The 144,179-nt window shown below is 38.3% G+C and overlaps 1 protein-coding gene, 1 long non-coding RNA gene and 1 pseudogene across 2 annotated transcripts; 1 reads left to right on the plus strand and 2 right to left on the minus strand.

Moving 5' to 3' along the window:
* The first annotated feature begins 14,271 nt into the window (after window positions 1–14,271).
* Window positions 14,272–36,594, plus strand: LOC123952260. The gene is made up of 2 exons (XR_006820586.1): window positions 14,272–14,309; window positions 34,876–36,594. It is a non-coding gene; the product is annotated as an uncharacterized LOC123952260 (long non-coding RNA).
* Window positions 31,554–71,218, minus strand: NAMPT (nicotinamide phosphoribosyltransferase). Its single transcript, XM_046021564.1, has 11 exons — window positions 70,891–71,218; window positions 55,651–55,807; window positions 54,065–54,168; window positions 51,666–51,794; window positions 48,547–48,705; window positions 47,831–47,967; window positions 42,595–42,820; window positions 40,282–40,401; window positions 37,855–37,995; window positions 36,596–36,730; window positions 31,554–34,549 (listed from the first exon to the last, which is right to left on the minus strand). Exons 1-11 carry the CDS (start codon window positions 70,945–70,947, stop codon window positions 34,439–34,441), a joined length of 1,476 nt encoding a protein of 491 aa, XP_045877520.1. The 5' UTR covers window positions 70,948–71,218; the 3' UTR covers window positions 31,554–34,438.
* LOC123952316 lies at window positions 54,995–55,147 on the minus strand (annotated as a pseudogene).
* Window positions 71,219–144,179: the final 72,961 nt, after the last annotated feature.

Genomic DNA, 144,179 nt, shown 5'->3' on the forward strand with positions numbered 1-144,179 from the left:
GTCAATAAAATCTGAGGGGAAAGAAACAACATCTGCTAAAAATCTTTGAGCTCATAATGATAGTAGAATAACAAAAACTACTTAATTGATTGACTTTAGAGAATTTAGAAAACCGCTCATTTTTTGAAAACTGGTAAATGGAAAGATTCAAGAATTTTTCATGCTTTTTCTATACGACACATACTTAGGGAAATCATGGTGAGGAATCATATGGTTGATTCTTGTATAGATGTATCCCTGATAATAAATATGGGAGCTAGGCTATCACCATTTTTTCTATTAACATGTAATATATTATTTGCTTCAGGGGTACAGGTCTGTGAATCACCAGTCTTAAACAATTTGCAGCACTCACCATAGCGCATACCCTCCCCATAGCGCATACCCTCCCCAGTGTCCATAACCCAGCCACCCTATCCCTACTCCCCCAACCCCCAGCAACCCTCAGTTTGTTTCCCGAGATTAAGAGTCTCTTATGGTTTTTCTCCCTCCCTGGTCCTATCTTGTTTCATTTTTTTCCCCTCCCTACCCCCCCACAACCTCTCTGCCTTGCTTCTCAAATTCCTCTTATCAAAGAGGAATTAATTAATTGTTTTTCTCTGATTGACTTATTTTACTTAGCATAATACCCTCTGGTTCCATCCACGTTGTTGCAAATGGCAGGATTTCTTTTTTTGATGGTTGCATAGTATTCATGTGTATGTGTGTGTGTGTGTGTGTGTCTGTGTCTGTGTGTGTGTGTGTGTGTGTGTGTCTCCACATCTTCTTTATCCATTCGTCTGTTGATGGACATCCAGGTTCTTTCCATAGTTTGGCTGTTGTGGGCATTGCTGCTATAAACCTTTGGGTGCACGTTCTCAGGATCACTACATTTGTATATTTTATTTTATTTTTTTAAGATTTTATTTATCTGAGAGAGAGAGAGAATGAGAAAGAGAAAGAGAGCACAAGAAGTGGAGGGTTAGAGGGAGAAGCAGACTCCCCACTTAGCAGACAGCCTGATGTGGGACTTGATCCCAGGACTCTAGGATCACGATCTGAGCTGAAGGCAGTCACTTAACTAACTGAGCCACCCAGGTGCCCTGCATTTGTATCTTTAGGGTAAATACCCAGTATTTACCCTAATTGCTGGGTCATAGGGTAGCTCTATTTTCAACTTCTTGAGGAACCTCCATACTGTTTTCCAGAGTGGCTATACCAGCTTGCATTCCCACCAACAGTGTAGGAGGGTTCCCCTTTCTCTGCATCCTTGCCAACATCTGTCGTTTCTTGGACTTGTTAATTTTATCCATTCTGACTGGTGTGAGGTGGTATCTCACTGTGGTTTTGATTTGTATTTCCTTAATGCTGATGTTGAGGACTTTTTCCTGTGTCTGTTGGCCATTTGGATGTCTTCTAGACTATCACCGTTTTTAATACCTATTGAATTAATGGATGTAGACATAGATCATAAATATCTGCTACTATTACAAAAAGAGACTGAACATCATGCCCTTTTTTATGAAAGTATGCACTGCCATTGAAGTGATAGTAACAGAAATATTAAACCTAAACATGATCAATCCTCTAGATTTAATGCTCAGAAAATATTGCATACCCAGGGAACAAACAACTACAAGGAGATAATCAACAAATCTGTCAGACTGCAGAGAAGTATCCAGGACCAAGACAGTTCATTCAACAAAATAAGTGCAATTAAAATGTTGAGGGGGGGAGGAGGGGGTTGGTTGGAGGAAACTCCATAGATTAAAATAGCACAGAGACCAATTGCAATTTATGAACTTTATCTAAATAGTGAATTCCAATAGACTTTCTTTTTAAAAATTGAGATATAATTGATACACAGCATTGTATTTGTTTTGGGTGTATAGCATAATGACTTGGTTTATGTATACATTGTGAAATGATTGCCAAAAGTTAATATCCATCACCTCACAAAATTTTAAATTTTTTTCTTGTGCTAAGAATGTTTAAGGTTTACTCTTAGCAACTTTCAAATATACAATACAGTGTTGTTAATGATAGTCACTCTACTGTATATTAAATCTCCAGGACTCACATATAACTGGAAAGTTGTACATTTTGACCACCTTCATCTATTTTGCCCACCTGCACCCCCCCCCCCCCCCCGCCTCTGGCAACCACCAGTCTTTTCTCTGTACCTATGAGTTCAGGGGTTTTATTTTGTGTGTGTGTGTATTTTGTGTTTAGATTCCACAAAAAAGTGATGCCACACCAATTTTTGTCTTTGACTTATTTCACTTAGTATAATACTCTCAAGAACCATCTCTGTTGTCACAAAGAGCAGGATTTCCTTCCTTTTTTTGTGGCTGCATAATAATACACTGTGTATATTAGTATACCACATTTTAAAAATTCATTTATCTGTTGAAGGACACTTAGGTTGTTTCCATATCTTGGCTATTGTAAATAATGCTGTAGTGAACATGGGGGTGCAGATATCTTTTTGAAGTAATGATTTTGTATTCTTAGAATAAATACCAGAAGTGGAATTTCTGGATTTATATGGTAGTTCTATTTTTAATTTTTTGAAGAATCTCCATACTGTTTTTCATATGTTTGCACCAATTTGCAGTCCCCCAAACAGTGTACAAATCTTCTCTATTCTCTCCATCCTCAGAAACACCTATTATTTCTTGTCTTTTTGATAACAGCCATTTAATAAGTGAAGTGATTACCTCATTGTGATTTTAATTTATAGTTCCCTGATAATTAGTGAAGTTGAGTACCTTTTCATATACCTTTTGGCCATCTATATGTCTTTGGAAAAATATATATTCAGATCCTCTTCCCATTTTTTTTTTAAATCTTTTTTTTTTTTTAAAGATTTTATTTAAAGATTTTATTTATTTATTTGACAAAGAGAGATCACAAGTAGATAGAGAGGCAGGTAGAGAGAGAGAGAGGGACGCAGGCTCCCTGCTGAGCAGAGAGCCCGACGTGGGACTCGATCCCAGGACCCCCAGATCATGACCTGAGCCGAAGGCAGCGGCTTAACCCACTGAGCCACCCAGGCGCCCCCCTCTTCCCATTTTTTTTTTAAAGATTTTTTTTTAATATTTTATTTATTCATTTGACAGACAGAGATCACAAGCAGGCAGAGAGGCAGGCAGAGAGAGAGAGAGGGAAGCAGGCTCCCTGCGGAGCAGAGAGCCCAATGCGGGGCTCCATCCCAGGACCCTGAGATCATGACCTGAGCTGAAGGCAGCGGCTTAACCCACTGAGCCACCCAGGCGCCCCCCTCTTCCCATTTTTAAATCAGGTTGCTTGTTTTTTTGTTATTGGGTTTACGAGTTCATATATGTATATAAAGTGTGTGTGTGTGTGTATATGTTTTTATTTAAACTCCAGTTAACATGCAGTGTGATAATAGTTTCAGGTGTACAATATAGTGATTCAACGCTCCCATACAATACCGTGTGCTCATCACAGCAAATATAGTTTATATATTTTGAATATCAACCTCTTATCAAATAAGTGATTCACACGTTTTCTCCCTTTTTGTAGGTTGCCTTTTCATTTTGTTGGTAGTTTCCTTTCTTGTGCAGAAGCCTGTTAGTTTGATATAGTCCCACTTGTTTGTTTTTACTTTTATTTCCTTTTTGAGTTTTGTTGCCTTTTGGTGTGAAATCCAAAAAAATCACTGCTAAAACCAATGTCAAGGAGCTTATGTTTTCTTTTAGGAGTTTTATGGTTTCAGGTCCTATGTTCAAGTTTTGAATGCATTTTGAGATGATTTTTGTGTATGTCATAAGATAGTGGTCCAGTTTCCTGCTTTTTCATGTGGCTATCCAGTGTTCCCTTCACCACTTAAGGAAGGTGATACCCCTTTTCCATTAAGTATTCTTGGCACCTTTGTCTTAAATTAATATAACCATATAAAGGTGGTTTTACATCTGGGCTCTGTATCGTGTTCTGTTGATTTATGTGTCTATTTTTATGCCAATACCATGCTGTTTTTGTTACTGTAGTTTTATCATATCATTTAGTTAGAAATCAGGAAGTATGATGCTTCCAGCTTTGTTCTCTCTGAAGATCGCTTTGGCTCTTTGAAGTCGTTTTTAGGTCCATAAAAATTTTAGGATGGATTGTTCTACTTCTGTTAAACAGTACCATTGGAATCTTCATTGGGATTACATTAAATTTGTAAATTGCTTTGGGTAGTATGGACGTTTTACCAATATTCTTTCAATCCAGGAGCTCAGAGTATCTTTCCATTTATCTGTGTTTTTTCAATATTTTTAATTGTGGTTCTTTCAGTTTCTTTCTTTTCAGTATACAAATTTTTCACCTCCTGGTTGAATTTTTTTCTATGTATTTTATTCTTTTTGAGGCAACTATAAAGGGATTATTTTAAAATTTCTCTTTCTGGTAATTATTAGTGTATAGAAACACTGCTGATTTTTTTGTATATTAATTTTGTATCCTGTAACTTTACTGAATTCATTGATTAGTTCTAATAGTTTTTTGGGATCTTTAGGTCTTTCTAATGTAGTATCATGTCATCTGAAAATAGCGACAATTTTACTTTTTCCTTTCCAATTTGGATGCTTTTTATTTCTTGTCTCATTGTTGCAGTTAGGATTTTCAGTACTATGTTGATCAAAAGTGATGAGTGTGGACATCCTTGTCTTGTTCCTGATCTTAGAGAGAAAGGCAGTTTTTTTTACTGTTGAGGTTGATGTTTCCTTGGGCTTGTCATATGTGGCCTTTGTTATGTTGAAGTACATTTCCTCTCTACAGTTAAAAGTTTTTTTTTTTATCATGAGTGGATGTTGAATTTCATCAAATGCTTTTCCTGCATCTGCTGAGATCATCAGAGGATTTTTAGCCTTCATTTTGTTAGTGTGGTGTATCATATTGATTTTTTGTGAATATTGAACCATACTTGCATCCCTGAAGTAAATCCCTACTTGATCATGATGTATGATCCTGGTGATGTACTTTTGAATTTGGTTTTCAACATTTGACTGGGCTCTTTTATATCTATGTTCATCAAGGATGAAGGCTTGTACTTTCCTCATAGTGTCCTTGTGTGGTTTTGGTATCAGGATAATGCTGGCCTTGTGAAAAGAGTTTGTAATTGTTCTTTCCTCTTTTATTTTTTGAGGAGGATTGATATTAATTCTTTAAGTGTTTGATGGAATTCACAGTGAAGCCACTGGGTTCTGGGCTTTTCTCTTTTGGGAGGTGTGTTTATTTTATTTTTATTTTTTTATTACTGAATCCGTTTTCTTTCTAGTAATTGGTCTACTGAGATTTTCTGTTTCTTTATGATTCATTCTTTGTAGGTATTGTGTTTCAAATACATCTTTTTCTTCTAGGTTGTCCAGTTGGTTGGTGTATAATTCTTCACAGCAGTCTCTTATGATCCTTTGTATTTCTGTGGTGTCGGTGGTAATGCCTCCTCTTTCATTTCTCAGTTGAGTCCTCTCTCTCTTTTCCTGTTGAGTTTGCCTAAAGATGTATCTGTTTTGTTTATCTTATCAAAAAAACCCCCACCTCTTAATTTCATCAGTCTTTTTTGTTTTTAGTATCTATTTCACTTATTTTCATTCTTATCTTTGTTATTTCCTTCCTTATACCAACTTTGGGATTCATTTGTTCTTTTTCTAGTTCCTAGAAGTGTATAGGTATGTTGTTTGAGATCTTAAGTAGGCATTTATCTCTATGGAGTTCCTTCTTAGAAGTGTTTTGTTATGTCCTATAAATTTTGGTATATTGGATTTCTTTTTTTTTTTTTTTCCATTTGTCTCAAAATATTTTTTTAAAATTTCTCTTTTGATTTCTTCTTTGACCCACTGGTTTTGTTCACTAGCATGTTTTTTAACCTTCAGATATTTGTGAATTTTCTGGTTTTATTCTTGTAACTAATTTCTAGTTTCATACCATTGTGGTTAGAAAAGATGCTTGATACGATTTCAGTCTTCTTAAATTTGTTAAGACTTATTTTGTGATCTAACATAACACATGGAGAATGCTTCATGTGCTCTTCTAATAGACTTAAAAATTGAGACAATTGAGGAAATTTGTACGCTGACTCAGTAATTGATGATCTTAAAAATTATTGTTATTTTTAGGTGTGAAGAAACATACTCTAAATAATGAAGTTTGGGTTTCATTTAGAATGGGATAAAGGGGCGCCTGGGTGGCTCAATGGGTTAATAAGCCTCTGCCTTCGGCTCGTGATCTTGGGGTCCTGGGATCGAGTCCCACATCGGGCTCTCTGCTCTGCTTTGCAGGGAGCCTGCTTCCTCCTTTCTCTCTCTCTCTCTGCCTGCCTGTCTGCCTATGTGTGATCTCTGTCTGTCAAATAAATAAATAAATAAAAAATCTTTAGAATGGGATAAAAATGAACACCCTTCTCAATTCTGCTATTCTGTCATAGGAATCAGCTAATTGAAAGTGCTGAAAATGTTTGGAATAGATGTTACTGCCCCTCATCAGGAAATGTGTTCATAAATAAATGGACTATTTGTCAAAAACTTTTGAAAGCTAGCTGTGAACACAGACACATGAATTTTCAGATAGTAATAAGCTGAACTATTGACTATACTGTAAAATGTTAATATTTTTCTCCCATTATTTTGAAAAACAGAGAAAGGCCAAAAGCTGTTTCCTTTTAGTCTATGGCAAGAGAAAAATATCTGTGGAAATGATTTGAAAAGGCCTGATTTGTTCTTTTTGGCTAGAGCTCCTTTGAGTGAAGGTATGAATTTGTACAAATAGAAGAACGAAAGACAGTTTTTCTCTAAAGTACCAATTTAAAGTTTTTCTCTAAAGTACGACCTAGGGGTGCCTGGGTGGCTCAGAGGGTTAGGCCTCTGCCTTCGGCTTGGGTCATGGTCTCAGGGTCCCGGGATCGAGCCCCTCATCGGGCTCTCTGCTCAGTGGGGAGCCTGTTTCCCTCTCTCTCTCTGCCTGCCTCTCTGCCTACTTGTGATCTCTCTCTGTGTCAAATAAATAAAATAAAATCTTAAAAAAAAAAAGTACCACCTAATGTATAGTGGGTCCATTTTGAGTGAAAGCTTTGAGTGTAATCTCTCTGATTATTCTACATATCCTTATTTTTTTTCCCTGTATGTCTGTATGTATCTACCCTCTCTCTACATATCCTTAAACCAGTAGATACTGAAAAGTTTATAAAGTGAGGATTACTTTAAAAAACTGGATCAGGATGTATGTCAGATTGGTGCCTGAGCAGTTAGATACTTGGAATATTACAGTCTGAGGAAGGACATGTTCCGGTGAAAGGAATTTGCATTGTTTCTATTGGGCTAAGCCCCTTCCCCCATATACCATGATGTGAGTGCAGAGTGCTTCTTTAAGTGTATAGCCCAGGAGAGTTGCTCTCAGTTTCCCATGGTACCACATACACCAGCAACCCTTTGAGGAAAACTGAAGGAGGAAGTCAGGGAGGGGAACAGATCTTTGGTTCTTTACATGGTTTTGCTCTTAGGGGTTGGTTGGTTGCTGATTTGTTAATAGTGCCCTACTTCCCTCTTTATATTCTTTGCTTTCTTTTTTCCCACAGCCTCAGCTGGCTGAGGTGGCAGTCTGGATTACTGGTGGGCAGTCCGGATTGCTTGCTCTTTATTTCCCCGCTTGGAAAGCTATGCACATGTGATTTCTTATTTTCAGTCCTTGTCGCAAAACTGTGAACAGTCAGCTGCCCGAGAAGTCATTTTGATGAGGCTGATACAGCCCTTCCTGTCTTCTACTGCCTCTTCAGTGAGCAGTCTAGGTCAGTGTTAGAAGGAGCTAAAAATAACTAGAAATGGTCTAGCGAGTCCTTCTTCAGCAACTGGGTCACATGAGGCACCAGAAAAGATAGTCATGGAGTCTGATGTTCATTTCCAAGAACTGCAAGTGCCTGTTTACTGAAAGCCTGTGTATGATTTGGTAGAAGAGCAGTAGATGCACACACATGCATACGCACTTGACATTGTGCACACACTGCACATCCATGACCAAGCACTGCAGAATGTCGTAGAAAAATGAAGTGCCTTGGGGTGCCTGGGTGCCTCAGTGGGTTAAGCCTCTGCCTTCAGCTCAGGTATAATCTCAGGGTCCTGGGATCAAGCCCCACATCAGGCTCCCTGCTCAGTGGGGAGCCTGCTTCCCCCTCTCTCTCTCTGCCTGCCTCTCTGCTTACTTGTGATCTCTCTCTGTGTCAAATAAACAAATAAAATCTTAAAAATGAAGTGCCACTTATATCTCTAGGAGTCGACAAACAGTGGCTTCTTAGAGGCCCCTTCCTGGAGAAAGTGATAAAAAGCCAGATCGGGGGGTCCTGTCTGGCTCAGTGGGAGGAGCATGCCACTCTGGATCTCAGGATTGTGAATTTGAGCCCCACTTGGGGTATAGAGATTATTTAACATAAAAAAGCCAGATCTGGAGTGAGAAGCCACATGTGGACAGACACAAGGGAAAATACCCTTCATGGCTGATGCAAAGCGGTCGGGAGGATGAGCATGGTAGCCTGTGGAGTCACGTAGCTCTGGCTGGAAATCTCACTTATACCATACTGGTTGTGTGGCCATAGATCTGTTGCTTTCTGCCTGTGCTCATCAGTTTTTTCACCTCTAAAGTGGGGGTGATGCCTACCATAGAGAGTGTTGAAGAGTTGAAGGAAGATAATTTATGCAAACTACCTAGCATGCTTAGCACAGAGTTGGCAAACATATTTGTTATTTTTTTCCCCTTCTAGTCTTCTTTACATAGGAAATAGCGCAGTGAGCAAATCTGTTAACTCACTACATTCCTGAAGCTCATATATTTATACTTGGAGCCCCTAAATTTGGCTTAGGAGCTGCTGGTTGTGGGGCTTCCTAAAGAGCTGCGACTTTGTGAATATGATGAGGGTGGGTCATGCCGTACTTGGGTCAGTTTAGGCCAGTGTGTTTTAGCTGCAGGTCGTGACCATGAGTGGTTCAAGAAATCCCCCTGGAGGGGTAGAACCAGCATCAGAGTGTAGTAGAGTAGAAGGGGACCAAACAGAACGGATGCAGCAGGATGAGGGGCACTGCCCAAAGGAAGGGTTTCAGTAGTACATGTGGAAGTGAGTGACTGGCTCGCACTTTAGGGAGTTCTAACTGCCCCGAGCGGTCAGGCCTTCTGAACTGTGAAATCCTGAGAGCTTCGTACCATTTGAAGTTTTGTGGGGGGCTGCTGGGAAATGATCAAACTTGACCTTTTCTGGGTAAAGCAGATGGAAATGCTAGTCTGAGGCTCCCCCACAAGATGCAGATGAACGAGGCTACTTGAATGGTTGGCCAGTTTCCCCCTATCCTTTCTTGCCTTAAAAAACATCAGCATTTGGCTCTGGTTAATGAGAATCTGGGCGGGTGGTATGCCGTCGATGAGGCAGTTGGAGAATGAGCTGCGGCTCGGCAGTGGAGGGCTGGTGTGAGGTGAAAGTGAGATCGGACGATGAAACTTCATTCATTCAGCTTGTGATTGTTCAGTGTCTGCTGTGCCTCACCGAAGCCGCAGGAAGTAGTGAAACAGGTCAGGCGTTGTTCCTGCCCTCAGAGAGGGCAGTATCCAGTGGTGGAAACAGATGAGGACCTGTCGAAGACACTGTTTTATCCAGAGATTCATAGTTTCTGCCTATCGAGATTTAGTGTCCCTGGATACAACGTGGGATTGAAATAGCTTCTTAACTATTTGTGATACAAATATTGGTTATTTTGTTTTCTGTTTTTAGTTTTAAACTAGCGAAGAAGGAAAGGAATAAGTATGTATGTGTATGCATATATATGTATACACACATACACACAATGCTAAATTGTTTTTCAGTACACGGTCCTATGGTTTTTTTCCAATGGGCCAGTGGCTCTCGGTAGCTGACAGCTCTCTTCACCCGCCTCCAGCAGCTGAAAAAACTCATTTCCAGAGGAGTCCTGGGCACGGCTCTGTCTTGTGTTAGGAGGCCAGTACTTGTAACTCCATTTATCAAAAATGCTTGCCTTTCTTGATAATTACGGTTATACTTGCCCCTTTTACGGAATGTATGTAACAGAAAAGTATATACTTGGAACTCCTCTGTATGTGGAAATCTCCTCAGAGGTTTATTTTTCCAGGTTATCATAGGAGGAGTGGAGAGGACACATTTTGCAGAGCCTGGAAATAGTATGAAATGTGTCCTTTTCCAGAGCTAAGTCATTCTTTTCTTCACTCCCTGTAGGAAAAAATACAGTGATGTTCCTTTGTCGGGCAGGGTAGGGGGATTACGAGTTGTATAAATCTCACAGAACCTTTCCAGGCCATCTTTCACTCTGTCTTGCTCTCTAAGAGGAGGGAGAAAACTTCTGAAGGTTTAGAACAGAAGTGATATGCTTTATGGAGCGCATAGGAATGAAGTCCTGAATCAATATTCAAGTAGCGCTGTATATAGAGCAGAGATTCTTGACCGGAGAGGATGGGTGCTGAAGAATTTTCTGGTGGCTTATCCAGGTTACACAGGTCTTTTCCACTGTCATATCAAATATTTCCGCAAGTATCAAATATTCAGGAATAAGTATGGTTCAGAAAAACCCCACAGATAATTCTCACCCTATCCTTTTCCTACTCCGCCTCGTGATACAAAAGATAATGCACCTAAACCCTGCTCAAGGATATAGAGAATGCATGTAAAAAATACAAAAATTGGATACAGGAGAGTCCAGAAAAAGAACCAACAGCAGGCACCGTTTCTCAGAAAGCAGTATTTCCTGCACTAAAATGTCCTCTGGCATTCCTAAAGCGGCTTCCTGGGCATCACCACACTGAGGGGAGACCAAAAGAGCTCTTTGCCCAGGGCACTTGTTATCCACAAAGCTTGTAAATAAAGCCGGGAGCACACGGCTGGAATGCTGTGTTCCTTGTGAGTGCCACTGAGTTGGCACCATTCCGCAGCCCAGTGACGCAATGTGTTGTTCCAGCCTGCCTCGGTCAGCAGCACTGAACAAACAGGCCATCTGATTTAAAGGAAAATAGCATTGTTTCTCAAATTCCACATATCAGCAAGATCACATGATAATTGACTTTCTCTGATTGACTTATTTCGCTCTAATATGCTCTAGTTCCATCCCTGTCATTTGAGAAACAAGGCAGAGGATCATGGGGGAAGAGAGGGAAAAACGAAACAGGACGAAACCAGAGAGGGAGGGATGGGGTGGCTGGGTGATGGACAATGAGGAAGGTATGTGCTGTGGTGAGTGCTGTGAATTGTGTAAGACTGACAAACCACAGACCTGTACCCCTGAAACAAATAATATATTATACATTAATAAAAAATAAAGGAAAAGAGCAATTATTTTTTAATAAATTGCTAATTTAGAAAATATTTTCAGCCTTTTTCATCTTACATTTTAGATGTGTCTCTTACAAGCAACAAATACTTGAATTAAAAAAAACCCAAAACTATTCTATCTTTTGACTGATTTTATGTGCATATAGGGTATATGTATATATTACTCATACATGCAACATGTATGTGGAATGTATCATTCATCTTTTAATTTTGCTATTTGTACCACTTGTTTTTATTTCTTTTTCTCCCGTTGTTAGCCTTCTTTTGACAAATTTTAACCTTCCCTGTTTGAAAGCAACATACTTTATTCCTATTCCTATTAATTCAGTATTCATACTTATCAAAGTCTAAAATCAATGAATAAATTTCATCTCCTGACAATTCAAGTGCCTCAGAACACTTTTAACTCCATTTATCTTACTCCTGAGTTAGGCTGTACTTGTAGTTTTTAAGTATTGTTTAACTTAAATCCATAAGACAGTATCATTGTTTCATATAGCCAGTTGTGTTTAGTTTATCCATAGATATTTACCACTTTTATTATTCTTTATTCCTTCTTCTATTAGAATTTCCCTTGTTGGTAGCAAACCTTCAGTGTTTGGTGATCTGAAAGTGTCATAATTTTATCCTCATTCCTGTAAAATATTTTTAGTGGGAATAGGGTTTTATGTTGGCAGATAATTCCTTTTAAGAGTGTGGAAGGAGCTGAAATGCCCTCCAGCAGACGAATGGATAAAGAAGATGTGGTTCAAGTGTGGAGATTCCTCAAGAAATTAAAAATAGAGCTTCCCTATGACCCTGCAATTGCACTACTGGGTATTTACCCCAAAGATACAGATGTAGTGAAAAGAAGGGCCATCTGTACCCCAATGTTTATTGCAGCAATGGCCACGGTCGCCAAACTGTGCAAAGAACCAAGATGCCCTTCAACGGACGAATGGATAAGGAAGATGTGGTCCATATACATGATGGGGTATTATGCCTCCATCAGAAAGGATGAATACCCAACTTTTGTAGCAACATGGATGGGACTGGAAGAGATTATGCTGAGTGAAAAAAGTCAAGCAGAGAGAGTCAAGTATCATATGGTCTCACTTATTTGTGGAGCATAACAAAGAACATGGTGGACATGGGGAGATGGAGAGGAGAGGGAGTTGAGGGAAACTGGAAGGGGAGATGAACCATGAGAGACTATGGACTCTGAAAAACAACCTGAGGGTTTTGAAGGGGCGGGGGGTGGGAGGTTGGGGAACCAGGTGGTGGGTAATAGGGAGGGCACGTATTGCATGGAGCACTAGGTGTGGTGCAAAAACAATGAATACTGTTACGCTGAAAAGAAATAAAAAGTGGAAAAAAAATGTGGTTCATCTATACAATGGAATATTACTCAGCCATCAGAAAGGATGAACACCCACCATTTGCATTGCCATGGATGGAACTAGATGGGATTGTGCTAAGTGAAATAAGTCAAGCAGAGAAAGACAATTATACAGTTTCACTCATATGTGGAACAAAAGGAATAGCACAGAGGAACACAGAGGGAGGAAGGGAAAACTGAATGGGAAGAAATCAGAGAGGGAGACAAACCATGAGAGACTCTGGACTCCGGGAAACAAATTGAAGGTTACAGAACGGAGAAGGGTGAGGGGTTGGTAACTGGGTGATGGACATTAAGGAGGGCATGTGTGAGGATGAGCACTGGGTGTTATATGCAACTAGTGAATCGCTGAACATGACATCAAAAACGAATGATGTACTATATGCTGGCTAACTGAACATAATAAAAAAAATCGTGCAAACCTAGAGTGGTAGGGGAGGGCGAGGTGAAATACTGCAGGTTGAGCACAGGTACACACACACACAGAAGACACGGTCCTTTTGGGACGCAGCAGTATCTTCTGACTGCAATTGTTGGGAGTTCAGACAGCAGTCTCTGTCCTTAGAATGCCAGCTTTCCCCCTCTGGCTGCTTTTAAGATCCTCTGTGATGTTGATTTGCAATTCCACAGTGATGTGCCTGGATGCTTGGAATTCATTGAGCTTCTTTAACCTTTGGATTATTGCTTCTTCCTTATAAACTTGGATAAATCCTGAGTGCTTATCTCCTGAAACGTAGCTTCTCGCTCATTTTCTCTTTCTTCTTCTGTAGCTCTGATCCCACCGAGCCACCCAGGTGCCCCCAAATCTAGGTCATTTAAAAAATTTTCTTTGGCTATAGATATTTTCAAACTATGTCATTTTATTATTATTTTAAGATTTTATTTATTTATTTGACAGAGATCACAAGTAGGCAGAGAGGCAGGCAGACAGAGAGGAGGAAGCAGGCTCCCCCTGAGCAGAGAGCCTGATGTGGGGCTTGATCCCAGGACCCTGAGATCATGACCTGAGTTGAAGGCAGAGGCTTAACACACTGAGCCACCCAGGCACCCAAGCTATTTTATTTTTTGAAAAGCATTAAGCATAGTTATTTTAGAATGTCTCATAATTTTAATATCTGAGCCTTTTATGGATCCATTTTCTGTCACTCTCCTTCATGGTGTCTTGTTTCCTTGTGTAATTATTTACTTCGTGAACTGCTCATTCGCCTTGGAAAACTATTCTGGCAATTCTTTGAGACTTAGGATGAGAGTCCTATTAGAGAGGATTTACATTCTGCCAGGTATTTAGGAAACTCTACCAGTCTAGTTTAATCTGAATGTGAAGCTTGAGGTTTTGGTAACGTGCAGGGGTGTAGACTCAGAGAGATGCAAGGGCTACCTTTTTTTTTTTTTTAAGATTTTATTTATTTATTAGAGAGAGAGAGAGAGAGCGAGCGAGCGCACAGGCAGACGGAGTACCAGGCAGAGGGAACACAGGCAGACAGAGCAGCAGGCAGAGGCAGAGGAAGAAGCAGACTCCCTGCTGAGCAAGGAGCCCGATGTGGGACTCGATCCCAGGACGCTGGGATCATGACCTGAGCCGAAGGCAGCTGCTTAACCCACTGAGCCACCCAGGTGTCCCAAGGGCTACCTTTCAACAATTGCTTCTTAGGGATTTTTTTCCCCCCTAACTTTGCCTGCCTAAGGCAACTTTTCTTGCAGTGCCCTCATGGTGCAGTGGTAGGTTTACTATTGGTTTACCGTTGGAATTCACCCTCATTCCAAAGTGTAGCCCTTTGGGGGCCTGCTTTATTGAAGGACAGTCTTTGACTTCTGTGAGGCCCTAAAAACTAAAGCCAATAGTCTCTAGGTTTGGTAAATGCTGCAGGACAAATCCACCTTTAGTGCTTGCTTTTTTTTCTTCAGGGCCCTATTTGCACTTGGATTTTGATCTGGTCATTTCTCACTGTCCTGTTAGATCATTACTTCTAAAATAGTAGTAGTAGTAATAGTAGTAGTAGTAGTAATATAATAATAGTAGTAATAATAATAAAGATGCCCATTAGTTTTGTTGTTTCCAGTGGTAGGAGAATCAGAATTATCTAGCCTGTTTATATTTCTGTGGGAAAAAAGCTGATGATAAAAATACGAAAAAAGCTTTTGTCAGAAGTTTGCTGCTGCTGATTTGGACAGAAGATTCCTGGGTTTTCTTCTAAATCTTCCCACATCACATGGTCAGATTCCTTAATTTTACTTCCTAAACTTCTGTTTCTCTATCCAAAAGCAAAAGGCATTTAAAAATAGCCACCAATTTTGGAATCTGTGTCAGTGAAGTCTGCAGATTCTTGTTAAAAAGACCCAAAATGAGGGCGCCTGTGTGGCTCAGTGGGTTAATGCCTCTGCCTTCGGCTCAGGTCATGATCCCAGGATCCTGGGATCGAGCCCCGCATCGGGCTCTCTGCTCAGTGGGGAGCCTGCTTCCCCCGCTCTCTCTGCCTGCCTCCCTGCCTACTTGAGATCTCTGTCTGTCAAATAAATAAATACAATCTTAAAAAAAGACCCAAAATGAAGTCACTTTTGTTAAACCCCCCATCAGCAGCCAAGACTAAATGCCTTTTTTTTTTTTTCCATTAAATTCTAATTAGTTGACATATAGTTCAATATTAGTCTCAGGAGCAGAGTTCTGTGGTTCATCATTTACATTTAACACCCAGTGCTCACCATCACAAATGCCTTCCTTAATAGCCATCACCCATCTCTCCTATCCTCCAACCTCCCTCCCTCCATCAACCCTGTTTGTTCTCTATAGTTGAGTTTCTCATGACTTGTTTCTCTCTCTCTATTTTCTCCCTCACCCCTAAGTTCATCCATTTTATTTCTTAAGTTCTACATGAGTGAAATCATACAGTATGTCTTTTTCTGACTTATTTTACTTAGCGTAATACACTCTAGCTCCATCCACGTCGTTGCAAATGGCAAGATTTCATTCTTTTCGTTGGCTGAGTAGTATTCCATTGTATATACACCACATCTTCTCTATCCATTCATCATTTGATGGGCATTTGGGCTCTTTCCATAACTTGGCTGTTGTTGACGGTGCTGCTATAAACATTGGGTGCGTGTGCTCCTTCATACGTGTATTTTTGTATCCCTTTGGTAAATACCTAGTAGTGCAGTTGCTAGATCATAGGGTAGTTATATTTTTAGCTTTTTGAGGAACCGCCATACTGTTCTCTGAAGTGGCTGTGCTCCCGCCAGCAGTGCAAATGGGTTCCCTTTCTCTGCATCCTTGCCAGTACCTGTTGTCTGCTTTTAGCCATTCTGACAGGTGTGAAGTGGTATCTTGGTATGGTTTTTATTTATATTTCCTTGATGCTGAGTGATGTTGAGCATCTTTTCATGTGTCTGTCAGCTATCTGGATGTCTTCTTTGGAGAAATGTCTGTTCATGTCTTCTGCCCGTTTGTTAGAACTGAGGTGTTTTGAGTTTAATAAGTCCTTTTTGAATTTTGAATACTAACCCCTTAACAGATATGTCATTTACAAATATCTTCTCCCATTCTATACTGTAGGCTGCCCTTTAGTTTTGCTGATTGTTTCCTTTGCTGTGCAGAAGCCTTTTATCTTGATGAAGTCCCAATAGTTCATTTTTGTTTTTGTTTCCCTTGCCCACAGCAACATGTCTATTAAGAAACTGCTATGGGTGAGGTCAAGGAGGTTTCTGCTTATGTTCTCCCCGAGGATTTTGATGGCTTCCTGTCTCACATTTAGGTCTTTCATTTGTCTTAAATTTTTTTGTGTGTGTGGTGTAAGGAAGTGGTCCAGTTTCATTTCTGCATGTTGCTGTCCAGTTCTCTAAACACCATTTGTTAAAGAGACTGTATTTTTTCCATCGGACATTCTTTCCTACTTTGTCAAAGATTAATTGACAATATAGTTGTGAGCCCATTTCTGGGTTCTCTATTCTGTTCCATTGACCTATGTGTCTGTTTTTGTGCCAGTACCATACTGTCTTGATGACTACAGCTTTGTAATGTGTCTTGAAATCTGTAATTGTGATGCCTCCGGTTTTTTTCTTTCTCAATATTGCTTTGGCTATTCAGTGTCTTTTGTGGCTGAAATTTTAAGATAGATTGTTCTAGCTCTGTGAAAATGTTGGTGACATTTTGATGGGGATTGCATTAAATGTGTAGATTGCTTTGGGTACGGTAGAAATTTTAACAGTGTTCTTCCAAACCATGAGGATGGAATGTTTTTCCCTTTCTTTGTGTCCTCTTCAATTTCTTTCACAAGTATTATATAGCCTTTGGAGTATAGATCTTTTACCTCTTTGGTTATGTTTATTCCTGGTATGGTAACGGTTTTTGGTACAATTGCAAATGGGATTGATTCCTTGATTTATCTTTCTGTTGATTCATTATTAGTATATAGAAATGCAACAGATTTCTGCACATTGATTTTATATCCTGCAACTTTGCTGAACGTATGTATTAGTTGTAATTTTTTGGTGGAATCTTTCAGGTTTTCTACATAGAGTATCATGTTGTCTGCAAAGAGTGAAAGTCTGATTTCCTCCTTGTCAATTTGGATGCCTCTTACTGCTTTATGTTGTCTGATTGCAGAGGCCAAAACTTCCAGTATTATGTATAATAATAATGGTGAGAATAGACATCCCTGTCTTTCCTGACCATAGAGGAAAAGATCTCAGTTTTTCCCCCTTGAGGATGGTATTAGCTGTGGGTCTTTCATATATAGCTTTTATTATGTTGAGGTATATTCCTTTTATGTTATTTTAATTAATTATGATGATGATAATGATGATGATGATGATGATGATGTTAGTCACCAAACAGTACATCATTTGTTTTTGATGTAGTGTTTCATGATTCATTGTTTGCATATAATACCCAGTGGTCCATGCAATCCGTGTCCTCCTTAATACCCACCACCAGGCTCACCCATCTCCCACCCCCCTCCCTTCTAAAACCCTCAGTTTGTTTCCTGGAGTCCATAGTCTCTCACGGTTTGTCTCCCACTGTGATTACCTGCCTTCATTTTTTTTGGATGGGGCTGGAGGAGATTATGTTGAGTGAAATAAGTCAAGCAGAGAAAGTCAATTATCATATGGTTTCACTTCTCTGTGGAACATAAGGAATAGCATAGAGGACATTAGGAGAAGGGAGGTATATTCCATCTATACCTAATTTGTTGGGAGGAGGAGTCAAGATGGCGGAGAAGTAGCAGCCTGAGACTACATCAGGTAACAGGAGATCAGCTCGATAGCTTATCTAAACATAGCAAACACCTACAAATCCAACGGGAGAGCGAAGAGAAGAAGAACAGCAACTCTAGAAACAGAAAATCAACCACTTTCTGAAAGGTAGGACTGGCGGAGAAGTGAATCTAAAACGACGGGAAGATAGACCGCGGGGGGAGGGGCCGGCTCCCGGCAAGCGGCGGAGGAACGGAGCACAAAATCAGGACTTTTAAAAGTCTGTTCCACTGAGGGACATTGCTCCAGGGGCTAAACCGGGGTGAAGCCCACGCGGGGCCAGCGTGGCCCCAGGCCCCGCAAGGTCACAGAAGGATCGGGGGTGTCAGAGTGTCGGAGAGCTCGCAGGTATTAGAACGGAGAAACCGGCTGCCAAGACAGAGCCGAGGACTGAACTCTCAGCTCGGGGTTACCTTGAACTGGTCGCGGGCTGGGTGAGCTCAGAGCGCGGCTAGAGGCTGGGGATACGGGAGTGATTGGGTGCTGTCCTCTGGGGGCGCACTGAGGAGTGGGGCCCCAGGCTCTCGGCTCCTCCGGGCCGGAGACTGGGAGGCCGCCATTTTCATTCCCGTCCTCCGGAACTCTACGGAAAGCGTTCAGGGAACAGAAGCTCCCAAAAGCGAACCCGAGCCGATTACTTAGTGCGGCTGCCGGTAAGGGCGGTGCAATCCCGCCTCGGGCAAAGACACTGGAGAGTCACTACAACAGGCCCCTCCCCCAGAAGATCAACAAAATATCCAGCCAGGACGAAGTTCATCTATCAAGGAGAAAGCAGATTCAATTCCTAAGACAGCAGAGCAATTCCAGAGGAGGAGAAAGCAAAGCACGGAACTCATGGCTTTCTCCCCATGATTCTTTAGTCTTGCGGCTACTTCAATTTTTTTTTCTTTTTTCAATTATTTATATTTTTTTCTTTTTTCAATTTTTTTTTCTTTTTTCTTTTTTCTTCTTCTGCTAAATTTTTTTTAAAAACTTTTACCCTTTTCTTTTTTAACGTTTTTTGACTAGTTCATCTAAATATATATATTTTTTCTTTCTTTTTTATATTTTTTTATTTGTTTTATTTTTTAAATTTTTTTCTTTTTTTTTTTTTCTTTTTTTTCTTTTTTTTTTTTTTCAGAACCTGTTTTTTATCCCCCCCCCCCCCCCCACAATTTGGGGTCTCTTCTGATTTGGTTACAGCGCATTTTTCTGGGGTCTTTGCCACCCTATTAGTAGTTTATTTGCTCCTTCATATCCTCATATCTGGACAAAATGACAAGGCGGAAAAAATCACCACAAACAAAAGAACAAGAGACAGTACCGAAGGCTAGGGACCTAATCAACACAGACATTGGTACTATGTCAGATCAAGAGTTCAGAATGACGATTCTGAACATTCTAGCCGGGCTATACCTAATTTGTTGACGATTTTTTATCTAGAATGGGTGCTGTATTTTGTCAGATGATTTTTCTGCATCTATTGACAGGATCATATGATTCTTATCTTTTCTTTTATTAATATGGTGTATCATGTTGATTGATTTGTGAGTATTGAACCACCCCTGCAGCCCAGGAATAAGTACCAATTGATCATGGTGAATAATTCTTTTAATGTACGGTTGGATTTGATTTGTGAGTATCTTGTTTAGAATTTTTGCATCATGTTCATTGGGCATATTGACATTAATTCTCCTTTTTAGTGAGGTTTTTGTCTGGCTTTGTGATCAAACTATTGCTCGCCTCATAGGAGGATTTGGGAGTTTCCCTTCCATTTCTGTTTTTGGAACAGTTTGAGAAGAATAGGTACTAACTTTTCTTTATATGTCTGGTAGAATTCCCCTGGTAAGCAATCTGCCCAGGACTTCTTTTTTTTTGGGAGATTTTTGATTACTGATTCAATTTCTTTGTTAGTTATGGGTCTCTTCAAAAGTTCCATTTCTTCCTGTTTCAATGTTGGTAGTTACTATGTTTCTAGGGATTGCCCAGTTTATTGGCATATAATTTTTCATATTATAATTGCATTTCTGTGGTGTTGGTTGTGTGGTCTCTTTCATTTGTGATTTTATTTATTTGGATTCTTTCTTTTCTTTTTGATGAGTCTGGCTAGGGGCTTATCAATTTTATTAATGTTTTTGAAGAACCAGCTCTTAGTTTCACTAATCTCTTCTACAGTTTTTTAAAAATTTCAATATTGTTTATTTGATCTCTAAATTTTGTTATTTCCTTTCTGCTGGCTTTAGGGTTTATTTGCTGTTATTTTTCTAGCTCCTTTAGGTATAAGGTTAGGTTATGTATTTGAGACTTTTCTTGGTTCTTTTTTTTTTTTTTCCTTCTTGAGGCAATATACTTGTAGAAGTATACTTCTACAAATATACTTCTACAAGTATATTGCCTGTATTGCAATATACTTCCCCCTTAGGACTGCATTTGCTGCATCCCAAAAATTTTGGACTATAGTGCGTTCATTTGTTTCCATGTACTTTTACTTTTTTTTTTTTTTTTTTTTAAATTTCCTGGTTAATCCATTCATTCCTTAGTAGGATGTTCTTTAACCTCCAGGTATTTGTGGTCTTTCCCAATTTTTCCTTGTGGTTGACTTCAAGTCTCATAACACTGTCCTCTGAAAATGTGCACAGTATGATGTTGATCTTTTTGTACTTGTTGAGGGCGGATTGGTGACCCAGTAAGTGATCTATTCTGGAGAATGTGCCATGTGCACTGGAGAAGAATGTGATTCTGCTTTAGGATTAAATGTCCTGAATATATCTAAGTCCATCCAGTCCAGGGTGTCACTCAAAGACAGTGTTTCCTTGTTTTCTGTTTAGATGATCTGTCCATTGCTATAAGTAGTGTGTTAAAGTTGCCTGCTGTTATTGTATTATCATCAGTGAGTTTTTTTATGTTTGTTATTAATTGATTTATATATGAGGGTGCTCCTAAGCTGGGGGCATTAATATTCATAATTGTTAGATCTTCTTGATGGAAAGGCCCCTTAGTTATGATATAAGTCCTTCTTCATCTGTTGTTAGAGACTTTGGTTTAAAATCTATTTTGTTGGGATGCCTGGGTGGCTCAGTTGGTTGAGCTGCCTTCAGCTCAGGTCATGATCCCAGGGTCCTGGGATCAAGTCCCACATTGGGCTCCTTGCTCAGCAGGGAGCCTGCTTCTCTCTCTGCCTCTGCCTGTCTGCCGCTCTGCCTGCTTGTGCTCGCTCTCTCTCACTCTGACAAATAAATAAATAAAATCCTTAAAAAAAATCTTCTAGTTTGTCTGATGTAAGTATGGCTACTCTGGATTTCTTTTGACATTCATTGGCACGATAGATGGTTCTCCATCCCCTCACTTTCAATCTACAAGTATTTTTAGATCTAAACTGAGTCTCTTTTAGGTAATATATAGATGGGTCTTTTTTTTTTTTAAAATCCATTCTGATATCCTTTGTCTTTTAATTGGTACATTTAGTCCATTTACACTCAGTGATTATTGAAATAATATGAGTTTACTGCCTTTGTTACCTATAATTTGGTATTTCTGGTGATGTTCTCTGTCCTTTCCAGTCTTTGTTGCTTTTAGTGTTCTTTCCTCCCCAAAGAGTCCTCTTTAGTGTTTCATGCAGGACTGGTTTAGTGGTCATGAACTCTTTTCGTTTTTGTTTATATTGGAAACTCTCTCTCTCCTCCTATTCTGAATGACAGTCTTGCTGGATAAAGTATTATTGGCTGCATATTTTTCCCATTTAGCACGTTGAATATATCATGCCACTTTGTTCTGGCCTGCCAGGTTTCTGTGGAGAGGTCAGCTGCTAAATTTATGTGTCTACCCTATTGGGTTAAAGACCTTTTGTCCTTATCTGCTTTAAGAATTCTCTTTGTATTTTGCAAGTTTCACTATGATATGTCTTGGTGTTGACCTGTTTTTGATGATTGTGAGGGGAGTTCTCTGTGCCTCTTGGACTTGAATGCCTGTTTCTTTCCCCAGATTAGTGAAGTTCTCAGTTATATTTGTTCAGATATACCTTCTGTCACTTTGTCCACTCTTCTTTTGGGACTTGTATGAATATTATTTCTCTTTATAGAAGCGCTCAGTTCCCTTAGTCTGTATTCATGATCTAATAGCTTTCTTTCCCTCTTCAGCTTCATGATTTTCCACTATTTTATTTTCTAGATCACTTATTTGTTCCTCTGCATCTTGTCCCCTTGTTGTGATTACATCTAATTGGGATTGCATGTTGGTTGTAGTATTTTTAATGGCTTGACTAGATTTTTAGTTCTCTTATCTCTGCAGCAAGTGTTTTTCTGGAGTCTTCTGAGTTTGTTTGTTTTTTTCTCCACCAAGCCCAGGTAATATTCTAGTGACTGTTATTCTGAATTCTTGTTCACATATATTACTTACATCTGTTTTGAGCAAATCCCTTGCTGTGGTTTCTTCTTGATCTTTCTTTTGGGGAGAATTCCTCGGTCTTCCACAATGTGGTGGGGTTTCTTTTTTCAGCTCTAGTTGTTCATTTTGATTTTCTCTGTCCTTGGTTCGATTTCTTGGATATTCAAAATGATCTTGTATTTATCTAGCTGAGTTCAAGGGATGAGGCAAGACTATGGTTTCCCTACTCCTTCACCATCTTAACTCATTACTCCTTAATGCCTATCCTACCCTCCAGAACAAAACCTTTAACCAGTCATTTTGAAATCACCTGCTAGCACTAGTGAGGTATTCCACCTCACAGGCCCTTGTCTTCCCCTTAGGAGAACGACCTTTCCTTGACACAATGAATTCTTTGCTACGTGCATTCTTTGGTAAAATTTTTTTTCTGTCCCCTTTCTGCCTTTAAAAAATGTCGACTTTTCTAAAGCTCAGTGGAACTCCTTTCTATTGGGATGCTGCTTTCCATCAATTGTTTGATCTTTAAATTTACTAGGTTGAATTTTTGTTATTCAACCTTTTATATTTATTTACCTTGCTTTGATAGAAAAACAGTTGATGATGATTAAAATCTTTTTATTTTATTTTATTTATTTATTTGACAGATAGAGATCACAAGTAGGGAGAGAGGCAGGCAGAGAGAGAGGAGGAAGCAGGCTCCCTGCCAAGCAGAGAGCCCGACGAGGGGCTCGATCCCAGGACCCTGGGATCATGACCTGAGCGAAAGGCAGAGGCTTTAACCCACTGAGCCACCCAGGCGCCCCGATGATGATTAAAATCTTAAAAATTGCTAAGAGCACCACTAGAAGTTCAATGAGTGAGAAGGGCATTTGGTAGAGCCTTGAATGCTAATCTCTGTCCTGCAACTAACCAGAGTTCTCAATGTGGAGTCTGTGGAACAACCTGCTAAGTTCTGTGTGAAATGTTTATTTGCAAGTAAGAATTTTTCTGTCATGATGGTACATAGCTTTAAGCAAATTCTCAGAGATCTAAGGCCCAAGGAAAATTAATGGTTAGTGAAATATATAAAAAAAAATTGTCCTTTTCATAACTTAGTTTTAATCTATATATTTTATTTTTATTTTGGGCTTTTAAAGTTATTTTTTAATTCTAGTTAGTTAACATACAATGGTATATTAGTTTCAGGTGTACAATATAGTGATTCAACAATTCCATATATCACTTGGTCCTTATCATGAGAGGTACACTCTTTTTTCCCCATCACATATTTAACCCCCCCCCCCCCTCTGGTAACCATGTTTGTACTCTATAGATAAGAGTCTGTTTCTTGATTTCTTTTTTCCCCGCTTTGTTTCTTAAATTCCACCTATGAGTAAAATCATATGGTACTGTCTTTCTCTGACTTACTTTGCTTAGCATTATACTATCTAGCTCTATTCATGTTATTGCAAATTGCAATAATTCATTTTTTTAATTGTTGAATAATCTATTGTATGTATGGATACACACAGACACACACACACACACACATCTCACGTCTTTTTAAAAAATTTTATTTATTTGACAGAGAGATCACAAGTAGGCAGAGAGGCAGGCAGAGAGAGAAGGGGGAAGCAAGCTCCCCACCGAGCAGAAAGCCCAATGGGGGGCCTGATCCCAGGACCCCGAGACCCCGACGCGAGCTGAAGACAGAGGCCCAACGCACTGAGCCCCCCAGGTGCCCCATCTCACATCTTCTTTATCCACTCATCAGTCAGTGGATACTGGGACTGATTTCATATCTAGGCTATTGTAAATAATGCTGCAAAAATCACAGTGGTGTATGTTATCCCTTTTAATTAGTGTTCTTGTATTCTTTGGGTAAATACCCAATGGCATGACTACTGGATTATAGGGTAGTTCTATGTTTAACTTTTTCAGGAATCTCTATACTGTTTTCCAGATTGGCTGCACCAGTTTGCATTCCCTCCAACAGGGCAAGAGGGTTCCTTTTTCTTTGCATTGTTTCTTGTGTTGTTAATTTTAGCCATTTTGACAGGTGTGAGGTGTTATCTCATTATAGTTTTGATTTGCATTTCCCTGATGGTAAGTAATGTTGGGGATTTTTTCATGTATCTTTTGGCCATCTGTATGTCTTCATTGGTAACTGTCTGTTCATGTCTTCTGCCCATTTTTCAGATTGGATGATTTGTTTTGTGGGTGTTGAGTTGTATAAGTTCTTTATATATTATGGATACTATCCCTTTATACAACATATCCTTTGCAGATTTCTTCTCCCATTCAGTAGTTTGCCATTAAGTTTTGTTGACTGTTACCTTCTTATTGCTTTGCTGTGCAGAATCTTCTTATTTAGATGTAGTCCCAATAGTTTATTTTTGCTTTTATTTCCCTTGCCATGGGAGGCATTTCTAGGAAAAAGTTGCATGGGCAGTTGTGAAAGAAGTTATTGCCTGTGTTCTCTTCTAGGATTTTTATGGGTTCAGGTCTCATATTTAGATCCTTAATCCATTTTGAATTTATTTTTGTGTATGGTATAACCAAGTGGTCCAGCCTTGTCAACATTATTTGATGAAAAGACTGTTTTTCCTGTTGGATAGTCTTCCCTGTTTTGTCAAAGATTAATTGACCATTATCTGTGTAGTAACTATATCTGTTACTGTATAGTACCAGATCTGTATAGTATATATCTGTATAGTAAGTATATAGTTATATATCTGTTCTTTATTGATCTATGTGTCTATTTTTGTGCCAGTACCATACTGTTTTGATTACTATGGCTTTGTAATATATCTTGAAGTCCAGAATTGTGATGCATCCAGCTTTGCTTTTTCAAGATTTGCTTTGGCTATTTGGGGTCTTTTGTGGTTCCATACAAATTTTAGGATTGTTCTAGTTCTTTGAAAAATGCTGTTGGTATTTTGATAGGGATTGCATTAAATGTGTAGATTGTTTCAGGTAGTATAGACATTTTAACAATATTTGTTCTTCCTAGTCTGTGAGCATGGAATGTCTTTCCATTTCTTTGTCTTCAATTTCTTTCACTAGGATTTTAAAGTTTTCAAAGTACAGGTCTTTCACTTCTTTGGTTAGTTTTATTCCTTGGTAACTTACTATTTTTGGTGCAATTGTCAATGGAATAATTTTCTTAATTTCTCTTTGTGCTCCTTCATTATTGGTGTATAGAAATGCCACAGATACATTGGTTTTGTGTGCTGCTACTTTACTGAATTTGTTCATCAGTTCGGGCAGGTTTTTGTTGGTCTTTTGGGTTTTCTATATATGGTGTCATATGCAAATAGTGAAAGTTTTATTTTTCTTTACCAATTTAGATGCCTTTTATTCCTTTTTCTTGGCTGATTGCTATGGTTGTCTGATTGCTAGTACTATTTTGAATTAAGAGTGGTGAGAGTAGTGGGCATCCTTGTCTTATTCCTGACCTTAAGGGAAGAGTTCTCAGGTTTTTCCCATTGAGGCTGATGTTCACTTTGGGTTTTCCATATTAGGCCTTTATTATGTTGAGGCATATGTTCCCTCTAAACCTATTTTACTGAAGGTTTTTTTTCATGAATGGATGTTCTTTGTCAATGCTTTTTCTTCATCTTTTGAAATGATAAGGTTCTTATCCTTTCTCTTCTAGATATGATGTAACATGTTAACTGATTTGCAAATATTCAACCACTCTTGCAACCTAGGAATATATCTCACTTGATCGTGGTGAATGATATTTTAAATGTATTGTTGGATTCGCCTTGCTGGTATTTTATTGAGGATTTGTGCATCTACATTTACCAGGGATCCTGGCCTGTAGTTCTCTTTTTTAGTGGTGTTTTGGTCTCAAGGGAATGCTGGTCTCATAGAATGAATTTGGAAGTTTTCCTTCCTTTTCTATTTTTTGGAATAATCTGAGAATAAATATTAACTTTTTTAAATGTTTGGTAGAATTTGCCTGTAAACCCATCTGGTCCTGGACTTTTGTTTGTTAGGAATTTTTTGATTACTGACTCAATTTCTTTGCTTGTTATCATTTTATTCAAATTATTTGTATTTTCCTGTTTCAGTTTTGCAGTTTCTATGTTTCTTGGAAGAGATTCATATTTTTTAGATTGTCCATTTTGTTGGCATACACTTTTTCATAATATGCTCATAATTATTTGTATATCTGTGCTGCTCATTTATGGTTTTATTTATTGAAGTAATTTCTCTTTTTTGTCTCGATGAGACTGCCTAGAAGTTTATCAATTTTATTGGTCTTTTCAAAGAATGAGCTTCTGGTTTCATTGTTCTTTTTTTTTTTTTTTTTTTTTTAGTTTCTGTATCATTTAATTCTGCTCGAAACTTTATTATTTCCTTTCTTCTGTTTTGGGGTTTTGTTTGTTCTTTTCCTAGCTCTTCTAAGGTGTAAAATTAGGTTGTTTGAGACTTTTCTTGCTTCTCAAATGAAGCATATATTGCTGTAAACCTACCTCTTAGAAATGCTTTTTCTGAATCCCAAGGGTTTTAGACAACTGTGGTTTCATTTTCATTTGTTTCCATGTATTTTTTAATTTATTCTTTGCTTCTTGGTTGAAACATTCATTGTTTAGTAGCACGTTATTTAACCTCCATGTGTTTGTCATCTTTCTAGAATCTTTCTTGTGGTTGACTTCTGGTTTCATAGCATTGTTGTCAGAAAAGATGCCTAGTGTGATCCCGATCTTGAATTTGTTGAGGCTTACTTTGTGGCCTAATATGGGATCTATTCTGGATGATGTTGTGTGTGTACTTGAATGTGTATTCTGCTGTTTTAGGATGACATGTTCTGCATATATCTGTTAAATCCATCTGTTCCAGTGTGTCACTGAAAGCATTGTTTCCTTGTTGATTTTGTTTAGATTATCTGCCCATTGATGTACATAGGCTGTATAGGCTGTTAAAGTCCCCCACTGCTACTGTATTATTATTGGTTAGTTCCTTTATGTTTATTATTACCAGTTTTATGTATTTGGGTGCTCTTATGTTGGCGGCATAAATACTTAAAATTTTTGTATCTTCTTTTTGGATTGTCCCTTTTATTATTATATAGTGTCTTTTCATTTCTCATTATAGTTTTTGTTGTAAAGCCTATTATGTCTGATACAAGTATTGCTACTCCAGCTTTATTTTGCCATCTATTTGGAGAATAATTTTTCTCCATCCCCTTACTCTCAATCTGTCTTTAGATCTAAAAGTAGTATTTGTAGGCAGGATACAGATAGGTCTTGTTTTCTTTCAAAGATTTTATTTCTTTGACAGATACAGTGAGAGAGGGAACACAAGTGGGGGAGTAGGAGAGGGAAAGCAGGCTTCCCACTGAGCAGGAAGATGGATGCAGGGCTTGATCCCAGGACCCTGCAGTCATAACCTGATCAGAAGGCAGACACCTAATGACTAAACCACCCAGGTGCCCCACGTCTTGGTGTTTGTTTGTTTGTTTTCTAAGTCCATTCTGTCACCCTTTGTCTTTTGATTGGGTATTTGGTCCATTTACATTCAAAGTAATTACTGAAAGATATGAATTTATTGTCACTGCATTTTTTTTTTTTTGTGGTTGTTTCTAATGATTTTCTTTTATCTGTTGTCTTTCATGGCTTGCTGATTTTCTCTAATGATATATTTGATTTCTTTCTCTTTGCTGGTTGCATATTTATTAGTGGTTTTTGATATATGGTTACCATTAGGTTTGTATCTAACTTCTTGCAGATAGCAGTCTGTACTTAAAGTTGATGGTTGTTTAAGTGAACCCATTCTTTACTCCTCCCATGTTTTAGGTATATGTTGTCATGTTTTACATCCTTTTGTGAGTTCCTTTACCGATGCTGCTTTTGTGTTTCCTACATTTATACTGTCATTTTTGGTCTCTCCTTTCCACTCAAAAGAGTCCCCTTTAATATTTCTTGCATAGCTGGTTTAGTAATCATGAGTTCCTTTTGTCTTTGTTGTCTGGGAAATTCTCTCTCCTTCTATTCTGAATGATAGCCTTGCTTGATTTAATATTTTTGGCTGCAGATTTTCCCCATTCAGCCCTTTGAATATTTCATGCTAATCCCTTTTTGCTTGGTAAGTTTCTGCTGAAAAAGCCCTTGATAGCCTTATGGGGTTTTCCTTATAAGTTACTATCTTATTTCGTATTGCTGCTTTTAAAGTTTTATCTTTATCATTATATTTTGCTAATTTATTACAATATGTCTTTGTGCTGATTTGCTTTTGTTGATTTTTGGGGGGGCTCCTCCGTGTCTCCTAGATCTGGATATGTTTTCTTCCCCAGATCAGGGACGTTTTCAGCTATTATTTTATCAAATAATTTTTTCCTGTCTCTTCTTCTTCTGGGACTCCTATAATATGAATGTTATTACATTTGATGGAGTCACTGAGTTCCCTAAGTCTGTTGTCATTCTGCATAATTCTTTCTCTTTTAGTCAGCTTGATTACTTTCCGTTAGTCTGTCTTCTAGCTTATTAATTTGTTCCCCTTCCAGCCTGCTGCTCATTTTACCAAGCATATTTCTCATTTTGTTTCTTAAGCCCTTTATCCCTCCTATATTATTCCTTATCGGTATTAATGGTCTAACTGATGCCTTCCACTCTTCCTGAGTCCAGTATCGTTATGAACATTAAATTCTCTATCAGGCATATTACTTAAATTTTTCACTTGGATTTCTGCCCATTACCTTGTCCTTTTCTTTCATTTGGGACAAGAACTGTCTTCTCGTTTTTCTAAGTTTCTGTGCCTATTTCTGTGTGTCAGGAAAGTCAGCTACATCTCTTGTTCTTGAGCGTAACAGCCTCAGGAAGAAGAGGTCCAGTAGTGCCGTGCCACCGTGTGGTGTCCTGTTCACCAGGGCCCGGCGCTTCTGGGAGTGTCTCCAGTGTGTGCTGTGTGTGTTCAGCTGTCGTGTTCTGGCTGTTTTATCCTTCAGGCCACTCATCTGCAGCATCTCTTTGCCTATTGTGGGCAGTGTTTGGTTCCTGAAGTGGTAAGTTTTAACTAGGTGTGCTCTGGTCTGCTTGTGAAATGAGAGCAGTCACCACCATTGCCTGAATTGAGGCTCCACAAAACTCCCACACTGGTAGACAGTGTGAGCAGGAGTTTGGGCATGTCTTCTGGTGGAGGGGGTCGCTGTGCTGGGACTAAAGTAAGCATGACTGGGAAGAGTGGTTCCCCCATAGCACTTGGTGGTAGGGCTTGGTGTAAGCGATTAGGCAGGGAGAGTGGATGTTGCATTGGTTCCCACAGGTGGGCCTGAGGTTATGCTGAGTGGTGGCAGAGGGAAATGGCAATTTCTTTGTTACCAGAAGGGTCTCCACAAATTTTCTCTTTGGGATGTGCTCAAGATGAGCAAATAACCTCCCCATTGTGTGCTCCAGGTGCTCTTCAGAGTACCTCATAAGGTGCTCCTTGTCCATGTGGGCTTGGACACCATAAAGAGGCTGAGCACCTCCTCTTGCAGGCTGACCTGGATCAGTGGTCTCCACTGCCCGATCCCTTTGAGGCTCACACTGCTCACTGTTGCTGCCTCCTGCTGACCTCTGGGTCCCTTCCCTTCATTCATGGAACATGCTGGTGCCTTATACAGCTTTCTTCTACTACCTCAACTTCTGCCATCTTTCCTGATCTTGTTTTGTGTCTCATGATCTGCATTCGGCCACTGCAAAGTCATACCCTGGAAAATACTATACCATGAACTTGCTCCTCTCGGATCATTGATCCAAGCATCCTCGTCTGAGACTAGTGTTTCCTGTCTTTCCAAACCTGCCTGTTTCAGCAACGTAGATCAGAGCCGCTAGCATACTGTCCATTGGGCTCCCTACTACCTTCCCAGTGCTCTATGTAGCTCTCATGTCCAGTTTAGATATGTAGGATCATTATTTTGGCAATTACTCACTTTATCAGACTCATCTGCCAAAATATCTAGTATCTCCATGTTCTCTGTGTCTGTACCCAGGCATCAGGGTGCTACTATGGAAGGGAACAAAAGCATAATAGGCTAACTTTCACTTTTAAGTTTTCACCAAACAGTTGGGTCCTCCACACTGTGCTATAGTCCTACTATGCCTCTATGCCTCAGGTCACCGTATTCTCCACAAAAACTATTTTAAAACCTCCTTCTTCCAAAGCGCAATCTCCTTTGGTCTCTGACTTCACAGAGAAAACCATGGCCTGCATGAGCACCTGTCCCATCACCATCAGCGTTTTGGACCCCATCCCCCTCACGGATTCCTTTTGGCTCTGTTATCGTCAACTTCTCCCTCTTTCCCGAGTCCTTTTCAGATATAAAGCAGTAGCTAAGAAGGGAAAGGAAGACCCACTGTTGCCTCATTTGTTTCCTTTTTATATCCAGAATTCAGAGTTTTGTAAGGTAGCGGCTTTCTGCCATGTGCTGCCTCTGCCGCTGTGCAGGGAATGCTGGGAAGCCGCTAGTTCTTTCCAGGTTCAATGCAGTAGATGCTTTTCATCCCTCACTCTGCTTGGTCTCTCAGCACATCTTCAACACTGTGCAGAAACCCTCCCTTCTTTCATCCTTCCTTTACTACTCCTGGTTTCCCCCTCATCTTTTTAGCTGCTACTTGGCAGTCTTCCTTGCCTGCTTAGCTTCTGCCACTTAGATTAAATTTTAGAGTTCCTCTGGGTTTGCCCTTGGTCCTCCCTTCCTTATACCCTCCAGCAGAGATTGGCACATTTTTTCTTTAAAGGCCCATAAAGTGAATTATTTTAGGCTCCATAGGCCTTGAGGCCTGTCACAACTTCTCAGTGCTGCCACTGTAGCATGAAAGCAGCCATAGGCAATAATCAGACTAACGTGCATGGCTTGTTCCAATCAAACTGCATTTACAAAAACAGATGGGCTGGATTTGGCATGTGGTTTGCCAGGCCATAGTCTGTCTCCCTAGAGAAGTACCCTTTCCTGTGTCTTTCATGACCAGCCGTACATCAAATTCATACCTGGAGACCCTCCTGTCCCCAGTCTGTAAATTCAACTACCTAATATCCACATTTAAATGTCTCAATGGCATCTCAGATCTTAACCTAGGAATTGTGCCCTTTCCCCCCAAATCTGATCTCTCTCCAGTGTCTTTAGTAAGAGGCGCTGCCATTCAGATAGCTGCACAAGGCAGAAAATAGAGGAGTCATCCCTAACGCCTCTCTCTCATTTTCTAATTCTTTGAATTGGAGGAATACCTAAAAGAGGGTAAATCTAGAAATGGCCATTATTTGAAGCACACAGTCAAATTTAACATTTCACTAATAGAGCTAAACTTTATTTCCATGTTTATTACATGTTTTTTCTTTGATGTTGAGTATACATATTAGAATTAACATACAACTTGGGAGAAAAGCTGGACATTCTCCACTGAATGGGTTAAAAAGGAATGTAAAACTACAAAATACTTGTTTAAGTGTTGAATTCTAAATTATGGCAAACAGAACAATAATTACCTTGCCATTTTTCTCTTTCTAGTTTTCCAAGATGAATTTCATTATAAAATATTTTCATAACAATTTATTTCAAGAAAGGAAATAAGGGATAATCATTAAAACCATTTGACTTGAAGTATAGAGTACAAATAAAGAGTCTTAACACAGAACTCCTATCTTCTATTTAAAATACAAATACTTCATGATATTATGAAACTGAGAGGGATTAACTGAGGTCAACTGCAAATCTAATGACTTAAGCAAACCCATACATGCCATCTGCTTTTGTCTGGAAGAGTTAGGTTAATTTAAAGGTGACACACAGCAGAATTCTAGTTGATAACTATGTCAACCATTTGCTACTGAGAATGGGGATGGCCAAATATTAAGTGCTTAGTCACAGAAATTCAGATTACTCAGTTCCAAGTGGCTGATAGAATTAATCATTCCACCCCTCCCTTCTACGCCATGTACTACTGCACAGATGTTAGCATTCACTGGATGTCTGAAAATCCTCTAGCTACTCTGAAACTGCTGAGATTCACAGCACACAAAGAATATTATCTTAGTATAATTCCAATGTTTAAACAAAATCAAAATTATGGGTGGTTATCAAAGTTATTTGGTAATAAATATGGTTTTTTAATTCTCTAAAAGCCCCTTAGCACATTCGGTGAAGAAAGCTGTGTTTTTAATACTAATTTTTGCTTAGATACATTTAAAAGAATTAGCTTAAAATTATTTTCCACTAGGAATTACAGAATGAAAACTCTTAATAAAAAAGTGAACAATGCTTATTATTTTCAATAAACAAGTGTTTAGAATCATCTGCAAAAACCACCTTCTTTTTAATAATGTTTTTAAGAGACATTATTCTACTGATAAATACCTTTCTCTTGTAACTGTTTAGGACAAATGATTTATGGCTTTTCAGTTTTTTAAATTTCACATTTAAAGTCATGTTATTAAAGCTTTCAAAATTGGTCTTCCAAGATCAGATTCTTAAATAAGAACAGAAAGGACAAAAGAAAGACAAACTCCTTATCAACATAGTTTCCTCCTGTCCCTGGAAATCAACATTTCTCTTAAACTTCAAGGCACACACTCCTTTTCTTAGACCTCAGGGGTCGACAAACTTTTTCTGCAAAGGGCCAGATAATAAACACCTCAGGGGTCGACAAACTTTTTCTGCAAAGGGCCAGATAATAAACTTTTCATGCTTTGTGGGTCATATGGTTACTATGTAACTACTTGATTTCTGCACTGTCCTAAGAAAGCAGTCATAGACAACAGGTATTTTTTATAAAAAAGAAAGCAGTCTGAACTTGGCCACAGTTGGCCAACTCCTGACTTAGAAGACATAAGTAGAAAAGAATCATTAAAACAAAACTGGTCTCTTGTTAGATGTGATGACTGACTCAGAATCTAGCAGTTAATCACTCTAGAACATTTTTGATGTTGAACACTTTGAATGTAGCCAACTTACTACTCTTGGTTAAGATTCTTCTCCTCAAACTCATGTCATCATGCTTTAATTTATCCTCATTTAAGAACTTGCTTGCGCATTATTTATGGAGGGATTCAGTTTAAAATTAATAAATAATGTCCATACAATTTAATATCCAATTTAATTTTTAAAAAACTTAATGAAAAATATAACAGAATCAAAACATTTAAAATAAGTACACTCACTACCCATTCCAGTAATTCATTTAAGTCATATCAGCTATAGAATAGGAAAAATAAATTCAGAAGTGTAATTTAAAATACACTACTTCCACTTTTGTTAATATTTTACATTTATGTATATATTCTATTGTGGAAGCAGAAATTCTCTCTAAAAACATCTCCTTAAAATCTTGAGGTGCATGTTAGAGCCACAGGCAATATCTGACATATAAAATTGCAGTATAGGCCTTCAAATTTGGCATTTCACTGGTACAATACAATGACCAACGTATATAATCACTGTACAGTGCCTAGACATTCCAGTAAGAACCATTATTTTCTTTAATGTAGAATGATTAATACATATTCTACAAGGGGCAGTGAGGTTAGTAATTCTATAGGGTATGTCCCGACATAATTTTCAAATTGTACAATAACATAAAACAGCTCTGTTAAGGCCATGTTTTATTTGCTGATTAATGGACAAAAGGCAATGTAATTTATTTCAAGTATTTTCTTGAAAGTCTGTGCTCATAAAAATCATGAAAAGTTGGAAAGACTGTTAAATCACTGAAACTTTAAATATATCTTACACAATCTTGTTTGTACAAAAATACAAGTTAAATATAAACATAAAGCAATCAATGATAATTTTATGCAAATCTGTTTTATGTGATCTTCAGTTATATATAAAAGTTTCTGGATTCTGTTATTTGTGAAAAGATCAATACCAGATTGAATTACTATCTATTGGCAAAGGGCCCTAAAAAGCTTGCCTTAGCATTAATCTTTTACATGGTTAAGTGCATTTCCTAATTTGAGATCACCTAAACACTGGAAAAAAAAAACAACGAAAGGGCAGTATGTCCATAAACCAACAAATAATTTGGCTGTAATGTATCATAAAACACAAAGAAACCCCCACACATCTGTACAATAAACATTATTACATACTCACACACAGGTGTCCACGTGCGTGCATGCACGTACACACACACACGCAGGCGAGCACACACACCCACTCATAAAGCCTAATGAGGTGCTACTTCCAGTTCGATATTCAGCTCTGCATTTTTTCTTATTTCATCAAATGAATAGCTTTTTGTCACTTTCCCATTCTTGAAGACAGTATGGAGAAGATCCTGTACAAATAAAACAATGTAAATATATTTTCATGTTTTTTATATTTTATGTAAACATAAAAACGTAGTTTTATTAGCTATCAAGCAAAATACTTCAGTAATGCTTTGATGAATTAGACTGACTAGTCAAACACAGAGATGTTTGATGGTGTTCAAATTATGAAATAACTTTATACACAATGCTTGTGGAGCAGGCAGAGAGCCTGGCAGTATCCAAAAGCGCTATGTAAAAAATATTTAGCTTTAAAAGAAGCTAAATATTCTTAAAAGTTCTCCTTGAAGGAAAATCCAAAAAAATCCTAGCTGATCCATCTCTGTGCTTTCAGGTGGAAGCTGCTTGGCTGCCCAGAAGAGTCCTGCTGTCGCTGATCATGACGACGGACCATGAGCAAGAAAAGCCTGCCAGACCTTCCCTTGTTCCTAGACAACAGACTCAACACTGATTAAACTTACCCAGCCTGGAATTTAATACATCTCCTAGTCACTGAGTTTTGGACTTTAGACAAACAAAAACCCCTAAAAAAAAAAAAACCAAGAAACCAAACCAGAAACAAAAAAGTACTGATTTCTTGATGAATGCTCGGTGACTGATTTAAAAAAACTGTATATTCCGGAACTAACTGATACATGTAATCCATTTGATCTATGCAAGGGTCACAACGCTTGAGAATTAAAACTAAATCCCCTTTTGGGTCTGGTAAAGCCACTTGGGTCTCCCTAAGGAACTATATGCCTGCCTTTAGTTTCTCTTTAAAACACCCTAAATTTCCCATCGAGATTGAGATGCATGACCTCCTCTCTCATAAAGTTAAGTACTATCAGAGAATGGGGTTTCCTATTCTTGAATTAAAATGCCATTTAGGATTATAATTGACTACTGCCTCAAACGTTCTAGAGTATCATGTATATACTCTTAAAATCAGTGCCTTTTTAAAGTCATAGTTAGGACTGTGTCTAAAGTGACGCTAGTCCATCTGGAAACACTAATTCAGCAAACTCTTGGTAGCGAGGAGAGTTCAGTGAAGGCTACCAAATCCCTAAACCATCAGGCTAAACCTAAAAATTAGCTTAGGGACTAAATGCTTTTTAAAGACAAAAATATTCTGCCTCAAAATCTTAAAAGAGTGTCAAAGTAATACACTCTAAGCAGAATATCTGACATGGTATTAAGAATCCATAGAGATAAATTAATGTAGGGTATAAACTTTTTTTGGTATTTTTTTCCTGAGAATATGAATGTTCATAAGTAGTTTCCCTCTAAAAGTTTGTTCAATCCAGTGGCTTAAATAAATTTTGTAACTTCTGAGTTCACAAATACAAGTGTACTTTTGCATGTTAAAGACTGTTACAGCACATGGACCATTTCGGCACACTAGGAATTTTTCTGGTTTGGTTGATTTGAATCCGGAAACTTGGTTAAGTCTAGGTTTCACCAATTGTTATTATGTCATCAGAATCCAGTCTTGGTCTTTTCACATCTTACATTAATAACATAATTTGCATTTTGTAGCCCAGAATTGCTGTGAGAATCACATGAGACTAAAGAAAACCATCTTGACTGGATTCTGTTACGTTAAAAAAAAAAAAAAGCAATTATCTTTAACAACGTCTCAGAATTTAGATAGCCCTTCCTTTATTAAAAGTATCATAGTTTTACTATAATATAAATAGCTTTAAGTATTTTTGGCTATTCCTCTTCAGAAATTATTTGCTGCTAAATTGGCAGTAAAAGTAAGAATAGTACACAAAAGCTTGTTGAAGCTCATCCATCACTACCCTGTGGGTAGTGATTTTTTTTTGAATGTTATAAAGTTTTTCACCCACTGTATACACTGACTTACAATCTAGCCCCTTCTTGGTTTTCATCTTATTTTGCTAGACTAGGTCAGTATTTGTACACTTTCTTATCACAATAGTACTTTGTCCTTCAAGAAAAAATCTGTTCTGAAAATGATTAAAAAATACAACTTAAGAGCCCCCTTTCTTAATTTGGAAAGCTAACCTATTGTTAAAAAAAAAAAAAAAAGATCAGCATAGAGAACATACATGACCATATTCCTCAAGGTCTCCTTTTCCTTCCTCAAGTGTAACAAAATTCCCTGCTGGTGTCCGGTGTAAAGATAATCGACCCTTTTTGGACCTTTTGTTGGGATCAGCAACTGGATCCTTGAAGACATTAATCTGGAAGAAAGAGAAGACTAATCAGGAATGTTCACTCAATTCCCTTCAAGAAAAAAAGCTTAGGTATTTTATAGGTATAACTAAGCAAATCCACAGCGGGCTTTTAGAAGCATCACTCTAGCTTGTGTTGGAGGACAGAGTCCTCTGTTGTATAAGGTATGAATAAAATCCAAAGTCTTAAGTATCCTTTCTTACCACTGTAGATACCTACTACTCTAGTTGTAAGAAGTTGTTGAAGTGAACATGTGACCCTTAAGGGATCTTTTATAGTACCTTAAACAGAATCAAGTATAGCACATGCATGCTGCTGAAAAAAAAATCTATGTCAACAGTATTAGAGAATCTGTGGCAAGGGAACTAGGATTCTTACTAAGGTAAAAGCTTCCATTCCATGACTTGATAACCTCTCCTTTTGTTACTTTTTACTCTATTCCACGTTACTGTGAAAAGCAAAGAAGACCTAGAGAACCTGAAGAGAACAGAGGTTAGTTTAAACATCAGAAAGGCAGGAGGCCAATATAATAGAAGCAAGTAGTCGATCGACCTTAGAATTTTCCAAAGACAGACAGAAATGAAGTAATGCAGGGAGCCAAGCCAGGTACTGAGGAGTTTAGTAAACCCCACTCCCACCTTTGGATCCACAGATTCTCAGGGGCTATGAAGGGCCAGGCAATTGCTGTTCAGCTCCCGGAAACAGGCAGCTTGGGTTCTCCTGTTCTAAGGCTATCAGAAAAGGATTGTGGTATCTGAACTCCAACCTCATGCTCCACCTTCCTCAAGCACGGGACAGTGCCTACATACTCACTTATCTTTAAAATGTGATGGCTAGGTGAGCTGACATTGCCACTCAAAATGGTCAGCTTTCTGACTCAAAGGTAGAATACTGAAGCAGTAGGAAATGAGTGGCCTGCATCATCTCTCAAGTCTTATTTTTCCTCCTCGCCAAGTCACATTTCTTTTTTTTTTTTAACCTAACATCTCTTTTCTTTCCTTGTTTTAAGTCAAGCTCAGTGGTATATGACAACATATTATGAGTTTAGAATCATATCCTTAGGTAGAATGCAGTTATTCAATGTAATAGACACAGAAGTTACTAACACAGGAGTAAAAGTTGAAGGACATACCCCAAGGCCATTGGTTACAACATAACTACACTTGAAGGAACAATTCAAGAGATCTCTCGTTAACTTCTGTAGCAAAGCTCCACCAGAACCAAAGGCAATGTTTTCAATACTCCATTTCTTTTGCTTCATGCCTTCTACAATCTAGAGGATTAAAAAACAAAAACTAAGTAATCTGATAGAGGAAGGTTATTTTTGCTGAGTCATACTGATGAACAAAAACATCCTAGAGTCATAACACCATACATGGCGAGGTAAGAGTAAGGCCTTATAGTCCACATTTTCTTTTCTAAAAGACCTACCCACTTCAAAAAGTGTGAAAGGAAGGGATTTCACTCCAAGCTCCTGCATGTGTGGTGCCATTGTGACTGTGGTTAGGGTAAATGAAAGGAGTGAGAAACAACTGGTGATAAAACATTTAAGGTTTTGTGTCTATCACAAGAGAGGTTTCTGCCTCTTTTCCTAAATAAGTGGATTCTGGTACACAGAAATCTAGAGCAGGGTTATATCAACTTCATAAAACGTCACAGGGAAGTAAAGTTCAAGAGTGAGGCTGACTATCAATGAGGGAAGTCTGCTGTTTGTGAAGTTAAACAGAATTTTCATTTTGTCACATTTAAGGCATCTAGTAGATGTACAAAATTTCCACAATTCCTTTCCTTGCTTCTGAGAACTTTTTTCGACTCCCTTCAAGACAAAGCATGTGTTACGCTTTAGGTCAAACAATACACAAGTGCATCTGCATTAAACAGATGATTCATCTCACCAAGGCTTCACGAAGGCCAAAGGGTATCTGTCTCGATATTTAACTTCTTGTTCATAAGTTAAAACAAACAAACATATATTGAGTTTAAAGCTAATTCTCAACTTTAAAAAACATTGCACACACACTCTCAAAATTTATAAAGAAAGAAAAAAAAAAAACCTGAAGAGTTTCAGTTTTTCCACGGAAGTTCAAACACCCGGATGAACAAGCTGACTTCCCATGGCTGACTGCCGGGTGTGAGCCATGGGAAGAACACTGCACTAATGGGTTCTCTGAAAATGACACAGGCCCCTTCCTGCCCGTGATTTTTCACGTGAAAGGGGGAGAAATGCGTGTGAGGGCACCTGCTAAACTCGCTAAAATGTAGGCATAGGTAATAGTTCTTAACGGATACCAAGTAAGAAACCTTTAATTTAGCTGAGCTAAGGAGACAACAGCAATTAAAAATGCCTCCTGAGCTCTCTCTACTCAGGTCTTCCCTCCTTTTTGCACGAAAGCCCCTAACCTCCCCATACCAAATGTCTTAAGAGTTGTCTAGGGAGTTTCCACTTTTCTTACGTAAGGTAGTTTGGGAGAGCTCATTTCTGTAACTGCAAGCAATCTGTTCCGGAAACCTCATTCTGGAACTCTAAATGCACATCACCACAGAACCACTGTTATATGCCATAGTTTTCTCTTAAATGGATCTCTGGGTCACAAACTATAATTTGGGTATTGACCTTGCTTTTACCGCACCAAAAATTCTTGCAAACAGAAAAATCCTTTGGTAACTTGTGTTATACAAGCGGGTGCTATTGGAGATTGATGGGCATGAAAATACCAGTGCTTTACGACAGCAGGCCGTGTACAGCATGATAGCAGTGACAGCCTTCATTTTTATGGAGTATTTTAGGTATTAAAGTTGTAGTGCTTTAAAAGCTTATTTGAGGAAAAACGCGAAAGTTTTAGATAACAGAACACTCTTTGGCTGCATCTCACAATAGTGACGACAGTCAATGCTTCAGATAGAAGAGGTGACAAATCATTCCATACTCTTGAGAAAGCACATATTAACACCATCTGAATTTCATAACTGCATTCCAGGAAGACACACCTGTTCAAGCTGTGTCAACACTTTTCACTTTATATACAAGGAAGTGTTCTGTAACAGGCATGTTCTTGTTTCATAGTGACACCTCTTTAGTCGCAGTATCAAGGATGCCCAATGAGGACAGAGAGTAGTACGTGTGGTCTGGCTGCTACGTCTAGACTTGTATTTTCTCTTCTTTATGATTTTCTTAAAATTTTCTTTTCTCTAGCTTACTTCATTCTAGGAATATAGTGTATAACACATAGAGTAGACATATGTGTTAATCGACTATTTATGCTACTGGTTAAGTTTCTGGTCAGTAGGTTATTTGGAGTTAAGTTTTGGGGGAGTCAAAAGTTATATATGGATTTATGACTGTGCTGGGTGGAGGGGGTACTGGCATCCCAACCCCTACATTATTCAAGGATCAACTGTGTCTAGAAATTTTAAGCAATTAACAGAAAAGATATATAATCATGAACATTTATGAAAAGAATCACAGCCGTACTTAACCTCCTTATCAGTTTGATAAATAGCACATTAATAACTTAATTCTAAGGAATGCTTTATTGGAACTTTAATATAAGACACATACCTCTTGTAAGGTATTAATATCTACTCCATCACCTTGAATAATTCTAAGATAGGGTGGCAGCAACTTGTAGCCCTTTGCGTTCTCAGTAACAGGGAACTTCTTACCCAAAATATCCAAAACCTGTAGTGGAAAATACATACCCAACAAAGTAACTAAAACGGGGGCGGGGGGGGGGGGGGGGAAGAGTGTAAAAGCTTTCCACAGGTAAAAAAAATGACTTTGCTTTGCTAGACAATCTTGAGAATATAAAAACTGATCAAATTACTTAAAAAGTTTTACAACACTATATACAAGCCTTCTAAAATTTATTCTCAATTCCTTTTGATTACATTAGAAACAGGTACGCTGTTTTTCCGTCACGTCCATTTATACTGTAAAGTCGCTCAAAATACAAAATTTTCTTCTTCCCATCTTTCAAATTAATACAGATTCAGGGAAAAAATCTTTGACATTAGGAAATTAAAACAGTAAATTTTAAGTGAGCAGAGTGCCCAGTGAACACAGGCTGGGCCCATAACCCAGAGGTCAATGAATCAAAAACAGTAAATATCATATTTTTAGTAGGTATATAAAACATCATTTGACAAACTTTTAATTATGATTTGGGTTTATTCTGCCTATGCCCAACAGTTTGTTTGGCTTATTTATTTTTTTAGTTTTATTTCTTAGAGAGAGAGCAAGCATGATCAGGAGGGGCAGAGGGAGACACAGAATATGAAGCAGCCTCCACTGAGTACAAGTCTGATGCAGGGCTCCATCCTACCTACAACTCTGAGAGCGTGACCTGAGCCGAATCAAGAGTTGGAGGCTTAACCAACTATGCCAACTAGGTGCCCCAGTTTGGCTTATTCTGTCTGATAGAACCCAAATATAAATCCATTTGAATTATAAAACCTCAAATTATGATTACAAAGCACGAAATGAAGCACATACAGCCCAAGTTTCTCAGAAGTTCTCATTTAAAGGTGACACCCATTTTTTAAAAGACAAATTGCATATTATGCAAATCATCCCACTCATTCACTGCCTACTAAGTTTTAGAATAACTGAAATTCCTGAACACTGATCTAAAATTTCTCAGAAAGCTTGGGCCAGAGCCTACGAAAGACCTACCAGACATATATTTACCCCCAATCACTCCTTTTTCCTAAATGAAGATTTTACCAATGAGAAAATTCCATATGGATGACTTGGTTTATTCTTAATTAGGTCAGTACATTTTATTAGGCAACAGGGAAGACATGAAACCTGTTAAGTTTGCTAAAACCCAATTGGTTAGTATTTCAGACTAAGACCTTCAAAATTGCCTATTACTGAATGGGATAGGAAAAGACTTCCTTGGTTTTCTAGCCCCCTTTCTCAAGGGGTAACTTATCATCTAATCATTAGTTGGGAAAGTCTGGTAAAGTGCGAAGGCAGGAGCTACAAAGATCTATATTGGATACCTGGCATATTGTACAGGTTGTGTGACCTTTAGCAAGTTATTTTAACCTCTCTAAGCCTGTTGCTTTGTCTATAAAAGAGACGGTAATATTTATTACATGGTCTTCATAGAAATGAAATGACACAGCTTAAGTAAAGCACCTAACAGTATTTTTCTAGTAGTAGGCACCAAATAACCTGCTTTTACTAATGATTTCCAAAGAAGGCAAACCAAGTCCTGAATGCTTAAAAAAAAAAAAAGGCAAAGCAGCAATGCTACATTGAGGATCAACAGTATCTCCAAAGAATCACTAGCTGAAAAGTATTTTTGAATTCTTTTTTTCCATGTCACCTTGCATGTATTTCTTCTGCACTAAAAACTTCAAAGGTATAGCAATGATTTGTGGTAAAGAAAAACCACAAAATTGGTAACCAAATCACAGGATTAATATTACTAATTAATTTTCTTTTTTTTAGATTTTATTTGCCAGAGAGAGAGAGGGAGGGCAAGAGAGCACAAAAAGGGGAAGAGTAGAAGGGAGAGCAGAAGCAGACCCCACTGAGCAGGGAGCCTGATGTGGGACTCGATCCCAGAGCCCTGGGATCATGACCTGAGTCAGAAGGCAGATGCTTACTCGACTGAGCCACCCAGGCATCCGTAATGTTACTAATTAATTTTCAAGGTATGTAGAAAGTATCTGTTCAACATTATCTATTTGATGATACACAAATAACCCAGAACTGTGGGTATCCTTGGATAAATTTGTTACCCTCCTTGGGCTACAATGCTAAAATAGTTCTGAAATGGCATGTGCACAAATGAAATTAAAATAGTACTGATATAGCTCATCTACAGGCATTTTAATAATCAAGTTATGTGTTAAAATTTACCTTCAATACAGTGTCCAGAGGATTTCCAGAATCAGGTCTGATTATTAGTGGTGCCTCTGTACTTCTTGACAGTATTAAATGTCTTAGGTCTTCACCCCATATTTTTTCACAAGCGTTGTAAATGTCATAGCTATCGCTGACCACAGATACAGGCACTGATGAAAATTGTGTTACTATATGTTCAAAAGCATCTTTTTCACGGTCTTTCCCCCAGGCTGTTATGGTACTAGGAAATAAAATGAAAACAGATTTACTTAGGCAGACACATTATCTATTCCTGAATCATTTCTCATGCACTATACTTACACCATCAACACCACAAAGAAGGTGAGTGATTTAGCTTAATGAATATACATCATAAGGTTCATTGACTATTGCCAAACTACCCCTTGGCTGATGTTTAAGAGTATAAGAAATCTTATTCCTGTCCCATAGTTATTTTAACTCTTAAAGTCATAGTCACCCAACTCTTTTTGTATTCCTGAACCTGCTCATTTAAAATCAGTTCACTAAGGGTGCCTGGCTGGCTCAGTCAGTATAGCATGTGACTCCTGATCTCAGGGTTGTGAGTCCGAGCCCCATGCTGGGTGTGGAGTTTACTTAAAAAATCAAACCAAATCATTTAACTAAAAAAAAATACCTCCTGAATGCCAAGATGTCAGAAAGGATGACTACATATTCCTATTATTTTTGCTAGGCAATGCAAGCACTTGGCTCCCTTCTGTGAATTTTCCAAACCATATACCAATAATACCAGGGACATATATTTGTCTTTTTTAACTTTAAAAATCTTATACTTAAAGGCAATTACTTACGCAATTATTTGTACTGTACTGTATGTACATATAGTCAACTAACCCTTTATCAGTTATATCTTCAAATGGCCAATAAGAGGCAGCCATTTATTTCAGCTATAGAGTATCCACTACTAATTAATACATGCCCAGGGAATGTAAGAATTTTAATACTTAGTTTGGGCAAAACATAATTAAGATGGGAAATAAAATGTGAGAGTTTCTATTAGGCAAAAACTGCAACAGTAATTTTTAAAATGTCCTCAATAATGATTCTTCTTGAAAAAGATTAATAATATATAACAAGCACTTCTTGGTTAATAAATATAAGTCAAACAATTTAATAATGCATTTGAAAACTGTTACCAGTTCCTCATGCCAATGCCATTTTTCCTTCTCCCTAATTCTCCAGTCTTCATCTCTACCCCATCCATTTTTCTAAGTAAAATAATGGGAAGACACCCCATTCATTTATTGTATAAGCCCATGTATGTACACGTTTATTTCAAAACTGAAGAGTCACACTAATCTATGATTGAAACTGTCATTCCACTACGGGTTTTGTTTTTTCCCTCTAAAGGACTGAAGTAAACTATTTCCCCATGCAGTCAGTGATATGCTGGTGCTAACAGAGCATGTACACTTCAGGGTTATAAAGACTTAGCTACTCAGTGACAACTTTTGTCTGAAATGGAGAGACAACAGGTCTATTCACATAAAACTTATTTTAGAGCAAACACTGCTCCTGACAAGTACAGAGGCTGCCAGTAGCTACGACGCCAACTCCCTACTTCATGCCAGCATCTGCGGGCTAAAGGGATAATTAAGACATGAATGAGAAGCAGCCCCATCTTCACATCAAGAACTACTACTGTTCTCTTTATAAGGGTGGAGAAAATTGAGCTCAAAGAATACCAACACGAGAGAGCTTTGCAATGTAAGAATGAACTCATACAGGCCAAGCTGGCCGCCCACACCATGCTGTTTGTCCAGTGCTGGTATCAGTACAGTCCCCTCCCTCTGCTCGTTGTATCGCCCACCACACTTTGTTGTTCATTTGTAGTCTTTTACTCGCTTCCTCTTTGGCACCTGAACTTCCTTGAAGCTTTCTTTCCCATAACTTCAGAGACCTTTCCACTATTTTTATTTTCATTTTTTCCTATTTCTATAGTTCCAGTCTGCCTCGGAGGCTGTGTTCTCCCCTTCAGTTTAACTGTAAGCTCTGACCCGATGCATGCTTTCCTCCATCTACCTCCTTGTGTGAAAAACACTAGCTTTTAAAAACAACAAAAACCACTTGTGATAAGGGTTTCCTAACTCTATACCTTAGTCCAGGTTTTTCTTTTGGACTCCAGATCCACTTGTTAGGCAGGAAGGTGATTATCTTTATTATACTGATCACCAGGGAGACATTTCCTACAGCACCCTCTACAGAATCCAATTGTAACACCTATTCTTCTGATAATAGTATTTGGTATATGGAGCTTATAAATATCTGTTCAATGAATTCTACTAATGCCATTATTCCAATTTCTAGCATCAAATCAAATTGACAACTTTCCAAAGCTTAAGGGAAAGTTTATAAATAGCATATTTTTTTTCCTCCTCAATGTTCTACTGATTTTTGTTTTACTTATATAGTTTAACAAGGCAGTTTTACAGAAGTTCAAAAAAGTAAGCATTTTCTTAACCACATGATGTCCAATTTTAAATTGGGTTCCACATTAAATAGTCTTACTACTTCTCTTAAGTTTCTTGGTCAACCAAACTCTCCCCACATCTTTGGGTTCAGTGGGGTTTTTAAAAAATGTGTTATTACTGGCTATAAGAAAGTGTGGCTTTGCTTTGCATAGCCTCAGAATAAGTAAGTCAGGAATATGAAAATCGTTATATGAATAGGGCAAAATAACACTCTGAGTATGTGAACTGGTAGTACACTGGGAAGAAAACAGGAAAGTCCTGTTACAACAAACGATAACAGCATATACTTAAGTCCAGATTCATATATTCCTTAAAATATTTGTAACAATAATGGCAGTGCTTTTAGAGTTCTCTTATTTTCAAGTTATTTTAGATGTTAGCTCATTTATCCTTAATGACCTGCTAGTGTTGGAGACTTGGCATTTTAGCTCCTCCTTTTGTTTGGCTGGATGGACAAACTGGGGAAGGGAGAGGTAAGTGACCTGCCCATGGCCACCCAGACTGTCAGCTGTAAGGTTTAATCGGTCACTCAGATTTCCCAGCTTTTAGTTCAAAGCTTCTTTCACTATACCATGCTACTGTTCAAAAAACTTTTCTATTTAGGAACATCTGAAATATTCTTATATATTAAAAGGGTCAAATTTATATATGTAATAAATATTATGAGACATCCTGTTTTAACATGAAAACCCTAAGGAAGATATATCTTTATTCTCAGATTTATAGTATCATACTTGTGAAAACAAAACCATCAGTGAAGAGTCATATATGTATATTATTTTTGTGTGTCTTTTTTTAAAAAAAGATTTTATTTATTTATTTTAGAGACAGCATGAATGGGGGAAGGAGCAGAGGGAGAGGGACAAGCAGACTTCCTTCTGAGTGTGGAATCTGATACAGGGCTCCATCCTAGGACCCTGAGATCAGAACTGAGCTAAAACGAAGAGCCAGCTGCTCAATACACTAAGCCATCCAGGCGGCCACAGATACTACTCAAGTTTTTAGAAGATGTACATACATCTAAGTCCAAAATAAAACTGCTGTAATCCTAGAGCCTTCATCTGTTGATGACATCCCTGTGTTACCACTTGCATGAGCCCTGACTGTGAGAGCATTCAACAAGGCCCTAATGTCATGATACAGCATTTCCCATGAATATTTACGGAATTTACCATCTACCAGTCCCAATCTAATCATCAAGTTCTAGCAGTTTCATCTCCCAAGCCATTGCTCATGTTCAGCCACTTATTTCCGTTCAGAGCCACAGGGTCTGCACCTTGTCATCTCTCCAAACTGCTGCAACAGTTTCCTATTCAGCCTAACTTCTTGTTTCTGTCAATTCACAGGATATCCTACTATCAAAACAATCTTCATAAAATATTTATCTGATGACAAAGTTCCTTATGCTCAAAACTTCAATGCTCACTCCCATTTGAAAAAGTAATTAGATTAACCTAGCATGATGTACACAGTTAACATTCAATGTCAAATGAATCTGAGGGCCTTAACTAACCTATTTTTTCAGTCTACTCTATGTTCCCAACAAAATCCCTATTATGTTTCAGCCCATATTCCCTGAACACATTCCATCTCCTCTCTCACTCTTGCTTTCTCGGGACAATCCCAGACCTGTGTGTGGTAGGCATGCGATTAGATTTACTCGGGACAATCCCAGACCTGTGTGTGGTAGGCATGCGATTAGATTTACTCGGGACAATCCCAGACCTGTGTGTGGTAGGCATGCGATTAGATTTACTCAGGATTGCTCTCTCATGTCTGCCATTATATTTTGCCATTCCTTCAAGAAGTGAAGATTTCACATAACCATCTCTATAAAAAGCTTTCTTGATCCTGCCAGCGAGATAACATCTTTCCTTTCCTTCCCGTGCACCGCCAGAGCACTTTAAAAGTACTTCATCAACAGAGCAGAAAGTTGCTAGTGTATTATTTTTATACTGATATAGGAAGGGTCAATTTCTTAGATTTTTCTATTCCTTACAGCACCCAGTAGATTGCCTTGGAGAAAACCTCCCTGGTGGTTTTAGCACCCTGTGATATCCAAGTAGGAGTAAAACTTAATAAACTTCCCCAAGCTGATTACTGTAAATAATTTTTGCTATTAAGAACCAGAAATTCGGTTTGGCATACACTGTAAAAGCTCCACTGACTTTCAGTAAAGTTTTAGTAAAGTGGGAGCAGAACAGTTGCACTCTGGATTGTAACTGCGTTTTAGAGTGACTTGAGCTGGTTTAGCCATATCCGATAAGGTAGCATGAAAAGAATCTGAACCCCCTCCTTTCATCAGAGTGCCTTGTTCTTCTACAGTTGACGGTACTGGGTCCAGCTGACAACTTGCAGGGCGTGTAGAAAGCAGGAAAAGAGAAAAAGCGACCAAGTTTCACAGGGAGTGCTCCTAGATTTAACAAATAAAACGTATCTGCATGTGGCAACAGAGCAGTTCTTTTAAAAGCTCTTAAAATACAACTTATGTGGCAACTTAAGAGTCCAAAGAAAGCTCTTCAGTGGTTTTTATTAGGATGGTTCCAAGTTCTCTACCTCTGATACTAATCTTTAATACCTAGTATAAATACTGAATTTGTATTGCTTATATTTGTGAAGATTTACTGTAATTACTGGCTTGTAATTAAGCAAAACATCACTGAGTCACCAACACAAAAGTGAAAAAAGTCATTTTAGAAAACAAATGTTTAGATAATAGGAGGATGAAAACAGAATTGTACCTGTGTTCTGCTGCTGGAACAGAATAGCCTGGAACAGGATCTTTCGTTCCATAGTATTTTTTAACAAAAGCAATTCCTGCTACTGTATCTGTTCCTTTGAAGTTAACCAAGTGAGCAGATGCTCCTATGCCAGCAGTCTGGAAGATAAACCACACACCAAAATCCAACAAAAGAAAAAGACTCATATTTGGAGGTATAAAGTGCATCTCTCAAGGGAATTCCTGTCTTCAAGCCATTCTTGGAGAGATATTTAACTATTAGCAAAGATAACAGCTCCTATGACAAAGATCCTGTGTCTCCTAAACATTTAAGGAGCCAACTGTTATGTTACTTCTAGCAGAGAGACCTACTGAATCGTGACCCACCCTCATTTCCCACCAGCCTCTTTTTCCTTACTCTGCCTTGTGCCTTTCTGTAGAACATAATCTGACACCTGCTGTATTTATTATAATATATAACATTATACGACTGTCCATCCATTCAATATGTAAAGGATAGGGGCATTTGTTGAAAGCTTCATTCCACATATTCTGAACAGAGGCTAACACATAGTAAGTACTTAATATATATCTATTGACTGAATGTCTGGAATTTTAAAATGTAGCCTACTCAGAACGAAGGTCAGTATCGGTAACGTCTCCCAAATTTATAATTTAGATTACCATTCTAACCAACAAACCACATTCTGTGAAATGAGGTTCATTTCAGTTTCTTACCTCTTGGGAAGAAACTCCTCTGTAGCCAAAATCATGTAACTTGTATTCCAGACCATTTAAGTTACCAGATGTCTCCAGCAAATATTTGGCCAATATTTTCTTCTGCTCTCTAGAATTTGTGGCCACTGTGATTGGATACCAGGACTGAACAAGAATAGTCTGTAGTGAGAAAATAAATCACAAATATTAGAATATAAAATACTGATTTCTTTCTGAGGAAAATCCTTGCTTTCTCTGGAGGTATGTCCTAGACCTCCATACCAGTTAGACATCTGAACTGTCGAGCAGGATGCCCGCCGCATGCAATCCGGAGATAGTGCATAGCTTAGCTCTCAAATCATCAACACAAAAATAAGCACAATAGGACCTTAGTAGTACAGAACATCAAATTACCTAGTTTTTAGTCAAAGTGCCAATGAAGCAAATAATATTTAGAAAGACTGTGATAAAGGACTAACTTTTTCTTAAATTTTCAATCGGTCATGGACAAATAGTTTTATAAAATACATTCACACTTAGGTATTGCGGCAATTACCACGAAAGTTTCTAAATAAGTTTGGTTATCCTCAATTACTGTATTTAATGTGGACCTGCATCAAATAGTTTATGGACCAGCATGGGAATACACTTTGAGCACTATGGGGCTAAAGAAGTTAATCATTTACTTTTCTACATAGTCCTAGATCTAATTTTTCCTTAGATCTATTATGACTACCAGGAGGTTATTTAGTTCAGTGATGCTTTCGCTTAGCGCTAGAGAATTCTATTCACTGAGTTGTGCTTTACGTTCTTGACTTTTATCAAGTCATTTTAAGAAAGCTACATGAAACATTTCTGCATATGCTATAAAACTGTGTGGTCACTGCCTATTTTATAATCCTTTTTAACAGCAAAGAGGTTTCGTTTTGCTTTTTTGGTTGGAAGAGGTGGTTACGTTTAGCCCAATGTGTTCAATCCTCAGCCCCTTTGTAAGTCTGAGACATCTTTACCAGAACCCTTGGGCTCTTCTAAACATGTTTTGAAATCTGATTGCAGATTTCTAGCACCACTATTGATATTGATAAAGTAATTCAGTAATTTTAGTGGGTTTTAAAATTCAGTGTACAGTGAATAGCAAAGAATATTAGCAATAACTCTGAACATACACTGGGGAAGGTCAATGGAAGGAATACTATTTAGTGCTATTTAAAATGTTTTAAATCAAGGATTGCCTGAACAACAACTTTAAGTTTGTAAATAACAAGTTGTCTAAATATAACATTTTTAACTTTATGGTTGTCTAGTGAAATACACCAAAATAATGATTATTTCAACAGGGTTTTTGTTACTGTTTTTAAAGCTAGTGGTTTTTTTTTTAACTTTCTGAAGAAAATACATACATGAAGCAAGGTGGGCTGGGATTAGTCCTCCACGTCCATAAATACCTGCTTTATGGACGTTCAATTAGACACAAGGGCAAGTACTTATTGACTAAACCCTCAATCAGAAAATAAAAAAGTGAAAAAAGTTACCCATAGATGATGATTTTCAAAATAAGATTTATCTGCTTGGGATATTCTGGCACTGAAGATAACTTTGGATAACTATTCCTTTTGTGTTTTTATAATACCATCCTCTTAAAGTCTAGTATTTCCCAGTAAAAATACTATCATAACTATATAAAAACTAGTAAGTTTTCTTTTACTTTGAATTCACAGTCAATTCAAAGTTTTAAAACACTGCAGTAAACTACTTTAAGTCATTATTTTGGGCAACTGGACATTTTTCCTGGGCCTATTAGCCTACTATAAGTTGATGTCCCATAAAGGGCCCAGTTAATTTTGAGTTTTAAATTTTCTGTCAATTTCAAAAATGTATTTCAAACATATTCTTGGACCTCTTATATTCTTTAAAATTTTCCAGTACTTATAAATAACCTCAAATGTATGATTTTACAATATAACAACAAATTAGTTTAACCAATAAATACTAAGTTAAAGAATTAGTTCTAGGGGTGCTTTGGTGGCTCAGTGGGTTAAAGCCTCTGCCTTCGGCTCAGGTCGTGATCCCCGGGTCCTGGGATCAAGCCTGGTGGCTCAGTGGGTTAAAGCCTCTGCCTTCGGCTCAGGTCGTGATCCCCGGGTCCTGGGATCGAGCCCCCCATCGGGCTCTGTGCTCAGCAGGGAGCCTGCTTCCTCCTCTCTCTCTGCCTGCCTTTCTGCCTACTTGTGTCTCTGTCTGTCAAATAAATTTAAAAAAAATCTTAAAAAAAAAAAAAAAAAAAGAGTTCTAAGCACTGGGTAAACACGTCTCAAATAGGAAGGTGGTATTTCTATAGTCAATTTCTAGGGTATTTCCTCTAATAGAAAAATCTAAATTAAGCCACTAAGAAGCTAAGTAGATTATTAATGTCAAACTATGAGCATGTGAAAACAGGACTACTTAGGTATAGATGAAACGAAAACAAAGCCTTCCTCAGAGTCTCTAGGGTATCCAACTTTTTGGGCTTAGAAATTAAAATGATTAGCAAGTCTTGAGTGTTGTTTAGAAAGAAATACCAAGTGGTAAAACACAGGCTCTAAACTGACTAGATAATGAAGAAAGCTGTTATTAAAAATCTGAACAAAATTCCTTTAGTATAATTAGAACAGAATATCCACAAAATACCCTAAGTTACTAAAAATAAACCTGCGCTACTTTCCTCGGTTTTCTCTATGGTAATATATATTTAGGATTGCAATAAACAAGAGAGAAGGCAACTGAGCATTAATAATAATAATTCTTAATAATTTCACTTAGATAAAGTCTCAGAACACTAGATTTCACTGGAAGGAAACTTAGATTATTTAATCCAACTGTCACTTTATAAATGAGAAAACTGAGGCCTGGAAAGGTTTAGTAAATTGTAGAAGATTACACAGCTTTATTAGTAGCAATTCAATTTTTAAAAAATTTGTGTGTTTGTGTGTGTGTGTGTGTGTCTAAAGTGTATTAAGTGAAGATACAGAAATAGCTCTCAGGAGTTAGAGGGGTCCCAACAGGGTTGCCCTGTTAGTAGCAATTTTAAAACAAGAATGCCAGTTGAATGGTTTTTACATCCTCAATTGATGTTAAACAGTAATCAGAATAAAACAATTCACCTCAATCCAATTTGTAAGCCAGTAACACTCTGGGTCTGTGTTTTCCACTGTGAAGAGAACATTTCCTCGGGGAATGACATAGCCCTCAGGAACAGCTTTTATTTCTATTGGAAGATGCCCATCGTATTTCTGGTAAAAGACAATAATGAATTTATTCATTCAATGGATGACATGCAGTTACTTGTTTTAATAAGGTTCTTTTACTGTCATAAAAACTGCAATTGTACCTGTTACTGTATTGCTAGTAATATAACCAGAATATTCTCATTCTCCTGAAATAAAATTAACTGAAATGATTAACAGTTTAGGCACTGATACTAATTTTTAACTTTTATGTTATCAAAGTACTTCTGCTAAGAACATTTCTTACTAGAAGATAATCTCAAACTGATCAAAAAAGTTTTTTTCTCATTCTTTCAAAAAAAGTTTATTCCGACATATTTTAAAGATATTCCAAGAATACTATCTTCCTTCTTAGTTTTCATAAAAGAAAAGCTAAAGGTTAAAAGACAAAATAAGGGACTGCCATTAGCAACATAGAACGACGACAGACAGAAGAGAGGGCGCCTGGGTGGCTAGGTCAGCTAAATGTCTGCCTTCTGGCTCCAGTCATGATCCCAGGGCCCAGGGATAGAGTCCCACATCTGATTCCCTGCTCAGTGGGGAGCGTGCTTCTCCCTCTCCTCCCTGCTTGTGCTCTCTCTTGCTATCTTTGTCTTTTGCTCTCAAATAAATAAGTAAAATTTTAAACAGAAAGAAATAAAGAGAAAAGAGAGAGATCCCTGCAAGTAGAAGAATCTTAAATAGGTTTTCTTTTTATTCTGGTAGTAGGCTGAAAGCACTTTAGGAATAGACAGACCAAACATTAAGTGTACTTTCTAAAGCTTTGGGAATCAATATGCAAGTGCAACAGTTCTCTCCAAAATTAGCCTGAAACACATTTGCTACAGAGTATGTTATCGGATATTTAATTATGCCTCCTTTCTTTTAAAAGTTAAAAGGTGTGGCTAAATTTTGACTAGGAAGGCAAATTATTTCAGAAATCCTAGGGACAGGTTAACTAGATAAAAGAAAAATCTGTTTAATGAGAAGCACTGGAAGACCTTATGATACAGCAGAAAGAATACTGCCTTAGAAACTGCAGCGTGGACTCAAAAATACTGACTTTGGGGGGCGCCTGGGTGGCTCAGTGGGTTAAAGCCTCTGCCTTCGGCTCAGGTCATGATCCCAGGGTCCTGGGATAGAGCCCCGCATCGGGCTCTCTGCTTGGCTGGGAGCCTGCTTCCTCCTCTCTCTCTCTCTGCCTGCCTCTCTGCCTACTTATATCTCTATCTGTCAAATAAATAAATCTTTAAAAAAAAAAAAAATACTGACTTTGGGCAAGTCACTTAACATCTCTAGGTCTTAGACTCTATTCTTAAAACAGGGTTAGGTGAGACTAGATTAGATCCCTAAAATTCTCTGAACATAAAATCAAAAGATTTATCACCTTGGCTACTGGGAATTATATTAATAAGCTTAACACCTATCTATCACTGTTCTCTTCCCAGCAAACCAAACGAGGTAAGTGTAGGAGTTAGCCAACAGATTTTACTAACCTTACTTAAGATACAGGAAAAGTATAGCACATAATGCTTACTTGACTTCTTCAAAGACCCATAAGTAAAAAATAATAAAACTCAATATTACAATACAGGCCTGAAAGTTGAAGTATTTCTAATTATTTTGTGTTTGATAGTCTACAATGGAAAAGACATTTGTTTTTAAGACATAAATTAACACTTTACATGGCAAGATGCCAGAAGATCCCATTCCCAATCCATCTTTGTAGTGAAGACCACCACCAGAGGACATTCAACTCTCATAACTCAATTCCCAGATCTTTGGAAGTTCAAAAAGTTTAGGTAATTGATCCAAACATGCTAGGTATGAATATTACAGGACAACAAAGAATAAAAATCAACCTTACGGACTGACACGGAACCATTTCAATGATTCAATCAGGGAAATTTCCGAGAATTACTGTATAGTGATAGTCTCACCACATCTATTCCCTTAAATAATGTATAGCCAAGAAAAAAGACCTAAATTTTACAACTGCCAAATAACCATGCCTTTTTTAATTATAGTGCAACTTCAAAGAAAAGATCAAATCACCTTTCTGAAAAATGCTAGTGATTTAGATTATAATTCATTTATATTATAACCAATTATTTAGACCTGCTATAGAAAAAAATTTAAATGTTACCCAAAACTTTTCACAAGAATATCTAAAATAGTAATTATATTTGGGTCACAGATGGAAAAAGTTATAATTACAGTCTTACTCAAATTCCTTTGTAAGAAATTTTGAACTAAAAGTAAAACCAAAGTAGAGCAAAACACAACATTTTTTTTACCTCAAGAATGTAGTTCCATCCCTTTTCATTAAAGACATCATCCTGGAAATGCTCTCTATACACTTCTTTGGCTTCCTGGATCTTCTCTTTGGTCACTACTTTACCTGAAAAGACAAATTCCTCCTTTTTACATTTCTAAAGGCATTCTATAAGTTGCTGAGTTGCTGTAGGATTAATCTCTCTAGCTATTTCACCATTCTATGGATTAAAAAACCAAGAACTGAGAGGTTAAATAATCAGCCACAGTCAACTGCACAGTCAGAAAAGGAATTTGCCCTTCTGCTAGTTCACTCCAAGCATACATGGTAAGTTTTTATTTGAAAAGCAGATGTGCAGAAGAAATTATTACACGAAAAGGATTTTTTAAAATCACAGTAATAAGTTAACTTCTAAGATGATTTATCACTGTAATGTATCTTCAAATTTGATACAGATAATTTTCCAGGTGAACCTTTTCACTTTATTCATAAAGGGTGTCTTCGGGGCTGATAATCCAATAATTTTCACAAGGACTAAGTGTTTGCTCCTCAAATACACTTTTAGTTATCTTTAGCTGTAAAATGAGGATAATAGTAGAGTACCTACTTATAGAATGACTGTGAGGACTAAATGAGTTAAGACATATGAAGCACTTGGCATAATGCTGGCCTATAACAGGCAATTAACAGATCTGAACTATAACTAATAATATTCTATAAAGTTTTTAAGCTAAAGAATTGAAGTATGACATCAATCTTTAGGACTTTCTCTATATAAGGTCACTAGAAAACTCATTTAAAATATCTTGGGAAGTCTTACTGAAAAGTACTGTGGATATTCAAGTCGGTTTTCAATGGTAAAACATATCTGAACTATCTGACCTTAAAACTGCCAAGATTATGGGAAAAGATTACTATCCTTGTAAAATTCAACTTGATCTGTGTTCATTTCTGAGATTATTTTTATTTGAAAAGGCTCCAGACATGAAATTTTCCAAAATGTATAAAAACCTTTGTGAACTTTTTTCACCCTAGAAATACCATTATAAAACAAACTGGACATTCAATACAAAACTTGATCTTAGCCAAAAGGCCGAGAAGCGATGGACTTTCAAATACAAAAGCACAGAAATTATTTGGGGGGTTTTTCCATTTTAAAACGTATTTTAACTAAGGCCACAGTGTCAGGCAGTTCTGAAAAATAGGCTTTTTAAGATAAAACAGACTATGACAAAAATATTCTAATTGCTACCATAATTCAAAATGAATTCCTAGATGAATAATGAATCCTTTACTGTGAATTAATGACTTAAATCTATAAACATACCAAGTTAGCCTCAGAAAATGGACTTTTCTAAACTTATTCCCAAATTAGTTTCAGAAATTCTTTCTCATATTTAGAATAAGCCCATACACCAAAGTTTAAGATTTAATGCATTCAAATTAACAGAGTTTTTTACAATTCCAAAATAACACCTGAAACAGTCAAAATAGTTAAGCAAATGTCAAAATTTAACTATTTGAAATCACAGAATATAACAATATAGGAGAAAATTTATGAAGTGTTACACAAAAGCAGTGTTTTAAATGTACTAGGAAAAATAATACCTTTTAAGTACTTATTAAGAATGTACTGCAACCCATAAAATACTGTTTCCTCGTATTTCACCTTCTTTATTTTGGAGTTTTCTGTCTTCTTTTCACGGCATTCAAAGTAGGAATAAACTTTGCTTGTATTGGGTGGGTACTGTTTATAGTGAGTAACCTAAAGGAAAGAGAAATACTTGAGTTAGAGAACATGAGAACAGAATACAAATCATGGCAGAAAAGGCTTGAAATTATCTAAAATCAGAGAAACTACACTTCTTATTTGCTACTGATCAGCTTCTTTTCCTAGCTGTAAAGAATACAGAAAGAAGCATCATACTTATTAGGATACTCTTAGTAGTTCATTCAGTTACCTTAATTTGAAAACCACAGGACAGCATTAAGTTTTATAAACAAATAAACTGAACTTAAATAAGTATGAGACCTTTAATGGGATGGACCCTTGAAATGAAAGTTCGAAGAAAGGTATCTCATTTGGTCTGACAGAGAAATGTAGCTGCCTGGGGTGGGGCATACCCATGATATAAAAAATGAACTGGAAGCAGCATTTGGTACTGCTACTATCCAAATGTGCTATATTTGATCAGTCAGTAGTCAATGACTCCCCATGACTCTACTTTGTATAGTGAGGCAGTGAGAATGACTCCTTCCAATCTTCATAGCAACACTATGAAAACCTGGATGAAAGTAACAACAGCAGCAAATAACTAACTAACCAACTAACTAAAGAAATAAGTAAATAAGTCCTGTTTATAATATTACTTTTTCTCAAATTTCCTCTGAATGGGGAAATAAATCCCTGTCCAATGTAACATCGAATGCTTAGGAGTTGAAAAACATGAAGTATTATTTCTTTTCCATGAATTTGGGTTGGAGTTACTATTGAAAGTTAATATGTCTTTGTTTTCAGAAAAAAGTGTGTTCCTTATAATTGAATTTTCTTATATTTTAATGTGGTTAAAACATTTTACCAATAGAAAGTAACTGGAAGTATAATGTGTATGTGCTCTGTTGAAACAGCAGGAATGAAAATGCCTTAAAGGTTAAGGTACAGGGCAGTCAAGCAGGTAATGGTGTAACGATCGTTGCAGAACAAGTTCCATGGATGACACTGTGAAGAACATAAACCATTCTTCCTGTTTAGCTCTGATCCTAAGTTTAGGGAAACCAACGCTTTCCTTGTTTGGATGCATAATCTTAAAGTAAAATGGCTTTAACCTAAAAAATATTTGTAGATTAGCATAAAAAATTCTAAAATAAATATACTCTATATAGAAACAAACAAACAAAAAAATCACAAATGTTTAATAAATGTTTCTTCTCCAAAAGAAGTAACTTGGAACTCTATGAAAACAACACCCTTATGCTGCTTGAAGGCAACCTGCATGAAGAATCTTAAACTTAGAGATAGAGACCAGGGTTTGGCTTGGGTTTTGTTTTTGTTTTTTATGTCAGAACCTAGAGACTGATACTACTGGAAGCTGAAGTAGTAGCTCAGTGAAATAACTAAAACAAAACCCAGAGCAGTTAAATCTATGAACCAATTCACCAAAATGCAAATATTTGAATGATACCCCAGTAATAAATCACTACTATTTCAAATACTTAAGAAACTGATTGGAAAAAGGTAACACCACCTAAAAACATACCCAAGATGAATATAAACATGAAAATGTCCAGTTTACACTGTAAGTGACTCCAACTCCTTTAGTGGGAATAAGCAGTGAGATAGAAGAAAAGTCAACTCCAATGAAGTAAAAACCAAAGGTCTGGATCACATTATGCAAGCTCACAGAAGTCAGATTCATAGTTGTGACTCTCAGTAGTTTGACCTTTTTGCAGTTCAGATACTGAAAGGTGCATTTTATAAATTTACTTTTTCTACACCAGATTTAAAAGTATTAGAAGGCAAATAAATTATTTTCATCACCAGTCAAAAGCTGCATGAAAATGTTCCTAAACTATTTAACCCCATTTTGGCCTAAAAGTATACAAAAACTTTTTGATCATGCAAATACAGTTCCAGTTTTGGACAATAAGTGAGTATGTTTAGAATTTCAAAGCTTTACTACTGCCATGTTCTTTAACTATGTACTTAAACCTCTACATAAATATTTGGAATGCTTCCTCTGAAAACAAATATCATTAACAACACAGAACTGTGTAGGCTGCTTCATCAGAAACTAAGTGTGACTTCTAAAATCTTCTTTGGAGAACTTTCAAGAACTGTTCTAAAATTTTGCTTTAGAAGCTAATTCTCAGGCAATTAACTGCCTACCAATGAACACCCAATATATGTAAAGAGCCAAATAGTATGTTTGGATCTATTTATATTAGCTTATGCCATCGTTTTAATGGGAAAAAAAATGTTTAAACAGAGCTTCTTAGTAAATATTATTCTAAGAATACAGCCAACAGAAGATTTATAATGGTTCCAAGTTTTGCCAGGTTTACTAGCATTTTACTTTCTGCTAAACCGCTCTCTTGGAACCACTTGGAACCTTCACTAGAAAATGAGATGATACAGCAGAAAATCAAATCATTAAATTGCTATTTTGTAAATAGTTTATTCACAAGTATATACTGTGTATCCACTATGTATCAGGCATTGTTTCAGGTACTGAGGATGGGGAAATAAAATGGACTAAGGTGGTTTTTAATTCTCAAAGGGCTAATAAGGGCTAGAAGGTCAGAGAAAAACATAAATCAACGAAATAACTTCAGATCTAGATGTAGGTTTGAAAATTAAAAGAAAATGAGGGGCTAGAGGGGGCCTGATAGATTGCTGTAAAGATGGGGCCAGGAAGGCTTCTCTGAGATGGTGACAGGTGACAGAACCTAAACTACAAGATAAGAAATACACTGACTTAAGGGACGAACACAACATGTGTGGTTGGTACATGGAGAGTGGGGAGGAAGTGGAGGGAGGACATGGTAAGGTCACAGAGAGATGCAGGGACAAGACTGTGTAAGGCTTGTACGCTACAGCAAGGAGCTTGAATATTACATCAAGTATAGTAGACAGCCATCAGAATGTTTTAAGCGGGAATGAATACAATCTGATTCATATTTTATAAGGATCGACTAGACAGTTAGGTCAAGAATGGATTACAGGGTGACCAAAGAGGAAGCAGGACCATCAGATAAGAGGCTAAAGACTAGCTTAGGTGATAGAAGTGACTCATTTGGAGGTAAAGGAGAATTAGGCTAATAGACTATATTTGGGAGATAAAAAGGAGGAGGAATTTATGTTTCCTACATTTTTGGCTTGGGCAACTAGGTGAATAATGGGTGTCATTTACTGAGATGGGGAAGGCTGTGGAAGGAATGGACTGGGAAATCAAGAGCTCAGTTTTAAATATATCAAGTAATACTAACAAAGTTTCATAGTTTTCAAAATTGAACTACAAAAGGGGAGCTATTATATCATACTGGGTTTGTTTTTTTTAAGCACTACTTGACTTCTATCAATAGAGAAAATGGTTCTACAATAAATTTAACATTATTTATAAGATGAAAATAGCTAACTTCTCATAATATCTTCAGCAAACCTTACTTCTAAGAATGTTTCCTAAACTAGAAAGACTTTCCTACAGCTAACAGAGCACTAGCAATATACAAATACATATGCGGTAAAGAACACAGGCACACAGGAAAAAGTAGCTCTTTAAATAGAAGTCAATTTCACAGTCATGTGATTGATTTACTTCATGAAAAGCTAAAGACTGTAATCAATCCCTAGGCTAAATAGGGGTGCCTGGGCGGCTCAGTCAGTTAAGCATCTGACTCTTGATTTCAGCTCAGGTCATAATCTCAGGGTTGTGAGATTGGGCCCTGTGTCGGGCTTGGTGCTGGGCAAAGAGCCTGCTCAAGAGTCTCTCTCTTCCTTTTCCTCTTCTCCCCACCCCACTAAAAATAATAATAATAATAATAATAATAAAATGAAGAGAAATATAAGAAATATTTAAGTTGCATAGAATCTTTCTGTAAGAGCAAACTCTTAAGTTTTTTCTGAGCTTCTCCAGATTTCTCATAAAGTTGATCTGATATTTTTTCAAGAGCTTTCCTCTCACAATGGGATCACAAGACACCAAAGGCAGCCGCTACGAATCTGCTTTATCAGTTACAATTTTAACAGCTAAGAAATGATCATAAGCCAACATTTTAACAGTACCATGTGTATATAAGAGCACATGGGGAAAATATATATAATGACACAAATAAGTTATATTATCTACATAATAGGGCACTCAGAAAAGGATCCATTCTGCCTTACAATGGCTAAGACTTTCTGCCTTGTCAATGCTAATGTGCTAGAAATAGCAAAAAAAATTAACGGATTCTTTATTCTTTTCAACGTTATTTAAGATATCTCAAGCCTTAGAAATACTTCTATTGCCACAGAAAATAATTTTTTTTTGCTATTTGACTTTTGAAGCAATAATAACTTCAAAAGCAGGACTTAAAGATTTTTGGATTATATTTTGGGGTCTTCCAAATCAGCTATAATCATACTGCCCCTTCCCATAAACCTCCTAGCACAGAGTTCCTGATAGTTTGTACTTTTTTTTTTGGCCACACCTTTGAAAAAGATGTAGTCAACTGACAAAGAGGACCCTGGTTCTGGTATCTTTATTTTGCAAAATATTATATAATTACTACTGACCTAAGTTAATTTTCCTATTAAGTGTATTCGTGATTTACATATAGGGTTTTATTTCTGTTGCCTGAACTTTTCCTATAATTTATAATACAAAACTCACCAGAAAATTGCATTGTACGGATGTACACATAATCTCTGATATACAAACTACAACAGTACTCCATTCCTCACAATGCTCAGGCTGCTATGAGAGTCACTGTGACATAACTGAAGTGTCTGGTCAGAAGCAATGCAAAAGAAGCAACGATGAAAAATAGGAACAGCTCAGACACTGGGCAGCTAAAGTTTTAGCCAGGACTAACTTGCCAGTAAGACCTATTCCCAACTCTTTTTCCAAAAAGCCCAAACCTTTAAAGTTTGTTAATTTGCTATTAATGAGGCAGCAAAATCTCTAAAAAAAAAAAAAAAAGCCACCTTGGGTGCCAAATCACCATACATAAATTATACAATCTTCTTTAACCTCTCTAAAACCAACTTTTGCCGACCCTGGATTTGAAGAGACATCTTGTTTTTTACAATACCTTGGAGATCTCCAATGTTTATTAAATGAATTAATGAAAGTGGGCTGAGTTCCAGATAACCAGTTTAGAAATAACCTTTTGAGAAGCAACCCACACTGGACAGCACAATTCATAACAATGGGTGATGTGTAAATTGCTTAGAGATTACTACTGTACACTATATAATTTTTCAACTCAACTGTCAACATCTTCCATCTTAATCTGCTAATAGGTAAAATGTTCAGAAATAAACTATACTCTCCTATAGTTTGTTACTAACATTATCTACATAGAAGCAAGGGAACGGAACAAGGAACAGAAATGCACTTTTTAATGAGCCAGTTATTTGTAAGCTCATCAATGGCTACCCCAGGGACAGGTGGTTGCGGGGGGGGGGGGGGGTGGTGAGGGGTGGGAGGGGGAACCCAAACAAAAATCTGACTGGTCTCCTTTACAAAAAGTTCCAAATGCTTTTTAAGTACTGCAATGGCTAAAGCAGCCCAATATACAACATAAATACAACCCAGCAGATACTTTTACTTTATGCCATTTTGAAAATAATTAAACAAGAGTCCAGGATGAAAATGGAAGAAACAACTACATTAACCTGTTTCTCAGTTCCTTATTATGTATTTAAGATAGTATGAGATTACAGAAATGAATATATATTTTCCACCTTCCTCCTTTGGTCTGAATTGTCTTGAACCCCCCAGAGAGGATACAAGTAAAAACAATATAACCATGTTGTCATGTGCTTGGACACTACCCTACTACCTGCAAAAAACCTTTCTGTAGACTTTAGACAACAAACTATTCTTTCTTTAGTTTTACAAGAAGAAATCAACAATATTTTCTCTTCCATCAACAAATCTAAAACCACTAGGTTCCCTACTTACATTAACTGCCCAGTAGTTTGTACGTACTGATAAGAATATGTAATAGTCTCATGAAATTGCCAAATAAAAATTTCATTGTTTCTAACCTCAGGATTATAATTTCTGTCTCTTCTTCATCTAAGAAGATAAAAAGGTAAAAATGGAAATAGAACATATGAACCTGACTGAATCCTCTTGAGGGATTTTTGGGGAGAAAAAATGAAAAATCTTACTAAGATAAAAACCTTTTTAAAAGAATTTTTTTAAATGATTTTACTTATTTAAGAGAGAGTGTGTGCACACATGGAGGCACACAAGCAGGGGTGGGGAGGGGAAAGGGAGACGGAGAAGTGGGCTCCCCACTGAGCAGGGAGCCCAACATGAAGCTCAACCCCAGGACCCTGAGATCAGAGCCAAAGGCAGATGCTTAACTGACTGAGCCACCCAGGCACCCCAAGATGAAAATCTTAAAATGTTTCATATTAGACAAACTTGGAAGATGGTGGCAGAGTAGGAGGACACAAGACTTGCCTCATCCCACAACTAGATAACTATCTAATCACCCTAAATACCCTAGAAATTGACCTGAAAACTGGCAGAACAAACTCTACAATTAAAAGCAGAGAACACGCCACACCAAAGAAGGTAGGGAGTATGGAGATAAGGTTTGGAAGAAACGGATCAAGGGCGAGAGAAAGGCTAGAGATGGACTAACACACAGGGGAGCACGCCAAAATATGAATCCCCATAGCAACTGGCTTGGAAAGCAAGAGGAGCCAAATTTCGTGAGTTCTTTCAACTAGCAGGGCTTAAAGCCCTGAGTTTTAAAGGTCAGCGGGCTTGGCTATTAGAGCCCAGAGGACACTGCACTGCTCTCAGAAAGAAGGCAAGTCAAATAGCCCATGAACACAGTGTGGAAACAGTGCTCTGAAGAGAGCCTGGAGCAGACAGTGGAGAGGTTATCTGCTCATCTTGGAGCATGTCCCAGAGGGGCAGCGTGAGATCCCTCTGGGAATAAAGGAACTGGCAGGAGCCATTTCCCTCTCCCTGCCCCAAGCACAAACACAGGACCACCTATGGGAACCAGGGCAGCATCCACATTCCCTACCTAACTTCCTTACACCAACCCCCCTTGCACCATGCTTGAATGGAACTGCCCCTCCCAGTCATGTTTGCCTCAGTCCTAGCACTGTGGGCCCCCTCATCCAAACCAGCCCAACCCCCTGCTCATACAGTGCCTCCAGAGACGGGAGACTTGCAGGGTTTCAATTCCAGTGGCGGTGGCGACAGGCCTCATTCCACAAGCAGAACAGAGCACACCTAGTTAAAACATGCTGCATTCAGCCAGGGATCAAACATTGCCGGAAACAAGCAAAGACAGCCTCTGCAGATGACTGGCCTGAAGGATAAAGTGGCCAAGTATAATAGTTGAGCACATGCAGCACACACTGGAGACACTCCCAGAAGTGGCAGGCCCTGGGGAACAGGCATGACACTACAGGACCTCTTCTTCGTTTCCCTCAAGATCAGGAGATGTAGATGATTTTCCTAGTAATACACAGAAGCAGGCACAGAAACTAAGACAAAAAAATGAGAAGACAGACAAACTTGACTCGAATGAAAGAACAAGACAAGGCCACGAGCAGAGATCTAAGTGAAACAGATATATGTAACATGCCAGATACAGAATTTAAAGTAGTGATCATTAAAACACTCACTGGACTTGAGAAAAGAGTGGAAAGCATCAGTGAGACCATTAACACAGAAATAAGGAATAACATAGCAGAGATAAAGGGCTCAATAAGCAAAATAAGAAACATGCTTGGGGCGCCTGGGTGGCTCAGTGGTTTAAGCCTCTGCCTTCGGCTCAGGTCATGATCTCGGGGTCCTGGGATCGAGTCCCGCATCGGGCTCTCTGCTCGGCAGGGAGCCTGCTTCCCTCTCTCTCTCTCTGCCTGCCTCTCTGCCTACTTGTGATCTCTCGCTGTCAAATAAATAAATAAGAAATGTTAAAAAAAAAAAAAAAGAAACATGCTTAATGGGATGAAAAGCATGCTGGAAGAAACAGAGGAACAAATTAAAGACCTAGAAGACAGAGTAATGGAAAGTAATCAAGAACAAAAGAGAGAAACAATAATTATGCAAAATGAGAATGGACATAAGGAACTCAGTGACTCCATCAAATGTATTAATATTCATATTCTGGGAGTCCCAGAAGGAGACAGTGAAAGGGGAAAAATTTTATTTGAAGAAATAATAGCTGAAAATTTCCCTCAAACTGGGGAAGAAAATAGACATACAGATCCAGGAGACATGGATCTGTCCTCCATGTCCTCCATTTTGGGGGATCCCCCTCCCCCCAAAAAAACTCAATAAAGGCAGATCCACAGCAAGACATACAGTAATTAAATTGGCAAAATATAGTGATAAACTGTTTTAAAAGCAGCAGGACAAAATATAGTCACATATAAGGGAAACCCCATAAGGCTATCAGCAGATAATTCAGCAGCAATTCTAAGCCAGAAGAGCATGTTATATTTGAAGTGCCTGAATGGGAAACATCTGCAGCCAAGAAAACTATCCAGCAAGGCTATCATTCAGAATAGAAAGAGAGATAAAAAGAGTTTCCCAGATAAAGACTAAATGAGCTCTTAATCACTAAACCAGCCCTGCAAGAAATATTAAAGGGGAATCTCTGAGTGGAACACACAGACCAAAAGTGACAGTATAAAGGTAGAAAATAAAGTTAAGTGGCCATCAACTTAATACAGACTGCTAAATGCCAAAGAGATTACATACAAACCTAACGGTAAGCACAAACATAAAACTGCTAATACGCAAAGAATAAAGACAAAGAAATCCAAATATATTACTAAAGAAAACCAGCAGACCATAAGGGAGAAAGACAAGAACAGATCAGAGAAAGTCATCAGAAATAACCGACCCCCCCAAAATAAATAAAATGTATCTATCAATAATTACTTTGAATGTAAATGGACTAAACACTCCAATCAAAAGGCATGACCTGACAGAAGGGATTTAAAAAAAAAAGAGCTAGATCCATCTACATTCTGCCTATAAGAGACTCCTTTTAGACCTAACTGAAAGTGAGGGTATGGAGAAACACTGAAAGTGAGGGTATGGAGAAACATCTATCATGCAAATGGAGGTCAAAAGAAAACCAGAACAGCAATACTTTTATTGGACAAACTAGACTTTAAAACAAAGACTATAACAAGAGACACAGAAAGCCACTATATAATAAAAAAGGGGACAATCCAACCAGAAGATATAACAAGTATAAATATTTATGCACCCAACACAGGAATACCAAATACATAAAAGTTAGTAACAAATATAAAAGGGGGCACCTGGGTGGCTCAGTGGGTTAAAGCCTCTGCCTTTGGCCCAGGTCATGGTCCCAGGGTCCTGGGATCAAGCCCTGCATCGGGCTCTCTGCTCAGCAGGGAGCCTGCTTCCCCTCCTCTCTCTCTGGCTGCCTCTCTGCCTACCTGTGATCTCTGTCTGTCAAATAAATAAATAAAATCTTAAAAAAAAAAACCAAACAAAACCAAATATAAAGGAACTAATAATGGAAAATAATACAATAACAAGGGAACATCCTACATACATCAATGTACTGACCATCTAACCAGAAAAGCAATAAGGAAACAATGCTTTGAATGAACAGATGGATTTAACAGATAAATTCATAATATTCCATGCTAAGACAGCAGAATACATATTCTTTTCAACTGCACACAGAACATTCTCCAGAATAGAATACATATTAGGCCACAAAACAAGCCTCAACGAATTCAAGAAGATAGAAGTCATACCATGCCATCTTTTCTGACCGCAACACTATGAAACTGGAAGCCAACCATAAGAAAAAATCTGGCAAGATGACAAATACATGGAAGTTAAATAACATGCTACTCAACAATGATGGATCAATCAGGAAATCAAATAATAAATTAAAAAGTACATGGAAACAAAATGAAAACACAATGGTCGCAAACCTTTAGGATGCAACAAAAACAATTCTAAGAGGCAAGTTTGCAGCAATATAAGATTATCTCAAAAAGCAAGAAAAATCTCAAATAAACACCCTAATCTTACACCTAAAGGAGCTAGGAAAAACAACAACAAACAAAATCTAAAAACATTAGAAGGAAGGAAATAATACAGATTACAGCAGAAATAAATGATACAGAAATTAAAAAGATAATGGAATAGGGCAATGAAATCAGGAGCTGATTCTTTGAAGAACTCAACAAAACTGATGAACCACCAAGACTCAAGAAAAAAAGAGAAAGGACTCAAATAAATAAAATCACAAATGAGAGAGGAGAAATAACAACCAGCACCACAGAAATACAAACACATATAAGAGAATATCATGAAAAACTGTATGCCAACAAACTGGTTACAACCTAGGAGAAATGGCTAAATTTCTAGAAACATATAAACTACAAAACTGAAACAGGATGAAATAGAAAATTAGAAAAGAGTGATTATTAGCAGAGAAACTGAGTCAGTAATAAAATTTAAAAAAAAAAAAAAAAAAAAAAAACCTAAAAAATCAAAAGTCCAGGCCAGATGGGTTTACAGGAAAATTCTACCAATTATTTAAGGAAGAGTTAGTATTATTCTTCTCAAACTATCCCAAAGAAGTAAAAAAGTAAGGAAAACTTCCAGATTCATTCTAGGAGTCTAGCATCACCCTGATACCAAAACCAGATAAACACACCACTAAAAAAGAGAACTAGAGGCCAGTATCTCTGTTGAACACAGATATAAAAATCCTCAACAAAATGCCAGCAAACCGAATACAACAATACATTAAAAAAATTATTCACCACAATCAAGTGGGTATTATTCCTGGGTTGCAAGGGTGGTTGAATATTTGCAAATCAATCAACATGATACATCACATCAATAAGAGAAAAGTTAAGAACCATATGGTCATTTCAACAGATGCAGAAAAAGCATTTTGACAAAGTACAATGTATGATAAAAACCCTCCACAAAGCAGGTTTAGGGGGAACATACCTCAACATAATAAAGGCCATATCTGAAAAACCCACAGCGAACATCATCCTCAATGGGGAAAACTGAGAGCTTTTCCCCTAAGGTCTGGAACAAGACAAGGATATCCACTCTCATTACTTTTATCCAGCATATGACCGGAAATCCACACCACAGCAGTCAGACCAGAAAAAGGAATAAAAGGCATTCTAATTGGTAAAGAAGTCAAACATTCACTATTTGCAAATAAATGATTCCATATATAGAAAACCCAAAAGACTCCACCAAAGAACTACTATAACTGATAAACGAATTCAGTGAAGTTGCAGGATACAGAAATCTTGCACTTCTATACACAAATACTGAAGCAGCAGCAGGAGAAATTAAAACAATCCCATTTACATTTGCACCCAGAATAATAAGATACCTAGGAATAAATCTAACCAAAGACGTGAAAGACCTATACTCTAAGAACTATAAACGGTGATGAAAGAAACTGAAGAGGACACAAACAAACGGAAAGACATTCCATGCTCATGGACTGGAAGAACAAATATTGTTAAAATGTCTATACTACCCAATGCAATTCACACATTGAATGCAATCTCAATAAAAATCCCAACAGTATTTTTCATAGAAGCAGAACAATCAATCCTAAAATTTGTATGGAACCACAAAAGACCCTGAGTAGCCAAAGCAATCTTGAAACAGAAAAGCAAAGCTGGAGATACCACAATTCTGGAGTTCAAGATATATTACAAAGCTGTAGTAATCAAAACAGTATTGTACTAGCAAAAAGTAGATACATAGATCAATGGAACAGAAAAGAAAGCCTAGAAATAAACCCGTAACTACATGGTCAATTAATCTTCGACAAAACAGGAAAACATATCCAGTGGGAAAAAGTCTGTTTAACAAATGGTGTTGGGAAACTGGACAGCTATGCGCAAAGAATGAAACTGGACCACTTTCTTGTACCATACAAAAAAATAAATTCAAAATGGACTAACGACCTAAACGTGAGACCTACAACCATAAAAATCCTAGAAAAGAACATGGGCAGTAATTCTTGACATCAACCAAAGCAACTTCTGGTTGCTAGGTATACTGTTAGGTATGTTTCCTGAGGCAAGGGAAACAAAAGCAAAAATAAACTATTGGGACTACATCTCAAAAAGCTTCTGCACAGTAAACAATCAACAAAACTAGAAGACAGCCTACTGACATTCCCTACTGGGGGAATGTCATTTGCAAATGACATGTCCTACAAAGGGTCAGTATCCAAATTATATAAAGAACATATACAACTCAACACCCACAAAACAAATCATTCAATTTCAAAAATGGATGGAAGACATGAACAGACAGTCCTCCAATGAAGACATACAGATGGCCAAAAGACACATGAAAAGATCCACAACATCACTTACCATCAGGGAAATGCAAATCAAAACTATAATGAGATATCACCTCACACCTGTCAAAATGGCTAAAATCAACAACACAAGAAACAACAGGTGTAGGCGAGGATGTGGAGGAAAAGGAACCCTCTTGCACTGTTGATGGGAATGCAAACTGGTGAAGCCAATCTGGAAAACAGTATGGAGATTCCTCAAAAGATTAAACATACAATTACTCTACAATCCAGTAATTTTTACTACTGGATACTTAAAATACAAAACACTAATACAAAGGGATACATATATACTCTCTCTATATATACCCCTATGTTTATAGAGTATTATTTACAATAGCTAAGATATGGAAGCAGCCCAAGTGCCCTTGACTGATGAAAAGAGGGGTGAGACACACACACACACATACACTGGATTACCATAAAAAAGAATGAAATCTTGCCATTTGCTAGGACATGGATGGAGCTAGAAAGCACCATGCTAAGCAAAACACATCAGTTAAAGAAAGACAAATACTATATGATTTCACTCATACGCGGAATTTAAGAAACAAAACAAACAAGCAAAGGGGAAAAAAAGAGAGAGAGAGATAAAACAAGAAACGGGCTCTTCATTATGGAGAATTGGGCTACCAGAGAGGAGGTGGGTGAGGGGATGGGTTAAACGTGATGAGGATAAAGGAGTGCACTTGTCCTGATTAGAACTGGGTGATGATATGGAAGTGTTGAATCACTATATTGTACACCCTCAACACATCTACACTGTATGTTACCTAGCTAGAATTAAACCAAAGACTTAAAACTACATGTAAGAAAATAAAAAGGTTTCACATGAGGAACATAAAATATATTGGTCTGATTTGAAAATGGGCAGGAATACACTTTATGAAATAGATGCAAATTCTAACAGTGCATTACATATGCCCTGGCTAGGTTTAGAAAACCTTAAGGTAATTCACTCTTCTAATTAAAAGCATCCCAGAAAACTGATGTTAAGGCAATTTTACATTTGTTATGTATAATTGCTAGAGGAAGTACAAACTAAAGGAATTTGTACTCCTTTTGTTTTTAAAAGACTAATCAACTTGTTTACATTTCCCATTTTCAACCAAATCATTAATTGCTACATTAAGAAAACTTGGAAATCATTTTAAAGATTTAATTAGGAAAAAAAATTGGCGGAAGAAATTTAGTTAAGAAAAAACTATGAAACCATTCTGAAATCACTACTGAAGATACTCAAAACACTAGGAAAAAGACAAGAGAAAGTTTTAAGGTCATGTAAACCATACTTGATAATACTTTGATCTCCTTGCAATGCTGTAGATTTCCACTTTAAAATTCCATTTAAAAGACTACTTGTTAAAGAAACTTGGCTCTACTTTAAAAAAGTACCCATCTAAGTTATCTTAAGTAGAATCTTAAGGCGATTGGGAAGAAATGAACAAAACAGAATGTAAGTAAAATGGATTTCTCCATAATTTTTAAGGAAATATTTAAGGAAAGAAACAAAAAGCAAACGTTCTCAACAAAAATCAACAATATGAGAGCATCATGCTTTCCTTCATATTCCAAACCACCATGTTAAGTAAAGACTAAAATTTATTTTGTTCAAGTGGGGTGTCTGGCCTGACATTTCATCTTTTAAGTGTGCTGGCCAACAAAGCTTAGCAAAGTATAGTTCAGTTTACTTCATGTAATTTGGAACCTAGGGGAAAGAACATTTGCCAGATTTTCCTCTCATCATTCTTTCCTTTACTAATTTGTGTGAGTTTCAAACAAAACTAATGCGGCAGCAATACCCTCAAGTGTCCAATAAGCTTATTAACACAAATGTGTCATTTCTCTGTGAGTTCTCCAGGGTTAAAACTACAATTCATTTAACCCGTGTTTTCACTTTCCTTTTCACAGAAATCCTGTAGTGGCCCTAATAGAATAAGGGCAGCCTACCGGCCTCTACAACAAGGGATAAGGAGTATGAGTGATCACCAGGAGCCAGGGAGTTTGAAACGGAGCCCAGTGGAGTGGGCCGGGGGAATCCAGCACGTCTATCGAGGGCAGATAAGTGTCCTCCACACCCCGGCCACAGGCAGAAGAACGTGGCTGGCTGCTGCGGCACCCTACTAGGTCCTCGCCCACCTCTTTCTCGGGAAGGGACGTACCTGGCCAGCAAGGGGGGAGCGCACTCGATTCAGCTTTTAGGGGAAAACCCACTTCTCAAACCCCATTCCTTTTCTGCACGGCCGAGCCCCAGTGGCCGTTACCGAACTGACCCACTCCTCCGGCGACCTTTCGCCAGGCTGGCCCTGCCCGACCCGGCCCAAGGCCAAAAGGCCCCGCTCCCGGGGAAGGCGTGTGCTCGACCGGGGACGCCCAAGCCTCCCTGGCCCCGACCCCGCCACGGCTTCTCCAGCCGCGAGCCGGGAGCCGGGAGCCCGGAGCCCCGCGTCCCGCGCCTGCGGGGGGCGGGCGGCGCCGGCTCCGGCCCGCCTCAGCCCCTTGCCGCGCCCCCCCCACACCACGCACCCCAAAGCCCCGCCTCCTGCCGTCCATCCCTCCATCCCTCCTCCATCCACCTCCTCCCCACTGCGGCGCCAGCTTCACCTGCCTCAGCCCGCCGCCACCGCCCGGCCGCTCCTTCCCTCGGGATCGTGCCGCGCCACGACCCCAGAGCGGCGCCCCCCGCCCCGCAGCCCCGCGCTTGTCCCGGACGCGCCCTCTCCTCCTCCTTCACCTGCCCCCGCCCCGAACCTCTACCTTGTAGGAGTCGGTGGCCAGGAGGATGTTGAACTCGGCGTCTGCCGCAGCATTCATCTCGGGCGGGAGTGTGAGGGCCACGCGCCGCGAGGTGCCCGGCACGGCGGCGAGGAAGGAGAAAAATGGGCTTCACCGCGCTCCGTTGCTTAAGTCACCGCTCGGTCGGAGGGGCGGGGGAGAGGAGGGAGAAGAGGAGTGGGGAGGAGGGGCCACAGAAGGGCGGGCCCGGGAGCAGTGACGCGGCGGGGGGTGGTCGCGCCGGTAGCTCTCGAGCTCTCAGCCCAGGGACTCGGACCAACTCCTCACCTCGGCTCCCCGCCCCCGCCCCCGCCCCATTACCCCGGAGGGGACGCGAGGGGCGGGGCGCGGCCGCGCGTGCGCAGCGCGCGAGGGGGCGGGGTCGGGGGGAGAGGACGTGAAGCACGCGCTCTTTCTCCAAGACGCCCGCTCCGGGAAAGCGGAGGCTTCCGGGCAGTCCCGGTGTGGGACCTAGTCCCTGCGTTGATTTCATTTCCCGGCACCACGGAACGGAGAGCGGCGGGAGGGGGAATTCCCAACCGCGCCCCTCCTGCGATTAGCGGGTCAGTCCGCCTGGCTCACACCTTCCTGTCCTAGCTCGTTTTCTGAGTCTTCCTGAAGTCACGCCACTCGGCTGGGGCCGTGGAGCCTTCTTCTGCCGGTCTCCCCATCCCCCTCCCGCAGTTACTCACCTTTGTTTCCGGCTGGGACTGGGGATCGAACCTTTTGCCTGCATCCCTCTTGTCTCTCCAGGTCCTCCTAAGCCTCTCTTTAAAATCAGAAGAGCGGCGATGAGGAAGGTCTGAGGGGTCCCTTTGCTCTGCCGCATCGACTCCGCTTTCCTCTGCCTGTGTTGCTGAGCTCTTGGATCGTTTGAGTGGTGTTTTGACTTTTTTCCGGAGAAAATAGTCTGCACGTGAAGGCGGGGGTTGAACTCAGTCCTCCCAGATAATGAAAGTACGAGGCCTAATTGAATCTAACTGCCGAGAAGGAAACGGCAGTGGGCCAAGTTCTGACACGGCGCAAAACTGATTTCATCATTGCTTTAGTCGTTAAATTTTGGGAAATGATTTGGTAACCTCCAAAAAAGAAGCAAGGGATACGACGTCGGATGACTTCATCGAAGTGTAGACGGTCCACTTACGCAATTCTCATACGTGATTGTAGTTTTGCGTAAAATTAAGATTTCCTTTGTCCACATGATCAGTGGACATGATCATGCTGCTGCCTTTTTAAAAAATTTTTTATTCCAAGATTTGGGTTTTACAAGGTACAAGTAGTGGGGCGGGGGGGGGGGGGTGGAGCGGATTTTAAAAGTTGGTAAAAATCTCATTTTATCAGGGGTGGGGGGTGGTGTGGGATGGGAAGGGGGACACTGTGAATTGAGAGATTCATCACAACAAAACGGAGACCTCTTCAGTTAAAAGCAACTTGGGTCCAGACTGTGGTCTTGGAATAAGTGCAGATTCTTGACAGCTGCCTCTAGAGTCCATACAGGCAAAGATCACGGAAGTGGTGAGATACCAAGGTAGTAATAATAAACTCACCAAAGTAGTAAATAATAATACATTTAGAATAAGAGTTTTCAGCAAAAGTTTGAAAACAGAAGAGGCTTTTTTCCCCTTTTTTGGTTATTTTTTAAAACAAGTAGGTAAATTACTTTTTGCGGGGGGCAAATTTTATTAAGTCAAGCAGTGTGATTCAAAGAAGGAGGATGATCCTTTATTCCTTTCTTGATTTGGTGCTTTTTTTTCTTCATTTAAAATTTCCATAACCTACCTTACTTAAATGACAAATTCTTTTGGCTTAGCTTCCTGGAATCCATGTATGTATAACTAACTGACCATTGTTCTATGCTACCTTATTCAGGAAAAAAAAAATTGGGTTCTGATTACAAAATGGGCTTTGTTTATGGTAGGAGTTTCTCTAAAGCAAAATAAAATTTGATCTTGCAGGGGGCACCTGGGTGGCTCAGTGGATTAAGCCTCTGCCTTTGGCCCAGGTCATGATCTCAGGGTCCTGGGATCAAGCCCCGCATTGGTCTCCCTGCTCAGGGGGGAGCCTGCTTCCCCCTCTCTCTGCCTACTTGTGACCTCTCTCTCTCTCTAATAAATAAATAAATAAAATCTTTAAAAAAATTTGATCTTGCAGTCTTTGAGTTGAATTTGCATTTTTAAAGTGAAAAAGTTTATCAATTCAAGCAAAAATGTTGATTGCATTGTTTATTAAATGTAAGAAAGTCACAAGGCCTGCATACATATTAGTGACTTAACCCCTCACAGCACCTCCAGAGGAAAAGAAGTTATATTTGCAATAGAAAAAAATCACCATTTGCCTGAGAATCAGGCACGCTGTATGTAACTACCTACATGCTTAACACAGGACCAATTCTGAATTAATTGGGCTTCAGAACTATGAAATGATCACCAAATACAAAGTTAAGATTTCATTTTTAAACAGCCTCCCTTGAAAGACTGGTTAACAACCAGCATTTAGCACATTTATCCAGTAGCATGTAAAAGTTTCTGAGAAACTGCTTCTCATGGGTACCTTCACATGACAAATAATAAAAAGACTCAGTTGGGTCCCCTCACTTTATTCAAAGCCCTGGGTTAAAGTACCATTTGTACCCAATGGCCAGTCATGCAGGGTAAACTGGGCACCTAGCTCCTGATTTATATCCCTTGGAGTGCTAGGACAGCTTGGCACTCATATATTTGATCAGGCAAAGTGGGTGTTACTGTACCACTCCTGTTTCCACACACTCTTCCAGACTTTGGCACACATTTGTATTTCAAAGTTGCCTCAGATATTCCCATATGACCTGGTTTCACTTCAGTAAGAAACAGTTAAAAACAAAACAAAACAGGAAAAAAAAACACAAACAAACCCTAGAGAGGTAGGCGTGGGATTCACGAATCTGCAACTCCTGACAATGGTCCTGTCCATCCCCCTTTATAATTTCCTCTAGTTTTACCAAGAAGCAACAATTGTCACAAAGATAAATGTAACAGAAGAACTTTTTAATTAAACTTAGGTCTTTTCTTATTCAAACTTCCATGGTGCTTTGGGCCTTTTCAAGAGTTGTGATTTCCCAAGGAAAGGGACTCATCTACAAAAAGATGTGGGTCTTCGCAGATCTGATTGTCAGCGCTGCCCACCGTTGACGCATTCTTCGATGACTCAGCGGCTGGGTCCTCTGCAGTCACACAGGAACACACAGAAAACTGCTGAGTCTTCTGAACGTACAGAAGTGATAGCGTCAGTGTAACCCACAAACAGGAAGGATTAGCACATAGACTTGGGTTGTTCATGGTCATTGCACTGCAAATGTCCTTAGCTCTCAAGACCCAGCACCTGCCCAGATGACTTTCCTTCTCTTCCTATTGAGACCTGGGCTAGATCCCATTCTTTCATAGTACCCACACCATGCCTGGCTCCATCATCTCCCTGCTGGTCCCAGATCCTTACCTTTTCTTCTGTGGGAGTATCCAAGCTACTGAGCATTCACAGGAAACGTCACACAGCGACACAGGAATCTGTATCCTTCGCAGGACGCCTAGGGTGGCACTTCCACTCCCTCCATTCTGCTTTTTTTTTCCATTTTCCTCAGAGGTTATTTGAAATGTTTACCTCTCTCCTCAAAACCATGACCCTGAAACAACTCCTTCCCTCTCAGCGGTTGGGGGAGTCCCCTGTGTCAGTCAGGAGACGCCAGGCCATCAGCAGGAACTCCCTAAATGGTCATAGCTTCGACAGCACCTTTGTCTCATTCGGAGAGCCAAGTGTAGCACCAGGCACAGAGTGGGGGCTTAGCAAATATTGACTGAATGAACGAAGGAACAACTTCTAACAGCTTGTATGGTTCGCCCCAAATCACAGTCCTTTTCCTATGTCCTTTAGTGTTGAGCTCAGGCGTGAGGATGGGGGTTGCTTTTGCCTTGAAATGTGTGCGGTGGGGATGAGCATCGCTCCCAGAAGCAGCTTTAAGAGCTCGGGCATGGTTTGTCATTCTCTCTTCTCCTTCTGTCCGAAAGATTGCAGTAGTCCACAGAGGGGCTGACCCACGGGCCTAAATCCTGAAGAGCAGACAACCCAGAATCAAGTCAGAGCCAGCTGGTGCTGGCCATGTAGTGTGAGTGAGGAAATTAACCTTTCTTGGTGTGAGCTGTGGAGATTTTAGAGGTTGCTATGGTAAGCATAACCAGGTTTATCCTGATAGATACTAGCCTCCACACACCATGTTTTCTTTTTTTGCTCGGGGAAAGAGGAGTCCTTCCTTCTGCCTCAGGTGAATCGCTTTCATGGGTGCTCTGGGTCCATCCCTCCCCGCCCACCCCCACTGAGTCTCCAGCTCAATTAGACATCACCCCTCCCTCTTCTGAGTCTCTAAACACCCCCTTCCTGTTGACTTCTTGGCACATAGACATATTTGGATTTCTCTTCTTTTAAAAACAAAACGGAAAGAGCCCAACTTCCTTTCCAGATACCACAATATCGTTCTCCTTTTCCAGAAAGAGGTCTCTGCCTCCCATCTCTGCTTTCTTTCCTCTTCTTACCTACCTCAGTCTGTGTGGCCCTGAGCCTTTGGCCAGACAAGCTGGCAGACCCAATGGTTATAGTTCACAGATACTGGCTAGTAAACCCAGTACAAAGAACAACAACAACAACAACAACAACAACAACAACAACAACTTTCTTTTCTTCCTTTAACCATTATCACTCTTGTGTTTCCCTTTGACACCAGGATGACAGCATTTTCTCCAAAGGAAGTTGGAACCTATACTTCCACAGTTCCTTTTGGCATGGAATTGGACTATAGGTCCCAGAAGTAACCATATGTCATCTACCTCAAAATTTACCCAGGCCTGGAATAGGTGCCTCTTTCTTTCCCAGGGGTGGATTTTCTGTTCACCTATAGCTTCTGTTAATCAGAAACTAGGGAACATTCTGGATCCTGTCTGTAGCCAGGGGTGTTAATCATACCAACCCGTGGCAAACTTCAGCCCCAAAGAGCCTTTCCATATTTTTCAGAAGGGACCGAGGGGCTCCTCTTGCATAGTGGGATCCCTGTGGCCTTCTCTGAAATTCAGAATTCTGAATTGGGCTCAGGGACTGGATTTCCCACAGATACTTCGTGCTATAAGCTGCATATTAGGATATTAATCTGCTCTTCAAATTCATCCAAACTCAGCAAGAATGACTGTGAGCACCACCCTGAAAACTGAGCAGTTTGTCTGTAGATACTATTCAATTAGAATAATCCCATTTAATTAAAGCTCACGGTCCTTGCCAAGGCTTTTTAAGTGTTCTCTTCTGGTGAACCACACCTATGACACCATAGACACAATAAACTGTTCTAGATTTTCTTTTGTCTCTTGAGGTCCCCCAACCTTGTGGGATAATCAAAAACTTGTGAAACAAACCACATGGTTTAGGACTTAAGATCTTCTCTCCTCTTCTCTTCCCAATCAGTGGTCCCAGATCCTCCCTTCTCAAGGTTTCATAGAGACTCACTTCAGTGCCCTGATTGCTCTCAGATTTTGGCGTCATTGTCTCTGCTCTATCCTCTGGCTGATGGTGAGGTTTTCTAGAGTACTTGTCATCTTCTGCCGCCACATGTCCTGAACTCATGCTCATTCAGTGGCTTGGTACTTCTATGAATTGTGGTGCTGTGTGAGGCTCTTGGACCTCTAGTGGTTACAGCTCACAATACACCCTAAGAAGAACTCTGGTTCTTGCAGTTGTCTCATCTCAGATACTTAGGACAACTTCTCAAGGGCTTCCTTACCTAGAGGACATTTGAATGGTACCATCCTGTCTTAAGAAGGTCTCCCTCACTTTTCTCAGAAAGAATTCTTTGGGCTCCAGGTAATACAGCTACTATTAAAAGTGGCTTAAGGAATAAGGGTTTAATTTCATCCACCACAGGGAATCTTAAGGTAGGTTTTTCTAGGATGGGTTCAGTAACTCAAGAATATCAAGATTCTGGCTCTTCTCCATTTTCTCCGCTCCATTACCCTCAATGTATGCAGATCCCTCTCTGTCACACAAGTCACAAGATGACTGCCACGGCTCTCGTTATCATGACCTCACACAAGAATACACAGAAGCAAGAAGATAAAGCGGACTTTTGTTTTGAAGGTGTCTGTTAGATGCAAAAACCTTTTTCAAGAGGTCCCCTTGGACTTCCCTTGGGCCCGACTGGCCCGAGCTGGATGAACGCCTATGCCCCAGTCGTAGGGAGGATGAAAAAGTGAGAATGCTGGCATGCCCAGTTTGTAGAATGGGAGGAAAGCTCCACCTGCAAGAAAGAAGGGAGTTAGGAATGTCTATTACGAGGCACCTGGCTGGCTCAGATGGTTGAGCTTCTGCCTTTCGCTCAGGTCATGATCTCAGGGTCCTGGGGTCGAGCCCCACATTAGGCTCCCTGTTCAGCAGGGAGTCTGCTTCTCCCTCTCCCTCTTCCTCTTCCCCTGCCCCCCATATGTGCTCTCTCTCTCAAATAAATAAATGTTTAAAAAAAAAAAAGAATTGTCTGTTGCATGGATAACAACAGTAATCACAATATCACTACGAGCTAGAAGCTCAGGGTGAATTAATTCTCTGTCTGCATGAAGGAACCTGCCCCTACACTTGGCCTCTTCTGTGTCCTTGTTATTGGGTAATAATCTAAATATTCCAAAGTAGCTTTAGTGTAAACATAACTCCTAGTGGCCTTCTTGTACTCCAGAATCAAACTGAGTAGAATGTGTAGAATGAATCCTACCTCTGCCACTTATCTTCCCATTCTGTCCTGCCCTCTGCCTCTGGTTTTGCTATAGGAAAGCAACAGAAAGGCCATGGGTGTCCCTTATGCAGGCTCAGAAAAATGTGTGTGGGCTAGCAAAAATGTTTATACTTTTTTCTAGTGTGATCATTACAATCTCTGAGGAGTAAGCACAAAATAATGACCTCTTCTCACAGACATTTATTCAGTTAGTTTCATATAGTCTTACATCGTGTGCCCATTGTATTATCACACTAAATCTAGCACAGTGTAGGCTCTCATATTGTCAACAGTAGTTTTTAGCTACCATCTAGATACTTTCTCATGTACTAATGCTTAGACCTTTAAAAATTAATGTGAGCTTCTGGGGTGCCTGGGTGGCTCAGTGGGTTAAAGCCTCTGCCTTCAGCTTGGGTCACAATCTCAGGGTCCTAGGATTGAGTCTTGCATTGGGTTCTCTGCTCAGTAGGGAGCCTGCTTCCTCCCTCTCTCTCTGCCTGCCTCTCTGCCTATTTGTGATCTCTCTGTCAAATAAATAAAATCTTTAAAAAAAATTAATGCAAGCTTCTGTTCAATAAATTCTTATCACTAGCACCCCAAAGCATTTATTAAGCACTGAATTCCATGTAGTGCTATTCTAGATGGTATATAAACAAAACAATGCAACACATTCTATACAGATGGTTTTTTTTAAAGATTTTATTTATTTATTTGACAGAGAGTGAGAGTGCACAAGCAGGGGGAACAGCAGAGGGTGAGGAGAAGTAGACTCCCCATGGGGCAGGGAGCCCGATGTAGGGCTCAATCCCAGGACCCTGGGATCATGACCTGAATGAAAGGCAGACACTTCAGTGACTGAGCCACCAGGTGCCTCTATGCAGAGGTATAATACTAAATATAGGAAAGCTATTGATTGAGTTCAATATTCATAATTTTCCCTGACAAAGAGGGAGGGGGCCAAGCTCAGGTTGGGCTCAAAGGGATGGTTTCCTCTCAGAAAAGACTTTATTGGATTCTATTGTTTCATGAGCAGCTATTACGCTCAAGATCTTGTTGGACCTACAGGGATTTATATGACAGAAACTCTGCCTTCTAGGGTCAAACAGTCTTATGGGGAAACCCAGGAATCAGTTTTCCTTCCTTCATGTCCCCTCAGAAATGGTGTACTTCAGCCTTGCTCTGCTGATGTCCCACCTCAAACCACTGTTCACTTGCTGCTCCTAGAGCCTGGGAGGCACAGACTGCAGCCTTCTTCAGTGCAATGGGGCCCTGTCTGAAAGGGCCACCACGGAAGGCAGGGACACAAGGGATAGGCTTCACCTCTTTAACAGCATGTCCCTTTTTAGAGCATATTATTTCATCCAGAGTCTGTATCTGGACACAGTTACACTTAGTTGATTATACCCGAAACAAAACCAAATCAAACCAAAACAGACCCCCTAAAACAGTGCTCTAAATAAGATTTAAGTTAACTCCTTTCTCTGAGAATAAGCAATGCAGAAATGATATAATGCTTTAGGAATTCACGCTCTTGCTCTATCCTCCTGCTTTGCTCTTTTCTTTCTTTCTTTGTTTTTTTTTAAGGATTTTATTTATAGGACAGACAGAGATCACAAGCAGGCAGAGAGGCAGATAGAGAGAGAGAGAGGAGGAAGCAGGCTCCCTGCCGAGCAGAGAGCCTGATGTGGGCTGGATTCCAGGACCCTGAGATCATGACCTGAGCAAAAGACAGAGGCTTTAACCCACTGAGCCACCCAGGTGCCCCTGCTTTGCTCTTTTCTATGCAAGACTTTGATCCTGTAGTCTAAGTGGGCTGCTCCAACTCTGGCCATCAACTTGGCATCAACATAGCTGCCGTATGCAGAAGAGACGTTAAGGGATAAGAGAGTAAGCATGGAACCCAGCTAAGTGATCACTGCAATCCTCATGATTGATGATGGGCGCTTGGACTAAGATGGTGGCAGTGGAAAGAAAAAAAAGGGGGGCAGATCTGAGATATTTGGAAATAAAGCTAACAGGACTTTCTGAGACATAAGATTTGTGTGGGAGAGTAGGAGGAGATTCACGAGAACTATATGGAGAAGAATTGTTCTTAGGTTTTGGCTTTAAATACGGGAAGTGTTAATAAATGAGTTGTGGACAACTTCAGAAAGAGACGTAGGAGATCAAATTAAAAGCTCAATTTGGGCTTTAAGCTTGAGATTTCTATTAGGTAATTATAGGATTACCTGCTTGCTTATGGAGTTTTTGACTACTTGGATTTCTCCTTCCTATATCCTGATGGCTAAATGGATACCTGTTCCCAAAGCCTTCCATAATTAGAAGTAAATCTGTGGCCCTATCCAGTCCTCAGTTGTTCTTTTTTTTTTTTTTTCCCTGGACTTTCCTGGCCATTTGTTTTCAGAGTAGTCTTTGTTGTTCTCACTTTTCCAAGCTCCGTTCTGCCTGGTACTGGTTTTCTGTCCCCAGAGTGAGCTCAGACCCTGTGTTTCTGTAGTCACAAAATATCTTGGGACTATGCAAATCACGTCTATACAGATGAAGCTGCTGGGAATAGACAAATCATTTTTTCGAATGAAACAAGATCTTGGAAACTTGTCTTGTGTACTCGTCTTCTTTTGTCCATTCAGTGACCGCAAACAAAGAAATAAAAAATATTTTTAGAAAATGGCCAAATAATAAATACAAGTTGGATGTTTATCATTGATTTTTTCTTATTTAATAATAGATAGAGTAACTACCTATTGCTAATTAAGAGAGAAGCACCAGAGAAGCCATTATGTTCTTCATATAAAAAATATCTTAAGGGTATCTACATGGTTCTAGAGCTGGTCCAGAAATAGTTCTATCAATTGCTTGCTCAAAGCTGATTAAACTAGAGAGACTGAAACGCCAACCAAGCTCACAAGCAACTTCACGTATGGTCACTTCACGGGAAGATTTAATAAACTGCAATGTGAAACAAACCTGATTTGACAATGGGATTCTGTTATTTGTACAGCAGTTTCCCTCTGAAAATGAGTTTACATATTAGTAATTTGGTTGGCTGATACAGAATAAGACACAGAGTATTAGATGCTCTCAGAAGATATCTTCATTAGGCCAGTGAAGTCTGGAAAATTAGGTTTCTTTATTCTGGCAATAATACGGTCAAGGTTAGGGCTGCTGGTCTTCTAGAATCAAAGCACCTCCTGGATAGTATCAGAAAAGAGTGCAAATCCCACAGGTACCATTTCAGTGTGCCAGGCAAGCTACAGTGCAATTGGAGAGGGGGAACAGTTTCATTTTACATCAGTGACATATGAACCATGTCTTCTTGACACAGGAATCAACCATTTTCCAAATCAGGCAACACATTTGTAAGCTGTTTCTTCAGCGTTTGGTGTTATGATTACATGGCTTTCTGTTTTTACTTTCAGATGGTTTTTTTCCTTATGTTGTCCCCAAATTCTGGATATTCTTGTAGTCCTTCATGTGACAAGAATATTCAAGTTTTAAGAATGACTTTATTGTTTTAAAGGTTTTATTTATTTTTGAGAGAGAGAGAGAGAGAATGCACAGAGAGAGAGAGTGAGAGGGAGAAGGAGACTCCCCGCTGAGCAGAGAGCCCAATATGGGGCTGGATTGAAGGACCCTGAGATCATGACCTGAGCCAAAGGCAGATACTCAACTAACTGAGCCATCCAGGCACCCCATTAAGAATGACTTTAAAGCTCTGTGCCAGATCACATTTACTAAGAATTTGCAAGGCTCTTCACAACGAAATTATACAAACTAATTATTGATGTGTAAGAATCTGCTGAAATGTGAGGATTTACATAATTTGGGAAGGCATAAATTGGCAAAAATGCTCCATGGGTCCCAAATTCTAATTGGTATATGGATATGTGTTAAAAATCAAAGAGGCAGTAAGTTTATACAGATTATATTTTTACACATTTAGAAGTTTGTATTATTTTTGATCACAGGATAAATGCTGGGCTGACAAAGATACAAAAGTAGTGAACTGGAAAATTATGCAATAAATTTGATCAATATAAATTATTGATCATATATGCATTATTTGTTATTTTTTTAAATTAAACAACTATTACAGAAAATTGTAGGGCAACAGTGGCTTTGAACAACACATTAGACCAGATGGACTTTATATATCTATATCTATATCTATATCTATATCTATAGAATATTTCATTCCAAAACAGCAGAATCTATATTCTTTACAAATACACATGGAATACTTTCCATTACAGGTGACATGTTAAACCACGAAACAAGTCTCAATAAACTTAAAAAGACTGAAATTTTATCAAGCATCTTTTTTGATCACAAGGATACAAAACTAGAAATCAATTACATAAAAAAACTCAAAAAACCCTCATAGACAGGCTAAATGACAAATGGGTCGATGAAGGAAAAAAGATATAAAATATACCTAAAGACAAATGAAAATGAAAATACAAATGTTCCAAAATCTTTGGGATATGGCAGAAGCATTTTTTAAAAATTTTATTTTTTAAAATAAATTGTTTCAGGATATGGGTCTGTGATTCATAGTCTTACACAATTCGCAGCACTCTGCACAACACATAGCCTCCCCAATGTCCATCACCCAACCACCCCATTCCTCCATGCCCCTCCCCTCCAGCAACCCTTAATTTGTTTTCTGAGATTGAGTCTCTTACAGTTTGTCTCCCTCTCTGGTTTTGCCTTGTTTCATTTCTTCCTCTCTTCCCCTATGATCTTCTGCCTTGTCTCTCAAATTCCATGTATCAATGAGATCATATGATAATTGTTTTTCTCTGATTGACTTATTTCACTTAGCATAATATGCTCTAGTTCCACCCACGTTGTTGCAAATGGCAAGATTTTGTTTTTTTCTGATGGCCAGCAGAAGCAATTTTAAGAGGAAAGTTTATAGTTACATAGGACTTCCTCAAGAAACAAGAAAAATATCAAACAAGCTACACTGAAAGAAAATAGAAAAAAAAAAAAAAGAAAGAATAAACAAGCCCAAAGTTAGTAGGAGAAATACTACAGATCAGAATGAAAATAAAGGAGACTAAAAAAAAAAAATCAATGAAACTAGGAGATGGTTCTTTGGTTCTTTGGAAAGGTAAACAAAATTGATAGACCTTTAGTCAGATTCATCAGGAAAAAGAAAAAGAGAGAAAAAACTTAAATAAAATCAGAAAAAAGAGAAGGTATAATTCATGCCATAAAAATACAAAGGATTAAGAAACTACTATGAAAAATTATATGCTAACAAATTGGAAAACCTAGAAGAAATGGATAAAGTCCTAGAAACATACAATCTTCCAAGATCCAATCAGGAAAATGAAAAATCTGAGCAGATGGATAACTGACAATGAAATGAATTGGTAATCAAAGTACTACCAACAAACAAATGTCCAATACCAGATGGTTTCACATGTAAACTCTGCCAAACATTTAAAGAAGAGTTCATATTTATCTTTCCCAAACTATTCCAAAAAATATGAAAAGTATTCCAAAAAATAAACTAGTCCAAAAATTTGAAAGTATGCTTTCAAATGTAATCTATGAGGCCAGCATCAACCCTGTTGTCAAAGCAGACAGTACAAAAAGTCAAAAGGAGAGGCCAATATCCTTGATGAACATAGATGCAAAAGTACTCAATATTTAAGATATTGGAAAACCGGGGGTGCCTGGGTGGCTCAGTGGGTGAAAGCCTCTGCCTTCAGCTCAGGTCATGATCCCAGGGTCCTGGGATCGAGCCCCACATGGGGCTTTCAGCTCAGTGGGGAGCCTGCTTCCTCCTCTCTCAGCCTGCGGCTCTGCCTACTTGTGATCTCTCTCTCTGTGTCAAATAAATAAATAAAAAAACTAAAAAAAAACAGTTAAAAATATTGGAAAACCAAATTCAACAATACATTAGAGGAATCATGCACTAACATAAAGTGGGATTTATTCCAGGGATGCGAGAATGGGTCAATATCTCCAAATCAATGTGATACACCACAAGAACAACATGAATGATAAAAATCATATAATCATTTCATTGATGTGGAAAAAGCATGTGACAAAATTCAACATCTATTCATGATAAAAACTTCAAGATACTTGGTATAGAGGGAACATACCTCACCATATAAGGCCATATATGACAAACTCACAGACATCATCACATTCAATTGTGAAAAGCTGGAATTTTTCCCCCTTAAGACCAGCAACCAGACAAGGCTGTCCACTCTCACCACTTTTATTCAACATAGTACTGGAAGTCCTAGTCAGGAAATCAGACAAGAAAAAGAAATAAAAGGCTCCCAAACTGCTAAGTAAGAAGCAAAACTGTCACTACCTGCAGGTGACGTGAAATTATATACAGATAATCCTAAGAAGTCCAACAGCAAACAAAACCTTTAGAAGTAATAAAAGAATTCAGTAAAGTTGCAGGATACAAAATCAATATACATTTCTATATACTAATAACAAACTAGCAGAAAGAAGAATAAAGAAAACAATCCCATTTAAAATTGTACCAAAAATAATAAAATACCTAGGAATAAATCTAACCAAAGAAGTGAAAGACCTGTACTCTGAAAACAATAACACATTGATGAAAGAAACTGAAGAGGACATACATGAATGAAAAAATATTCTATGCTCGTGAATTGGAAGAATTACTAGTGTTAAAATGTCCATACTACCCAAACAAATACACATTCAATGTAATCCCTGTCAAAATACCAATGGAATTTTTCACAGAACTAAACCAAATAAGCCTAAAATCTGTAAGAAGCCACAGAAGACATGAGTAACCAAAGGTGTCTTGAGAAAGAACAAAGCTGGAGGCATCACAATCCCAGATTTCAAGCTATACTGTCGAGCTGTTGTAATCAAAACAGTACAATATTGGCACAAAAACAGACACAGAGATTAACAGAACAAAACAGAAAGTCCGAAACTAAACCTGTACTTAAATGGCCAATTAATCTATGACAATGGAGGTAAGAATATCCAACGGGAAAAAGACAGTCTCTTCAATAAATGGTGTTGGGCAGACTGGGCAGCTATAGGTAAAAGGATGAAACTGGGCCACATTCTTACACCATGCACAAAAATAAAATAAAAATGGGTTAAAGACCTACATGTGAAACCTGAATCCATTAAAACGGCCATGTCTTGGACATCAGCCTTAGCAATATTTTTCTGGATCTGCTTCCTAAAGCAAGGGAAACAAAAGCAAAAATAAACTATTGGGAATATACCAAAATAAAAAGTTTGTGCACAATGAAGGAAACAAAGCAAAGTAAAAAAGGCAGCTCACTGAATGGGAGAAGATATTTGTAAGTGATGTATTTGATAAGGGGTTAATATCTAAAATACATAAAGAAGTCATACAACTCAACACCAAAAAACCAAACAACCTGGTTAAAAAATGGGGGAGAGGACATGAAGAGACATTTTCCCAAAGAAGACATTTAGATGGCTAACAGATACATAAAAAGATGCTCAGCATCACTAATCATGAGGTTAATGCAAATCAAAACCACAATGAGATATCACCTTAACCTGTCAGAAAGGTTAGTATCAAAAAGACAAGAAATTAGTGTTGGCTAGGATGTGGAAGAAAAGAACTTTTGTGCACTATTGGCAGAAATGTAAAATGGTGCAGCCACTATGAAAAATAGTATGGAGTTCTTGAAAAATATTAAAAATAGGAATACCTTATGATCCAGTAATTTCACTACTGGATATTTGCCTAAATAAAGGGAAAACACTAGTGCAAAAAAATATATATGCATCCCTATTTTATTGCAGCATTATTTACAATAGCCAAAATGCGAAAGCAACTCAAGTGTCCTTTGGTAGTTCAATGGATAAAGAAGTGGTATACACCCACTCTCACCCCCCCCCCCACACAAAATGGGATATTACTCAGCAGTAAAAAAGAATGAGACCTTTCCATTTGTGACATCATGTAATAATACTGATTGGGTATTATGCTAAGTGAAATAAGTCAGACAAAGACAAAAACTTCATGATTTTACTTATATGTGGAATAAAAAAAAAAAACCAAGAAACAAAAACCAGAAAAAGAACCATATATACAGAGAATAAACTGAAGGAAGGGATTAGTAGGATGGGCAAAATGGGTGAAGTAGGAAGTACAGGTTTTCAATGATGGAATGAGTAAGTTATGGGGATGAGAGGTACAGCATAGAGAATGTAGCCAATGGTATTTTAATGGTCTGTATTGCCACAGATGTTAGTTACACTTGCAGTGACCATAGCATATTTTAGAGAGTTCTTGAGTCACTATGTTGTACACCTGTAACTACACAACATTGTGTATCAGCCATATTTCAGTGAAACACACACACACATATATGTGTGAGTGTGTTTTATATATATATACACATACATATATATATGTGTGTGTTTTATATATATACATATATACATATACATATATACATATATATGTCACAGAGATAAAAAATACAGCAGACAGCGTATAGTCAGTAAGACTAATAATATTGTCTGGTGTCAGATGGTAACTACATTTATACATAATGAGCATTCTGTAAGTATATAATTTTTTTTTTAAAGATTTATTTATTTATTTATTTATTTATTTGACAGACAGAGATCACAAGTAGGCAGAGAGGCAGGCAGAGAGAGAGGGGGAAGCAGGTTCCCTGCTGAGCAGAGAGCCTGATGCGGGGCTTGATCCCAGGATCCTGGGATCATGACCTGAGCCGAAGGCAGAGGCTTTAACCCGGCGCCCCTGTAAGTATATAATTTTCAAGTTACTATGTTGTACACCTGAAACTAATATAATATTGAATGTCAACTATTCTTTAATTAAAAATAATTGGGGCTCCTGGGTGGTTCAGGGGGTTAATTAAGCCTCTGCCTTCAGCTCAGGTCTTGGTCCCAGGGTCTTGAGATGGAGCCCTGCATTGGGCTTTCTGCACAGCAAGGAACCTGCCTCTCCCTCTCTTTCTGCCTGCTGCTCTGCCTACTTGTGATCTCTCTCTCTCTCTCTGTCAAATAAATAAATAAAATCTTTAAAAAAAATAATAAATTACAAAATAGAAATAGACCAAACCTTGGGCTCTGTCTTACACCCTAGGAGTGGAGCAGGTGCCCATCTTTCTTTCCTCTTCTTGCTCTGCCTTCTTTCAAGTAAGAGATAGTGTTGCCTCCAATCTTTACCTCTGCTGAAGTTTGTTCTCTTCCTTGTCCTTCACTGCTCATTTGCATTGGCCTGGGCTGGGCCTGAGAATTTCCCACCCCCTCTACCAGGAATATCAAACCCATAAATTTATAAAAATCAGGACTACATAGGGTAAAAAGTGTATGTTAATTTTTTGGAGAATTGTTGATATACAACGTTACATTGGTTGCAGGTGTACAACTTAGAGACCTGACACATTTATGCATTATGCTATGTTTACCATCAGGGTAGTTACCATCTGTTCTGTTACCTTGTAAATTGATTTTTATGTTCTGGTTTGCTACTTCTAAAACATGGGTAAGCATTGACTTTTCTAAAATAATATTTTTGGTATCTGGTGAAATGGCTTTTTCTTTTAATCTTTCAGAGCAATAAATTATACAGAATGATTTCCCAATATTGAACTTTGTTTACCTGGAATAAACCTTACTTACTAATTTATTATTCTTTAATATATTGCTATATTCCATTTGTTAATATTACTGGGTCAGGAATGATATTGGCCCAGAGTTTCTTTTTTAACACGATATCCTTGTGTGGTTTTAATATTAGAGTTACACTAATCTCAAAGAATGAGTTGATAATTGCATCTTTTCCTATGTTCTGGATAGGTTTATACAACATAACAGTTCCTTGTTGGAATTCTTCTGTGAACAGATTTGACCTGATGCCCTTCTTTTGTGTGTTTCTTTTTAATAACTTTTTAATTGTAAATTTCAAACATATACAAAAATAGAGAGCATGACATTATACAACTTGATGCACACATCAGTCAGCTCCAACAATTGCCAGAACAGAGTCAATTTTATTAACTCTAACACTTTAAATATTATTTTGAAGAAAATCCTAGATACTATACCATTTTATGTATAAATATTTCAATATGGATCTCTAAAAAATAAATACTCTTTATTAAAATATATCCACAATACCACTGTCAAACAAAACATAATGACTCCTGAGTATAATAAAATCAGTGCTCATATTTCCAATTGTCTCATAAATCAAACTCTTGGTCCATTTTTTTAAGCCAGTTTTCTTAAAGAATCTATTATTGGGAGGTTTAACTTTCCAGATTAAATCTGTCAGCACTGCAGAGGAAATGGCAGAGAATTATATATCCTTTCCCAACCACCATTTGGTCCAGTTCCTAAAAGGTTCATAAATATGTCACTGGAAATTTTATTTTTATCGATTTCTTTCCTCCTCTGAGTCCTTTTATATTTATTACATGAGGCATAGAATTAATATCTTTCTGTACCTCTTATTGCCTACCTTGCACAGTAAAACACCATTACTGACTTGTTTATTTATTCAGCATCGACTTTGTGTCAACTGCCATGCTTGGTGCTTGAGCTACCCTGGTGATGGAAACATGGAAGCTGTCTCTGCTCTCATGGAGTTTACAGTCAACTTGGGAAGACAGAGGGATAAAATATTGAAATACAAGCCATGAAAAGTGGTGTGAAAGAAAGATACAAGAGGCTGAAATTATGTCTAAAAGATGGTGCTGACCTGGGCTGGTAGTTCTGGGAATGCTTCACTGAAAGAGTGTTGTTTGAATTAAAATCTGCTGGAACAAAAGGAGTTAACATGGTAAACATAAGGAGAAAAAAAGTGTTTTGGGAGAGAAAAAACATTATGCAACGCCTTTAGGCAGGACTGAGCATAGCATATTCTGGGAACTGGAAGAAGGCCAAAGTGTCCAGAGGTCTGACAGTCACTCCCATGAGGGAAGAGTATTGAGAAATGAGGTTGGAAAAGGGGACAGGGTCACATTATCTATCCATCATCTCTCTCTCTATCTCAATATATCTATATCTATAGATATATGTATCTATCTATCTATATAGATATATATAGATATAGATATATAGATATAGATATAAATATATAGATATAGATATCGATCGATCTATCTATCTAATGCAAATTTTGGTCCTAAACTTTATAGCAACTAGAGTCTACTACTGATAGGCTCTTAAGGTGGGAAATTATATGCTCATATTTAGATTAAATTAAAAAGAAATCAATTTGCCAAAAAAGTAGACAACTGGATGGAAAGTAAGAGGTTATCAGGTAAGAGGCTATTACAATGGTCCAGAGCAGAGCTGGAGGTAGATTGAACTATGGTAGCAAGAGAGGAGATAAAAGGAAATTGACTGAGATAATCAGAAGGTAACATGAACAACTCTTTGTGATCATTTGGATATAGAGGATGAGCAAGCTTGCATGGCAAGGACAAGCCCCAAGTTTCTGACTTGCTCAGTTGCATGGATTTTTGGTGCCATTTACTGAAATATAAGACACCATAGATGAACTAATTTGGGGGGATAGATCATGTGTTCAATTTGGAACTAACTAGGCTTCTTGGACTTGGATGTCTGTTTCCTTCCCCAAGTTAGGGGAGTCTGCAGACATTGTTCCCTCAAATAAGCTTTGTGCCCCTTTCTCTCTCTTTTTCTCTGGGGCCTCTCTGATGGAATGTTGGTCCCCATTATGTTGTCCCATAAGTCCCTTAAGTTATCTTGACCATTTTTCATTCTTTTCTTTTTGTGCTGCTATGATTGGGTGATTTCCTCTGTTCTGTCTTCAAGTTCACTGAAGCTTTCTTCTGCTTCATTTAGTCTGCTGTAGAACCCTCCAGTGAATTTTTCAGTTCAGTTACTGTATTATGCAGCTCTGTGACTGCCCCTTGGTACCTTCTTATATATTCTCTCTCTTGCTGTTCTCACTGTGTTCATCCATTCCTCTCTCAAGTTCAGTGAGCATATTTATGACCACTACCATAAACTCTTTACCAGGTAGATTACTTATCTGCATTTTATTAGGTTTCTTTTCTCCCTGAGTTTTATCTTGTTCATTTGTTTGGAACATGTTCCTCTGTTTTTTCATTTTGCTTGACTTTCTGTGTTGGTTCCTTTGTTGTTGTTTTTAATAATTTTTTAATCTAAACCCGATTAGCCAATGCAAGGTTGGTTCAACATCTGCAAATCAATCAATGTGATACAATAGATTAATAAAAGAAATAACAAAACCCATATGATACTCTAAATAGATGTTGAAAAAGCATTAGACAAAGTCCAGCATCCTTTCTTGATCAAAACTTTCACAGTGTAGGGATAGAGGATACATACCTCAATATAATCAAAGTCATCTATGAAAAACCCACAGTGAATATCATTCTCAATGTGGAAAAATAGAGCTTTTCCCCTAAGATCAGGAACACCCCTGTCCATTATCACCACTGCTATTCAACATAGTACTAGAAGTGCTAGCCTCAGTAATCAGACAACAAAAAGAAATAAAAGGCATTCAAATCAGCAAAGAATTCAAACTTTTACTCATTGCAGATGATATGATACTTTATGTGGAAAACCCAAAAGACTCCACTCCAAAACTGCTAGAACTCATACAGGAACTAAGTAAAGTGTCAGGATATAAAATCAATGCACAGAAATCAGTTGCATTTCTATACACCAACAGCAAGACAGAAGAAAGAGAAATTAAGGAGTTGATCCCATTTACAATTGCACCCAAAACCATAAGATACCTAGGAATAAAACTAACCAAAGAGGCAAAGCACCTGTACTAAGAAAACTGTAAAGTACTCATGAAAAAAATTGAGGAAGACACAAAGAAATGGAAAAATATTCCATATCATGGATTGGGAGAACAAATATTGTGAAAATGTCTATGCTACCTAAAGCAATCTACACATTTAAATTTAATGCAATCCCTATCAAAATACCATTGGTTTTTTTTTTTTCAAAGAAATGGAACAAATAATCCTAAAATTTATATGGAACAAGAAAAGACCCCAAATAGCCAGAGGAATGTTGAAAAAGAAAGCCAAAGTTGGTGGCAACACAATTCCAAACTTCAAGCTCTATTACAAAGCTGTCATCATCAAGAAAGTATGGTACTGGCATAAAAACAGACACATAGATCAATGGTACAGAATAGAGAGCCCAGAAATACACCCTCAACTTTAGGGTCTACTCATCTTCGATGAAGCAGGAAAGAATTTCCAGTGGAAAAAAGACAGTCTCTTCAACAAATGGTGTTGGGAAAATTGGACAGCCACATGCAGAAGAATGAAACTAGACCATTTCCTTACACCACACACAAAAATAAACCCCAATTGGATGAAAAATCTCAATGTGAGACAGGAATCTATCCAAATCCTTGAGAAGAACACAGGCAGCAACCTCTTTGACCTCAGCTGCTGCAACTTCTTCCTAGAAACATCGCCAAAGACGAGGGAAGCAAGGGCAAAAATGAACTATTGGGACTTCATCAAGATCGAAAGCTTTTGCACAGCAAAGGAAACAGTTAACAAAACCAAAATACAATGACAGAATGGGTGACAATATTTGCAAATGACATATCAGATAAAGGGCTAGTATCCAAAATCTATAAGGAACTTATCAAACTCAACATCCAAAGAACAAATAATCCAATCAAGAAATGGGCTGGGGCACCTGGGTGGCTCAGTGGGTTAAAGCCTTTGCCTTCCGCTCAGGTCATGATTCCCGGGTCCTGGGATCGAGCCCTGCATCAGGCTCTCTGATCAGCAGGGAACCTGCTTCCCTTCCTCTCTCTCTCTGCCTGCCTCTCTGCCTACTTGTGATCTCTGTCAAATAAATAAATAAAATCTTAAAAAAAAAAAAAAGAAATGGGCAGAAGACATGAACTGATGTTTCGGCAAAGAAGACATCCAAATGGCCAGCAGACACAGGAAAAAATGCTCCACATCACTCGGAATTAGGGAAATGAAAATCAAAATCACAGTGAAATATCACCTCATACCAGTCAGAATGGCTAAAATTAAGAAGTCAGGAAATGACGGATGTTGGCAAGGATGCAGAGAAAGAGGAACCCTCCTACATTGTTGATGGGAATCCAAGCTGGTATAGCCACTCTGGAAAATAGCATGAAGGTTCCTCAAAAAGTTGAAAATAGAGCTACACTACAACCCAGCAATCACACTACTGGGTATTTACACTAAAGATACAAATGTAGTGATCCAAAAGGGCACATGCACCTGAATGTTTATAGTAGCCAAACTATGGAAAGAACCCAGATGTCCATCAACAGAAGAATGGATAAAGAAGATTTGGCATGTGTGTGTGTGTGTGTGTGTGTGTGTGTGTGTGTGTGTGTTTTCTCTCTCTCTCTCTCTGTATATATATATAATACTACACAGCCATCAAAAAACCAGAAATCTTGCCATTTGCAATGACATGGATGGAACTAGAGGGTATTATGCTAAGCAAAATAAGTCAATCAGAGAAAGACAATTTTCATATGATGCCTATGATATGAGGAATTTGAGAAGCAGGGCAGGGGGTTGTGGGGGGAAGGGAGGGGAAAAATGAAAGAAGATGGGACCAGGGAGGGAGAAAAACCATAAAGGACTCTTAAAATCAGGAAACAAACAAGGGTTGCTGGGGGGTGGGGGTAGGAGGAATAGGGTGGCTGGGTTATGGACATTGGGGAGGGTATTTGCTATGGTGAGTGCTGTGAAGTGTAAGTGTAAGTGTAGTGTAAGTGTAAGTGTAGTGTAAGACTGATGATTCACAGACCTGTACCCCTGAAGCAAATAATACATTATATGTAAATAAAATAAAATAAAAATAAATTTTTATTTTATTTATAATTTTATATAAATATATATATTTATATAAAATATATATTTATATAAAATATATATTATATATATTTATTTATATAAAATTATATATATAATTTAATATATAATATATATTTATATAAAATTATAATATAAATTATATATATTTATATATATATTTATATATAATTTATATTATAATTTTATTTATTTATAAATAAATCCAATTAGCCAACATGTAGGACATCACTAATGTCACATGTAATGTTGAATAATTTATCAGTTGCATATAACATCTGGTACTCATCACATCACATGCCCTACTTAGTGCCTGTCTTCCAATAACCACATCTCCCCACCCAACCACCCCTTCAGCAACCTTCAGTTTGTTTCCCATAGATAAAAGTTTCTCATTGCTTTTCTCCCTCTCTGATGACTTCCCCTTCAGTTTTCCCTCCCTTACCCTATGATCCCCTGTGCTGTTTCTTATATTCCACATATAAGTGAAGCCATATGATAACTGTCTTTCTCTGATTGACTCATTTTGCTCAGTGTAATGCCTTCTATTTCCATCTAGGTCAATGTAAATGGTAAGTATTCACCCTTTCTGATGGCTGAGTAATATTCCATTGTACATATATACCAATCTTCTTTATCCATTCATCTATCAACGGACATCTTATCTTGGCTCTTTCCACTGTTTGGCTATTGCAGACATTGCTGCTATGAATATTGGGGTGCAGGTGCTCCTTCATTTCACTACATCTGTATCTTTGGGATAAATACCTAGTAGTGCAATTGCTTGGTTGTAGGGTAGCTCTATTTTTAACTTCTTGAGGAACCTCCATACTGTTTTCCAGAGTGGCTATACTGGTCTGCATGCCCACCAACAGTGTACAAGTGTTCCCCTTTGTCTGCACCTCGCCAACATTTGTTGTTTCCTGACTTGTTAATTTTAGCCATTCTGACTGGTCGTGGTATTTCATTGTGGATTCAATTGTATTTCCCAGATGCCAAGCGATATGTAGCATTTTTTCATGTGTCTGCTGGCCATTTGGATATCTTCTTTGCAGAAATGCCTGTTCATGTCTTCTGCTGATTTCTTGACTGGATTATTATTATTATTATTATTATTATTATTATTATTGGGAGCATTGAGTTTGATAAGCTCTTTATAGATTGTGAATATCAACCCTTTATCTGATATGTCATTTGCAAATATCTTCTCCCATTCCAGAGGCTGCCTTTTAGTTTTGTTGGCTGTTTTCTTTGCTGTGGAGAAGGTTTTTATCTTGATCAAGTCCCAGTAGATCATTTTTCTTTTGTTTTCCTTGTCTTTGGAGATGTGTCTAGCAAGAATTTGCTGTGGCCAAGGTCAAAGAGGTTTCTGCTTGTGTTCTCCTTTAGGATTTTGATGGATCCCTGTCTCACATTTAGGTCTTTCATCCATTTTGAGTTTATCTTTGTGTATGTTGTAAGAAAATGGTCCAGTTTCATTCTTCTACATCTATTTCTTCCAAATTGCCTATTTTGTTGGACATGTTGCTCTAGTATGTTCTTAAAATTGTTTGTATTTCCTCAGTGTTGGTTGTGATTCCTCCTCTTTCATTCACGATTTTATTAATTTGGGTCCTTTCTCTTTTCTTTTGGATAATCTGGCTATGGGGTTTATTGATCTTATTAATTCTTTCAAAGAACAAGCTTCTAGTTTCGTTGCCCTGTTCTACTGTTCTTCCTGTTTCTATCTCATCGATTTCTCCTCTAATCTGATTATTTCTCTTCTCCTGTTTGGGTTAGACTTTATTTGCTATTCTTTCTCCAGCTCCATTAGGTGTAAGATTAGCTTGTGTAATTGAGATTTTTCTAGTTTTTTTGAGAGAGGATTGTATTGCAATGTGCTTCCCTCTTAGGACAGCCTTTGCTGTATCCTAAAGGTTTTAAACAGTTGTGTTTTCATTTTAATTTTTTTCCATGAATATTTAAAATTCTTCTTTAATTTCCCGGTTGACCCATTTATTCTTTAGTAGGATGCTCTTTAACCTTCAGGTGTTTGAGTTCCTTCCAAATTTCCTTTTGTGATTGAGTTCAAGTTTCAAAGCACTGTGGTCTGGAAATACGCAAGGAATAATCCCAGTCTTTTGGAATCAGTTGAGACCTAATTTATGTCCCAGTATGTCATTAATTTTGGAGAAAGTTCTATGTGTACTTGAGAAGAATGTGTATTTTGTTACTTTAGGTTGGAATTCTTTGTATATATCTGTGATGTCCATCTGGTCCAGTATGTCATTCAAAACCCCTTTTCCTTGTTGATCTTCTGCTTAGATGATCTTTCCATTGCTGTGAATGGGGTGTTGAAGTGTCCTACTATTATTGTATTATTTTCTATGTATTTCTCTTATATGGTTATTAACTGGTTAATATAACTGGCTGTTCCCAAATTAGGGGCATAAATATTTATAATTATTAGATCTTCTGCTGGATAGACCTTTTAACTATGATATAGTGTCCCTGCTCATCTCTTATTACAGTCTTTAGTTTAAAATCTAATTTGTCTGATATGAGGATTGCTATCCCAGCTTTCTTTTGAGGTCCGTTAGCATGATAAATCATTCTCCACCCCCTCACTTTCAGTCTGGAGACATCTTTTTTTTTTTTAAGATTTTTATTTATTTATTTATTTGACAGACAGAGATCACAAGTAGGCAGAGAGGCAGGCAGAGAGGGAGGAAGGGAAGCAGGCTCCCTGCTGAGCAGAAAGCCTGATGCGGGGCTTGATCCCAGGACCCTGAGATCATGACTTGAGCTGAAGGCAAAGGCTTTAACCCACTGAGCCACCCAAGAGCCCCAGTCTGGAGGCATCTTTATGTCTAAAGTGAGTCTCTTATAGACAGCATATGGATGGGTATTGCTTTTTTATCCAGTGTGGTACCCTGTGTCTTTTGATTAGAGCATTCAGCCCACTTACATTCAGAGTAACTATTGACAGATATGAATTTAGTGCCATTGTATTACCCGTTAAGTCCCCTTTTCTGTAGATTGTCTCTGTTACTGTCTGGTCTATGTTGCTCTTGAGCTCTCACTTTGCTTACAGGATCCCTCTTAATATTTCTTGCAGGGCTGGCTTGGTGGTCACATATTCTTTCAGTTTCTATCTGTCCTGGAAGCTCTTTATCTCTCCTTCTATTCTGAGTGACAGCCGTGCTGGATAAATTATTCTTGCTGCATGTTTTTCTCATTTAGTATCCTGAATATATCATGCCAGTCCTTTCTGACCCATGAGGTCTTTGTGGCTAGGTCTGATGCCCGTCTAATGTTTCTAGCTCTGTAGGTTAGGAACTTCTTGTCTCAAGCTGCTTTCAAGATTTTCTCTTTATCTCTGGAATACACAAACTTCTCTATTATAAGTCAGGGTGTTAATCAATTTTTATTGATTTTGGGAGGGGTGCTCTCTACCTCTTGGACATGAATACCTGTTTCCTTCCCCAGATTAGGGAAGTTCTCAGCTATGATTTGCTCAGATACACTTTCTGGCCCTCTCTCCCTCAGGCACCCCAATAATTCTGATGTTGGTATGTCTTATAGCATCACTGATTTCTCAAAGCCCTCCTCATGATCTGTGCATTGTTTTTCTCTCTTTACCTCAGCTTCCTTACTTTCCATCAATTTGTCTTCTATGTCACTGGCAATCTCTTCTGTCTCATTTACTCTAGCTGCTAGAGCATCCAATTTAGCTGCATCCCAGATCATTTTTAATTTCAGTGTGATTAAATCTCATTTCTGCCCTAGATTCTCTAGTGTCCTTTATGCTTTTTTCAAGTCCAACTAGTAACTTTATAATTGTTATCCTGAATTCCACCTCCAGCGTTTTTCTTATATCCATATGGATTAAATCTGCGGTAGAGAGTATTACCTCTGGTTCTTTCTTTGTTATGAATTCTTCTTTCTAGTCATTTTTCCCAGAGAAGAGTGGATGAAGGAGCGAGCACTATCAAAAATATTAACCACGACCAAGCAAAATACATAGTAGACAAATCTGAAGAGGTCAGAAATCAGAATAGAAAGAAAAAGAAAAAAAAAAGAAACAAAAAAAGGAAAAAGTCAGGGAAGAGAGTATATAATCTCACAGGGTGGACAAAACGGGGTGATTCCCTTGGTCCTGAGTGTATTTTGGTTTCTGTGTTAGAAGACATTAAATTCCAAAATTGTAAAGAAAACAAAACACACACACACACACAAATTATTCTGAATAGAGTAAAAGGATGCCAAAATGAAGAATATATCTAAAAAATGTAAATGTAAAAAATGAAAGTTAAAAAAGTACTTAAAAACGAGTTGATAAAATAAGAAACTAGTTGAAAATAAATGAATCATGAGGAAAAAAACCCTCAAATTCTATGTACTATTTTACCCTAGCACTGGAGTTTTACAGTTCTGTGTGGTATGTAAAGTTGCTGTTCACCTATTCTTCCAGTTGGTCTTCTGGGGGAGGGGCCTGCTGTGCTGATTCTCAGGTGTCTTTGGGTAGAGTTGCACTGCCCCCTTGCCAGGTGGTGGGGTTCCATATAAGCTGTTTTTGGTTTCTCTGTGTGGCTTTTGTTCCCTGAAGGCTTTCTGTGCTTCTTTGGAGAATCAAAATAAAAATGGCCATGCCCTGATCTCCAGCCCCAGAGCCAAAAGATTGTGGTTCTCCTCTTTTCAGTAAACCCTCAGGGATAAACAGTCTTCACTATTGCATGTGCCAAACTCTGCAGGCTCCCGCAGTTCATGCCCACACTGAACTTCCAGGGGGAAGGCAGATGTTGCAGGGTAGTGTCCTTTCAGGACCCACCCTGAGAGTTGTTGCCTGGTTGTGGGCACACCTGCTCTGCCCCTCAGAGGAAACAGAGGGTGGCCACTTTCCTGTCAAAAATTGTGCAGGGCTCTGGCACTGAGAGCTCTCCCCTGGTTGTGTGTACCTGCTTCACCTCTTTCAGGGGAAGACAGGGTTCCTGCATTCCTATCTTTTGCAGGGTCCCCATGCAGAAAGAGATCATTCAATGGGGCCACAGCTCATGGCTTATGGTCAGTGGAACTGAGAGCCTCCTCCTGGGCTCACTGGCTATAACCAGTTTCCTGGCTTCAATTCTTGGGAACTCTAGCAGCTCAGGTATCCCCATTCTTTCTCTGACTTTGGGGATCCTGAGACTACACTATCCCATCTAGAATTCTGCCCTGTTTCACCACCTAAGCACCTTTCACACAGGGATGTCTCTCACTGGAGCAGATTTCTAAGGGTTCCAATTTTGCTCTCCAGGTAGCTGGTTTTCTGAGGCTCCCTCCCCTTCCATTATCTTCTGAAATAACCCCTCAGATTCACTCCTCTGCACCTCCTACCTTTCAGAAAGTGGTTGCTTTTCTACTTGTGGAGTTCCAGATATTCTTTTCTTATATCTCAGGTTGAATTCATGGGCGTTTGGAATGATTTGATAGTTATGTAGCTAAAGCAAGGGACCAGATGAAATGAGGTCCCCTACTCTTTCACCGTTGCCTCAGAAGCCCTCTGTGTTGGTTTCTATCATTAGATGAAAGAGCCAAGTCTCCAACTCTTGAAGGGATGGCCTTGTGTAGGAGATGACTCTTATCAGTCAACTCTTCCTTAGTTTTTTGTTATCTCTCAAGCATTTATGATTGTTCAAGTAGCCTATTTTATTATGAATAACTCCCGGAAGTTAAGGGTGTGCCAAGACCTGTCAGTATTCCATAGGAGGGATTTCAGTTAGCACCTAGACTCAGGCTGATTGGAAGCCAGACTGGAAGGCAACAGCTTTTAAGGAATGCAAATACACAGTCCTGTAGGACCACAACTATAAGCCTCATGGCCACAAGAGCCAGCCTATGTGAAGGTGTCTCCTGGTGGCAGTTGAACATATCAAGGCTCCAGATGAGTGTATAAATTCCTTTCTGGGAGATACCAGTGAGCATAAATATAGCATTTTCTGGCCCATGTACCACAAGAGCAGCTCCATAGTCTCTAGATGTGTGCCAAACCTGAAGCCTGCTCCTAATGTCAAAACTCCAAGAAAGCAAATAGGTTTCTCCCACAGAAAGGCTGGGTGTGTGTTTTGGTATATTCTCTATGCAGAACCCTGGGAACCATAGTCTGTCAAGAACTATCTCTCTCATGGTGCCTGGGTGGCTCAGTTGGTTAAGTGTCTACCTTCAGCTCAGGTCATGATCCCAGAGTCCTGGAATCAAGTCCCACATCAGGCTCCCTGCTCACTGGGGAGCCTGCTTCTCCCTCTTCTGCTCTCCCTACTTGTGCTCTCTCTCCCTAACAAATAAATAAACAAAATCTTAAAAAAAAAAAAAAAAAGAAAGGACTATCTCTCTGTTAAAATCCTCTGGGACTTTGGAACACAATCTTCTCTGGCCTGTAGAACCTGGTGATCGAGGGGCATTCCCTAGTACCAGCTACAAACACCAGGTCACCAGATGTAAAAACTGGGGCACCAGATATGAGTGAAAGCCCCCTTTTGGGAGATACTGGCACTCTGGGGCACAGCAGAGGGTGAGCATTATGACAGTGCCTGCTGGCTGGTGTAAGGCAGAGGGGACATGCAAAGATGGCATTTGCTGAATAAAGAAAAATAATTTTAAAAAGGGAAATAAGAATATTAAAGGAAGAAGAAAAAGATGGTGCCTACTGGCTTTAGCAAGGCATAGGGAAAGGAAGAAGATGGCTTGGAGAGTAATCCCCAGGCCCCTATGATTCAGACCAACACTTCAAAATTAGCAAATGAGTTTTTCACATTAAGTCTGGGTGCTTTTCAAAGGGCTGCTACAAGATGGATGGACCTAGAGGGTATTGTGCTAAATGAAATAAGTCAGACAAAGACAAATACCATGTGGTTTCACTTATATGTGGAATATTAAAAAAAAACAACAACAACAAAAAACCAAAAAAACCAGAATCAACCAACCAACCAAACCCAGAAACAGATTCGTAAATACAGAGAACAACTTGGTGGTTGCCAGGGTGGGAGGGTGAGAAACTGGCAAACTAGGTAAAGGGGATTAATATGTATACACTTCTAGTTATAAAGTAAGTAATTATCAGGCCTTCAGGAATGAAAAATACAAGATATTGTAATAACTTTGTATTGTGACAGATGGTAACTACACCTATTGTGGTGAGCATTTTGTAATGTATATAATTGTTGAACTACTATATTATACACCTGAAACTAATATATCAACTATCCTTTAATTAAAAACAAAAAAATAAAGTGTTATCCATAAAAAAAGATGTATGGTAATTATGAAGTTGGATTGCCTAAAATGGTACACTAGTCCCCACCTTGGCCACGGGTGGGTATGTTCAAAGACCCCCAGGGGATGCCTGAAACCATAGATAGTACTGAAACCTATATAGACTACGTTTTTTTCCTATGCATCTGTACATATATACGTACATACATAAGGAAATGGTGTCAGCACATGTAACCAGTATCTTTGATAAGTTTGGTGGTGAAGGAGTATCTTCAGAAGGGAAATGAATTTAAGATATGTTCTTTCTCTTTTCTTGCCTTTTCTTCTTATTTTTAATATGAGAAAACTGAGTGCACTTAAAGGGGACAGAAGGATTCAGAAGAGACTGATAAGTTAAGATCCTGGAGAGAAAAGAAAATAGGTAGGCCTGAAGCCTCGGAAAATCATTGACCTTTCATAGTCTCGTGCCCTCAGAGTGCTAGGGACACTTCTATCTTCGGAAGTACGGTTCAGGTGGATGTATGTGGATGACTACTTTTTTTTTTTAATTAATTATTTTTTCAGCGTAACAGTATTCATTGTTTTTGCACAACACCCAGTGCTCCATGCAATACGTGCCCTCCCTATTACCCACCACCTGGTTCCCCCAACCTCCCACCCCAGCCCCTTCAAAACCCTCAGGTTGTTTTTCAGAGTCCATAGTCTCTTATGGTTCGCCTCCCCTTCCAATTTCCCTCAACTTTCTTCTCCTCTCCTTCTCCCAATGTCCTCCATGTCATGTGTTATGCTCCACAAATAAGTGAAACCATATGATACTTGACTCTCTCTGCTTGACTTATTTCACTCAGCATAATCACTTCTTTTTGTTTATTGTTCTTGACTCAGTGAATGACAATGAAATGGAACAGGACCATTTAGGTCATTTGTTCTTGACATCATTCTTCTAACATTATGCGCACAGTCTTTTTCCTTTCGAAATACATTTGTGGCATGTGCTTTTTAGGGGATGAGGCCCTTCCTATTGGGGACTCTTTGCCCATGTTGTTTTATATCTCCCTTAGCTCTCTTTGTGGGATTCAATGTTTTGCCTAAAGTCCGGTTCAGATCGAAGATTAATGGGGAAGATGGGGTGCAGGCCGTTCTCTTTTCTCATCAGTGTTACTGGCTTATTGACACTACCAGTACCTCATGTCTCTCTGTGATCCTGAAGGCAGTGCTTTCGGCATTAAGTCCAAATGGTGCAAACGTATGAGTGACTGGAGTAATGCACATGACAGTCAAGTGTGTAATCTCAATGTGATGAAAGGCGTGGTCTTCAAAACACATTACATTTAAAGCCTCATTAATCTGTAACTGAAGACTGGTATCTCATCTTTTATCAGCTAGCAAGAAATCTAAAGCCCCATTCCATATTAATTAGATTAGCTATTCTAGAATTAAGTAGAAAAACAGCACTTAAAAAAAAAAAGATGTCACTTGTATCTTTTTCTTGCATATTACTTAGCGATATAATTCAGCTAAATAAGGGTGAGACACTCGGAAAAAGACAGTGTGAAACGAAAGAGGTAGAATTAACCTAGTAATACAACTACTTCCATTTCTTAAAATCATTTTTTACAAAAAAAAACTCAGAATGATGCTTGGCAGGCCTAGAAAGCAATAATTCAAATGAAAAAGGAAATCCAGTGTTCTTTAAAAAGAAAAATGGAATGACTTCCATGTAATAGCATGAGTAAGAATCTTACATCCATTCATAGCATGGAGAAGGGAAATATTCATTCTCTATAAGAGAAAAAGCAATCAGAAATACTAGAAACAACAACAACAAAAAACTATACAAGAAAAGCAAAGTCCCAAAATGCAATCTAAAATGTGTAATGCTTTTCAATAATTGGTGGAGAGGAAGAAAGAGGAATTCATTTGACCCTGACTCTAGAACACTCTTATTTGAGTGGCTCTGGAGTTAGGTTGTTGGCATTATACGGAAGAAAGGCACACTTGAACATGACTATGCTCTCTATAAAAGATTACTGTCCCTGAAGGGCAGCTCATCTCTTCAGCCACAGCTTTCCCTGAAAATTCTGGTAACTACTATTACCTTTGTCACTTCTGGTTTAGAGACAGTCAACCATGGGGAATCACCTTTCCTTGCTGATTTCTTTTAACCTTGCCTACATTTTTGTAAAGGGAACTTTCATTAAACTCTCTCAACCACCCCTTTTGAGAGAATTTGCTAGTACCCTAACACTGAGAAAGAGTGGAATAATACTTCGAATTCCACCCAGGCCATGACTTAAGTGTGAGCTGAGACTAGGGATATAAATCTCCTGGGGGTGCCTGGGTGGCACCGGTCATGATCCCAGGGTCCTGGGATCACCCTAATATAGGCTCCTAGCTCAGTAGGGTGTCTACTTCTCCCTCTCTCTCTGCCTCTCCTCTCTGCCCATGCCCTGTCTCTCAAATGAATAAATGAAATCTTCAAAGAGTAAATCTCCTTTTCCCTTTGTCCCATGTCTGTGACTCTTGTAGCATGGTCATCTTGTACTGGCTATGGTTCTAGTGTTGGGTACAAAAGGCTTCTGAAACACACTTGGGCTCAACCAAATTCTTTAAGCTTAAGTGAATAAACAGATCAATTTCCATAGCCACTATTAACTCATTTAGACCAGCTGTGCAAGTTACTAAACAGCTTCTCTCCTGCATCCTGGGGGGTGGGGGGTGTCAGGCTATATCTGTCCCCACTCCCTCCTCTGGAGACCTTGTGTGGACAACACACAGTCTCCATTACCACATGCAAGAGACCTGCCTGTCCATATGCCAGAGGAAAGACTGGTTATGTTGAACTTACTGAAAACCCATTCAGTCTTGAACTTTCAAGGCTGATGAAATAAAATACCAAACTTTCAATAGCCCCCAACCACAGCAAAACCTTGCAAATCAACCTGGTCTTCCCACATTGTGTTACAAAAAGGGATTTGTCGGATGTTTCCATGTAATAGGAGCACATCTCAGCAAAAGCCCAAATGCGGGCATGATGCTCACTGACTAATGACTGAATTTTCTGTTTTTCATGAAAATGGAATCTCTTGGTGTTCAGGCCAGCTCAGATGGTAAAGAGCACTGTCTCCCCTTCCTCCCAATTGCAGATCCACTCTGATTTTGGCAGTCTTTCTCTCACTTGCTCAATGCCAAGGCCTTTCCGTGTCTGTTTTGCTCAGTTACCTAGAGGCAACCCTCTAGGTAACTTGTTTCTTCCTACCCTGCTTTCAAATGCCTATGTGAATCATGACTCAGTTGTGAAATAGACAGCATGGACTTAGAGTCTCCCCATTCTGGGTCTTTTTCCTTCTTTGGTGCCCCCTCCCCTCCATCTCAAGGTTTTAAGATCGTCTTGCTTGGGAGCAAAACCCTTTCTGTCTAAAAGGATTTCAAAAATTTTTTGTATTTACATCTGAATCTCTGTTAAATAGTGATACATCTTTGCATTAAATACATAGGGTTTGCTTTGTGGCACTTTGATGTGGTTATGGTGTTATCATATGATTATCATTTTTGACCCCGTGTGGGTGTGGTCAGACTCCACTGTTGGGTATTGATAGAGCATAAATCATCTTTTTAAATTTGGAATTAAAGGGCCCATTTCTACTCAACACCAACCTAGTGCTTGTCATTAAGTGTACGGGTCAACTGTGTGCCAGGCGTTGGGTGGGGTACTTTGTATACACTCTTCCAGCTCATGCTTGCAATCACTTTGGCACTTTTGGGATTATCACGTTAAGAGACAAGATAGGATGGGGAGGGAGACTGTTAATGTCACAAAACAAACAGGGGGGCGGCGGGGGGGGGGTAGGGAGAGGGTGGTGGGGTTATGGACGTTGGGGAGGGTATGATATGGTGAGTGCTGTGAAGTGTGTGAACCTGGCGATTCACAGACCTGTGCCCCTGGGGCTAATAATACATTATGTGTTTATTAAAAAAAAAAAGAGAGACTAAGGTTGTTCCTTCTTTCCAGTACTACTAAGTGCTCATTTCCTTCCTTCTCTTTGGAACATAGCTTTCTTTTGTGTTTAGGACAAAGGTTATTCCAAATAAGAAGAGGAACAGTAACTGGTATTTACTGAGCACTTACTATGTACTTATCATGTATGAGGATTGCGGCAAACATTTACAGAAATAACCTAACTTTCCTTTTTTTTAAATTTCAAGTTTTTATTTAAAATCTAGTTAGTTAACATGTATGGTAATATTGGTTTCATGAGTAGAAGTTTGTGATTCATCACTTATATATAAAACACCCAGTGCTCACCACAGCAAATGCCCTCCTTAATACCCATCACACATTTAGCCCATCCCTTGCCCACCTCCCTCCATCAAACCTCAGTTTGTTCTCCTAGCTAAGAGTCTCTTATGGGTTGTTTCCTTCTCTCTCTTCTCCCCATTTCCTCTATGTTCATCTGTCTTGTTTCGCAAATTCCACATATGTTCATATGGTATTTGTCTTTCTTGGACTGACTTATTTCACTTAGCAGAATACTCTCTAGCTCCATCCATGTCTTGCAAATGGCAAGATTTTATTCTTTTTGATGGCTGAGTAATATTTCATTGTGTTTATACCAACAACTTCTTTCTTTATTCATCAGTTGATGCACATTTGGACTCTTTCCACAGCCTGGTTATTGTTGATAATGCTGTTATAAATATTGGGATGCAGGTGTTCCTCTGAATTTATATTTTGGTATCCTTTGGGTAAATCCCTAATAGTGCAAATGCTAGGTCATAGAGTAGTTCTATTTTTAACTTTTTGAGGACTCTCCATACTGTTGTCAAGAGTGGCTGCACCAGTTTGAATTCCCACCAACAGTACAAGAGGGCACTTCCCCTTTCTCTGCATCCTCACCAACATATGTTGTTTTCTGTGTTAATTTTAGTTGTTCTGACAGGTGTGAGGTGGTATCTCATCATGGTTTTGATTTCCATTCCCCTGATGATGAGTGATGTTGAGTATCTTTTCATGTGTTTGTTAGCCATCTGGGTGTCTTCTTTGGAAATATGTCTGTTCATGTCTTCTTCCCATTTGTTAGCTGGATAATTTATATTTTGGGTTCTGAGTTTGGTAAGTTCTTTATAGATTTTGGATACTAGCCCTTTATCTGATCTGTCATTTGCAAAATATCTTCTTCCATTCTGCAGGTTGTCTTTTAGTTTTATTGTGTTTCCTTTGCTGTGCAAAAACTTCTGATCTTGATGAAGTTCCCAATGTTTACTTTTCCTTTTGTTTCCCTTGTCTCCTGAGACATGTCTAGTAAGAAGTTGCTGCAGTCGAGGTCAAAGAGGTTGCTATCTGTGTTTCTTCTAGGATTTTGATAGTTTCCTGTCTCACATATAGGTCTTTCATCCATTTTGAGTTTGTTTTTGTGTGTGGTATAAGAAAGTGGTCCAGTTTCATTCTTCTGCATGTGGCTGTCCAGTTTTCCCAATACCATTTGTTGAGAGACTGTCTTTTTCCCACTGGATATTCTTTCCTGCTTTGCTGAAGATTAGTCGATCATATAGTTGTGGGTCCATTCTGGCTTTTCTATTTTGTTCCATTGATCTGTATATCTGTTTTTGTGCCCGTACCATACTGTCTTGATGACTAAGCTATGCAATACAGGTTGAAGTCCAGAATTGTGATGCCACCTGCTTTGCTTTGCTTTTTCAAGATTGCTTTGGCGATTCAGGGTCTTTGTAGTTCTATACAAATTTTGGAATTATTTGTTCCAGTTTTGTGAAAAATGCTAGTGGTATTTTGATAGTGATTGCACTAAATGTGTAGACTGTTTGGGTACTATAGATATTTTAACAATGTTACGTCTTCTAATCCATGAGCATGGAATGTTTTTCCCTTTCTTTGTGTCCTTCTCAATTTCTTTCATTAGTGTTCTATAGTTTTCAGAGTACAGATCTTTACCTCTATGGTTAGGTTTATTCCTAGGTATCTTATGGCTTTTGGTGCAACTGTAAATGGGATTGATTCCTTGATTTTTTCTTTCTGCTGTTTCATTATTGATATATAGAAATGCAACAGATTTCTGCACACTGATTTTATATCCTACAACTTTGCTGAATTCATGTATTAATTCTAGTAATTTTTTGGTGGAGTCTTTTGGGTTTTCTACATAGAGTATCATATCATCCTAGTAAAAGTTTGACCTCCTCCTTGCCTACTTACTCTTTATACCAATCCTTTGAGACGGGGATTATTTTACATGAACAAGGAGATTAGATACTTTGTTTTGAATTATACTTTGAATGGAGTGGAGTTAGAATTTGGAACCATCTGATTCTAGCCCCTCTACATTAACATCCCCCAAGTTGCTATGTGGATCCCTCAATATGAAATGAAGCAATGATGTAAGTTATGAAGTATATAATAAAAATCACTTCATCTTGGCTAATTGCATAATGGAGCATCTGTGGAAATGGAAAAGGAAATTTTCAAGTTTTGCAAATAGTACCTAATAAGAAAATGGGAAACATAGCACTCAGGACTTTATTTGAGTTGAAAGTACACAAAGTGCGCATAAAAATTCATCAGCACCTTTGGTCTGTATTGTGCTCCTTTGCTGATTTGTCACTTTTCCTAGGGAAATATGAACAAAATCTCCTACAGAATCTTATTAAAATAGTGGTTTACCCAATAGATTCTTGAAATTCTAGATAGGAGCACTGGAGGCTAATTACTTGATTTCCTGCCTTATTGAAATTTTATTTTTCCTCCCAGGCATAACTCTAATGTTCATAAACCAAATTTTGTGCAACTTACACCAAAGATAGGCCGGTCTCATATACTGAGGAATTAGGATGTCCTAAATCGAAAAAGCCCTTCAATCTACGTTTCATGATATTGTTTCTTTTAACTTCTCTTTCTCCAAAGTTTCTTTTCTCTTCTTAAAAAGTTCCTTAAATTTGCTACTTAATTCTTCTTTTCTGCTTCTCTCATATCCTTGTTCACTTCCTCAAAAATAAAATTAGAACCATTCCCCCAAGGGTTCTTCTATGACTCTGTGTCTTTAATTCCATTTTAAGTCAGCAGTCCTTTGTGTAAATTCCCATATCCTGACTCTGACTTCCTAGAACCAGCTCTTTATTCCTCTGTCTCTTCCTTTCTTTTGTTTTTCCACAACATTGATTGTTTTGTTATATGTTCATTTGTCTTTTTCAAGCTTTTTGCTCCACTCTCTGATCCTTTCATTGTTTTTGCTTATTTGACTGGCAAGACTGAGTAGCCCCTTTCTGCTTTTCATTTTCTGTATGATCTAAATTAAAGAAAGTATTGATTTTAAGCCCAATCAACTTTCTCTCTCCTCTTCCTCCCCCTTCCTCTCCTCCTCCTTTCTTTTGTCTTCTTTTCTCACTTCTGTTGGCTTATGAAAAACCCTTATTTTTTCCTGGACGATTGTTAGAACAGCAGTTATCTGATTGACTTGAGGGACTTTCCTAAATAAATATATCTGACCTTCCCATTTCTTCTATCCTTAACCTAATATTCCCGGATTAAGGTGGTATGGGGAATAGAAAGCAGGTACAAGGTTTGTTTTGTTTTATGTGTTTTTTTTTTTTTTTTGGTTTGTTTCGTTTTTTGACAAAGCACCTCATGTAATTTTCCTGCTGTGACTTTCTAGCTTGCAGTCCTGCCTCTGAGATCCTCCACTCTAGAAGCTTCCATTTTCTGGGTCAGAAATAGATACATTTGTTTAGGCAGCCTCTTGCCAGTTGATGAATGGGTTGTCAGTTTAATAAGCAGCAAGTGGTATGCTTTTGGGACAAGATGGGAGTGGCACGTGGTAGGGATCAAAAGTTCCTTTTCCGTCTGTTGCAGAATAATTCACTTGCTTGATGCAAGAATTAGGCTTGGGCCAAGATTCATTTTATTATACTTAAAAGTAATTCTACACACTGCAATGGAAGTTGCTTGTATTTTGATTGAATAATGTAAAATAAATTGCTGTTTTGAATTCGTATCAGATCAAGCCTCTGGCTCACATATAGAATCAGCCCCAAATTTTCCAAGAATTGAAAGTTTACTGAGTACAAAGAAAAGTACTGAAACAAGTGTTCTTCAAGCAATATCTAGAAGTTGTCTACAAATAGACAACAAATAAAAGAATGCAAAATAACATTTATTGATTGGCCTGGTAATGATTCAGATTGTGAAATTGATGACCAGAGTTTAAACAAGGTTTTGATTATAACTGAGATACTACTTTACCTGAGAAAACATCCTGGACGAAATTAAACAGGCAACCACAGGTCTTAGGCAAAAATTACTTCTAAAGTTGCTAAAGTTATCAATGGCAGGTTATATTATGATGAACAGGATTCATGCAGGGAAGAGTATGAAAACAAACACATAGCCATAAAGAACTTGAGAAGATGATTCATATGGAAATTCAATGTATCCAGAACTGCCAAAATAATCTTGGAAAAGAAAACAAAAGTTGAAGGACTCACGCACTCTGATTTTCAAACTTACTGCAAAGCTACAGTAATTAAGACAGTGCGGTACTGGCAGATAGATAGACATTTGGATGAATGAAACAGAATAGAGAATCTAGAAAGAAACCATGTGATTAGCTGATTTTTGAAAAGTGTACTCAGTGATGGAAAAAAGTAGTCTTTTCAACAAATGATGCTGGGAGAACTGGCTAACCACATCCAAAAGAATGAACCAAACCTTTATCTCACACCATGCATAAAATTTATTCAAAATGGATCAAACACTTAAATGTAAGAGTTTAAAACTATAAAGCTCAGAAGAAAACGTAGGCATAAATCCTTGTGGACTTGGATTAAGCAATCATTTCTTATATGACACCAAAAGGACATGTGATGAAAAATAGTAACTGGAATTTATGACACATTAAAAACTTTTGTATTTCAAAGCACACCATCAAAAAAGGAAAGAAACAACCCAGAGAGTGGGAGAAAATATTTGCAAATCATATGTGTGATAGTGAACTTGTAACTAGAATACATAAAGAACTCATATAAGTTATTACTAAAATTATAAAGAACCAGGAGTACTTGGGTGGCTCAGTGGGTTAACTCTCTGCCTTTGGCTCAGGTCATGATCTCAGAGTCCTGGGATCGAGCTCCGCATTGGGCTCTCTGCTCGGCAGGGAGCCTGCTTCCCCCTCTCTCTCTGCCTCTCTGCCTACTTGTGATCTCTGTCTGTCAAATAAATAAATAAAATCTTTTTTTTTTAAAAAAAGACAACCCAATTTTAAAAATGGGCCAAGAATAGTATTTTTCAAAAGAAGATATACAAATGGACAATAGCACATAAAAAGATGGTAGACATCATTAGCCACGAAGGAAATGCAAATAAAAACCCCAGTGAGATACCACCTCACACTGACTAGGATAGCTATAATCAAAATGGCAGATAGTAACAAGTGCGGACAAGGATGGGGAGAAATTGGAACGCTTACATCCCACCAGCAGGAATATAAAATAGTGCAACCACTTTGGAAAACAACCTAGAAGTTCCTCAAAAGGTTAAATATAGAGTTACTACATGATCCAGCAATTCCAATGTTAGGTATATACCTAAGAGAAATGAAAACAGATGTCCAGACAAAAACTTGTACAAGAATGTTCATAGAAGCATTGCAAAAATAAAAAGAACTCAGATGTTCATCAACGGATAAGTGGGTAAGTAAAATGTGGTATATGCATATAATGGAATATTATTGGGCAATAAAAAGAAATACAATAAAAAGAAATGAGCCACTTGGGTGGCTCAGTCCATTAAGCCCCTGACTCTTGATTTTGGCTCAGGTCATGACTCAGGGTCCTGGGATTGAGCTCTGTGTCAGGCTCCCTGCTCAGCAGGGAGTCTTCTTGTTTCCCTCTCCCTCTGCCCCCTGCTCACATGCTCTCACTCATCCTCTTAAATAAATAAATCTTTTAAAAATGAAGTACTGATACATGCTATGACATGAAAACATCACACTAAGTGAAGGAAGCCAATCACAGGGACCTCATATTTTATGATCCCATTTATAAGAAACATTCAGAATAAGGAAGGCCACATAGACACACAGTTGTTGAGTGACATGGGAAGGATGAAAATTAGCTGCTAATCAGTACCAGGTTTCTTTTTATAGTGATGAAAATATTCTAAAATTAATTATGGTGATGGTTGTATAGTTCTGTTTTTATAATAAAACCATGGAATCACTTTATATTTATTTATTTTAAAATATCTATTTATGTATTATTTTAGAGCGAGGAGAGAAAGTGTGTGTGGAAGAGAGAGAGAGGGAAAGAGAATCTCAAGAGACTCCCTGCTGAGCATGGAGCCTAACACGGGGCTCTATCCCACAACCCAAAGATCATGACCTGAGTTGACATCAGGAGATAAACGCTTAGCCAACCAAGCCACTCAGGCTCACTGAATTGAACACTTTAAATTGAACTGAACACTTTAAATGGATAAATTATATGACCTGTGAATTATATCTTGATAGAGCTGTTATAAAAAAATTGCCTTACTGTTTGTACAGAATGAATCCCTTAAAAACTAGTTCTGAAGGCACTTTCCTGCATAGAACCTCAAGGAAATACTAGTGACAATGACTACTGAGAGTGAAGTACTCATGGATGTCATGGTAGAATGCTGGAGGAAGCTGAAGGAAATGGGACAAATTAAACACAAGATAATTGAAAACCACCTGTCTCTGAATTCAAAAGTTTCTATTCTCAGCAGCAAGGTTTTCTTCCTCAGTTTTCTTACCTCTGCCTTGTGAATTACAATGTATCAGAAAAAAGGAGAGGAAAGAGAGTGGAAAAACTATTCCATCATGATTTGGGGCAAAGAAAATGAACTTTTGCCTCAGAAAGACCTGTGTTCAAATCCTGACTCATCTCATTGTAGGGCAACAAATGACAAAGTTACTCAGCTAACTGTAGGGTCGTGCCTGAGAAAAAGTTGAATTCTGTTTTCTCACACATAGTCTAGGGATAATTTGCTATTTATTGCTTAGCTAGCTGGTATCCATTGGCCCTTCTTTTTCAGTAAGTATCCAGAAATGTCTTTGGTGGTGGGGGGAAATATCCTCTCCAATTCTTTTATATCTGGTATTTTGATTTCCTCCCTGATTTCCCATATATGTGCCTCTAGCCTGGCTGGTCAGCACATTCCATGCTTCAGGGATGGGAACAAAACAAATTTAGCCACCGGGATTAAGCTTAAAACCTTTGAATTGTTGAAATGGAGTTTTCTCTCGGCTACTGTGGCTGCTGAATTGATTTTGAGAGGGTAAACGTCTGGAGTGTTGGCCCGAGAGTGTGGCCAACATGGACATGACAGAGTGGAGAGATGCAGAGGGCCTGGGCCATGGGGACATCATATATGGCTCTTTTAAAAAGCATGGCAGCATCAACCCTAGACTTTTCAGTTAGATAATTTGATACCTTTAAAGCATAAACAAGTATAAATTGACTTCTTAATTACCTACACCCAAAGGAATCCTAAAAGTAACACGACCTACTGTTCTAGTTACTATAGCTGTGTAACAAATGACCCCAAAACTTCATGGTTTAAAACAAGAAAATGTCATGGTTTTTAAACAAGAAAACATTTATTTTGCCAAGTCTGGGCACAGATTGGAGGGTGTGGCTTATTTCTCCTCTATTTGGTGTTGGCTGTGGTGGTTTTAAGACTGGGGGGTTGGAATTATCTGGAGGTTTACTTGCTCATGTGTCTGCTAGCTGGGCTGGGAAGACTCAGCTGGGACTGGAGAACTTAGGCTCTGTAGGTCTCTCTCTTTTCCTTCCTCTCTCTGTACCTCTCTTCCTCCCTCCATAGTCTTTCCATGTGTGACCACTTTAGGATAGCTGCAATTCCTACATGTCAGCTGAGGGCACCCAAATCACATGTCTCAAGTGACAAAGAGCTGAGGAGAGCTCTATTGACCGTTATGTTCTAGCCTCAGAAGCCACACAGGGTCACGTCCACAATAGTTCCAGGCCCACCCAAATTCAAAAGGAGCAAACAGGACCCTAATCTTTTAATGGAGTCAATACCATGTGATAAGAAGAACATACAGTTTGAGAAATATTGGTGAGGCCATCTTTGAAAATACAACAGGACACACATTGTGGGATATTTGTGAAGATTAAATGAGAAATATTTCAAGACTGTATTACCAAAATATATAGAGCTGAAGACCTGCACGGGCTGAGAGGCCCCTAAGGAGATTAGTGTGAACTAGAAATAATTCCCTGATCATGCCAGGAAAATATTAGTAAGGACAAAAGAGAGGTGGAGTGGAGAGAGAGGTGAGTGGAGATAATAATTAGGCAAATTTTACCATGTTGAGCTTTAAGGGCAAGATACACAGCAACTTGAGAAAGGAAATGTGAAAATAACATTTATGTCATAAATCTGTTGTTTCTACATATGGCTAGCATTTTTGATTAAAATTGTTTATTTATTTGGGTGCCTGGGTGGCTCAGTTGGTTAAACCTTAGATTCTTGATTTTGGCCTAGGTCATGATCTCAGGGTTGTGGGACTGTGTTTGGTGTGAAGTCTGCTTGAGATTCTCTCTCCCTCTCCCTCTCTCCCTCTACTTGTGCCTCTCCCCTAACTCAGACACATGAAAGTGCACACACACACTCTCTAATAAATACATCTTAAAAAATTAAATAGTGTATTTACTTAAAATTACAATCATGCTTGAGTAATAAGAGAGGGTGGGAAATGGAGCCAGCCTCTTCTCTTGGTTCAAAATTCCAAAGTTTTGCTCTACTAATCCCATGACCAGAGAAAACTGCCAACATCATGTTCTTGAAATGTATCTTTGATACTTTTTTTGAGAAGTCAATATAAGTATTTTGTAAGTTACTGCTACCAAATTAAAGTTAAAGAATATCAGCTAATGTTAAATACTCATATAAAAATTGAATCAGATTATTGTCCAAGATTAAAATAGAATGATAAAATGAGCAAATCCACGGCAAACATATAATTTACTGATGAGGCAATTGCAATTAAATTGACCAACTAGTTATAGTGATAAAAAATCTAATCACTAAGATATAGTGATAAAAAAAAAACCTTTCAGATTTGAAGTCTAAAATAATCCAAAGGAACTCTCTCTCCAACTTTGTAAAAGTTCAACATCTTTGTGGACAAAATGAAGGAGTTGGATTAGATATTGATGGCTTTTGTGGGGAGGGTGTCAGAGTTCTTTCATAATCAGATGGAAGTTCTGGACCTTCTTCCCAGAGATGCACAGACACAAACATTTCCCATGTGAAATTAGTTGGTATTGTCTCTGAGTCTGAGTTTATAAGTCCTGGACTGCTTACTGTCTTCTTTTATTCTACATCTGTGAGTGAGGACAGTTGATTTTAGCACCACCTTCATACCTTCTCAGCCTTGGAAGGAATCTAAACCCCCTTGAGTTCACGGTCAATTCTCTGACCCAGGACCAGCTACACGAGGTGTTATCTGCCAAAAGCCTCACTCTGTTGTTGCCATCTTGGACATTCTTAATTTGTGGACAGAGTCCCATATTTTCATGTTGCACTGGGACCCACAAATGATATAACTGATCTTGCTCTAGCCATCCTCTGAGACTCTACTCTCCCTTTTTACATTCCTCAGATGTAGTCGTCTGGTCTCTGTGTGCACTCAAAGAGCAAGGAGGAAATGATCCTTTTGAGGGAAGCCTGTATCAGTTTGGAATCTGCCTCTTTATAACAACACCCATTGATCAGAGTCTTCTGTGTCCTGTCGGACAAGTGTCTTTGAACATAAAAAAGTTTTACAGATTTGGAGATAGTTACCATTCTTCACCACTGGAGAAGAATTCTAATAATGAATCTTCCCTTGTTTGGTTGGTCAATGGAAAAAGAAAAGCTGTCAAAAGCTCACATGAGATGAAAGGGCCAAATATAAAAAGGAAATAAAATGATTAGGATTGATGCCCTAGGATGACAAATCAGGAAAAAAAATTAAAGAGGAACAAACAGCAGGGTTCATATTTCTGAAATGGAAACAAGCCTTGGGGTTTTCTTTTTTTCCATCATAAAGAATTCCCCAAAGAATGAAGTATGCTAATGCAATCTGCTCTCATTCTGAAATTGGTAATGTAAAAGAACAGATTCCCCCACCTCCTTTTTTTTTTTTTTTTGGTAAGAAAATGAATGAGGTTCGGTTATCTCAGAGGCTTTATTTTTAAATAAGTATCTCAAACAAGCAAATAACATGAAGAAACAGGCTTTAGCATCATCATGCCAAAATATGTGTATGTATTTATGATCTCCTTAGGGAGAGACTTTGATTTTGTTTACTTGTTTTCTTTCCTTTTTTTTTTTTAAACCTGTGTTTTATTCATTTGTATAATCTGGTATATAGTATACTGCCTGGCACACAGAAGGCTGTCTGTAGTGTATGTTTCTGTCTCTGGAGAGAGAAGGTGACCCTCCTGCAGACACAGGTTTGCAAAGATGGTTCTCTGTGTTGCGGGGATGGAGGGACTGATCCTGAACACCACATACTCAGTGGTTCCCTTCACTGGACATCAGTTCTGATTAAGTAGGAGGCAGACAGGGTACAGAGGCTGGAGATCTTGAGAGAGATTTAAGAATGACTTTTTCCTTTTTATATGGTCCTCATTACAAAGAGAAAGGCAGAACCCATTATTAATATGCTTATTGAAAGTGTTTCTGGGAATATAAATTTGGACCAGTATTTTAAATAGAGTCATCCTCACATCTAAATTCTGCATTTTCAAAATAACTTTTTATTAGAAAATTTATACATAAAGTCTAGCCAGAAATTTGTGTCCTAGTCATTCTTTTTTCTAGCTCTTAGTGATTTTATAATTATAAAATGTTTTAGTGAATTTTATTTTTTTACAAGGTATCACATGGGTCAAAATGTAAAAATATAAAAGAATATACAGTGAAAAGTTTTCCTCTAACCATTGTACCTTCCCTCTAACCATTGTATCAGCTTTCCTGCAGGCAATCAGCATTACTGCTTTCTTGTCTATTCTTTCTTGATTTTTTTGTGTGAGCGTGAATGATTAAATCTCAATTCATTTTCATTTTACTCAGATCAGGGCCGTCACTAACATTGTTTTGTGTGTGTCAGGCAGGGGAGGATAAGAACTTAGACTGTTCTCTGCTTTCATGATTTTTTGCTTTGATCTCCTAACTTCAGAATTGTAAAATTAGCCCGGAGCAGCCAGTGACCCATTCATTGTGCTCTCTACTCCTCTGTCCAGAAAGAGCATAGCTAGAATGTAACAAAGTCTTCATGAAGCCACAATAAAGCAAATATGACTGTATCAGAGCAGGACCACTCTGAGTTATTTTCTGTTCCTGTTTCAGATATTATTAATCTTTAATTACCACAGCAAAATGTTTCTCTGGCAAGATTTCTAGAAATAAAAATCTTAGCTTGTCCCTCACTCAATTTAGGGAGCTCCGTCTCTTGTTTCCCACTCTTCTAAAGAGTGTGGGGTGGGGGGAACATGTTGCTTTTTAAAAAGTTCACTAAAAAACAATGATTCAGAGTTCCTAAGCCTACTTATGAAGAGAACTTTCTATGCTTCATTTCTCTCTATACTTGCCTTCATCTGGGTTGGAGGAAAGATCTTGAGTGGGTTTGAGGGCAGGTTGGACTTAGAAAAATTTTGTCACTGCGTTGTTGACTGGATTCCATTATTTCATAACCCTGGAATTCACCCATCACCTCCTTTTTCTAGGAACCATCCCTTCTTCCTGTTTATTCATGTGGTCAGTTTGGGAGTGGCAATGTTAGTTCAGATGTAGTTTAGACCTTGGCCAAAATTTATTGTTCCAGGGATGGACACCAGATCCAATCAGGGTCAACAGAGTTTCTTTACTGGGTATTTAGACTTTGATCTGAGACTCAAGTCATTCTTTTTCCAGATGGTTAAGCCTGCCAGTAACATATAAAGTTCAGATTTTGGGGCTATATTTGTCATCATGAGGCTGAAAGAAATAGAGGCAGATGAAGAGAGGAAGAAAGGAACAAGCGGAGCTGAAATGGAAAGTCACTGACAGCATTCCTGTCCTTGGATCCAGCTGTTGCTGCCCTTGCTCACCATGAGACATCCCAATTTTCTTTTGGTATAAGCTAATTCAGGTTGGTTTTCTGTCCCTGTAGCCAAATAAAGAGGAAGGTGGACACAATTTAGCAAGATAGTGCAGTAGGAGGACACTGAGCTCTTTTTGTTCCACCCACACACTGAGAAGACAACTAGATATACTGCAACTCTTCCTGAAGATGACCCGAAGACCGGCAGAACAGATCTTCCACAACTGGGGTCATAGAGAGAGAGACCACATCAAAAAGGATACAAGAGGTGGAGATGTGATGGGGAACCAACCCCCCCTCAGTGTGACTAATCACCAACAGGAGGGACATCACAAGCATGGAAGGGTGAGCGGATTAGTCTCCAACCTGGGCATCCCTGGCCCTGGAAATCTATATTGGAAAGACAAGTCCCCATAATGTCTAGCTTTGAAAATCAGCAGGGCTTAACTCCAGTAACTTTAAAAATTAGTGGGGCTTAATTCATGGATATTTAAAAACCAGCAAGGCTTAACTCTAGGAGAGACTTGAGGGAAATAGGAAACTGAGTCTCCACCCTTAAAGAGCCAGTATGCCAAATAAGACCATGAGCTGATTTTTTCAGCAGAAACTTGGCCAGATACATTCAAAGTTCTGAAAGAAAAAAAACTTACAAACAAGAATGCTATCCCTGGCAAGGTGCTCATTCAGAATGGAAGCAGAGATAAAGATTTTCCCAGAGAAACAAACAACCAACCAACCAACCAAACAAAATGAACTTAAAGAAATTCATTACCATTAGGCTAGCCTTACAAGAAATGCTAAAGGAACTTCTTAAGTGTAAAGAAAGGACCACAGCTGGAAGTAAGAAAATTATGAAAGAAAAAAAAAATCACCACTAAAAACAAACAACAATAAAGGTAGAATGGAGGTTAAAGAACAAGAGTAGTAAAGCTAATATGGAGGTTAAAAGGCAGAAGTCAAGAGACATATAAACTAAGAAGATATAAAATAGGACATTAGATACATAAAACATGGAGGAAGGAGTAAAAAATAAATAGTGCTTTTATAATGTGTTCTTTAGCAACCATCAACTTAATATAGACTGACACACAAAAAGGTGTTGTATATTAGCCCTGTAGTCACCACAAGCCAAAAATCTTTAATAGATAAACAAAAAATTAAGGAGAAAGGAATTCAAGCATAACACTTAAGAAAGTAATTAAATCACAAGGGAAAAGCAAGAGAAGAAAGGAATGCAGGGGCGCCTGGGTGGCTCAGTGGGTTAAAGCCTCTGCCTTCAGCTCAGGTCATGATCCTGGGGTCCTGAGATTGAGCCCCACGTCAGGCTCTCTGCTCAGCAGGGAGCCTGCTTCCTCCTCTCTCTCTGTCTGCCTCTCTGCTTACTTGTGATCTCTGTCTGTCAAATAAATAAATAAAATCTTTAAAAAAAAAAGAAAGAAAGGAATACAGAAGAACTACAAATACAACCAGAAAACAACAAAATGGCAATAAGTGCATACTTATCACAATCACTTTAAATGTAAGTTGACTAAATGCTCAAATCCATAGATAAAGGGTGACTGGATGGATAAAAAAGCAATACTCATCCATATGTGGTCTATAGAGACTTCAGACTTAAAGACACATACAGACTGAGAGTGAAGAAATGGAAACAGATATTTCATGCTCATGGAAGCAAAAAAATGCGGGAGTAGTGATACTCATATCAGAAAAAATAAACTTTAAAACAAAGACTTTAACAAGAGACAAAAGTCATCACAGGATGATAAAGGGATTAATCAAGAGGACATAACAACTGTATATATCTATGTAGCCAATGTAGGAGCACCTAAACATATAAAGCAAATATTAACAGACATGAAGGGAGAAATTGACAGAAATGCAACAATTGTCGAAGACTTTAACACCTCACTTACATTGATGGTAGATCTTCTGGTGAGAAAATCAACAAAGCAATAGTGGCTTTGAATGACACATTAGAGCAGATGGATATAAAAGATATATAAATAGAACATTCTATTAAAAATCAGCAGAATATACTCTCTTCAAGTGCACATGGAATCATTTCTAGTTTGGATCACATGTTAGGTGACAAAACAAGTCTCAATAAAAATTTTTAAAAAGATTTAAAAAATTTATTTGACAGACAGAGATCACAAGTAGGCAGAGAGGCAGGCAGAGAGAGAGGGGGGAAGCAGGCACCCTGCTGAGCAGAGAGCCCGATGCGGGGCTCCATCCCAGGACCCTGGGATCATGACCTGAGCTGAAGGCAGAGGCTTTAACCCACTGATTCAGCCAGGTGCCCCAAGTCTCAATAAATTTAAGAAGACTGAAATCACATCAGGCAGTTTTACTGACCATGAAAGTATGAAACTAGAAATTAATTACAAAAAACAAAATGGAAGAAACACAAATATGTGGAGACTAAATAATATGGTACTAAAGAAATAATGGATCAACAAAAAAGTCGAAGACCAAATTAAAAAATATTTAGAGACAGATGAAAATAAAAATACAACAGTTCCAAATCATTGGGATGCAGCAAAAGAGGAAAGTGAATAGTGGTACAGGACTGCAAGAAACAAGAAAATCTCAAATAACAATCTAACCTTACAGCTAAAGGAATTACAAAAAGAAGAACAAACAAGCCCAGAGTTAATGGGAGGAAGGAAATAATACAGATCAGAGCAGAAATAAATGACAGAGACTGAAGAAAAAAATAGAAAAGACCAGTAATAAAGAAGCTTGTTCTTTGAAAAGATAAATCAAAATAATAAACCTTTAACCAGACTAATCAAGAAAAAAAGAGAGTACTTAAATCAATAAAATCAGAAATGAAAGAAGAAAAGTTACAACTAACACCACACAAATATCAAAGATTTTAATGGATTACTATAAAAATGACATGCCAACAAACTGGACAGCCTAGAAGATACAGATAAATTCCTAGAAACAAACAATCTCCCATTACTGAATCAGGAAGGAATAAAATATGAATGGAACAATTACTAGTAATGAAATTGAATCAGTAATCAAAATGCCCCCAATGAACAAAAGTCCAGGACCAGATGGTTTCACAGGCGAATTCTGCCAAACATTTAAAGAAGAATTAAACTTCTTAAACTATTCTAAAAAATTGAAGTGGAAGAAATGCTCCCACATTTATTCTATGAAGAAAGCAATATTCTGATACAAAAACCAGATGCAAATCACTACAGAGAAGGGAAAATACAAACCCGTATCTTTAATGAACACAGATGCAAAAACACCCAACAAAATATTAGCGGGAGAAGTAGCAGGCTGAGACTACATCAGGTAGCAGGAGATCAGCTCGATAGCTTATCTAAACATTGCAAACACCTAAAAATCCAACGGGAGATCGAAGAGAAGAAGAACAGCAACTCTAGAAACAGAAAATCAACCACTTTTGGAAAGGTAGGACTGGCGGAGAAGTGAATCTAAAACAACGGGAAGATAGGCGGGGGAGGGGCCAGCTCCCAGCAAGCGGCGGAGCAACGGAGCACAAAATCAGGACTTTTAAAAGTCTGTTCCACTGAGGGACATTGCTCCAGAGGCTAAACCGGGGTGAAGCCCACGCGGGGTCAGCGTGGCCCCAGGTCCCGCAGGGTCACAGAAGGATCGGGGGTGTCAGAGTATCGCAGAGCTCGCAGGTGTTAGAACAGAGAAGCCGGCTACAGAGACAGAGCCGAGGACTGAACTCTCAGCGCGGCGTTACCTTGAGCTGGTCGCGGACTGGGTGAGCTCGGAGCGCAGCTGGAGGCTGGGGATACGGGAGTGATTGGGTGCTGTCCTCTGGGGGTGCACTGAGGAGTGGGGCCCCGGCTCTCGGCTCCTCCTGGCCGGAGACCAGGAGGCCGCCATTTTGATTCCCGTCCTCCGGAACTCTATGGAAAGCGTTCAGGGAACAGAAGCTCCCAAAAGTGAACCCAAGCGGATTACTTCGTCCGGCCCCCGGTAAGGGCAGTGCAATTCCGCCTCGGGCAAAGACACTTGAGAGTCACTACAACAGGCCCCTCCCCCAGAAGATCAACAAAATATCCAGCCAGGACAAAGTTCATCTATCAATGAAAGCAGGTTCAATTCCTAAGACAGCAGAGCAATTCCAGAGGAGGAGAAAGCAAAGCACAGAACTCATGGCTTTCTCCCCATGATTCTTTAGTCTTGCGGCTACTTCAATTTTTTTTTCAATTTTTTTCTTTCTTTTTTCTTCTTCTCCTAAATTTTTTAAAACTTTTACCCTTTTCTTTTTTAACGTTTTTTGACTAGCTTATCTAAATACATATATTTTTTCTTTCTTTTTTATATTTTTTTCTTTATTTGTTTTATTTTTAAAATTATTTTTCTTTTTTTCTTTTTTTTTTCCTGAACCTCTTTTTATTCCCTTTCTCCCCCCCATAATTTGGGGTCTCTTCTGATTTGGTTACAGCGCATTTTTCTGGGGTCTTTGCCACCCTTTTAGTATTTTATTTGATCCTTCATATCCTCTTATCTGGACAAAATGACAAGGCAGAAAAAATCACCACAAACAAAAGAACAAGAGGCAGTACCAAAGGCTAGGGACCTAATCAACACAGACATTGGTAATATGTCAGATCAAGAGTTCAGAATGACGATTCTGAACGTTCTAGCCGGGCTCGAAAAAGACATGGAAGATATTAGAGAAACCCTCTCTGGAGATATAAAAGCCCTTTCTGGAGAAATTGAAGAACTAAAATCTAACCAAGTTGAAATCAAAAAAGCTATTAATGAGGTGCAATCAAAAATGGAGGTTCTCACTGCTAGGATAAATGAGGCAGAAGAAAGAATTAGTGATATAGAAGACCAAATGAAAGAGAATAAAGAAGCCGAGCAAAAGAGGGACAAACAGCTACTGGACCACGAGGGGAGAATTCGAGAGATAAGTGACACCATAAGACGAAACAACATTAGAATAATTGGGATTCCAGAAGAAGAAGAAAGAGAGAGGGGAGCAGAAGGTCTATTGGAGAGAATCATTGGAGAGAATTTCCCTAATATGGCAAAGGGAACAAGCATTAAAATCCAGGAGATGCAGAGAACCCCCCTCAAAGTCAACAAGAATAGGTCCACACCCCGTCACCTAATAGTAAAATCAACAAGTCTTAGTGACAAAGAGAAAATCCTGAAAGCAGCCCGGGAAAAGAAGTCTGTAACATACAATGGTAAAAATACTAGATTGGCAGCAGACTTATCCACAGAGACCTGGCAGGCCAGAAAGAGCTGGCATGATATATTCAGAGCACTAAACGAGAAAAACATGCAGCCAAGAATACTCTATCCAGCTAGGCTATCATTGAAAATAGAAGGAGAGATCAAAAGCTTCCAGGACAAACAACAACTGAAAGAATTTGCAAACACCAAACCAGCTCTACAGGAAATATTGAAAGGGGTCCTCTAAGCAAAAAGAGAGCCTAAAAGTAGTAGATTAGAAAGGTACAGAGACAATATACAGTAACAGTCACCTTACAGGCTAATAATGGCACTAAATTCATGTCTCTCAATAGTTACCCTGAATGTTAATGGGCTAAATGCCCCAATCAAAAGACACAGGGTATCAGAATGGATAAAAAAACAAAACCCATCAATATGTTGCCTACAAGAAACTCATTTTAGACCCAAAGACACCTCCACATTTAAAGTGAGGGGGTGGAAAACAATTTACCATGCTAATGGGCATCAGAAGAAAGCTGGGGTGGCAATCCTTATATCAGATCAATTAGATTTTAAGCCAAAGACTATAATAAGAGATGAGGAAGGACACTATATCCTACTCAAAGGGTCTGTCCAACAAGAAGATCTAACAATTTTAAATATCTATGGCCCTAACGTGGGAGCAGCCAACTATATCAACCAATGAATAACAAAATCAAAGAAACACATCAATAATAATACAATAATAGTAGGGGACTTTAACACTCCCCTCACTGAAATGGACAGATCATCCAAGCAAAAGATCAACAAGGAAATAAAGGCCTTAAATGACACACTGGACCAGATGGACATCACAGATCTATTCAGAACATTTCATCCCAAAGCAACAGAATACACATTCTTCTCTAGTGCACATGGAACCTTCTCCAGAATAGATCACATCCTGGGTCACAAGTCAGGTCTCAACCGGTATCAAAAGATTAGGATCATTCCCTGCATATTTTCAGACCACAATGCTCTGAAGCTAGAACTCAATCACAAGAGGAAAGCTGGAAAGAACCCAAATACATGGAGACTAAACAGCATCCTTCTAAAGAATGAATGGGTTAACCAGGAAATTAAAGAAGAATTGAAAAAATTCATGGAAACAAATGATAATGAAAACACAACGGTTCAAAATCTGTGGGACACAGCAAAGGCAGTCCTGAGAGGAAAATATATAGCGGTACAAGCCTTTCTCAAGAAACAAGAAAGGTCTCAAGTACACAACCTAACCCTACACTTAAAGGAGCTGGAGAAAGAACAAGAAAGAAACCCTAAACCCAGCAGGAGAAGAGAAATCATAAAGATCAGAGCAGAAATCAATGAAATAGAAACCATAAAAACAATAGAAAAAATCAATGAAACTAGGAGCTGGTTCTTTGAAAGAATCAATAAGATTGAAAAACCCCTGGCTAGACTCATCAAAAAGAAAAGAGAAAGGACCCAAATAAATAAAATCATGAATGAAAGAGGAGAGATCACAACTAACACCAAAGAAATACAGACAATTATAAGAACATACTATGAGCAACTCTATGCCAACAAATTTGACAATCTGGAAGAAATGGATGCATTCCTAGAGACATATAAACTACAACAACTGATCCAGGAAGAAATAGAAAACCTGAACAGGCCCATAACCAGTAAGGAGATTGAAGCAGTCATCAAAAATCTCCAAACAAACAAAAGCCCAGGGCCAGACGGCTTCCCAGGGGAATTCTACCAAACATTTAAAGAAGAACTAATTCCTATTCTCCTGAAACTGGTCCAAAAAAATAGAAAGGGAAGGAAAACTTCCAAACTCATTTTATGAGGCCAGCATCACCTTGATCCCAAAACCAGACAAGGATCCCACCAAAAAAGAGAACTACAGACCAATATCCTTGATGAACACAGATGCAAAAATTCTCATCAAAATATTAGCCAATAGGATTCAACAGTACATTAAAAGGATTATTCACCACGATCAAGTGGTATTTATTCCAGGGCTGCAGGGTTGGTTCACCATCCACAAATCAATCAATGTGATAGAACACATTAATAAAGGAAAGAACAACAACCATATGATACTCTCCATAGATGCTGAAAAAGCATTTGACAAAGTACAGCATCCCTTCCTGATCAAAACTCTTCAAAGTGTAGGGATAGAGGGCACATACCTCAATATTATCAAAGCCATCTATGAAAAACCCACTGCAAATATCATTCTCAATGGAGAAAAACTGAAAGCTTTTCCGTTAAGGTCAGGAACACGGCAGGGATGTCCATTATCACCACTGCTATTCAACATAGTACTAGAAGTCCTAGCCTCAGCAATCAGACAACAAAAGAAATTAAAGGCATCCAAATTGACAAAGAAGAAGTCAAGCTATCACTCTTTGCAGATGATATGATACTATATGTGGAAAATCCAAAAGACTCCACTCCAAAACTGCTAGAACTTGTACAGGAATTCAGTAAAGTTTCAGGATATAAAATCAATGCACAGAAATCAGTTGCATTTCTGTACACCAACAACAAGACAGAAGAAAGAGAAATGAAGGAATCAATCCCATTTACAATTGCACCCAAAACTATAAGATACCTAGGAATAAACCTAACCAAAGAGGCTAAGAATCTATATGCAGAAAACTACAAAGTACTCATGAAAGAAATTGAGGAAGACACAAAGAAATGGAAAAATATTCCATATCATGGATTGGGAGAACAAATATTGTGAAAATGTCTATGCTACCTAAAGCAATCTACACATTTAATGCAATCCCTATCAAAATACCATTCATTTTTTTTTTTCAAAAAAATGGAACAAATGATCCTCAAATTTATATGGAACCAGAAAAGGCCTCGAATAGCCAAAGGAATATTGAAAAAGAAAGCCAAAGTGGGTGGCATCACAATTCCGGACGTCAAGCTTTATTACAAAGCTGTCACCATCAAGATAGCATGGTACTGGCACAAAAACAGACACATAGATCAATGGAACAGAATAGAGAGCCCAGAAATAGACCCTCAACTCTATGGTCAACTAATCTTCGACAAAGCAGGAAAGAATGTCCAATGGAAAAAAGACAGCCTCTTCAATAAATGGTGCTGGGAAAATTGGACAGCCACATGCAGAAAAATGAAATTGGACCAGTTCCTTACAGCACACATGAAAATAGACTCAAAATGGATGAAGGACCTCAATGTGAGAAAGGAATCCATCAAAATCCTTGAGGAGAACGCAGGCAGCAACCTCTTCGACCTCAGCCATAGCAACATCTTCCTAGGAACATCGACAAAGACAAGGGAAGCAAGGGCAAAAATGAAGTATTGGGATTTCATCAAGATCAAAAGCTTTTGCACAGCAAAGGAAACAGTTAACAAAACCAAAAGACAACTGACAGAATGGGAGAAGATATTTGCAAACGACATATCAGATAAAGGGCTAGTATCCAAAATCTATAAGGAACTTAGCAAACTCAACACCCAAAGAACAAACAATCCAATCAAGAAATGGGCAGAGGACATGAACAGACATTTCTGCCAAGAAGACATCCAGTTGGCCAACAGACACATGAAAAAGTGCTCCACGTCACTCGGCATCAGGGAAATACAAATCAAAACCACAATGAGATATCACCTCACACCAGTCAGAATGGCTAAAATTAACAAGTCAGGAAATGACAGATGCTGGCGAGGATGCGGAGAAAGGGGAACACTCCTACACAGTTGGTGGGAATGCACGCTGGTGCAACCTCTGGAAAGCAGCATGGAGGTTCCTCAAAATGTTGAAAATAGAACTTCCCTATGACCCATCAACTGCACTTCTGGGTATTTACCCTAAAGATACAAACGTAGTGATCCGAAGGGGCACGTGTACCCGAATGTTTATAGCAGCAATGTCTGCAATAGCCAAACTATGGAAAGAACCTAGATGTCCATCAACAGATGAATGGATAAAGAAGAGGTGGTATATATACACAATGGAATACTATGCAGCCATCAAAAGAAATGGCAAGAAATCTTGCCATTTGCGACGACGTGGATGGAACTAGAGGGTATCATGCTTAGTGAAATAAGTCAATCGGAGAAAGACAACTATCATATGATCTCCCTGATATGAGGACGTGGAGATGCAACATGGGGGGTTAGGGGGATAGGAGAAGTATAAATGAAACAAGATGGGGATGGGAGGGAGACAAACCATAAAGGACTCTTAATCTCACAAAACAAACTGGGGGTTGCTGGGGGGTGGTGGGGTAGGGAGAGGGGGAGGGGGTTATGGACATTGGGGAGGGTATGTGCTATGGTGAGTGTTTTGAAGTGTGTAAACCTGGTGATTCACAGACCTGTACCCCTGGGGATAAAAATACATTACATGTTTATTAAAAAAAAAAAAAGAAAGAAAGAAAAGAAAGGATGAATACCCAACTTTTGTTGCAACATGGACGGGACTGGAAGTGATTATGCTGAGTGAAATAAGTCAAGCAGAGAGAGTCAAGTATCATATGGTTTCACTTATTTGTGGAACATCACAAATGACATGGAGGACATTGGGAGATGGAGAGGAGAAGGAAGTTGAGGGAAATTGGAAGGGGAGGTGAACCATAAGAGACTATGGACTCTGAAAAACAACCTGAGGGTTTTGAAGGGGCGGGGGTGGGAGGTTGGGGGAACCAGGTGGTGGGTAATAGAGAGGGCACGTATTGCATGGAGCACTGGGTGTTGTGCAAAAACAATGAATACTGTTATGCTGAAAAAAAAAATTAATTAATATTAAAAAAAAGATGATCCTGAAATTAAAGTTCTATAGTCACCTTCTAGAAGGATTTATCAAAAGCCTGTTCACATTTTCTTTAAAATAATTATTTTCTCCGACTGACCCAAACTTTGTCTCTACTCTGATTATATTTCTAGAATTTCACAAAAATCTTCAATTACAGGATCCTTTACAAATGAAGCTAATTGGGACACCTGGGTGGTTCAGTCATTAAGTGTCTGTCTTCGGCTCAGGTCTATGATCTCAGGGTCCTGGGATTGAGCCCCACATCATTCCTGCTTGGCAGGAAACCTGCTTCTTCCTCTCCTATTCCCTCTGCTTGTGTTCCTGCTTTCTCTCTCTGTCGAATAAATACATAAAATCTTTAAAGAAAAAAAATATTAGCAAACTAAATTCAACAATACATTAAAAAGATCACTCACCTGGATCTAGTGGGATTTATTCCAGGATGCAAAGTTGGCTCAATATGTACATATAAATCAACATGATACAGCACATTAAAAAAAGAAGGATAGTGGCACCTGGGTGGCTCAGTGGGTTAAGCCTCTGCCTTCGGCTCAGGTCATGATCTCAGGGTCCTGGGATCGAGCCCCACATTGGGCTCTCCATTCAGCGGGGAGCCTTCTTCCCCCCCTCTCTCTCTGACTGCCTTTCTGCCTACTTGTGATCTCTGTCTGTCAAATAAATAAATCTTAAAAAAAAGGATAAAAAAACATATGATCATCTCAATAGATGTAGAGAAAAGTATTTTATAAAACTCTACATCCATTCATGATAAAAATTCTCAACAAGATGAGTTTAGAGGGAACATAATAAAGTCCATATATGACAAACCCCTAGCTAACATCATGCTCCATGGTGAAAAGCTGAAAGTTTTGGAAAGAACATCCAAATTGGTAAGAAAAAAGCAAAATGTCACTATTTGCAGATGACATGATATTATATATAGGAAACCCTAAAGACTACCAAAAAACTGTTAGAACCAATGAATTCAGTGAAGTGGCAGGATACAAAATCAATATACAGAAATACACTAAAAATGAAATAGCAGGATGGAAAATAAAGAAAACAATTCCATTTACAATTGCCTCAAGGAGAATAAAATACCTATAGATGAATTTAATCAGGGAGATGAAAGACCTGTACTCTGAAAATTATAAGACAGTGATGACAGAAATCAAAGGTGACACAAATAAATGGAAAAATATACAAAGCACTTGGATTGGAAGAATTAATATTGTTAAAATGTCTCCACTATCCAAAGTAATCTATAGATTTAGTGCAATCCTGTAAAAAATAGTATTTTTCACAGAACTAGAACAAAAAAATCGTAAAATTTGCATGGAACCACAGAAACCCGTGAATAGCCAAAGCAATCTTGGGAAAGAAGAACAAAGCTGGAGGTATCACAGTATTATATTACAAGCTATACTATAAAGCTATAATAATCAAAACATTATGGTACCAGGACAAAAAAGACACATAGGTCAATAGAACAGAATTGAGAGTTCAGAAGTAAACGCTCCCATATATGTCAATTACTTTACAACGAAAGAGGGAAGAATATGCTACAGGAAAAAGACAGCCTCTCCAATAAATGGTGCTGGGAAAAACTGGACAGCAACATACAAAGAATGAAACTGGGCCACTCTCTTACACCATACACACAAAAAAACTCAAAATAGATTAAAGACCTAAATATCAGTCCTGAAAGTGTAAGACCTCTGGAAGAAAATACAGGCAGTAACCTCTTGGACATAGGCTTTAGCAATATTTCTATGGGTCTGTTTCCTTGGGCAAGGGAAACAAAAGCAAAAATAAACAACTGGGACTACTATATCAAACTAAGTGAAGGAAATCATCAACAAAACAAAAAAGCAACCCACTGAACGGGAGAAGATGTTTGCACGTGATATGTCTGATAAGGGTTTAGTACCCCAAATAATAAAAGAATTCCTACAGCTTAACAACAAAAAGCAAAATAATTTGATTTTTAAAAAGGCACAAGATCTGAATAGACATTTTCCCAAAGAAGACATACCGATGGCCAACAGACACAGGACAAGATGCTCAACATCATTCATCATCAGGGAAATGCAAATAAAATCACAATGAGATATCATCACACATTTGTCAGAATAGCTACTATCAAAAAGACAAAAAGAAACAAATGTTGTTGAGGATGTGGAGGAAAGGGAACGCTTGTTCCCTGTTGGTGGGAATGTAAATTCGTGCAGCCACTATGGGAAATAGTATGGAGGTTCACGAAAAAACCAAAAATAGAAATACCATACATTCCAGTAATTACACTTCTGGGTATTTACCTGAAAAAAATAAAGAAAATACTAATTTGAAAAGATATATGCATTCCTATGTTTATTGAAGCATTATTCACAATAGCCTAGATAGGGAAGTAACCCAGGTGTCCATCAATAGATGAATAAAGAAGTGATACACACACACACACACACACACACACACACACACACAGGAATGTTACTCAACCATAAAAAGAATGAAATCTTGCCATTTGTGACAATATGAACAGATATAGAAGATATTATGCTCGATGAAATAAGTCAGACAGAGAAAGACAAACACCATATGATTTCACTTACATGTGGAATTTTAAAAACAAATGTTCAAAGAAACAGCAACAATAACAACAACAACAACAATAAAGAGTAACAGACCCTTCACTATAGAGAACAGGTGGCTGTCAAAGGTGAGGGGTGTGTATGGATAGGCAAGATGGGTAAAGGATATTAACAAGTACAAACTTCCAGTTATAAAATAAATAACCCACGGGATGGAAAGTACAGCGCAGGGAATATAGTCAATAATGTTCTTATACATCTATAGCGGTAAGCATCTCATATCATATAAAATTGTTGAAGCACTCTGGTGTATGCTGAGACTAATGTCAATTATACTTCAATCAAAAATAAAAAAATTAAAATAAATATCCAAGAAAGAGGGGTACGGCAACAATAGCCAGCCCTGTGACCTACCTGGTAGGCTTTCAGATCTAGCATGATTCTCTATAGCATCTCCCCTAACAGTTGGAAATTTGTATTCTTTTAAAAAGTTACCTCAGATCACGTGTCTAGCTGAAATATTTACCTGAACTGGGTTTTATTTGATAAATGTTAAATTATAGTAGACTGACCTTAACACTTTGCTTTTGTGGCAGGAAAAGTGTTTGAGATTTTTAACTTGTGCCTGTTTTCCCTAAGTATTGTCCCTTCTCCTATTCAAGCAAATTTTCAGCAATGTTCAGAGAAAATCTTCCAGCTCTTGGGTGTGTAAAAACCTGAGTCCATAAAGGAGGTCCTTCTGGGGAAATTTGTCAAAACTAAAGCAGAGCCCACCACCACACCCCAAGGTATCCAGGAGCAGAGGAAACTGTTTAACAAGCACAGCCCCTGGAAGATGGCAATACCCCAGGAAAAAATGTGGAAATGGTATATCTGGGTAGATAGGCAGATGTAGATAGCTCTGCTGAGATTTGTATGCCCCAGAGAGGCAAAGACGTGCGGAAAAATGCCTGTGCCTCTGCTCATCTCAGGAAGTAAGGCAGAGGAAGGCTGGACATAAAGGGGCTGTGAGGGCAGGAATGGGAATCTCAGTCCTGACCTGTGAGGGCCATACCCAAGACCACACCTGTAGATGTCTCAGTGGACACTGTGGAGACAGAACTGGACAAGAGGCCCCCATCCTTGCCACACAACCCAGCACTTTGGCTGCTTTGGTGCCTCCTGGAACTTAACCACACCTTAAGAAATGGAGACTCTAAAGTGACCAAGTCTCCATCACCCTAGCAGAATGTAAGCCAAAAGAGGAATTAAATAGAAAAATAGAAAAATAAAGCTACATTTTATGCTTACTTGAGTTTCTGAACTGCTATTCATACATGGGTACCTGTCACTGAATTACTTTCTTTTAAATTTACCGTGAACAACGTATTTCCAAACACAACGATATTCAGTTAAAATCTGTAATGATAATCTAATAAATGGCTGTTTGGTCTGTTCATCATCACTCTTGAGCACTTCCATTTTGCCAAGCATTGTGCTAAGGACTTTAAATTCATTATTATATTCAATATTTGTGATGACTTTAAAGGGTAGAAATTCTTAGTATTTCATAGACAGGAAAAGTTATTGAGAGAATAAAAAAATTTGCTCACTTAGGCATGAAGAATTTCATCCTACTTGTGGCCATGGCTTCTTTCAAGGGACCATTTAGATGCAATATTTATGCTAGAATAAGAGTTCTCTAGGGATTCCAAAGTAAGTACAAAGTATAGGAGGCCAAGACCATCATTAAGTGTTTTTATAAATTGTTCATTAGAAGGAAAGGCATTCAATGAGGGCCAATCTGAACTAGAAACCATGCCAAAAACTAGGATTAATGATGGCATCCTCTCCTTCAAACAAACCTGGCTAACATGGTCTTATTAAAAAGCTCGTCAGGATACAATCTAGATTTAATTTCTCAAGCAGACTAGCCATTAACTCAGGAAACCACACAGCTTTCAGACCTTAAAATAATCACTAAAAATTAGCTCAGAAAGTCAGTACCTCAGAGAGGCAGGGCACCACTATCCTACTTCTATTGGTGCCACAATCAAGTCCCTGAGTGATCAAGGTAATGAGTGTAATGGGCACTAACTGTCTTGCCCTTAATACAGTACTCTTTCCATACTACCATCTTGTCCCTCATTTGCTCCAGAAGACAATTATCTATTTTGTGAAAACCCTTAAGTGGGTTCATATTACATGAGATGACAAAAAGTAGACAATGGAGATTTATACTATTCTATATAGGTATCTGGTTCAATCACAATAAAATAACAGCACATTAATCAGGGTTGTCCAGAGAAATAGAAACAGTAAGAATCCTTCTCTCTGTCCCTCCTTCCCTCCTTCCCTTCCATCTAACTGAGATGGATTTATTTTAAGGAAATGGTTCATACCACTGTGGGAGCTGGCAAATCCGAAATCCACAGAGGATGCTGGCAGTCTGGTAATTCAGGTAGGAGTGGATGCAATTTTGAATCCAAAATACACATGGCAGGCCATGAAGGCTGGGAACTCAAGCAGGGTTTCTATGTTGTACTCCTCACGCCAAATCTCTTCTTCTGAAAACCTCAGACTTCGCTTTTAAGACCTTCAACCTATTGGATGAGGCCTACCCACATTATGGGAGACTAATCTGTTCAAAGTCTATGGCTTATCGAGGCTGATGAATCATAATTTTAGACAAGAGCTCCTGAGGGCAGCAAGGGGGAAGAGATTCCTCACGTACAGAGGAGATCCATCAGAACAATGTCAGACCTGTCCACAGAAACCTGGCAAGCCAGAAAGGGCTGGCAAGACAGATTCAGGGCACTAAATGAGAAGAACATGCAGCCAAGAATATTTTATCCAGCAAGGTTGATATTCAAAATGGATGGTGAGATAAAGAGCTTCCAATACTGGCAAGGTAATTTAAAAGAGTATGTGACTACCAAGCTGGCACTATAAGAAATATTAAGGGGGACTCTATAAAAGAAGAAAGAACCCAAGAGAGACATAGAACAGAAATGTACTGAGAAAATCTATAGAAACAAGGACTTCATAAGCAACATGATGCCAATAAAAACATATCTTTCAATAATTACTCTCAATGTGAATGGCCTAAATGCTCCCATAAAATGACACAGGGTTGCAGATTGGATAAAACAAGAGGACCCGTGCATATGCTGTCTACAAGAGACCCATTTGGAACCTAAAGATACATCCAGACTGAGAGTGAAGGAATGGAGAAGAATCTTTCATGCCAGCAGGCCTCAAAAGAAAGCTGGGGTAGCAATTCTCATATCAGATAATTTAGATTTTAAGCTAAAGACTGTAGTCAGAGATACAGAAGGACACTACATCACTCTTAAAGGGTCTATCCACCAAGAAGATCTAACAATTGCAAATATACAGGAGCAGCCAACTACATAAGACAACTGTTTTTTTTTTTTTAGATTTTTAAATTATTTTTATTTATTTGATAGACAGAGATGACAAGTAGGCAGAGAGGCAGGCAGAGAGAGGAGGAAGCAGGCTCCCTCCCCGCCGAGCAGAGAGCCCGATGCGGGGCTTGATCCCAGGAGCCTGGTATCGTGACCTGAGCCGAAGGCAGAGGCTATAATCCACTGAGCCACCCAGGCGCCCCAACATAAGACAACTGTTAACCAAGATAAAGAGTCATATTGATATGAATACATGAATTAGGGGATCTTAACATGTCACTCACAGTAATAGACAGATCATCCAAACAGAAAATCAGTAAAGAAACAAGAACATTGAATGACACATTGGACCAGATGGACCTCATAGATATATACAGAACATTCCACCCTAAAACAAAAGAATACTCATTCTTCTCAAGTGGACATGGAACTTTCTCCAGAATAGATCACATACTTGGTCACAAATCAGAGCTGAACCGATACCAAAAGATTGAGATTATTCCCTGCGTATTCTCAGACCACAATGCTTTGAAACTGGAACTCAATCACAAGAAAAAGTGTGGAAGGAATTCAAACACTTGGAAGCTAAAGACCACCTTGCTTAAGAATGTTTGGATCAACCAGAAAATCAAAGAAGAACTTAAACAATTCATGGAAACCAATAAGAACGAAGACACATCAGTACAAAACCTATGGGCTATGGCAAAGTTGGTCCTAAGGGGGAAATATATAGCCATCCACACCTCACTCAAAAAAATGGAAAAATCCAGAATACAACAGCTCTCTTTACACCTTAAAGAACTGGAGAATCAGCAACAAATTAAGCCAACCCCTCACACAAGAAGGGAAATAATCAAGATTAGAGCAGAGATCAATGAGATAGAAACTAGAGATATATAGTAGAACACATCAACGAAACTAGAAGCTGGTTTTTTGGAAGAATCAATAAGATTGATAAATCACTGGCCAAACTAATCCAAAAGAGAAGAGAGAGGATCCAAATTAATCCCATCTAAAAATTACCTTCACAGCAACATCTAGACTGGTGTTTGACCAGGCCAACTATGATTACTGACTTATGAAGCTGGAAAGACTCCTCTAGTTCAAGGTTCCACCTAAAAATGACTGCATGGAGTTTAGAAAGCATTCTACCCGAAAGCTTTCCATGCCCAACATTTTTTTTGTTGTTGTTTTTTAAACGATGTCAAACACATTTATTTATTATAGAAAGCCTTTATGATGTTCAATATACTGGGAATCCCCTAAGTAGGGACAATAGTTTGTGGTGATCTCTGGATCACATAATCATAATAATCTTTTTTTGTGTGAAAGTAATCTCTCTGAACCAATGTTTCCTGATGTAGACACAATGATCAAAATCAATCTCTCTTTTTTTTTTTTGCAGTTGAGGAAACTGAGGCACAGAGAGGTGAAGGTCCTTGGGTCAGAGAGCTAGTGGCAATTACAGACCCAAGTTTATTGACTTCAATATTCTTGCCAAATGCAAAAGTATAAAATATAATGCTGGTAATAAGTGGTACAGATTGGAGCTTTTCCTAGGTAGGTGTTTGAGCTGGGGCAGGCTACTGTGATTGAGTCTATAATTGTCTAACATTTCCACAAAGTGGAAGTTAGGCCTGATTAGAGTAGATGGTTACATGGCAGAAATGACAGCCCAGCTGGCTTTGTTTGGATGAAGACTGTGTGTGTAGATTACCAGCTGGTAAAATCTTCTTCTTTGTTTTTCCTGGGGTCTATTTCTCTAGTGACAGCCCAGTGGCCAGCAGGGGGTGATGGGAAGAGGGGAGAGGGTGAGTGGATCAATCTTGGGTTTCTAGGCAATTACCTCCATTTGCTGTATTTTGAGCATGAAGATGATAGGAATTCCCATCTAGTTGAATACATGATAAGAAAGGTTTTGAACTGATGACGGCATGTCACTAAGAGAAAGCTATCAGAGTTAAAATTAGTAGGCTAGCCCCAGAAGTCCTTTACCAGGAAAGTAAAAAATCATTCTTATATTGATTCTTTTCCTTAGCCATTGGCTTGGACAGAGGATATAAATGCTATGATTTCAGATTTGTGTGATACATACACACACACACACACACAATACACACACACACTGTATTTATATGTATGTATATACACATATATATATGTATTATACAAATATTACATATATGTACAGACATGTTATATATACACACATATGTATATATAACCCCTCCAATGTGTGAATTTCTTGGATTCATTTTTATCCTTTTAAAAAAAAAAGATTTTATTTATTTATTTGATAGAGAGAGAGGTCACAAGCAGGCAGAGAGGCAGGCAGAGAGAGAGAGGGGGAAGCAGGCTCCCCGCTAAGCAGAGAGCCCGATGCGGGTCTTGATCCCAGGACTCTGAGATCATGACCTGAGCTGAAGGCAGAGGCTTAACCCACTGAGCCACCCAGGTGCCCCCATTTTTATCTTTACATTAAGGCTTCCTGGGAACTCTGTGGTGATCCCAAGTCAGGTAATACTATGTAACCCTGTACATATTTTCTTTGATAGAAGCATCAAATATAGGTGCCATTATCTAATTTATTAGGCCCTGTGCCTTAATGCTCTCAGAAAACTGTAGTTAGGACTGAGAGATATACTAAAACCATAAAATTATCCCATAGGTATAACTAGTGTTACAAAGAATCTAAAATGGCTTATAGCATTACTACAAAAATTAATCTTGAAAATAAGGAGATAATTATCTATGCCTCCCCCTTTCCTCTTTTTGACTGGTATGGGCCCATGATTTGCACCCAGATCTTCATAATTTTCCTTATGTTTTTCTCTTAGGGTTAAGAGAATTTACATATTTAATAACCATACCATATTCTTATTGGGGTTCTCACCACTGTGCCTTATCTGAGGCAATCATGGTTTCTGAAAAATGCTGTGGAAGAGATGTTATAGGCATATGTGCTTTCCTTAAACCTGATGTCTTAGGTTGGGCTTCCTTGTAGCAGAACTTGTGGCAGGAATTCTTACAGCAGTGATTTATTTTGGGAGTGATCTCTGGTGAACTCTGCAGGGGAGTAAGGGAAGGTAGTACAGAAGAGAAAGCTAAATAAGATGTGGTTTCAGCTAAAGTCTGGCCCGTCTGATCCCAAGGGGAACTCTGGAGCAAGGATGGCACCATAGAATTGACAAAAGTGGAGGCTTTGGTTTTTTGTTTTGCTTTGTTTTTGTGTCCGTACATCACTTAGTTAATGGCTGCAGGTCACCCTTGGGGAAAGTGTAACCACTTAGTCATTTCTGGGTGAGGGGCATCATAGAAGTTCCCTCAAGAAGCAGCTAGGGAAATATGCACTGGTCCATTAATGGAGATCTAGGTAGGTCACAAAGAATGTCTATTACACCTAGGCAGACTTATCGTCCTGAATCCCTGCTTCCCTTCTTATTCTGCTGACTTTAACTGAACTACCTGGAAAGAACCATAAAGGCATCTTATATTGTACTCTTTCAAGTTTAGAAAAAATAGCCAGCTCTTGGCATGCAGCTCTTCCCTGTGCCCTGACACATCAACTATAGGCCCTAACTTTGAATCCCACAGTTTACCCTCACATCCTCAAGCCTTGAAACTCTTTCATCTTTTCTGGGTTTATTAGCTCTTTACTTCATTGATGAGAATTTCTACTCACCAGTCTTGGTCCTGGTAGGGAAGTATATTAGTTATGATTGCTAGGTAATAAATTACCCCAAAACTTAGTAGCTTAAAGCAATATAAATGTTCATTTTCTTATAGTTTTAGGGTCCTGGTGTTTTTGTTTTTTTTTTTTTTTTTGGTCTCAAGATATATATATATCTTGATATATATACATACATATATGTATATATGTATGTATTTTCTGTGTGTGTGTGTGTGTGAGGCATTTTATTCAGATGTTGGCTGGGGCTGCAACCATTTGAACACTTCATTGGAAATGGAGTATTGCTTCAAAGGTGGCCTGGTCATATGGCTGGCAAGTTGGTGCTGGTTGCTGGTGGGAGGCTTCCATTACTCCCCATATGGCCTTGGACATGGGGTTGCTTGAATGTCCTCATGGCATGGCAGCTAACTTCCCCCAAAACAGTAATCCAACAGAGCAAGGAATAGCTCCAATGGCTTTTATGGCCTACCCTCATAAGTTGCGCATTGTTGTTTTAACAACTGGCCACACAGTCCAGCTGATTCAATGGGGAGGACAGTGCACAGTGTGTGAATAGAAAAAAAGTCAAGGATTAAGGGCCATCACAGAGGCTGGCTACAAGAGGGTGGTATATTCTTATATTCCTTCTCAATATTTTCCTGCCTCCCCCGCCTCTGCCTGTTTAGTAAGAATATGATGGCTCTTTATCTCTTGACCCATAATTCTTCATTGTATATCCTTGATATTTCTCAAGATTTCTACTTGAATTGAATCATGTAGGATGTGAAACGAAAAGTCTATTTAAATTAATTTCTAGCAATTTCAGAGCTGTCTCCTAACATTGGAGGATTTGGTGCTAACCCTGTATTTTCCTCATCTCTAAGTTTCATGATTAAATGATCTTCAATTATGCCTACTTCTGGCCTGGAAAGTCGTCATTTATAAAGCATATCTGTCCTCCTGTAGCTACTCATCTGTTCTCTCATTGGTTCTTCCACCATCCACTCTAGTTCTTTGTCTACTTAACCACAAAGATTCCACAATAAAATCTCCTTCCTGCAAGGTGGCAGTGCTGAGGTATGGCTGTAGTTGAGCCCGCATTGGAATTGCAAAAGTAGGCAGGTTAGCAGGGGAAAGCTAGAGCGGACAGCACTGAGGCCCAGTCTCTGAAGAAAGCAAAGCTGTTGGCCCAAAGCAAGCTTCTGTGATGTCAGATGTCAAGGGAGAGTGATTGTTTTTTCTTTCACAGTAGGTGGATCTAACAGAGTTGTAAAATTCTGACCATACAGACAGAAGCACCACACAAAGTATATAAGGTTCTTTGCTTATCCATATGGGGTTTGAGTCATTAATGAGAATTTGGTGAAGCCTGACCACTCTGCTATCTGGGCCTCATTCTCTTCCCACTCCTGTGATATTTTTCAATTTTTCTGAGACAGAAAAACTGTTCTACTGACACACGCAATTCTCCCAACCCTGCCAGCTGGCTTACAAAATGTGTCATTGGTCACTAGAGGAAATGAAAGGAAGAGTATATATTCTTTCTTGGTTGAAAACAAGTATCAACTAGAGATAGTAAATATTTAAGGCTTTGCAGGCCACATACAGTCTTTGTCATATATTATTCTTTATTGGTGTTTGTTTACAACTCTTTAAAAACTTAAAGAACAATCTCATCTCTGAGGGATGTATAAACACAGGCCTCTGAAGGGATTTGGCCAATGAACTGTATTTTGCTAACCCCTGCTATGTCAAACAAATGTGGCAACGGCTCATATAAAATAGGGAAAAAAAAACCCCTCTTACATACAAGTCATAGCCATTTGAAAAGCAAAGGTGCTGATTACTTTAAACAGCTATTATAATCTCACAATAAACAGGAAATGTCTTGTTAAAAACAGGCTCACTCAGTGAAAAGGATGAGGAATTATTCGGTAACAGAACTTACTGCTCCAAACAGGAGGTCACACAGTTGGTCACATTATCAGGATGTGACCACATTATTAAGATCATATTATGTGAGCATGCATAATTATTTTACATAAAATGCTAGGACAAGAAGCAGTATCAGAAACTGGAAAGTCCCAAACTCTCAAGCAGTGTGACAAGTTGAAGTATCGATGGCATGTTACATGAACTTGAAGAGGTTTTGTGAAATAAATTTATAATAAATTATAAATAAAATATTTATAAATAAATAAAGACCAAACAGCTTCTTTATTTAGACTGAAGAAGCAGCAGATTTCACCAATAAGTGCCATGCACTGGTAAGATATGCAAGTAATTGTAAAATTCAAGAACAGAAAGTACTGACCACAACAAGTGATGACCAAGATATAATTAATGTTTAGCCTTCCTATCTACAAACAAATCTACTACAAATCTCTTGCTATAATAATCCCTTGTTAATGGTTTTTGTACTAATAATCCCTTGTTAATGGTTGATTCTATGAGAGGTTTTCCAACTTGCTAAAAAAAAAATGTGCCCACATTGTCATAACACACTATCTTCTTCACAGGGAAGTGCTATTGTCAAATACTCTTGAAGATGAAACAAAAGAAAGTTTAGGATGATGTTACAAAATGGCTGACCCTGATATACAAAACTATTCACTTGAGAATATAAAGTGTGGGAAAACCTGCACAGCCTCATGAATATGCTGCACATATAAATTTGGTGATTTACTAGAGGAAGGGTTTCAACAGGGTTTTTGAGCTTAAAGATGAAATTCAGAAGTGCTTTCAAGATAATATTGGCCAGGTTTTGCTAAGTGCTTTGAAGATGAACAATGGCTATACAAATACAGCCTTCTCAGCTAATACTTTTCATTGTGTGAACTAGTTGAATAAGCTTCTGCAAGAAATTATTTGAACTCAAGTGACAAAATTCTTGAATTTAAAAGATAACTGAGAGGGATTTCTGATTAGGTGATGATGGACTAAGACCCTTCTGGAAAAATCCCCTGCAATAAACAACAATAAAACTGGAATACGAAGCCAAAAAAATTTTTTTTGAAGATAATGGAGAGAGAACAGAAGCAGAGACACTGGCGGGGAATAAATAGTTGGAGGAGGGGAGCTGTATGAAGTAACTTTCCAATATCTGTTGGTTTTAGTCTGGGTACATGGCCAATGCATGGTGGTGAAGGTGTCACCAGGAAATTCACTCCCTTTAGTGGGGAAATCATAGATGATGAAGAGATTTGAAATATCACAGAAAAAGAGGCAGAAAGAACATTCACAAATTCTATCTACTAGTTTCTCTGACTTATTCCTCAACCACATATACATAAAACAGACTCAAGTCATCTTAGCTAAAGACAGATGATCTGAACTGAGACTGGAGTTGCCATGCAAGAAACAGAGTTACATAAGCAAAAGAAAGTCACTGGTTAGTGAAAACAACAAAATAAAGAATGTATACAACTTACCATTCACAAACTCCAGGATAAATCCAAAATTTCCCAATATAAAAAGAACCATGAAAACAAAATACATCCTCAAGACAAAAGAAAACCAATTGAGTCAGTACTTGAGAGCAACTAGATATTAGAGATAGCAGACAAGGACTTTGAAACAGCTATTATAATGGTTCTCAATAAAGTAAAACAAAATATAAGCTCAATAAATGAGAAAAATATAAAATTTCAAAAGAGAAATAAAAATAAACAAAACAAAATGAAAATACTAGGACCAAAAAATACAGTATCTGAAATAAAAAAATTCACTGACTGGACTTATCTGGAGATGAAAGAGTAAGTGAACTCAAAGATCAATAGTAATTCTAATTTTTTACTATTCTTTGTTCTTTTTGCTGTTCAGCTTGGTTGCTTTTCATTATCCTTTCAGGTTGTTGATTCATTCTTCTTCCTCCTTTAATCTGCTAGTATATTTTTTATTACAGTTATTGAGTTCTTCTTCTCTGATTGGTTCCTTTTTATGTTTTCTATCTCTTTGTTGAAGTTCAAACTGAGATCCTCCACTCTTTTCTCAAGTCCAGGGAGTACCCTTATGACCACTATTTTGGATTATCTATCAGGTACATTGATTATTTTCATTTAGCTCTTCTGCCTGTTGGAATGGCTAAAATAAAAAACACAAGAAATAACAAGTGTTTGTAGGGATGTGGAGAAAAAGGAACACTCGTGCACTGCTGGTGGAAATGCAAACTTGTACAGCCACTATGGAAAATAATATGGAGTTTCCTCAAAAACTTAAAAATAAGAATTACCAGTTTGTTTTGTGAGATTAAGAGGGGGTTATGGACATTGGGGAGGGTATGTGCTATCGTGATGCTGTGAAGTGTGTAAACCTGGCGATTCACAGACCTGTACCCCTGGGGATAAAAATACATTATATGTTTATAAAAAAAAAATTTGGAAGGGGAGACGAACCATAAGAGACTATGGACTCTGAAAAACAACCTGAGGGTTTTGAAGGGTCAGGGGTGGGAGGTTGGGGGAACAGGTGGTGGGTGATGGGGAGGGCACGTTTTGCATGGAGCACTGGGTGTTGTGCAAAAACAATGAATACTGTTATGCTGAAAAAAATAAATAAAATGGGAAAAAAAAGGAAAAGCAAGGAAAATGTAAAAAGCCATTCCAAAGTGATAAAAAAATAAAACTGATAGTTTGTTTGAAAAAAAAAATACATTATATGTTTATTAAAAAAAAATTGGAAGGGGAGGCGAACCATAAGAGACTATGGACTCTGAAAAACAACCTGAGGGATTTGAAGGGTCAGGGGTGGGAGGTTGGGGGAACAGGTGGTGGGTAATAGGGAGGGCATGTTTTGCATGGAGCACTGGGTGTTGTGCAAAAACAATGAATACTGTTACACTGAAAAAATAAATAAATTAAAAAAAAAGAATTACCATATGATCCCATAATTTCATTACTCGGTACTTAGCCAGTGAAAAGAAAAACATGAATTCAAAAAGATATATGCACTTTCATGTTTATTGCAGCACTATTTATAAGGGCCAGAAGATGGAAGCAATATAAGTGTCCATTGATAGATGAGTAGATAAAGAAGATCTGGTATATATACACAACGGAATACTATTCACCCATAAGAAAGTATGGTCTTGCCTTTTGCAACAACATGGACAGATTGAGAAGGTATAATGCTAAGTGAAATGTGTCAGTCAGAGAAAGACAAATACTGTATGATTTCACTCATACATGGAATTTAAGAAACAAAACAAATGAACAGAGAATAAAAGAAACAAAAACAGACTCTTTAATACATAGAACAGACTGGTGGTTACCAGAGGGGATGGAGCTGGGAGGGATAGATGAAACAGATAAAGGGGATTGAGAGTACATTTATATGATGAACACTGAGAAATGGATAGAATTTTTGAATTATTATATCATACACCTGAAAGAAATATAACACTGTCTATTATACTTCAAAAAAAGTAGTTATGATCCAATGTGAACAGAAAGAAAAAAGATGGAAAAAAAAGAACAGAAACTTTTACATAAATATCAAGTGCTCTAACATCTGTAGAATAGGAATCCCAGAAGAAAGAAAAAAAAGTTTAACAAAAAATGGCACATGTTGGGATGAGCACTGGGTGTTATACGCAGGTAATGAATCGTTGAACACTGTAACAAAAACTTACAATGTACTATATACTGGCTAACTGAACATAATAATAAAAAGAAAAGAAAGCTTAAAATGTTCAAAATTGGGAAAGAAATCATACGTTTTTGATATTTTCTCTGTTTTTTTTTACATAGTACAAAACCAAAATTTAATATATCGAAGCAAGTCACAATTGGTGGGAAACCCAGACTGTGAATAACTTGAATCTATATATTTCATTAAATAAATACTAGATTAAAAAATGGCAAAAAAATTCCCAAATTTGATAAAAGGTAGAAATTTATAGATAAAACATGTTTTAAGGGACATCAAATAGAATTAAGCATAACAATCTGACGTTAACACACATCATGGCCAAACTGTTAAAAGTCAAAGAGAGAGAGCAAGTCTTTAAAGCATCCTGAGAAAAACAGCAAAAACACGTTATATAAAAGGGAGCAATAACTTAATTAATGGCTCTGTTTTAATCAGAAACCATAGAAGATAAAGGAAGGTAAAATATCTTTAAAGTGCTGAAAGAAAAAAAAATCATCAATACAGTTTCTATCTCCAGAGTAAAATAGATTTCTAGCATGAAAATAAAATAAAGGTATTTTCAGAAGAATAAGACCAGAAATATCATCATCAGCAGATCTGAACTATAAAAAATGCTAAAGGAAGTTTCTCAGGCTGAAGCTAAATAATACTAGATGGATCTTTGTTTCTCCAAAAAAGAACAAAAAACATATAATTGTAAATGTAAAAGAATATTTTTTCTTTGTTTTTTTTCCTCTAAATTTCTTTATAGGAATCATATAACTCTTTAAAGAAAAATTATGATGGTGTTATTTAATTTATAATAAACATAGAGGCATTATATATAATAATTATAATATAAATCATGGGGACATGTGGAAAAAATGGCTTCAGAATTTCTGTTGAGTGGTATATTTAATATAAGTGAATCACAAAAAGTTAGGAATGTAAGAGCAATTACTAAAGTAATAACACAAAGAAGCATAGCAAATTTTGGTAAGATGGAGTAATAGAACAGGATATGCCTTCCTGTCTGAAACAATTAGAAAACTAGGAAAAGTACACAATCATAAAGACATTGGATGTCAAGACATAAAAAACAGTGATCTCTAAGAGATGGGAAATAAACAAGGCAAACAAAGCAAGTCCTACCTTTACCTCAGCTAACTATCTGGAGAGAGTTTCAGGTGATAGTGCAGAGAAGGGGAAGACAGAAAGAACCCAGTTACTTCCTAAGTTGAAGGCTCAGAGCTGGAGAGTAGAGCTATGAAAGCGCTAGAGTTTGAAGGGTTGGGGGGAGGGTGAGAGAGAGGGAGGGGGAAGAGAGACACAGAGAGAGAGAGAAAGAGAGAAATATGAGCACATTCTGGAGATTGGCACTGAGTACCCTTAAGTCTTCAGCTGAATACTGATCAGTGACTGCATATGTCTGAAACTAGCTGAAGTTGGAGAAAAGAAACTACCCAAAAGGAATTAGAAGGAATAATATCTGGAGATAGCACAGGGTCTAGAAAAGTTCCTGTTCCCAATAGATTGGGAAATCTCATTTATCGAGAATCAGGTAAGATGTTTGTCTCAGTAGTCAGGAAAAAATTAGTTTCAGACTAAACACTTCTCTGATTCTGCCTAAGAAAGCTTTAAAAGCATCCCTTAAAATGATCAAATTGTTACCAATTCTAAAAGGACAAGGTCAAGAATATTTATAGGAATTAAAATTAAACAAGTTAAAATTAATAATACCTGGCATACAATAGACCACTATCAAATATATGAATTTTCAATTGCTTCATAGCAAATTACCACAAACTTTCTGGCATGCCACAACACCCATTAATTGTCTCATGGTTCTGTGGGTCAGAAGTCTGGGAAAGCTCATTTGGGTTCTCTGCTCAGGGTCTCACAAATCTGTAATCAAGGTGTTGGCCAGGGCTGAAGTTTCACCTGAAGCTTCAATCATTTCAAATTCATTTATTTGACTGTTGGCAGAATTAATTTCCTTGCAGCTGTAGAACTCATGGAGATTTTGTCTTCTTCAAGGCGAACAGAAACACATCTTTGTGACTTCTAGATTCCTTGTTTGGAGCTTAACTAAATAGATTAGGCTCCAAAGGAAATGTATCTCTTGATTAATCCAATTGATTTGGGGCTTAAATTTCATCTGCATTAAAGAAGTCCAGAAGGAAAAGAGAAATGGCAGAAAACTTATTTGAAGAAATAATAGCCGAAAACTTCCCTAATTTGGGGAAGGAAACAGATATCCAGGTTCAGGAAGCACAGAAAACCCCAAAGAAGATAAACTCAAAGGAGTCCAAACAAGATGCATAATAATTAAAATGGCAAAGATTAAAGATAAAGAAAGAATCTTAAAAGCAGCAAAAGAAAAGCAACTAGTTATTTACAGGGGAAACTCCATGAGGCTATCAGCTGATTGTTCAGGAGAAATCTTGCAGGCCAGAAGAGAGTGGCATGGTATATTTAGAGTGCTGAAGGAAAAACCTAGAACCAAGAATATTTTACTCATCAAGGCTATCATTCAGAATAGAAAGAGAGATAAAGAGTTGCCCAAACAAAAGTTAAAGCAGTTCATCACCACTAAAGAGCTGTACAAGTAATATCAAAGGAAATTTTGTTACACAGAAAAGAAAAGGCCATAGATAAAGGTGAGAAAATTATGAAAGGAAAAATTTCACTGATAAAAGCAAAAGTATATTAAATGTAGTAAATCAATCACTTATGAAGTTAGTGTGAAGATTAAAGAAAAGAATAGTAAAATCAATTATATCTACAATAATTAGCTAAGGGATACACAAAATTAAAAGGTAAAAAATATGATATCAATTACATAAAATGTGGAAGGGATTAAAAATACAGAGCTTACAGAATGCATTCAAACTCAAGGAATAACTAACTTAAAATAGAAATGGGATGTTATATAAGAACCTAATGGTAGCCACAAACCAAAAACCTGTAAGA

Source organism: Meles meles, chromosome 10 (genome assembly GCF_922984935.1).
Source record: "Meles meles chromosome 10, mMelMel3.1 paternal haplotype, whole genome shotgun sequence".
In the NCBI taxonomy this organism is placed as follows: domain Eukaryota; kingdom Metazoa; phylum Chordata; class Mammalia; order Carnivora; family Mustelidae; genus Meles; species Meles meles.

Coding starts and splice junctions, on each gene's coding strand:
- NAMPT (XM_046021564.1), bottom strand. CDS start 70,947: ATGAATGCTGCGGCAGACGCCGAGTTCAACATCCTCCTGGCCACCGAC. Junction 55,808..70,890: donor TGGCCACCGACTCCTACAAG/GTAGAGGTTCGG, acceptor TCTTTCCTTTAG/GTTACTCACTATAAACAGTA. Junction 47,968..48,546: donor GAGGAGTTTCTTCCCAAGAG/GTAAGAAACTGA, acceptor TTTATCTTCCAG/ACTGCTGGCATAGGAGCATC.